Source organism: Melozone crissalis, unplaced genomic scaffold, assembly GCF_028551555.1.
Source record: "Melozone crissalis strain CALT ecotype California unplaced genomic scaffold, PUWL_Pcris_2 ptg000004l_1, whole genome shotgun sequence".
Lineage (NCBI taxonomy): Eukaryota > Metazoa > Chordata > Aves > Passeriformes > Passerellidae > Melozone > Melozone crissalis.
This window is the reverse complement of record NW_026535782.1, coordinates 10521547-10635953: the sequence shown is the minus strand read 5'-3', so window position 1 is coordinate 10635953 and position 114407 is coordinate 10521547. Positions and strand designations below refer to the sequence as shown.

General features: G+C 38.0%; 1 protein-coding gene across 4 annotated transcripts; it reads left to right on the top strand.

Moving 5' to 3' along the window:
- Positions 1 to 10309: 10309 nt before the first annotated feature.
- BRD1 (bromodomain containing 1) lies at positions 10310 to 71736 on the top strand. 4 transcript variants are annotated; one of them, XM_054272147.1, is made up of 13 exons: positions 10310 to 10389; positions 14504 to 15884; positions 27228 to 27384; positions 36962 to 37093; positions 40185 to 40313; positions 41245 to 41557; positions 42327 to 42587; positions 46208 to 46312; positions 61355 to 61490; positions 62656 to 62783; positions 64631 to 64740; positions 66940 to 67094; positions 69686 to 71736. In XM_054272147.1, the coding sequence occupies exons 2-13, from the start codon at positions 14518 to 14520 to the stop codon at positions 69867 to 69869; spliced, it is 3177 nt and encodes a 1058-aa protein (XP_054128122.1). In that variant the 5' UTR covers positions 10310 to 10389; positions 14504 to 14517; the 3' UTR covers positions 69870 to 71736. The 4 variants fall into 4 exon arrangements, with proteins under 4 accessions (XP_054128122.1, XP_054128113.1, XP_054128130.1 ...); XM_054272138.1 differs by having other exon boundaries at positions 45824 to 46312; XM_054272155.1 differs by lacking the exon at positions 46208 to 46312.
- Positions 71737 to 114407: the final 42671 nt, after the last annotated feature.

Genomic DNA, 114407 nt, shown 5'->3' with positions numbered 1-114407 from the left:
CTGCACTCCGCTTCGTTCCTGGGGCGGCTGAGGGCGGCGGGCCGGGGTCGGGGTGGTTTCTGCGGTGCTTCAGGCCCGGCGATGCCTCCAGGGCCTCTGCCGCGCTTTCCCCGGGGGCCGCGGGCGGGCGCTGCGCATTCCCCGTGGGCCGGCCGGGAGAGGCTTTCCTGGGCATCGCTCCGCTGGGGCGGGCACGGACACGCTGTCCGAGCGCAGCCCTCGCCCTGTCAGGAATTTAGCCTCCGTTCTTCGTATCCGCAGTTAAACCCACCTTGATGGGTATGTGTGGTCTGAGGCACAGCGGGTTTGGTTCTGAGCGCTGCTTTGATGTACTGAGTCTGCCTCGGGAGGGGCGCTTGGCGTGGCGCTCGAGTCTCACCTGAGCATCTTAGGGAAGGATGGTCAGGGCTGAAGAGAATGCACTGCGCTGGTTCAGGGAAATAGTGCCAGCTCTACGCTTAAGGTCCCGTTCTGGATAAAGCTCCTCCAGTTCCGGTATTCGGTTGTAGGTCGGTGTTTTTCTTCTCCGATTGCAAAACATTGGTTGAGGTTATCAATGGGCCGAGTGGTCCTGGCTTTTCAGGAGGGGTGGAGAAGGGTGGTTTGTTGGTCCTTTTGATGTATGTCATTTCTCCGGAGAGCTGTGTGAGATATAATCTCCTGTGATTGTCACATTTGTTATCAAATTCCCAGTGGCAGTCGTAGATTTCACTTTCTTTGCCTTAAGTGTTGGTAAGGCTACAGGAGGTAATTGCTTATCCTTTGTTTCCCACCTTTACCACTTTACAGTACTGGTTTGAAAACAATGTTAAATTTTAGATTAAGATAGTGTTTAGAGAGACCGTGCTTAAGCGAGTCCTTGCTTTTTGATCCGAGTTATTTTCATCAGTTAATTTTCTTTTTTCTTTCTTTGTAATTTGAACAGGTTTAGTAATGAGTGTTTTTGTTGGAATATATGGCAGTATATGAAGAGATCAGTTGATGGCTTTTTGATTTGAAATAGTGGACCTCTTCAGCATTCTGCCCTATTAGGTGTATGTTTATACTTAAGTACTGGTGTGATTTTCTAAATGGATTCTGCCAGTCAACATACAGTAAATGGTCTGTTGTGGTTAATACTTCTTTGGAAATCTCATGTCAAGTTGGTTTTTTTTATTTATTATTCATACATTACTCAAACTCCCAACAAAATAGTTGTTACACTGTGTGCAGGCAGTCTTTTGTTCCTTATTACTTTTTAATTTACATTTTCTTTTTATTGGTAGAGTTCAACTGTATCAGTGTGTATATATATGTATATTCAGACAATATTATATATATACAGTATATGTATTAGTTACTATGGGTGACTGAGGCCAAAGTGATTTGAGGTGAAGTTTCTTGGACTTGCTCAGTTTCCACTGCTCCAAAGTGCAGTTATATGAATAGAACTGCTTAAACATGAAGTTTGATCTTGGCTAGAGCTGCCAGCTAGACACAGTAACAGAGGTGTGAGAGCTTGTTAAGAAGTCTATCACCAGTCTGTTGACAGGAAATTACAGCAGTGATGATAGCAACAATTGTTGTTATTAATATTGAAATACGTCACCTCATAAAGCATCTTTTAGAGAACTATAAAACTGCAACAGTTGGAATGACATAGTTAATGCTTATCACAATATTATGGAAAGGTTAAGTATCAGAGTGTGCTTTGTTAACTGCCTTTTTAACAGCTGTGATTTTGGAGAATTTCACAATTTATAGTTGAAAATTTTACAGTAAATTAAGGAAGACTGGAAATTAATTTTGCATTTTTGTACTGCATGTTGCTCTTTCTGTAATCGCCTCCTCTCTGTATCTCTTCATTTTTTCATACATCCTATTCTGAAAATTTCCTTAAGGGTTAGGGAAGTTGAGATTAATGAAAGTTAAATCTTTCTTTAAATTATCTTTTAGGTGGCTTGAGAACCAATCAGTGATTCTGTATATAATTTACAGGTGTATATCACAGATTGAGTGAAATAACTGGAATTTTTCTGTTCTTCTTGTTTTACAAAAATACACCGGAAACTCAAGAAATCGGGTCTTAAAAATCTGAGCAAAGCTGGATCCAAGAGCATCTTCTCACAACCAGCCAAGTTAAGTGATGAATAAAACAGAGGTGGTGATCTGGTGACAGGCAAAAGAAAGAGTAAGTAACTGAAATTCCTAGAGAAGGCTCCCGACTGCCAGCTTGTGGTGAATGTAGCAGCACTGGTGTGGTGATAGTCTAAAGATACAGATTTTCCATAAAGGTTGCAGTCTGAGGTGTAAGTATGTAAAAGAACATAGTCATTTAGGAAGACAGATAATTAGGAAAATCTGCAAGGCATCCTGACAGGAAGAACCCAAAACTTCCATTATTTAACTTCAGAAGAGTGATTTTTTTTCTTTGAATTTTTGTCCATTTATGCATTTACAACCTTGTTATCTGTTTCAGATGTTGTGAATAAACATCTTTATTTGCATGGTTAACTGAACCTGGCATGAATTAAAAGTGATATAATATTAAATGAATATAAAGAAGTAATTTCTCACTCTAGTTCCTGGAGCAAAGTGCAAGTATCTGGCTCTCCATGTTTTGTAGAATAGCAGAAAGCTAGCAGACCATGCTTCTGAGGAAATTGTTCGGGTTCTCTGGAAAAAAGGTAATACAGGTTCAGAGAAGAAAGAAACCACTTATGTACCTGTAAGTAGCCATCTCTCTGTCATTCTCAGTACTGGGGTGTACCTTGAACTTGGAAGGCTCTCAGGGAGGCTATAGCAAGAGCCTAAGACATGTTGGAAACTAAATTAAATTCTTGTATCCTGTCCTACTGTGACAGAACTTAAAGTATGCCTTCAATACACCTATTTCAATATTATATTATTAGCCAAATGTAGATGTTTAGTGCTGCAGACAGAGTTTTGTGTGTTGTGGTCCCAGGGTCTCTCCAGTCATCAGGCTGTTCATCTTAATCTAATTGTATTACTTCCTCCATTCCATTTCTTTCTTGGCAGTAAACATAATGTTGGTACTGCAGTGATAAATTGATGTAGTTCTGTCTTTCCACTTTTGTATTCATTTGGAAACACTAAATGTTGATAATAACAGTGTAGTTAGTTGTGCTGATGTCGTTACCTTGTTTTAGCAAAATTGAGCACTTAGTATTTATCTCCAGACCTGCTCTGGTATGGTTATTTTCACTCAAACCTTTGGTTTCACCTCTAGTAACTTCTGCATCAGTGATGCATTTTCCATATGAAGTCATGAAGACAAAAACTACATTAAGAGATAACAGTTCTTAAATAAAGCAGAAAGAATTACAGATTTTCGTATGCACTGAGGTAATACATTTAATAAAATAATCTCCTTTCCTCCTTGTGTAGACTCCAGCCTCTTCCAGGATCCTATCCAGGCAATGTCAGCTTAATGATCAAAACCTTAAAATAGAGGTCAGAAGTACTAAATTTGGATGTCCAATTTAGTATCTGTCACAGGGATATGATTTCTAAGAACTTGTAGCATAGCAAAGTACTTATATTTAGCATACATTCCCATTTATTTCAGTGGGTACTTGGCTCTACTCATCAGATCCAAGGTGTCCAGGTGAGCGCACAGAGAATAAGGACTGAGCAATCACACAATAGGTAGGAGCAAGCATTCACTGCCAACACCATGGTGCCCTTGTGCATTTATATTAATTACCTAATTTGTTACAAACACAGCTGTTTAATCTGCATGATCCTCACTGTGTAACACATCAGAGGTGTATGTCACTGACTTTTGACTTGGAGTTGAGCATATAATAGCATGTTGACAGGATTTACTCATACTTGCCCTTCATGTGGAATGAGCATGGTGCTGGAGTATGTCTTTCAGGAGAGGTCAGTTTGAAGTTCCTGTTTTAGCATTCCTATTGTGCCTATGGAGATTTTGTCTACCTGATGAAGCCATCAGTATCAGAACTCATTTATATACATGAGTTTGGAAGTTCTCTTTATTAGGCAGCATCAGGCCTTTGCTGAGGCAGTAGCAAGTCTGGGACAAACAAAGTTGTGTAGGGCTCATTAGTACTTGTTAAGTGGTACACACGTGTTGGGTTTCTCTGTACAGAGGAAGATTACAGGCCATGTTGGTTGCTCTTGGCAGTTCAGGCTTTTCTGTGGATGTCATGTGTTGAGTCCTTACTTCTGACTTATTTTTCACTTTATTTTTCCTTCCCAGATTTTGATGTCACCTTCTTGTGTCCTTCCCCATATAAACGAGGAGGCAAATTTTAATTCTGAATTAGCCCATTTATTTTTGGATTTCTTCTGTGACAAATGACTAGGGATTCTAACAGTTGAACTTCCTCCATTGCAAACCATCTTAATCATCTGCAGACCAGGTTTGTCCTCTAGAATGAATGAGGAAGAGATAGTAAAGTAATTAAGACTGGATTTGGGTCTCATTACTAATTGAATTTTAACTTAATCATACTAAGGCTGAAGTATTAACTCATTGTAAACATTGGAGATTGTTTCTTAGATACATGTTTGTGAGTGAGCTAACTAGGAAAAGAACTTCCCTCACATCTCATATTACATTTGCAGGTTTTTAAACTGACACCAGAGGAATTGAGAAAAGGGAAGTCACTCTAAGGATTTCAACAAATAAAATAAACTGTATGTATAATTAAAAATTACGAAGGCAATGAGCAACTTGTTTTTGCTTGGATGAGCGCTGTGTAGAGAATGCTTTCCAGTGCAGAGGAAAGGAAGTAGGAAAGAGAGACAGTAGCAATGTATTTGCATAATATTGTTTACTTGGGTTATGCTATCTTAATAAGCTACTTGGTTTATCACAAACTCAGGTATCTTATGAAATCCAAACCTGATCAGGAGAACAACCACAGAAACTAAAAGAAATTGTATTTCTCAAAAATCATTGTTTATCAGATACAGTTATGGAGCACACTTTGTTTTCCCTTTGCTATGGCTGCATTTGACAAAATTGTTCAGTTCAAATAGGTTCTTTTTTTTTTTTGCATTATCTTTCTGTAAATTCTGTCTTATGTCTGCTACTCAAGCTTCCTCAGTGTGTCTTGTGAAAAAAGAGGTCAAAATCCAATGTAGATTAGCCACGCTGTTTTGGATTTCTTTGCTGTGCAAATATGATATTTTTAGAACTTTTTGCATAGCAATTATTGTTTTGTTTTTTGAATGCTACCCGTTACCACTGACGTTGTCTTTACCCCTAACTTGGCTCAGTTAGTTATGCTGTGTGAATTGACAGACACTCCACATGCAGCTGCTTTTGTAAACTAAACTAATGATGGCTAATAACTGGGGATGCTGAAGAGGCACTCCCAAATCCTGGATTTACTTTACTGCTGCTCTCTTGTGCTCGCAATCATTTTCATCTGATCATGCAGGGAGGCACTCCTGGGAGCTGAACAAAAGATTGGTGACTTGTTTATGAAGGGGTTGTTCTGATGGTAGTTACCCTGTGGCAGGAACAGCTTCCCACAAAGACCTTTGCAGGGGGAGTTACTATGCAGAACATAATAAAGGTGCCAAACTGTAAACACTAGGAATTGAATAATTGATACTGAAGAGACAATGATGGAAGAGAAGGGGAATATTATTCTCTTGATTATGGCTCTGTCTACTCTTTTGGAAACAGCAATATCATCATGCATAATAGTGTCAATAACTCTGTTCCAAGGGTTTGTTCTTGATAAAATAGTCTCAAAAATAGTAGATGATAGTTTTGCTCTTTGACAGACCTACAGGTCAGTACATGGGCAAGCTCTGTGCTTATGTTGCAGCATGTTGTAATTTGGATGCAGTTTTTTGTTTTCTATTATTGAGGCATAGCTTACGTATATTTTCATGTACATCCTAATCATGAAGTTTGGTTTTGCATCTTTGCAGTGTCCAGAGGAGTGAGCTCAATCCTCACCTTCCACCATGCAACAGTTATGAGCACATTGTGTAGAGAGCACCTTAAAACTGCAAAATCCTGAAGGTACATGAAAGGATTCAAGATAGTGGATAAGTAAAGCAGGCAGTAGGTTTCCCTGTCAATTGCCTATCTCAGCAAAGTGCTTGGTGTATCTCTCCGTCAGCAAGGGACAGGATACACACCTCTTCTTGCAGTAGGTGACCCGGAGCAGTAGTTCCAACAAATGCTTAAAAGGAAATGGGGTGAGGGCCTTTGCTTAGCAGCTTTACTATGAAGACCACGCTGTCAAATGATCTTCAAGCTTATCTATAGATAACATTCCATAGGACTGCTTAGCAGATGCAGCTTACAGAGGTATTTCTTAGCAAGCACCCTGATCAAGCGTCACTTCTGGTGGAGCTCTGAGGATAAAAGGTCTCTGGACCTTCCTCAGTACCATAAAAGGCACTGACACAGCTCCCAGTGTTTTTAAACTTGTGTTTTGGTGAAGACTGTTCGTTTGGATCGACATGAGCTGTTCTGAAGGGTCAGACTAAAGGGTCTTAGCAATTCATAAACAAAGAACTGCTTTGGCTGTGAGAATGAAAAAGGTGGTATGTACAGGAAGTAAGAGTTACTGAGGCTGTAAGAAACAAAAAATCCTTGATTCCATAGCAGTTAGTGAATGTTATATACACAATATTTAATTTTATTCCCCCTTTTGTCATAATACAGCTAAAACTTCCAGATCAGAGGAGTGAGAAGGAAAATCCAGACAATTCTTCCTAACCAGAGAACAAGGAATATATTCAGTAAACAAGTAGGAGTGAAATGGATCAACACTTTTATATATTTGAAGCAAAAAATTTGGTCTTCATTCCAGGATGGTCATCCAGGACTTTGAACCATATATCCCACTCAGTCTAGTACGATATACCAGTCTTTCATACAAGATACCAATGATGACTAGGAGATGGAGCAGTGATAATGTGTATTTTTCTGTAAATACAAAAATTTGCAAAGATCCCCCAGAAGATGCAGAGTGATTCTGCACCACCACCCCACGGACTGAAAATATACAGCTGAAATCATGTGAGCACACTGCTGTAATATGTCTATTGATAAGGTTACAGTCTTTTCCACGGTGAATGCTGTTCTGGCTTCTGTGAGGTTTGGGACCAACCTTTCTTTGTGAACTTGTGAAGTCATGCCCACGAGTATTCTACCAGTGCCACATACCGTGGCTGATGAAGTGAGATCTAAAACATCCCCGTGTAGGATGAGAGGACCATGGTAATAATGTTGTATCTCATAGATGACTGTGAAGGTGTAAATTGTATGATGGAGAAGCCAAACTTGAAAATTTACTGGTGATACATTGCCTTAAGGCACCATACAAAAGTATCACATGCAAGGTTAGGCAGATTTGTCATCATGATAGGAAGAAGACCCACATGTGTATGTTATGGCAGTCTAAAACCTTTCTTGAAATACAGGTTGTTGTAGGTTCGGAGGAGTGAGTTCCGAATCTTTCTTGTCCCTTCAGCAGCCGGCTGTCCAGGCCCTGAGAGGGATACAAAGTTGCATCTAAAGTAGGTCAGTACCTCTGCCAGTATTTACAGCTGCAGTGAGTCTTGAGTTGGCTTTTAGTGATCTGTGAAACAAAGCTGATACACTTTAGAAATATAGAAATGTGACACATGAAGTTCGATTCTATGAGAAAATAGAGGAGGATGCCAAGGCAAATAAATAGTGATTGTTTCTTTGCGTGATCTTTCTTGCAGTGATTCTGTTGAAAGCTTGACAACTAGTGGAGGTGAAAGCTGGTAGGCAGAAGATCCTCCTTCTGTGAAGTTTTCCATGTAGAGTGAGTCAGCACTGGCAATTTGTTTAACAGTTTGCTGCCAGGTAGGGCGTGAGGATTCTGAAGGACTGGCACCGAAGCCCCTTGCACATGCTGAACTGGTGTGAAAAAAGATGCTGAGGGGTCTGTTGCCATCACACTAGGGATCAGAGGGCTTCTTATTTTTGGCTTGAAATTGAACCATCTGCTAGTAGAATTGTATTCTTTTGAGTAACCATGAGGTGAGGTGGAAAAGAGGAAGGTAACAGATCTTTGGGGTTATAGGCACATGTGCTGAGGACTGGTCAGATGCCCCAGACAATACTGCATGCTATTCTACATGGGCTAATGTACATACACTTAAAATGGAGAGGCTGAGCATCCTGCTCTGGCAGCCTGTCATAAGGTCAATGAGAAATGATTTACAAGTCTAAGACTCCAAATACAGAGCTTTTTGTTGAGCGTGCCCTGATGTTGTGCTGTTACTCTGAAATACTATATGAAGGAATGACATGAGATCTGTGTCCTAGCCTGGATGCTCCAGAGCAAAAACTCCACACAGCACCTTCTTACTGGGTGTAATTGGAAGGATCTAGAAGCATGAAATTATAGAAAATTGGTCAAATGGTGCAAATACCAATAAGAAATACCATATTATCAAAGGGATGTCCAGGGACTAGGGAATGCTGTAGCCCACCTGGCAGAAAAAAGCAACTTGCTGTGAAAAAAGCCAGACTTGCTGTGTGTCAGAGACACATTAGAATGTGGACACCATCAAGGTTTCTGTAGAAAACTTGTCTCCACTTAAAAAGTATTTGTACAGCTGCACAGCAGATACATGTGAATTATCCCTTAAAAGATAAACCAACGTATTTCCTTATCATAATCTTATTAGGTTTTTGACACTATTTCTATTCATTTTTATACTCTGCACAGTAATATACATGGTATGGTATGGTATGATACTCGCTCTTTAATACATTTCTATCACAGGTTGTATTCCAGTGCAACAACACTAACTTATATCAGCATGTTGTAAGACTTCTGAGACGGGTGGCAGAATCACTAAAACAATTTAACTGGAGAGTAGTTCCTCACAGGCAAATACACAAATTACCAGATGGCCTCCATAGTTTGTACAAACTTTCTTGTATTGGAAGTTGAAGGTACTTAGTGTGTCTGAGCCTAAGGATCTATTTCTACACTGAGTGGACTGCACGAGTGTTAGCTGCTTTAATAGCTTGTGTTTTGTTCAGAGATCAGTGTGCTAAATAGTCCCTGATGAGGCAAAAAGAATTGGGAAAGTACTTTTCATATTCTACAAGATTTCCACAGCCTAGTTGCTTAAACTCTCTGAACCTTAATTAACTTTCTACAAGCAATAACAAGTGTATCTATTTCTGATTCCCTAGTCAAATATTTATTGTAGGACCAACTGGTTTTTGAGGCAAGGAAACCTCTTACTTCTGGAGAAAACATAGCAATGAATTGGTAAGTTGTTTTGCAGCAATTTAGCTGAGTGGATGTGAAATACTGATGGATAAAAAGAATCGCACCTACTCTAAATCACTTGCTTTTTACTTTATGCAGGACTTGTTCTGGATGATCTGCACAGACAGCTGTGTTAGGCTGGGCCAGCTAAAACACTGTTTTCTAAGTATGTGGGTACAGCTGCCTTGCAGAAATGTACTCCAGTAAAACCCTTCAGTTCTCGAATATGGCTGTAATGGCTGTCTAAAAATAATACCTAACAAAGGGTGTCCTTCGCAGGGGAAGCCAGAAATAACCTTTTTCTCTGTCAAAATGTAAGGCTATTATCAGTTAATCTACAAGCAGCAGCTTGACCCAGAGACTACGAAAGAACTGACTTTCAAGCACATTTTCTACGTTAAGGAATCTTGAGATTGGACTTCCCCCCCCAAAGAGATAATAAATACCAGTCGCTTCAACTTTTTAGCCTTGGTTTTGTAACGAGCCGTGTCCCGCCTCCATCCGTTCCCTGGCGCCCGCGCTGGGCCGTTCGAACCAGGGACGTTGTACCGGGGACGCGCGGCGGGTTCGGGCTCGGGTTCGGCCGGTCCGGGCGGGAGCGCGGCGGTCGCGGGGCCAGCGCGTTCCCGCCCCGAGCGCGGCCGGTGCCGGCCGGGGGCGCGGGGAGCGGCGGCGCGCAGGTCCCGCCCCGCGGCGGCGGGAGCGGCGGGGCTGGGCGGTGCCTGGCGCCCTCACGTCCCTTCCCTCGCTCGCTCGCTCCCTCCCTCCCCGCCCGCCTCTCCTCCTCCCCCCCGTCGGCGCAGCGCTGTGGTGAAGCCGCATTGTTTGTGCCGCGGGGGGAGGGGAACCGCTCAGCCCCGGGAGCCGAGCGCCGAGCCCGCAGCCGGACGGCGACGCGCGCCGCGCCTCACGAATGCGCCGCGCCCGGCGGCAGCAGCAGCCCCGCACCCAGCGCCGGGTGACCGCCGCGGGCAGCGCGGCCCTCGTAGCGCCCGCTCGGCCGCCCGCGGCTGCCGGACGCGGGGCCAGGCGGCAGCACCGGCGGGGCCTCCGCCATTAACCCGGCCGAGCGTCGGCCGCAGCGGCGGAGCGGGAGGTCTGTCAGCCGCTCCTCGGCGGCTCCCACAGCGTGAGTAGGGCCGGGTGGGCGGCGGGGACGGGCGGGCGGGGGCTGCGGGGCCGGCAGCCGGCGGGTCCCGCCGCGGCGGGACGGGAGAGCGGCATGGGGGAAGGAGCAGGGCGGACTGGGCACGGCCGCCTGCGGGGGAGGGCAGCGGCGGGCGGGCGGAGAGGCGAGGCGAGCGCGGCGGTCTGGGGGAGGGAGGGAGGGCGCCGCTGGAGCTGTTTTGTCAGCCGCCATATTTGTGGGCCGAGTATTTTCGCGGCGGGGAGGGAGTGACTGTTGGGAAGGGCTGGAGATGATGGGCCCGGGCAGGAACCATCCTGCCGGGGGCCGGGAGGGGGGAGCGCCGCGCCGGGCAGGAACCATCGGCGGCAGGGGAGGGAGCGCGTTGGAGGCTCCCTGGGCGTGGGCAGGAAGTGTTGGCGCGGCAGCGGCGGGGGCGGGCCCGGGGCGGGGGCAGAGCCGCGCGCGGGAGGCTGGATTCCGGGATGGCCGCGGCTCTGGCGGCGCCGGGCTTTTCCGCCGGGCCGGGAGAGAACGGCTCTGGGGGTCCCGCGTGTCTTGGCCGTGGCCGCGCACGTTCGCTGCGCTCCGTGAGGCCCCGCTCCGGGCCGTGCCCCGGGGAATCGCTCCCGCTGCGCGGCTGGAGCGGCGGGTGGTCTCCATCCAGTGTGCGTGTAAGCACTGCTTGCTTATCGTCCCTCGTTGTCTAGGACTAAAGAGTATTCCTGTGTCTTTATCTTTTTAACGGTCTTCATGAAAGTGCCATTGAGAGTGCACTTCTCTAATCTATTGAGCAGGGATCCAGGGACTAAAGACAGTTTATTTGAACAGGAGGAAGGTAACTAGGGCAGAGAATGTAATTTAGAAGTATATGGTACTGTACTTTTCGTGTTAGTTTTAGCTATCCTACACCTTGGTAAAGAGCTTTTTTTAAATTTTATTTTTGCCTCAAAGCACGTATTTCACAGAAACGTTCCCTTGTGTTATGGGGAGGAAAAACATCTACTGGTGATTTCCTTCCCAAGTAGCTGATGCAATTCTGGGAGATGAGAGCTGTGGATAACTTTCCTGGTTTACATCCCGCAGTCTGTGAGGGCAGGACAGTGCTAACAGAAGTGCATTAAAATACTCTTGTGTGCGGTTAGTGCAGTATCTTTGTGGTCATTGAATGGAAACTTGTTTTAGTTTACGCTTCAAATTTGCATTTTGGTCCTCATTCCTATTGATCTACTGGATACTGGGAAGGCGGGCAGGGGTAGGACGGAGAAGTGCCAGCTGATAATTGCGTAGGAAAAGCAAATCAGTTGTGGGTCATGAATTTGCTATGCAGAACTCTGGTCTTCATCCGGAGTATTTATCGAACATTTGCAAACAAGAATTTTGGAGAAACAAAACACTGCTTTGGCCTCTTGGGCATTTAAGTTATTCACACTAAATTTGCATGAAGTTCGGCCTGAGTACTACCAGTTTCGATCTTTTGTGCACTGCATTGTATTTGTAGGGTATCTAGTCTGTGTTTGAGACTGTAACTTCCTTCCTAAGTCAGATGTATTTACTGTTGAGTATTACAGTGTACCTAGGTGCTAGCTCAGTCATTTTTTTAATCAGTCTGGTTCCTACAGTTCGTTTTACTTTTGCAACAGCTGTCCTAAATCTTTAGGCAAGATTAAATATCTTGTGCTTTTGAGTATTTTCTTCCTATTTTTAATTCCTGCTTGAAGCCATGCTCGAGAATCTTGGGAACAGAGGGAGGTGGAGAGCTTGGGAACATAGCATTACTGTGTTGTTCTGTGGTACTGGGCTAAGGTAGTGTGGACAAGTTACACATGATTTTGATTTCTGAAGGTCACCTCTCATCCCTCCCTCTGAATTTTTCTGAAACAGTCTCTATCCTCAGGAGCCACTACAGATACACAACCAGCTAAAATGTAGGAAGGGGCATTAAAAGTACCAAAGCAGGCTTTTGCTTCAGACGGAATTGAAATGCAATTATATGAGGTAAACATGCTGTAAACCTTGTGTCTTGACAGGTAATGTTATTCTGATCTGTAATAAGTTGCTGTACATGGACACATCAGTGTGTTTTAGCTGAAGAATCCATCATTACTTGTTCACAATAACAGAATTCAGGGCCATTGTAATACATTTGGGTCTCTGAATTACAAAATCTGCATTGAAACTGGAAACTAATTTTTAGTTTTGGTTAAATTACTGGTATGTTTTAGTGATTGGACCTTCTTTGGCGTTATTAATTGTTTACACTGTTTTCTACAGTTTAGAAACCAGTATGATTGAATCCTGTGTTGTTTTACAGAATTTAATTATTAAATGCTTCTTCCAAAGTTGTTTGAAGAAATGGAACCTTTTATATTCTTCTGTTGTTTATAAAGAGCGGAACAGAGATTTGTCATGATTAAGCACTGACTGTTGTCTGAACTTTCTGTATGACAGAGAAACTAGTAATAAGGGTTAAGAATGAGTTGTGTAAAAGTCAGATTTATGAGAAGCACAATTGTTGCATGCATAATAAAACTAGCTTAGGTTATGAAAACTAAGAGTGTGTTTGTGAGAGCAGACAGGTCAGAGCCTTTGGGCACTAGTCTCAGGGTTAGTTGCCTGAATGATCTAGTAGTGTTCTGTGAAAGGAGTTCCCTCAGTACTTTGAGGCCTTTAGAAACTGCCATCATAGACTTAAGCAAAAGGCAAGCAGCATGGAGGAATTAATGTAGCTAGTTGTTCAGTGCTTGCTGTTTGCTTCCTGAAATGGGGGTAGTGGTCTTTCACAGCAGTTGTGTTTTGATTTCTCTATTTCTCCACTATTTTGGCAATACATGCTAGCACTACTTGTGTTATGGTGAGCAGCCCTGACTCAAAATGCAGAGTTGAAATGATGAGGCCTTAATAATACTTTAGGCAGTGATAAAGATGAAGGGATTTTTACGTAGCTGAAGTTGCATGATGCTATTTATTAATGATTTCTTGGGAAGAAGGAAGGAGTGGAATAGAATTTTAGACTTGACAATGTCAGTCAGGTTTATAAAATTTTCAACCCTTGCAGGAGAAAAACCCCCACCCAGTGTGAACATGCCAAAAGGCATGAGTATGTATGGACACTTTTAAGTTAAAAGTTTTGTAACCATCCTAGTTATGGGGCTTTGGAGTGGGGGAAGAAAGCTGTCTTTTTGTATGGTACGTGATCTTTTTGCAGTAGGTTGTAAACTTAAAAATTGTTTTAAAGAGCTTGGGAGTGGGTTTGTAAGCAGGAAGATTTCTGTCTATCAGCAGTTGGTTTGAGAACAGCTCCTGAAGAATCTGTTGAAGGAGAGAACTGTGTGTACTTAAAAGCAGGGAACATGTTTTGGCCCTAAGTCAAATCTGCTTTACAGGTGAAATATTTACTGGTTGCAGTCCATACTGCACCATATTGGGCAGTAAGAGTTCTGTCATGTTCTTGTCATGTTGTGAAGAATAATGGGCTTACTAAGGATTGAGGAAAGTGAAAAAAATGTATAGGACTGTCAAACTGCCCACTTGCCAAATGTGGAAGTATGTGTGCTTTTCTAGCTTTTAAATATAGCTATAGTAGTTGAATTGATAACATGAATGTTTCAAATTGCACTGGAAAAAATTCAGAGAAAACTTTTTTCTTTCACAGTTGCATTGGTTCTTTTGAAGAGAGGTCTAGAGGACATAGTCTGTAGCTGTTGCAAAAATTTTCAAACTGCGGGTGCCCCTAAGGTGTTAAGTATTGTATTAAAGGTTTTCTTACAAGGTAACAAATGCAGTGTTTTTAAATCTCTGACACATCTGAAATGTTTTTGTTCTCATGCAGTGGTCTTGCCAACAGTGCTTCTAGAGGGTTTCTAGCAAGGATTTTGTATAGCTGTGTTTACTCAGGGAAGCTGTTATTTAGAATATCTATTGATCTTCAGGTTAAGCTTGTACGAAACTGAGCAGTCCTGTTGAGTAAGAGTGACAGCTTTTGTTTTGTTTACTTTTAGTTAAATATATGCATAGAGGGCTATAGAACTGAAGGTTTTTTCCCTTACTACAGTAAAACTAATATTTTAATATGATTATTTGAAGTTCATAGTATTAACTGTTGCTCTAATTTTAGGTAAACATTACCAAATGAGGAGAAAAGGAAGATGCCATCGAGTATCGGCAGCAAGGCATTCTTCTTCCCCATGCAGTATTAAGCACTCCCCGACACGAGAAACCTTGACGTACGCTCAAGCTCAAAGGATGGTTGAAATAGAAATTGAGGGTCGCCTGCATAGGATCAGTATCTTTGATCCTTTAGAAATTATATTAGAAGATGATCTTACTGCCCAGGAAATGAGTGAATGCAACAGCAATAAAGAAAATAGTGAAAGACCACCGGTTTGTCTACGAAGCAAACGCCATAAAAATAACAAAGTGAAAAAGAAAAATGAAGCTCTTCCGAGCTCGCATGGTATCCCTGCTACAACAGCTCCTCTTCCAGAACCAAAAGTACGGATTGTTGAGTACAGTCCCCCTTCAGCTCCTCGGAGACCTCCCATTTATTACAAATTCATTGAGAAGTCAGCAGAAGAACTTGATAACGAAGTTGAGTATGACATGGATGAAGAAGATTATGCGTGGTTAGAATTGATCAATGATAAGCGGAAAAGTGATGGAGTGTCAGTTGTTTCCCAAAATATGTTTGAATTCCTTATGGATAGGTTTGAAAAAGAGTCTTATTGTGAGAACCAAAAGCAGGGTGATCATCAGTCTTTAATTGATGAAGATGCAGTGTGTTGTATATGCATGGATGGTGAATGTCAGAACAGCAATGTGATCCTGTTTTGTGATATGTGTAATTTAGCAGTACATCAGGAATGCTATGGGGTGCCATATATACCTGAGGGCCAGTGGCTCTGCAGACACTGTTTGCAGTCCCGCTCTCGGCCTGTAGACTGTGTGCTGTGCCCAAACAAGGGAGGTGCCTTTAAAAAGACAGATGATGATCGTTGGGGACACGTGGTGTGTGCTCTGTGGATTCCAGAAGTTGGATTTGCCAATACGGTTTTTATTGAGCCAATTGATGGTGTCAGGAACATTCCCCCGGCCAGATGGAAGTTAACATGCTACCTCTGTAAACAGAAAGGTGTTGGTGCCTGCATCCAGTGCCACAAAGCAAACTGCTATACTGCATTCCATGTGACGTGTGCTCAAAAGGCTGGTCTGTATATGAAAATGGAACCTGTGAAAGAGCTAACTGGCAGTGGAACAACGTTCTCTGTGAAAAAGACCGCCTACTGCGATGTACATACTCCACCAGGCTGCACGCGGAGACCGCTCAATATTTATGGAGAAGCTGAAATCAAAAACGGTGTTTGTAGAAAGGAGGGATCAGTCAGAACTGCTAGGTCTACATCAAAAATCAGGAAAAAGACAAAAAAAGCCAAGAAAACAGTGGTTGAACCCTGTACAGTTATGCCAACAGTATCTGCTCCTTATATTCCCCCCCAGAGGTAAGCAAACCATCAAAATATGAGAAACCTTTATTTAATCTATTTGATTTTCAACCAGTGCTTTTAGATGCCACCTTGAAGTTTTTGTATGTTTTTTACGTGCTTTCTTTAAAGCCTTTTTCAGAAAACTGCTGTTAATTATGTACATTGCACTTCTGTGGAGTGGCATTAAAAATGCAGTAACTTCCTCAGAGAAATTATTAAGTGATCAGGTGATCTGTCTTGTCCTCAGAACGTTTGGTTTGAGTTTTTTTGTCAGACTAAGTTATGTTGTGTTTCCACTTGTCATTCATTGTACTTCTAAGAATTAACTGCTGAATTCGGAATAGTAGGTGCAGCTGATCTTCATATTAAGGAAAAAAGCCAAGCTCAAACTTAATTTTATTTGTAATTTTGGATTCTGAGCTTATTTTTCTAATTTTAAGAGATACAAAATGAAAATTACAATTGTGTATGTAAGTTTTGAATCTTGTTCATCTCACATAAATTAAGAATAAGCTTGTAGTAGTGTAATATCTATGTAAGTTTTACAAAAAACCTTCAAGGAAGTGTTTCCCTTGTGTAGCAGAATAACTACTCCAGAGGTGTTTCTGAAATTTGTTTGTATGTTTACAACACCAGTATATTTGTTTACCTCTTGAATGAAATTCTTACTAATTTTAGAGCAGTAGTTTGGAAAGTTTCTCAAATAGGCAGCAGTTCCATGTGCAGGCTCATTTCCTGTCCTGTGACTGGACTCTGAATGCACAGAAGTGAGGGGTTTTAGTATAATGCAATGCCTTTTAAATAGCTGACTCCAAGTCTCAGGTAGGGAGCAATTAAAGCTGGTTAAATTAATCTAAATGAGTATGTGTTTAGAGACTGCAGTTCTTTCCTGTAATAAGTTTTGTTGATGTAAGAAGCTACTTATTGACTGACTTTGACAAACAGCCTTCAGCTCCTGTGCAGTGTTTACAAACATCAGGTTGATTGCTCTGTCCTGTTAGGCTTGGCTTGGTGAAATGGTTTTTATGTTTAGTGATGCATTGCAGAAAAACTTTATTTGCCAGTAGGTCAGTAATGCTGCTATTGAAACAGGAACTGCTGTCCATGAAGGAGAAGTTGGTGTATAATAGTTTGACTTTCTCTTAATTAGGATAATGTCAATCGGTAGTGTAGTGTTATTTTGTTTTGCTTTTTTTTGGGACACTGTAAGGAAGAACATGAGCTAAGACTTGAGGGTTAGAAAGTATGTTTTTAGCTGTGCCTCTGGCAGCTCATTCCATTGGCAACTTTTAAAAAAAACAGACCCTAAAAAGATGTTATTGTCAGATGACTTTTTTTAAAATAGTCATTAGATGCCAGGATTAAGCATAAAAGGCATTTTATTCTTTCTTTTTTTTCATGTTAATGATTGACTTTCTTTTCAAGACTGCAGAGAAATTCAGCATTCTTCTATTTATGCATCTCTTCATATTTCTAGAAACAAGTACAATTCCTATGCTGTATGTCATAAGTGTAAAAAGTGTACAGTTCAAAGGTATTTTAAAGTTGAGCTTTATTATAAATTGTTTGTCTTTGGCTAAGAGAGACCCTTGCTTAAGTACTCTTTGTAAGGTGAACATGTTCAGTCCTAGAAAACTGATCCCTGAATTAAAAGTCAAAGAAATGGGCATATTAAAAGGAAAAGTGATTACACTGCAGACCCAAATCTCTAGTTTTAGAACCAAAGTTGTCCAATTTCCTTTGGCTGTTCTTCAATTTTTGTCTGTTTAGGAAACACTTTTGTGTTTCCGTAGGAATTAAGTACATAAAGTATTAAAAAATGCCCATAAAGTATTAAAAATTTATTTTGATCATTTCACAGTAGTCTTCATTTATGTTATTCTTTTTCTCTAATCTGTTTTTTAAATACTTTTTTTTCCCTTGGAGCTGAAGCATGATTTTTCAGAGGCCTTGAGGAAGAGCAAATACGTGATTTAATTTACTAGAGAATAAATATATACACTCAGTGTTTAAACACTAGTGCTTTATTACCCAAAGAATTTGATTTTAATATGTTTTCAACATCTCTGGAAATTGTAGCACATGTGGAGAAGCTTGGTTTGGATTGCTTTGTTAATACCTAGGCTGTATGCCTCCTCAGCAATTGCTGGCTCTTCAGAGTTGGTAGTTGGAAGAGTGCACAAATATGAAGATCATAGTGGAGGAAAGCACGTGCTGGATGCAGCCCCTGAGTACATCTGGTGAAGCTTGAGGAAAACTAATTTGCAATTTGTGTTCAGTTTAAGGAGAAGGATTTGTATTCTTTTCTGGATGGTCGGAGTATGTGAATGACTGAGCATTTTAGTAACACAATTTATAATAATTCTGTTTTTCAAAGCAATTATCCCAATGTTCAGGATGTTTTAAAAAGACTGGGTGTGGAACAGCATACTTCATAATTTCTTCACAACTTTTGTAGTTTACGAATTTCTGGATCAGCTTACCTTAGGTTGAGTTTCTGTGCTACTGCTTTGAATGACTTCTACCAGAATTTTTTCCACAGATCTCATATTCTACACTTTTTGCAGTTAAATTATATAGATAGTGTCATCCTCTAGGTCATTTATAATTAATTATATGATCTCTCAGAATTTAATCTGTGAACTACTGATTTAGGGGTGCATATCAGAAGTTGCTCAGCATTGATCCTTTGATGATAGGAGATAAATGCTTGCCTCCCCTGTCTCTTTTCTCTTTTTTTGTAATTTATTTTTAATGCTGGGCTTATATCTGTCCTGTTGCCTAGGTATTTTGGAAAGTCTATACCTGGTATCTACTTCCAAAGGTGCAGTAGTTCATCTTGGAGCCTTGAGATGGTTTCAGTTTTCAGTGCTGTCAATGCTGACCTGTAACTTGCTTAGCTCTGGTAATGATGTTTGGGACTACCAGGGAACTTCTGTGCCTGGAGGTTGTGTGTCAGACCTGCCTACAGAGATGTGTTGTTTCTTTACTTGAAATTTCTGTTCAGTTCTTACTGAAATACCAAACTCTTGAACGTGGCGGCTTATACTGTACTGTTCACACTAATTAGTTTTTATTTGCCTGCTTTTGATGGGCTTTTTTGTTTGTTTCTTTGGGTTTTTTGATTGTTTAAAGGTAGGAATGGGGATCATGGAAAAATTGTGTTCCTGGGAAGTGCCAGAGCAGCTGTGCTGTGTAGGGAGGAGAGTGGCAAAGGACATCTAAAACTTTTCCACTGTATGGGAGGGACAGGCAGTACCTGCTGCTCTTGGCAAGTGGTAGTCAGAAAGTGACCTCCCACTGCCACCAGATAGTTTGGCTGAAGAAAATGGCAAATTTGTTCTTGAAGTATGGTATATGCCACTAGGGATGTGTAATGGTAGAATTTTGCTAGTGTAGAGATTCCTTCCCCTACCCCCCCCCCAAAAAAAAAAAAATACTAGAAGGATTTTGTTTAGACTGCAGGTCCAGAATTTTCAAATTAGGAAATCCTAACCTTTGGGGTTGTCTTGGCAGTCTAAATCTAGCTGCTTCTCTTTGTCAGTTATCTTGCACTGACTGCTCAATTTCTTGTGTGTTTTTTGTTTTTTGATCTGCTGCTGCTCTCCTTGTCCTTTGTAAATGTTACCTTATTCAGCAAGCAGGATGAATATGTGCGGCAGAAGTGTTACAATGTTAGCTGGGAAAACTACATGGTTTCTCTTTATTTTTGATTGCTTAATTCTCTAGTACAAACAGCATTGGTTTTGTGTAGCCTCTTGATCTTGTGTGTCAAAAGAGGCATTTAAAAATATTTGCTTGTTAGCTAGTGTCAATATTCACGTTATTTAAAAATGCTGTGTTACTACAATATTGTAGCCATATACTTGGAGGGAAATAGAATGTGATATGAAATATTTAATCTACAGTATTTGAAAAGTATACATTGAGATACAGTGTAATCTGCTTTATTAAAATGCCATTCCTGCAAGTACTTCTCTGTTAAATGGAATCTGGCATTAAAAGCATATAAATATTTGCTTTCATCTTTAGTTTCTCTTTCTGCAAACATGGCATGTTTGTTATGTCTGAAATTAAGAAAACATTTGAAATGCAATACTTATATAGAAGGCAAAGAATAAGTAGAAAAGCCCCACTTTTATTAGAAGTAGGAACACTGTATGTTGTTCCATGAGGTTTGTTGCATCATTAATGTTAAAAGAGAATTATAAGATTGTTATGAAAGTAAGGTAATAGCCTTACTGAGAGCAAAAATTGCTGAGACTCTTACAAAAACATTTTCAGCTCTTCTGACAGATCAGGATTTATGTGCCCCACCTTAACTGATTTCTTTATGTTGATCTTTGGTTTTATTAGGAGGAATAGTGTTCCTGGTAGTAAGCTGGATTTCTGTTACTGTGTCTCAAGGCAAAACCAATATTTTCTTTTGGTTTATGATTTACCCAATTGAGCTATCTTGAACTTTCTTACCAAGTAATTAAATGTAGTCTTGTTATCTTAACACAGGAATATTGATTGTCTCTGAAAGGAAGTATGGACCAGAAAAATAAAAAACAGAAAATGTTGAAATGCAGTAGGAGGGGAAAGGAATATTAACAAAACCTTCAAGACAGTGTTCATCTGCATTCACAGATCATGCTTTCTATTCATTTATGTAGTTTGTGGATTTCTTTTGGGGATTTTTTTAAAACGTTTTTTTAGGGTACTCTGGGTGGCTTTTTTTTTTTTTATAAGTTCAAAAAGTTTTCAAGGTGGGGGTAAAAAACAAGAAATGTGGCTTAAAATTCAGCATAAAAAAGCTATTGAAAAATACTGCTGAGGCCAGCATTGCAAAGAACTTGGAAGCTGAATAAATCCAGACCAATGTCTATTAGCTCTTTAGCCTTGAATATACATGTATTTATAATTTACAAAACAGTGGGAAAATGCTTATTTTAATTCCAGAGGAGCATGATGTAGGTACAGCCGTGTGACTGTACCTGATACTTGGATCATAGAATCACCTGAAGGGAATGCCAGAAATCTTCAACTGCTGATATTTCTTGTCTTGTCACATTGTTTGACTTTGACTTTCTGTTACATGTAGAAGCTACTCCTGATGTCATCCTGATCTCTTTGCTTAAATAAAAAAATCATTTTCCCTAAATTAAAAAAGCTACTGTGGTGTTCACTAGTTTTGCCTCAGCAGTATTTAAAAAAAGTAAAGGTAACTTTAGAGCATTATTTTGAAGTTAGTTGTCTTGACACTGGTTGGCTTATTAAATAAAGATTAATTAATGTGTTCAAAGAAGTGTAACTTATTTAGTAAATTGTAAAAGTAGATTTTGAGTAAAAATAATCCATTTTTTTCTTTGTTTGTTTTATGTGTACAAGGCCAAGAAGCTTAAAGCAAATTAATATGTTACCTCTGTAAGGCATTTCATTACTATTCTATGTGCTTTCTAAGGGGCTTGGTCCACAGTGATTATATATGTGATATTGCAGTTATGAAGACCAAGACTTATGTGATTTTGTTTTTCAGAACTTCACCAGTTATGTGAACTTCTATTCAGTTTTTTTTTGGTGCCAAGTAGAGTATGTTGTGATTTGTGCCATAGCAAAACATCTAAAGAATGCATTGTCTGAAGAACTGTGTCCTGGCAGTTTTTTTATTCAATGATCAAGTTACAGAGTGCACAAAAAATTAGAAGATAAATACTGAGCTTTCCTCTTCTTACAGATCAAAATGTGATTTTTGATTAATACATCTGATATGAATTTTGCCTTTTGATATTAGGTTTCAAAATCATGTGTGGTCATTATCTATGTATAGGAACTTGCAGAGGTATATGTGTGCATATAGTTTTTCTGAGAAGAGATTTTTCCAGTGTGACAGGGTGGGAGGTTTTCATTGTTTGAGATGGGTTTGGTTTTGGTTTTTTATTTTATTTATTGTTTTGGGTTTTTTTCCTTATCCAGAGTTTTGGAATATGACCAACTCTAGTTGCTAGAGCAGGAAGAAGGTAACAGAATTAACTGAAATAGCAGTGTTTTCTTACCTCTTCAGTTCACTGTTCTACTTTTCCTGTCCAAGCAAAATTTTTCAAGCTGCTTGCTCAAATAGAAAAATAGGGGGTTCACAGTCATGTAAGCAAAACAAAGTGCTTCCTACATATGCATTCAAAATTATTTAAATACCAGTAAATGTTGAATAAAGAATAGGAACCTGGAGAGGCTTTCAGGCTCCAGAAGATGTATCAGTAGATTAAATACATACTGTTAGACTTCAGCTTAGGAGAGGCAAATTCAGTAGCTAGATTTCTAAAACATAACAGTCCAAAAGGAATAAAACCTGCAAAGTAGTTCTAATTAAGAAAGTGTATTTGTTGCATGTGGATTCTGCAGACTTGTGTTGCAAAAGTTTAAATGAAATATTTTCCAGTCTTTCCAGGATTTGATATGCACTCTGTTAGGCACCTGCCTTACTTCTGCTTGGTATTAAAGGAATGTTATCCTTTTTCAAGAGGAAATAAAGACATGCAGATGGATTCTGATTTTTACATAGTTATTCATTTGCCTGTGTTGTCTTTCAAGTTGGTCAGAGCAGTTTGAGGTGTTTTTTATTTTTAAGTTAATAAGTCATATAGTAAGTTTCATCTTTTATTGAAGAATAGGGTAACAAAATTGTGGTTTTTCTCTGTTTTTTAAAAAAAAGTGTATTGAAAGGCAAGTTTTACAATTTCATAAGTAGCTGATGCCACAGATTTCCATGAAGAGAGTAGAGAGAGTTTCATCTGTCCAGGTGGGCATCCTGGTCTTCAGAAACTGAAGTTTTTGGCTATGGAGCCAGGAGGAATAGTTGGTAAGGCTCCAGAATTAATTTCAATTCCCCAAATAAATTCTTCCTAACTTTTTATTCTACTTTTATGCTAATTGTCTTTCAGTAAGTGTCATTGGAATTACTATAGTTATCTGTACAGAAGTCCTGTATCTTTTCTTTTCCTTACAAGTCTGAGTACATTTTGTGGAACTTTGCTGAACAAGGATTGAAAATTCTAGTGTTCTGGAAACCCAGTTTACTTTGTTGCAACTTGTTCAATAAATTTTTTTAACATTTTGTTCTGACAGGTTTTTAAACGTATCTGCTATCTTTGTGTGGGCAAAGAAGGGTATTTTATTTGCTCTGTAAAGTGGAACATAATTTGATTGTTAATGGGTATTAGCATAGGTCAAGAGAAGCTGATATGTTAGTGATACTGAATGAAATTTTACAGGCTGTAATACAGTTTTCCTGTGTTGTGTGTACCCTTAGTAGTGCTGTGCTGGATAAAGGACAATGCAAAATAAACTGATAAAACTGGAGACTCAGGACAGGTATGGCAATTAAAATACTAGGGTTCATTCATGTACAAAAATTGTTTAATTTTAATGGATATATGTTCTTCCTTTGGGTGTTTGATTAATACAGATTTTCATATTGAGTTCCTCGTGCTTGAGTTACTATAGTAATGTTGTCAAAATCACATACTTGCCCAAGAAAACGTTCTTTCCAATTTGTATGTCAAAAACTTAAGAATACTGAGGTAAAATAATACCTGTGGAATTAAAAAGCGTGTATGGTCTGTGCAGTGGTTAGTGAAGATAGATAAAAGAGTGGCTGATTATCTCTCAGTGGCTTTCTGAGGTTAAACTGCCACACCGTTGGTTACCAAAAATACTGGTTTCACTTTTCCCTGTAACCAGTTGCCATATTGCCACAGTGAAATGTAACTGAAACTGGGAGAGGAAGTCATGAATCAAAGAAAGCAGCTGTGAGATTTGCAATATGTTAAAAGCACACCTCTTACATTGACAGAATTTCTTTTATGCATTTCTGTAAAAGGTGAGGAAGCAAGGACTGAGTAACACACTCAGCTCTCTGAATGCATTGACCAGTGTGTGTCATCCTTTACAGGGCAGATTATCCATCCAGTGTCTCCATGTGAGGAGTCTGTCGGTGCTATTTCAAGGGTTTGGTTCAAAAGGGACCCTTGCCTGTTTAAAGTCAAGCAGGGAATTGTATGATATCCCCATTTGTAGTGCACTTCAGTGTTTTACAGGGCTGGGGCAAGGAAGTAGTTCTGGCTCACTCAGTTGGCTGTGGCACAATTAAAACAGTTCTGAAAAATGTTTTTGTCATCTGTGTAGTTTTGGCATGTAGCTCTAAAACAACAAAACCAAGAATCACTATGACTGCTAGTGCTAAAACATCAAGAGGCTGCAGTGGTCATCAACTTGAAACCTAACGTTTCTTTTATGAGACCAGCTAGATAGCAGCAGTCACTGACTATCATTGGAACAGTCACATTTTCAAGAATTTTTAAATTCCTGTATCAGTGTACTTTGTTTTAAATAACTGGTAAGTTGGGGAAAAATAATGGATTTTTTTCTCCCAGTAGTTACTATGCTTGACTTTCCTTTAGAAAATAATACAGAAAGCTGGGGGTTTTTTATGTGCTTATACTGGAAAAAATGCTAGTGTGAACAGATTCCTTAGCAAAAAAAGCCTTTGCTGAGGTGTTTTCTGTAGTTCTGGGAGGTGCCCCAAGTTCTCTAAGCCTTGCCTCTGAATTGGGGATTTATCAGTGTACTGAATGTAGCAATTAATCCTGTCATATCCAAGTCAGATCCTGGATTGTGAAATGATGATGTTTTTAAACAGCTCTACCTTACCTAGCCCAAATACATGCCTTTTTTTATTCTTAAGGGCTTTTTTATTACATCTTTGATGAGAGGGAGAAAAAAAAAGGGAAGTAGAATATATGGAAAATTCATTTAAATGGTGGGAACTTCAAAATCAGTACCCAGTCTGTGCATCTTACAGGGTTCTACAGCAATGCTGTCTCATTTCCCCAAAATAGTTGTATTGCCCATCAAAATTTAAGGTGCTTGGGAGAGTAAAAGTGCCTGGAAGTATCAGACTAAGCAAAAGGATGGTTGAAGAGCTGTGGTATAGGTAGTGGGTAGTTAGAGTCTAACAGCAGATGTAACGACCTGCTAGCACTGAGTTCATGGTGTAGAGGCTGTGTACCTGCCATGTGAAGAGTTTCAGAGCTCTGTATTTTGACAAGTATATATAGCTGCTACCCATGTGTTGTTTAAATGAAATACTTGGTTTAATTTAGAGATGAGTAGTTTCCAACAACTTTTAAAGTAGTTTCTGCACTCCAAATTACCTTCTGTCTATTTATATTTTGAAAGTTGGAAAGGGTCTTCTGTGAACATCTTTCTTGAGCTTCTTTTAACACTCTGCTATTATAATTATATATGAATAGAATGGTTTGTTATGTGAATTGGCAAATGTATTTAAAGCTGTAGTTAAAGATGTTTGCTTAGTCTTGCCACATCTGATGGGCATGAAGCCAAGGTACTTTTCTTCATGTTATGATTCTCTGATCTTTCCAAATAGTTGTGTATTTGGCTGTGCTTTTTTTGACTTGGTTCAGTAGGTTTTACCGTTTCCAAGAGATTTGTGAAAGCAATTATTTGACTTTGATTGCATTCTATAATTAGTTGTAATTATGTTGTTTGAAGTTTACTAGGGTCACATCTGTTCTGCATTCAGTAAATAAATCTTTGTGGAGCCTGTGTCTGCCTTCCAGTGAAAGATGTACAAGACAGTCTGAAGTCCATCTGCAGACCTAAGCTTTAAATTAAGCTAGAATTTTTCAAGAATGCCTAACTAACTTAGTTATTAAGTAAAAAAAAAGGCCTTGAGAAGCCAAAGGACACAATGGCACTGTATTTTAAAGAAAATCTGGGTTTGCTCTGCCTTTACCTGGTGATGACTGAAAACTTTAGCTATAGCACTGAATAGACCTATTACACCCTATCTTCTACACAGTTCAAAAAAACCCCAGGGATAGATGACCTTTGAAGTTGAAGTACACTCACTTGTATGTTAGCCTGAAAAATATTTATTTTTCCCAGATATTCTTAAAAAAAACACTTTACCCAAAGCTTACTTCTAACTTTACATTTTCTTTAGGTATTTTGACTGCTTAATTTTTATCACTTACCTGCAAAATTGCTTTCTTCCTAATACAAAACGGGGAAAAGTAGAAGAATATTAGTGTATATATACAATCATGATTCTTGTTTAAATATCTCATGGTACTGCTCTACAAATCAGATACTTCTTGAGTTAATATTTGCTTGGTATAGTAATAAATTTTGCAGAATATGCAAAAAACGCTCTGCTATCAATTGTAGAGTTTTGCTGTGGGTAGTAGTAACATTCTGAGTGAAGAATTAACAGATTTCTTTTGTCATTGTCAATGTTTCTGTAACTGTTTTACATCCAGCTCTCTTTCCAGCTCACCCCTGCCCCCAGATGAAGGAAGCATCCCTTGCAATGCAGGGGATTGCTAGCTTGGGGCATCTTGTATTTATTTTACAAAATACCATTAACGTACAAAGAGAAAATATTTTCATTCTGTAACTATTAGCTTTTTCCAACTTCTGTTTTGCTGTAATTTCAAGCTATTGTAGGCACAAACAGCTGAAGACTTGTTTCAGATAAGCTTTCTTTTCAATGTGTTTTCAGAAGCCACTGTCATGTTTGAGACTTGGTCATCTAACATGTCATTATTTTAAAAATAGGAATCAGTATCGTTGTGTGTGATGTTCATAAAGCACTTTCCTTGAGTATTTGTAAAAAAGTATATGCATATACTTTTTTTGTTAAAAAGCAGCTTCAGAGAAAATACTGATTAATTTTGATCAAAATATTATGTTAACTGTTTACATTGTCCTCATGTCTTCTCTGTTTGGTTATTTTCTTGTATGTGTGGGCTAAAATAACAATTGTTCCTGTGTTTTATATTTTTTGTTTTGTTTATTTGTCAGAAATTTAATATTAACAGAGTAATACAAGGCTTTCATTGCATGTTTTTATGGAAGGAGTTTGAAGATCTATTGTCTGTAAAAGAAACTACTAATCTTTCTGTAGATGGCAACAAATGATCTGATTATTTTCATAGTGATTTGGAGCTTTTTTATCTGATTTCATTTTGAATAGGAAAATCAACTGCACATTCTTAGCGCTAATCTGGGATTGCTCTTCCAATAATGGTTACAAAAAAATTGATTCCCTTTAGCTTTATAAAGTATATTAATGTATTTGGTAGAACCTGCAGTGTCAGGCGGATGTACTTGGTTGTAATTTACTGCTCAGAAATAATTGTACTGGAAGGGATCTTACTGAAAGAAGTTAGTAACATAGTGATTACTTCTGGTTTTACAGTATACATTCATATATATGTGATGCTTATCTTCCATAGATAAATATGTTTTATGCTTTGCTGTGAAAAATACAATATCAGTTTTTCCATGTTTTAGATTAAATAAGATTATGAATCAGGTGGCCATTCAGCGAAAGAAGCATTTTGTTGAACGAGTGCACAGTTACTGGTTGCTTAAAAGACTGTCTAGGAATGGTGTTCCACTCTTGAGAAGGCTGCAATCCAGTTTACAGTCACAAAGAAACACACAACAGGTATGTGACATACTTTTTATTTCTAAGAAGAAATTGAAAATTTTCTCTTTTATTCAGTTAAAAATAAACTAGGAAGCCTAGCACAAAGTAAAAACTCTTTTTTACTCAGGACTGAATAAATTCTTTACCCTATTCTGAAGTGATATTACCTTTTTTTGGGAATTGGGAATTATCTAATACTTTTTAATATGTGAGATGTAAAAAAAAATTGTGCAGCTTTTTCTTCTGTTTTGCTTAAATGTTTCACAAAAATGCTATCACAAGTATCATAATGCCATTATTCTTTGATAAGTGTTGTAGTTTTTTGGAACCCATTAATATGTGTACTGTCAGATGAAAAAATAAAAGTTTTTTTAAATTCATCAAAAGATGCAAAGCAGATGTCTTATTTGACACTTGATAAAAATGTGGATTTTAACAGGGTAAAGGGTTAGACAGCTAGTTTACAGTTTTCAAATTCAGATCTGTATTGCCCACCTGTTTGGTCATAACAAAATGGAAGTTGTTGATGAAGTTCAGACCTGTTTCAGCTTCTGGTTCTGCTTTTGACACAGTTAAGTGGAATTGTAGACAAGCATGAGTTTAGTTGTACACTCCTATGAATAAGTTGCTGAAAAACATCAAAACACCAACTCCAAGTGGTCTGTTTGGGTTTCAAGTTACTGGATAGCTTCAAAAATAGTTAAAACTTCTGAATTGTGTGGGTCCTTGCATGTAGACTTTGAAATGCTGTGAAGCATTGTGATGTGGAAACTTTTACTGCATCCGAGTTACCTTTTTTAATGGAATGGAACGGTGGGTGGGTGTGTTCTTTCCATTCTCCTGGCACTTGACTTCCTGTAAATAGCTTCTAAAATGGAAGAATTAATTTTATAATAATTTACTCGTATTGAGTTGAATTTTTTCCCCCTCTGAAGTGGAAAGTTATTTTTGTTAGAATTGTATTTCTGTTTGCTGATTTTGAAGTCATAAAAAATACTGTGGTCAACACTGCTTCCTAATTATTTGATCTGTCATGTTTGTGTGTGTGTTTATTTTTTTAGCTTTTCTTGTGGAAAAACTAATTAATAATTTCCAGAATAATTGAGATTGGAAAGGTCCTCTGGAGGTCATCTGATACAACCCCACTGCTCAAGCAGGGCCACTTAGAACAGGCTGTCCAGCACCATGTCCAGTTGGCTTTTGAGTTATCTCCAAGGGTGGAAACTCCACAACCTCTCTGGGCAGCTGTGTCAGTGCTTGGTCAGGAAAGCACTGACAAGCATTCCTGAAAAAACCAGGAGTCTTCTGATGTCTGTTCTTACTTTGTGCCCATTGCCTCTTGTGTTGTCACTGGGCACCACTGAAGGGAGCCTGGCTCCATCTCCTTGCCTCCTCCCTTCAGGTATTTATGTGTACTGGTGAGATTTCTGCCCCTCAGCCTTTTCTCCTCCAGGCTAAACAGTTCCAGCTCTCTCAGCCTTTCCTCATAGGAAATTCTCAAATTCCAGTTACATGGACTCCTTTTAGGTGAACTTTGAATATAAATCAACCACATAGCTTGTTTATCTTGTTTTCATTGTTTCTATATCACTCCATTTTTGACTTTTGATTAATTTTTTTACTTCTGCATGAGAGGTTCTGAAGAGTGATACCTGGCAGGGTACCTAATTAGTGTTACCTAATAATAGCTGAAATTAATTTATTCAGACAATAAACTTCTTTTTAAATGATCATGAGTCCTTATAAAATACTAAAGTCAAGCACAGGAGTATGGTGCTATTGTGGCAGTACAGAACTAGAAGACCATTGTTAATGTCCAAAAAATTACATGAGCCAGTTTTCTTCTGGGATGGCATGATAAGGATGCAACAATTACTATATATTTAAATAATTACTATCACAATAAAAATATTATTGTAATTGATGTTTGATTAAAATAAAAGTGGCCTTGATATGAGCATTTTAAAATTCAGTTGCCTGTTTATACTTCAGTACAAACAGTAGTTCTTTATTTTCTTTTCTAATTTGAGAACAATTCTTAAATAAGAAAATAATATATTCTAAATAAATTGGAAGCTGTTTATATTGGTCTGTTGAAAAGTTTGTTCTTCTGAAAAGTAAAATCTAGTTTCAAGGTGAGCTGAGTATTAAATGAGTCTGTTGATGAAAAATGTGTAGTTAGTGCTTTTCATTGAGTAGCGAGTGTCCTGTGTATGACATTGTGTCTTTTCCAGAGCACTTTCAATAGCTGTTTATTAAAGCAGTCGTAACTGCAAGGCAATTAATGTATTTTGTTACTCCCAAGTATAAACCAATTTGTAACCAAGACAATAAACAACACTGGCATAGATGTTGTGAGAACACCTTAAAAATTTTTAGATAGACATGATTATATTTTCATTTCAGTCCAGATGGGAAAATTCTTTTTGTTTTATGTGAGGGGTCAGAATATCAAGAAACCTACATAGATTTTTCAGTTAATCAAATATAAACAGTGGTGTAATAAGATTCAGGGTTTTTTTAAAATTGTTATTTAAAAGAAGTGTTATAATGACGAACCAAAACCCTGAAAATGGTTTCAGGATGTGTGGTGGAAAGTAGTTTTGATCCCTCTCTGTTAGGTTACTAGAACAAATTTGGCAAAGGGAGAAGTCTTCATGATCTAGACTTACTTCCTAATAGATGTATTTCAGAGTTCAGTTATGGTATGGTTTTGGAGATCTAAGAGTTCTAAACCAGGCTAAAAGACCTGGACTGCCTCACCATTTGCAGGAGCAAGGAACGCTGTAAGAGAATGGTTTGTGCTCTCACTTCTCTCTCCACCTAGAGAAATCAAGGAAAGGTATTTGAGTACTCTAATACTACTTATATCCTCATTATTTTAGTTTTTTTCCCTGAACTTTCAGAACACTTGAATGAAAATGAAGCATGAAATGTAAATGCAGAAGGTTGCTGCTGCTGTAGTGGTACTACTTTAAGGCCACTGTTAGAAGAAATAAAAGAGAAGGTGCTGATGACTTAAGATCACACCTGCACTGAAGATTTCATTAAGAACACAAGTTGCAGCCACTAAATGGTTTTGTCCGATTGCCATACAAGTCCAGCAGAGCATGCTAATAAAACTAATTGCATTGCTCAAGGTCCAGTTTCATCACTGTCATTCTATTTTTGTTTGTATCATATTAAGTTACAGTCTCTCTGAGGAGTGGGGCTGTTCTCACACATTCACACCCAGCATAAGGAGGGCTGTGGTGCTACATTGCTGACAGTATTCCTGCTGGTGTGGAGACACTGGTAGCATATTAATGGTGAGATGAGTTCTCAGCTGCTGCATGTTCTTTGTGTAGACTTAAAAATGTTTTCCTTTTCCTTCAGTATTAACAAATAGGTAACATTCTAGGTAATACTTAATACTTATTCTACTTAATACATAATACTAGGTAATATTTCTAGGTAATACTATGTTCAGCAAGAACTAAGTCCATTGGAAAATCATAGACTCACAGCATGGTTTGGAGTGGAAGGGTCCCTAAAGATCATCTAGTTCCCACCCTGCTGCCGTGGGCAGGGACAGCTTCCACTAGAGCAGGTTACTCAATGCTCCACCCAACCTGACCGTGAACACTGTCAGGGATGGGGCATTAACAGCTTCTCTGGGCAATCTGTTCCAGTGTCTCACCACCCTCACAGTCAAGAACCTAATATCTAATCTAAATTTCCCTTCTTTCAGTCATAACTCTTTGCTCCTTGTCCTGTCAGTACAGTTCCTGATGAAGAGTTCCTCTCCAAACGAGAATTTCTTTATAAATTTTTCTTGTGTCATCAGCCAAATGAAACTTGGTGGTTGTCAGGACAGTTGTAAAAAGAAGGAAGAAGAAGAATTTTCCTACCAGAAAGCTCTATGTCAGAAAGCTAACACATTTGAAAGAAACCCTTTATATTTTAAGTTTTTACTGGTTGGTTATTGGAAACCAGTGCATTGTGCTCTCTTCAACTTTCACTGGCCTTTTAATCTAATTAAGGTATTTGTTGTATGTCAGAAAATAAATAGGTTAGGGCAAAGGAGAGTTATTTAGCTATTAAGCTGTAAACTGTCTGCCAGCATTACTTTGCATAGAAGTGTCAAAAAATTGGAGGTTTGCTATTAATCTCCAAACCAGAGTGCCATTCAGAAAGGTAGTGTATGTGTGCAGAAAAAAAAGAGAGGCAGGGTGCTTTTGATATTTTGGGTCACATCTGCAGATTGACAAGTATGTGCCTATTAGAGAGAATGAAATTAGTAAAACAACTGATTCAGGTAAAATATTTTCATCTTATTTGAGTGCAGCTGCACCTTGAGGTTCAGTCAAGTACTTAAGTGTCTGATAAACGACCCTAAGGCCTGCTGTAACATTATTTTTTCTTGCTAAGTTTCCTGACCCACCCTAGAACTAGTACACTTTGTTGACTTAGCTTTCATCAGGCTGGGTTCACCAGTTTCTTAAATTATGCAGTTAAATAGGGCAAAAAGCAGGCTCTGAGTGTTTGCAAGCAAAGGGATGACAAGCTTGCTACTTCTGGCAGTTTAATTTTGGTTCTGACAAACAGGAAAACTGAAAAAATTGTACAACTAAGAGTTGGGTTGCATTTCCACACATGAAGTTTATACTCAGAGATGAAGGGGTTTAGGAGAGTGTTTAGTGGCAGTGTAGACTTCCTATTTCAGTGAGTCTCCTCAGAATTTTAAAGAATTGAAAATTCCTGAAAATATTAATAGTATTAACTGTCAAAATTTACTTTGAACTATTCTGACCACAGCAGTTAAATTATTGTGTCTATGTAAAGATTTAACTCTTTAAAAGAAATTACAACTGTCAGTTGTAATAGTCATTGGGAAAGGGAACTAGAAGTTTCTAGCTCCAGCTTTTAGGTTGTTTTTTATTTTTTGGGTTTTTTTTTTCTTAATGAAAAGAGGAACAAACTGTTATTTCCAGATTGGTATATTCTAGTGCAGAAATAGTTGATATTTTAAGTATTTTCAACTTCAGTGAAGTCAGAGATTTGAATAAAACTAAGTTTTACCTTTACAAAGTACATGTAGCAATAAAATACAATGCAGATGATAGAATTATAGCACTGGCAAATCTATTAGATAATGTTTTTAAGCTTCCAGTTTTTGTAATTCTATTTTTAGAGCCAACTATCTGAAAAATGGCACAAACTTCCTTTAGAGGACCTATGGTACTTCTGAATTATTCTTCTCTTAAGGAATTTATGGCTTTTGGTGTAATAATTTGTAATGTTGTTTGTGGGATTTCTGGGCTGTTCAGATGGTCTGGGGAAAAGCCCAAAGATGGCCTTGGGCCCCCGGGTTCGAAAGGACGAGAGGAAGCTTCAGATTTGTTCTCGGTCTCGGTGTTTATTAATTGCTTATCTAAAAGATTTTCTCTTGGCCTGACAGAGTTCTGCTCAGCAGTCAGCCATGGGCACACACTGAAAGCCCCTGGGGCGGTCACCTATCTTTATACCCGGAGTTACGTATACCATATTTATCATTTTTCTCCAATACCCTCTACCCTTATTAACCAGTGTTCCCCTAGTAAGGTCCAATCCCGGAGTGCCAACATCACCACAGAAGATGGAGGTCTAGAGGAAGAAGAAGAAGGAGAAGGGCACGCCCCAATTCCTCCATCTTACTTCTCTAGACCCCCCTGTACAGAAATCTTAAACCCTGTATCTCACACTCCAATTAACTTGTCCCTTCACCATTCACCCCAGTGAAATCCTCCCGTCCTCATACTGATGTCATCTCCCATGTGGGATCAAAGTCCAGCCACCAGACATCTCTGGCAGCATTCCAGGACTCCCGAGCCCCCCCAGTTCTGAGAGACTGAGATCCCACATCTCCCCCTTCTGTTTGCACCAAAAGACCTTTTTTTTTGCTTTTATGTGAAAACCCCCCAAAGTCCTTAGTTTCTTTTCATTTCTCTTCTGGGTCGTTTTTCGCAGCCCGAGTCTCGACTTCTGTCTGAGTACTCGTCTCTCTGCTTCTTGGATCAGCATTCTCGTGTTCTCGCGTTCGGAATGGCTTCACGTGCCGCGCTGACACCCACTTCAGACCTCGATCTGTGGAGATACAAGCGAAACCCTTTCCCCAAGAGATTAGTCTGAAAGGACCCTCTATTTGTCCGGTCTCTGGGTTCCTGATCAAAACTAAAGGATTTTCCCTTAGCTTTGCCTGTGTGTTGTTTAGAAAATGTCTCACGATCGGTGGATCAGATGGATAATCCCTTTGTTGTGTTAACATTGTTTTCTTCGAGGTGCTTTTCTTTTTATATATTGTTGGAAAAAATTGCTGCATTGTTGCAGTCTCGCCACGAGATGGCGCTGTGGCTCCGCCGAGCCGACCCGGCATGTCGTGCACTTCTGCCCTCCTGCCACTAGGTGGCGCTGTCACCGGCCTCCCTGGCTCGGATGACGGTGCAATCTCGACTACCCTACTTCCTCTTCCGGCTCGGCGTCTCCCATGGAGGGAAGGAACTGAAACTCCGAGGCTCGAGACCAAAGGCACCAGATCTGGAGACGGTGTGGAGCCGCGGGACGTAGAATCCCTAACACGGCCCCTCCTCACCCGCGACGTCACAGGGGACCGGGCTCGGGCCCGCCCGCGTCTTACTCTCTGCGCGTGCGTGCTCTCTGAGCTACTTCCGGTGTCCCCCAAGGTAACGTCATCATCGTCTCCCCCCTGTTTCACCTCCGAGGTTCCCGCCCCTCGGTCTGTCCCGGAATCCGACCCCTCCTCCTCTGACGTTGTGTTCGCCTCCCCCGCCGGCACCCCGGCTCTACCCGCGATTCGAGCTGACCGTCGCACCGGCTCTGACGTCACACCCGCGCGCCTCCTGCGTCCCGCCGCGGCGGCCCTCCGGGGCTGCGCGTTTTCCCTCAGCCCGCCTTGCGCGCTCGCCGCCCCCGCGCTGGTATGTGAGTCTATCCCCCGGTTTTTGCGAGTTTCGCCCTCCGCGGGCGTGTCCTCATCCTCACCGGCGCTGCTCGCGCCCGCCGCCGCCGCCGCGTCGCCGCTTTCGCCGCGAGCAGGCCTCCCCCCCGATCCTTTATCTTCCTGCTCCCCCCCTTCTGCTCCTGACTCCTCCACACTCTCTGGAGTTTCAGGACGCCCTTGGGGTTTGTTGCATTTTTTGATCGGGGGTTTTAATATTTTTTCCTGCTCTCTTTTTTCGAGAGCCCTTTCCCCCTGGCCTTTCAAAGCCAGAGCAATTTTTTTCCCGGAGCTCTGCCGCTCCGCCCCCTCCTCTGAGGGTGCCGCAGCTTCTCGCTGCTTTTCCAGCCTTTTGGACTGCACTAAAATACCTTGTAACATGATTCTTGCCGGCGAGAGTAGCTTTAACGCTGTCTCATCTTTTTTTGTTGCTAAAATATATAAATGCCTATTAATCTCTTGCCAAAACCCGACTTCGAACAAAAGATATGTTTCTGCAAGTGGGTAATTGAGCCTTGCCCATAATAACAGCTGTTTTAATTCTTTCTTTGGGATCCCTTCTGTATATAATTCTGCTACACTTTGTAAGGTGGATAAGATTTCCCGTTGTTCTTGGGAGAGTGTTGCCCCCATTATTTTTATTTTGGCCTTCTTACCGAATCCGTCGTCAGCGTGGTCTGGAGGCCCTTGTTCTCCGTCCAGCAGATTACGAGGGATGGATCAGAGGCGCCTTTCTGGTCCCAGTCCAGGCCGCTCTGCTACGAGCTGTCTTCAGCAGAAGCTGAGAGATGGGATTTCTCAGTGACTGCTGATTTTTGCAGCTTCTCCCGGCCGGTTTTTTCTTTTTCTTCTTTCTTTCTTCAGGCTTCCCTCCTCTGGAGTTATCAGTGCTGTTCTCTTGGCTCTTCAGCTCTTCAGGGCTTTCCCCCCCCCGAAAGGTTTGGTGGGAGATAGCCCGCACAGCGGACGCCAATTGTGGGATTTCTGGGCTGTTCAGATGGTCTGGGGAAAAGCCCAAAGATGGCCTTGGGCCCCCGGGTTCAAAAGGACGAGAGGAAGCTTCAGATTTGTTCTCGGTCTCGGTGTTTATTAATTGCTTATCTAAAAGATTTTCTCTTGGCCTGACAGAGTTCTGCTCAGCAGTCAGCCATGGGCACACACTGAAAGCCCCTGGGGCGGTCACCTATCTTTATACCCGGAGTTACGTATACCATATTTATCATTTTTCTCCAATACCCTCTACCCTTATTAACCAGTGTTCCCCTAGTAAGGTCCAATCCCGGAGTGCCAACATCACCACAGAAGATGGAGGTCTAGAGGAAGAAGAAGAAGGAGAAGGGCACGCCCCAATTCCTCCATCTTACTTCTCTAGACCCCCCTGTACAGAAATCTTAAACCCTGTATCTCACACTCCAATTAACTTGTCCCTTCACCATTCACCCCAGTGAAATCCTCCCGTCCTCATACTGATGTCATCTCCCATGTGGGATCAAAGTCCAGCCACCAGACATCTCTGGCAGCATTCCAGGACTCCCGAGCCCCCCCAGTTCTGAGAGACTGAGATCCCACAGTTGTTTGATGTTCATCTCCTTAGCCACTTTCCTGTATTCCTCTGTCTTCTATATATAAAAGCTGATGGAATTTACTGGTTTTGTTTTAAGTTTTAGAATGCCCTCCTAGATGACTTAACAAGTATATATTGCATTATGCTAGTCACGGGCAAGCATGCAAAGTTTTGTATATCTCTCAGATATTCTTTTATAAAATACTAGTTTTTCAAATGTAATAATTTTCCAAAGCAGATGTTTCTTTTGTGTAGTTGGTACTAATATTAGGAATTCAGTTTCTTTATGACCTCATTTTTTATGAATTACCAATACCATTGGAATCCTGGAAGTAGTATTCTAGTATCCTTCCTTTTCCTTATGAAAAATAGTAAAAGCAAACAAGCACTCTGGGTTTTGTATGTACTAATCAATCTAAATACTACAAGTGTTTAGACATTACTTACTCTGAAAAATGTGTAGATTAAATTCTTTCATCGATTTTCCAAAAGGGTGTATTGCTGCATTATTCACCTGCAATACCATTTGAAGTTACCATATTATCTAATAAACAGCTTTTCATTTCCTGTCCTTGCAAGCCATAATTATTTTGTTTTGTTACAAGTGTGTCCTAGTTCTGCTGGGTGTAAGGGAGGTGGACTGTGTTGACCACATGAGTAATTTGTTTCTGCCAGGCTGGAGCTTCTGAAGAAACTGGTGTTCACCCGGTTTGGATTTTGATGTGAAAATCCTGTATTATATTTTGCAGCACGTTGTATTTCTTGGTTGCTGTTGGCTGTGTTGCTTCTTCTGATGTCAATAGCCATTGCCATAGGAATGCTTTCTAGTTCAGATTTTATTTTCAATTAGACCCTCGAGGAACTCTGAAAGATACCCTGACCACAGGTTTTCTGTTATTGCAGCATGAAGCTCCTGAAGCTTATGAGCAAGTGCCATAACTTGCTCACAGCAGATTCTCCTTTCATGTGCATATGTTCTGTAGTTGTATAGAACTATCTTATAGAAAGAGATATGCATTTTTCTTTTCATGAAAATGTTTTGATTCTTTTCTTAGAGAGAAGATGATGAAGAAATGCAAGCCTTAAAAGAAAAATTGAAGTACTGGCAAAGGCTACGCCATGATCTTGAAAGAGCACGTTTATTGATAGAACTGATACGTAAGCGTGAGAAATTAAAAAGAGAACAGGTAAATACAGCACCTTTATTTTGGTGAAGCTTTTCTGAAGGAAAGATAATTTAAGTATTCTCACAATTTTTTCAATAGGAGGACAGCTGTATTTTAATCCTTACATAGAGTCAAGTAACATGTACATGCATGTGCACTCAAACTATTTCAAATATATAAAATTTTCATAGAATGGCTTGGGTTGAAAGGAAGGATTAAGGATTGTGTAGTCCAACCCTTTTTAAATAAACAGGGACATCTTCAACTAGATCAGGTTGTTCAAAGCCCTGTCCAATCTAACCTATTCTTTCTCCAGGAATAAGGCATCTACCACCGCTGTGGGCAACCTGTTGTTCCAGTGCTTCACCCTCATTATAAAAAAATTCTTCCTTAAATGTAGTCTGAATCTACCCTCTTTTAGTTTAAAACTATTACCCCTTGTCCTGTCACTACAGGCCCTCCTAATCAGTTTGTCCCCACCTTACTTATAGACCTCCTTTATGTACTGGGAGGCTGCAGTAAAATCTCACTTGGGCCCTCTCTTTTCCAGTGTGAGCAACCCCAATTCCCTCAGTCTTTCTTCAGAAGAGAGCTCCATTCTGATCATGTGTGTGGCCCTCCTCTGGACTCACTCCAACAGCTTTATGCCTTATGATGGGGGCTGCAGAGCTGGATGCAGCAGTCCAGCTGGGGCCAAACGAGAGCAGAGTGGAGGGACAGAATCACCTTCCTTGACCTGCTGGCCACCCTTCTTTTGATCCAGCCCTGGATGCAGCTGGCTTTCTGGGCTGCAAGTGTACTCTTCTTGCTCATATTGAGGTTTTCATCCACCAGTACTCTCAGGTTCTTGGCAGGGCTGGAGCTATTCATCCCTCAGCTGGTACTGATACCTGGGGTTGCCACAGCTGGAATTCGACCTTGTTGAACCCTGCAAGATTCCCTTGGGGCCCACTTCTTGAGTTTGTGTCTGGATGGGATCCTGTCCTTCAGGTGTGTCAACTGCACTATTCATCTTGGTGTCATCTGCAGATTTGTTGAGGGTGCACTTGATCCTTTGGTCTCATGTCATTGTTGAAAATACTAACTGCTGCTGGTCTTAGTACAGACCCCTGAAGGACACCACTCATTACTGATCTCCATCCAGAGTCCAAGCCATTGATCACTGCTCTCTGAATGCAGCCATCCAGCCAATTCCTCACCTGTGGAGCAGTCCACCCATTGACTCCATCTCTCTTCAATTTAGAGAGAAGGATGTTGTTGAGGACCATGTCAAAGGCCTTACAGAAGTCCAGATAGACAACATCTTCCATTGTCTACTTAAAAGAGTTAATCCATCATAGAAAGCCACTAGGTTGGTTAGACCACTGGGTTAGTTAGGCAGGACTTAGCCTTTGTAAGGCTGTGCTGCCTGTCCTGAATCATCTCCTTGTGTGCCCCACATGGAAGCTTTGCCTTGTGAAGTTATTCATAATGCGCTCCTGCAGTCTCCTACAGCTTGTTGTGCTATTTTTCCAGATGTCAGAGGGGTTGAGTCCTCAGCAGCACAGGAGCCTGCAAAAGCAGTGCCTGTCTGTAGCTGGAGCAAGAAGGCTTTGTCAGTAGGCTCCCCTAGACCTGAAATAAATACCAGCCACAGGGTTCCTTCTCTCACCTTGGTGCTTAAGCTTTCAACCTGCTCGTGGCTTTCCTTGAGACAACTCCTCAGAGTAGTGTAGAAGGCAACCCCAGTGCCCCTCGGTATGCTCTTGGCCTTCTGACCGACTTCTGACCATCCATAGTCACACTTGAGTCATGGGATTCATCCCACCAAATTTCAGTGAAGGAAAATTAAGAGTGTAGCTCTCTACCAGCACTGTGACCTCCAGTTCCTTCTGTTTGTTGCCCTTGCTGTGTGCATTGATATAGAGAAAGTATTTAAGAAGACATTCTCTTAGACTTGGAAAAATGATTGGTTTCTGAAGAACTGTAGAAGATTTGATCTATTCAGGTTTTCTCAATACATGTCCATATACTTAGCAGCACTTTTATCCTTCTGTCACAAAAAAAAACAAAAATAAAAGCTGCATCTGAAGTCCTACAGCATTCTACAGTTAACATTTCCAGGAGGAGAGATTTGAGGAAGTGATAATGCAGAAAGATAAAAGCTTACATGGAAACTGTGAACGCAAAATGTTTGCACTTAGGAGTTTTTAATGGCCCCTGTTTGTGAAAACACAATTTCATTTTTACTTTTGCAAACTGAGCATTCATTGCAAGCTACTATAATTTGTCCTTCTGGAGTGCTTTCTGGAATTCTTTGCATCATTCTTGTGTATTCACGTATCATTTGCTTTACATATGTATTTTTATGCATGTACTTTGCACATGCATCTTTGCTTATACTTTATTTACATGTATATATTATATATATGTGCATACACCTTTAATCTGTCATTAAGAATTTACTTTAGCTATAGCAAGACTGTTTCATTGTTGATAACTCTTAAAACAGCTTAAAAATTAAGCTGTTTTAAGAGTTATCAACTCTTAAAATTAAGAGGAATTGAAATAGTGTCAAAAATAAAAAAATTCAGAAGTATATTGAAGTATTTGAAGATGTTGATTCTGTTTTTTGAAATAATTTTCTTGGAATTTATGTAGAACATTGTCTTTCCAATTACTTTTTATTTTGGTTTTATGTAGCCTGTAAATCAGATTCTCTTTTTAAACTTTGAACATAGCAGTACAACTGAAATTTAATTTGAAACATTACCTTTAAATTCTTACTATTTTCACATTGGTGGTGAATTGTGAAGCTGTTATTATGTGGCATCTTTTAAAAAAATACATTTAAAAGTGGAACAAAATTCTTACATATAAAATACAAATTTGAGTTCTGGGAAGCTGGAGTTGAAGGAATGAGAATGATTTTTTTTTTTCCTTACAAAATCATTACCTAAAAACCTATGTCAGATAAATGCCAGCTGATGATATTAAAAGTAGTACTGAACTCATTTACTTAAATGTATTTGTATTTTATATCTTATCTAAAATACTACACTATTACTGCTAAACAACTGAAATCCAGTATGTTAAGGGAAAATGCTCAGTTGGATAACTGTTACTTCTTTAGGTCAAGCTGGAGCAGGTCACTATGGAGCTTCAGCTCATTCCATTCACTGTACTGCTGCGATCGGTTCTGGACCAGCTGCAGGAAAAGGATTCTGCTCGTATATTTGCTCAGCCAGTGAACCTTAAAGAGGTATGTTTGCAGCTGTGTTTCCTGGTGTTTACATGTGGCTTGGTGGCACTTAGGTACAGGAAACAAGTCATTACATGCAAAGGTAGAAGCAGTGTTAGCTTTTAATCTTTATTCTGATAATTAACATTATGAGTTATGGTCTACTGCTATGAAAGCCTTTTTATGCTCATATAGCAAAATAATTTCTGGGAAATACTTGTATGGAAATATCCCATTCTTGTATAGAATGTTGGGTGCCTACTGATACTTTTCAGTGAGATGATTTTGGTAAGGCTAATTCGAAGGATATCAAAAATTGCAATGCAGATACTGTGTTCTTACTTGAAGGTGAAACTAGACAGACTTAGAGTATACATGTGTGCATTTGTGGATATACTGCATGCTCATCTGTTTATTATATTTAGAATCATTAAGGTTGAAAGAGACTGCCAAGATCATTGAGTCCAGTCTTTGACCTAGTACCAGTATGCCGACTGAACCATATGACAAAATGCCACACTGCCGTGGATGGCCACTGCACCACTTCCCTGAGGAGCCTGTTCAATTCTTAACCACCTTTTCAGTGTAGAAATCTTTCCTAATACCCAGCCTGAACTGTTCCTGGCGCCACTTGAGGCCATTTTCCCTTGTCCTATCACTAGTTGCCTGAAAGTAGGAGTATATAAAACCACAGAATTCCCAAGAAAATGTTTCAGCATCGCTTAGTAGAGCTCAGACTTGTTACCCAAGATGCAGAATGTAATAATATCTAAACTTCTGTTGGCATGCAAATGTTTGCAATATCTAGGTGTGCAATTCTAAGTTACATCTTCAATTTCTTGCATTGAGATGTTACAAGATACATTTAAAAAGTGGATCAATTACCATCTAATGTTACTTTCTCTGTAATAAGACGGTTTTACCTATTTGTGTTTTAAATATTTATCCAAAGGTTCCAGACTATTTGGATCATATTAAACATCCTATGGATTTCTCCACCATGCGGAAACGGTTAGAAGCTCAAGGCTATAAAAACCTCACCGAGTTTGAAGAGGACTTCAATCTGATCATAGATAACTGTATGAAATACAATGCAAAGGATACAATATTTTATAGAGCTGCAGTGCGGTTAAGAGATCAAGGAGGTGTGGTTCTCAGGCAAGCCAGGCGAGATGCTGAGGGAATTGGCTACAACAATGAAACTGGAATGCACTTACCAGAACGGCCTAAACTTGAGTCACCCCAGCCTTTCTCTTGGGAAGATGGTAAGATGTGTTTCAATTATTTTGGAAAGTTGCATTCTTCATTGCATAGTGTGTATGTTCCATACAGATGTTTAGGATTGTTGCTGTCCAATTTGCTAACTAGATTCTCCACCCCCCCCATTAAAAGCATTGCTTGAAAGAGTCTGGTGTTTCTATTCTACCAGATCTGTCATAAGATATCAGTGCTATCTGGATTCTGATTTTGGCAGTGTCAGAGCCTAATTCAACAATTTACATGGAAAAGGTTTTTAAGTTGAGTGCTTTCTTTCACATGATCATACATACTTGTAAGGCATGGAAAATGAATACCAGTGTTCATAAACTTCAGCACATTCCTGAGTAACCTACTTGATAAATTGAGCACATTTGTAATACTAAGAATTAAATAGGTTTTTTTTGACGTACACATGAATTTTCTAAGGTTTGGCAGTGGAGAATAATTAACACATTTCTTTTATAACCATAACTTTGTCCTTTTCTTTAACAAGAAGCAATTAATCTGTTAAAGTGGGAAGGGTTATTATGTCTTCTTCTGACCTTTTATTTCTTTGCTCTACTGCTTAGTTTTTGATCAAAATGCTGATTAAGAAAAATAGTAACTGTATAGTAGGAATTAATTTCAGTATTTCTGACTATGATCTAAATAGCTTTTTGACAGTATTTTTTATTTTGGCATGCAAATTCAGTTTTTTCCTTTTGTTGTATTACTGTTCAGAGGATGTTCTGGGAAAGGCTAACTCGTTTTCAATTGTACGTGTTTTGACTTCAGTGGATAGGTTACTGAATCCTGCAAACAGAGCACATATGTCCTTGGAAGAACAGCTGAGAGAGCTGCTAGAAAAACTTGATCTCACCTGTGCAATGAAATCCAGTGGGTCAAGGAGCAAAAGAGCAAAGCTGTTAAAGAAAGAAATCAGCATTATTCGCAACAAACTCAGTCAGCAACACAACCAAGCTCCTCAAATAGAGTCAGGTATTGGAAGTTTCGAGGAAGAAAGTGCAGCATTAGAACAAGATGGAGAAGAAGAAGGTAAGATTGTAAACCAGGTTTAAATGAGTACTGATCTGCTTCAGTCAGGTGCTGTGATGTGAGTAATAGTGTGAATTAAAGAATTTGATTAACTAATATTAAATTTAAAATACTGATTTTAAAATAAAAATAATAGTTTGAAAATACGAAAATAGCTGCCTAATCACAACAAATATTTTAAGAGTAGGATGATCTTCTGAAGAAAACCTCCTTCCATTACTTTTCATGGTAGCAAGGCTTTAAAAACTTGGGTGTTAAAAAATGAAAGTGCAAACAATATCAGATGAAAAGCACTTGGAAATGCCTGAGTGGAAAATATCTTTTTACTTTTGGAAATACACTTAAATGTCAAAATATGTATTAGGGATCATGTGAGCCTAGGTCAGTGGTAATGAAGACTCTGGCTGTTGTACTGTTTTTGCAGCCTTCGTTATTCACTACTCCAGACTCTAGGGAGGAGGGTGGGTAGGCTTTGGGGTTATTTGTTTATTTATTTATCTATTTTAAATAAAGCTAACTATTGATAAGACTTAACAAATTTCACGTTGTAGAATCAAGTCAGCCACATCTGCCTAGCTCTTCCCCTTTTGCTTCTCTTCCTCCTCAAAGCAGTTGTCTCAGAACTGTGTCTACTTTTGGCTAATTGCCATTGAATTCAGTGAGAGCACTGTGCTGGAAGGACTAACCTAATATTTTAATTAAATTTAATATTTGCATTTCTAGCTTCTAAATCAAGTTTCTGAGGTTTTTATTGCTCATTTTAAAATGATGGAAAGAAAATCTGTCACTCAAATAAGAATTCTGTTGACTTTGTTTCATGATTAGCTCTAAGGAACTAAACTTTTTATTTAGGAAAGTTGAGATGTGTTTCATTTTTGAATAAGTGCCTTGAATAGGAGGAGGAAAGAGCTCAAGGGAAAGTGGAAGCATGGTAATAAATCAAATAATCTCTATTTGTTGTGGCTTGATGCTATCAAAATTTTTGAAAGGTGAAGTCAATTAAATGATTGTCCTTAACTGCCATTCAAACAGCAACTTAGTGTTTAGTTCCAAACAGAACTTGCTGGAGATTTGAGCATTGGTAGAAAAAGTGTACATGAATCAGCACATTTTCCTGTTTGAGGTTTTTAAGTGTTCTCAAAATGTTTAATGGCTTGGGTTTTTTAAATTTGAGTATTTTTTTGATCTTTAAGTGATGATGGTATTGAATACAGTTTCTTAGGAATGTGGGGTTTGGCATCTAATGAATCCACAACCTTTTTTTTATTTGTAGCTTAACATTTTGATGCCACAGCCTTTCACTTCAGCAGTTTTTTGTGAAAAAAGTAGTTCAAAGTGAACAGTAGTGGTTTTCTTATATTTAGGGTAGGCTTTTAAAATAAAACATGATGAAAGACATGATCCAGGTGTGATTGGTATGGTTGTTATGGTTCTGATCTAGTGGAGAGTAATAATAATTAGTTCAAATTTCAGTTTTTAAAAGGAAAGTACATACAGGAGTAAAGAAACAAATTGCCCCAAAATAAAAAGAAAAATCCTGTGCCCAGGATCTCTACAGGAGCTGACTTTGATAGAATTCTGAATTACCCTCTTGCAGTTCTGTTTCCAGTCTTTGATCATGTGAAAAATATAGTACCAAAATAACCCCATGAAATTTAGGTTTTATTTCTAAATAATTCTCTTAATTAATAAATAAGTGGTTTTATGTTCTTTAATCTTTCTGCAAATATTTTCTGATTAGTTGTAAGAAAATCAGAATTTGTTCACAAAGGAAATCACCATGGAGATTTTAAAGCACAGGATTTTTTAATGGCTGTTAGTCTAAACGTGCTTATCTGACTGTATATTTCATTCTACAGTCTTCCTGAAATATTAGTTACCAATTCTAATACCTGTGTGCCTGCAAATGATGTAAGCACAGTCACACTGTATTTTAAAATCAGGTATTTTTAATATGGACTCTGCTATTGTTTCATTAAGCCTTAAACAACAGGATAAAATTTTTTTTTTGCATTTAGAAATCATTGATTTCCAAGTAAATATTTCTGGGCCAAAACCAAACAAAATAAACTGCAAATAGAGAACTTAAATGCTTTGGGGTTTTACATTTTTTTCCAGGTGGCATAGAAAATTTGACTAATATTAAATATTTTATGTGATAAAATAAATCACATGAAATAAAATATAAAACAAAATATTTATTTAGCATAAATAGTACATTAGTGTTATGCAGTTACTCTAGAATAAGTATTTCCTTTCTTGTATTTTGAAAGAGTCTTTTGGAGACTGGAAAGATTTTAACATCTTTTTGAGTTGATAATTATGGGTTAGGACATCCTAGTTGTATTAGGGAATGCTGCAATAGTGGAATGTTTATTTTCTTTCCCATTACTTGTGATGAAAAACTAAAACTTTTATACCTCACTGTCATATCTCAATTGTCTTTTCCTAGCATGGATTTAGTGGAATTGAGTGGGACATGATCATACTAAAAAATATTAAAGTGTGGGGGAGAAGGGGAGAAAAATGTTGGAGGGTGGTTTTTCTGATTTCTCATATCAAATCTGCATTATCAAGTGTGTTATTTTTTGAGTAGAGGCTAATCAAGCTGCATGATTTTGGGGATGTTGGGTTTTTCTTGTCCATTTTATTACTTTTTCCTAGATTAAACGGATGGTCACAATTGTAAAAAGGTTTTACAGATCATGCCCTTGTATAGATTTTGTAACACGTTTTAGTTCACTCAAGTAGAACAGGTTACAAGTGCCTCTTTTTTTAATTGATTAGCTAATAAAATTTTTCATAGGCAGGTAAACTGAATATTGATAAAGTGAAATAGATAAAAACGTATCTTACAGGAAATTTTACTCGAATGGCAGTATAATTGCATTTAACAGACAATCATCCACCACCCCAACTTCCTAATGAAAAAATTTTAGTAGTTCTTAGTTAATGAAACTAACATAACTGCATGAGAAGAAGCAAGTACTTATCCAGGTATAAATTGTTAACACCAACTATAGATGTCTTCTTTTCTACCCCTGTTGCATTCCCAGTATAAAAGTAGGAACTACTAACTAGGACAGATTGTTGCTAGACAAGTTTTGGTTTTAAAATGTTATGCTTTGTTTCCAGACAACAATTTATTTGGTGGGCTGCACATTTATAGTGAGTTTTATAATAGACTTTATAACTACAGGTTTTCAAAAATCACACTCTATTTATAATTTTTTCAGGAGATAAATCTCCCCCTAAACTTGAACCATCAGATGCTTTACCTCTTCCTTCAAACTTGGAGACTAATTCAGAACCACCAACCCTCAAACCAGTAGAACTCAATCCAGAGCAGAGTAAGCTTTACAAAAGAGTAAAATTTGATAATGAATTATATAGCACTTCCATTCAGAAAGAAATAAATGGACACACTCCAGAACACTTACTTGACAGTAATCTCAATGAGTCGACTGTTTCTGCTGTAGCTGAGTCATCAACTGATGTAAACAGACGTACATCCATTCTCTTCTGCAAATCGAAAAGTGTAAGCCCCCAAAAGTCTGCAAAGAACACTGAAACCCAGCCAACTTCTCCACAGCTAGGGACCAAAACCTTTTTGTCTGTAGTCCTTCCAAGGTTGGAGACACTTCTGCACCCAAGGAAAAGATCAAGGAGTGCATGTGGAGATTCTGAGGTTGATGATGAGTCCCCTGTAAAGCGCTTGGATACAGGTAAATGTTTACAAAACTTATTTGAATGGATACATCTGGAAAGTTAACATACCTGTTAGTTTTTTACCTACATGTGATTGTTAATCTTTAGATTTTAGCTCTTGAAACAGGTTGTCCTCGCAGTTGAGTAGGTACAGTTCAAAAAATTATTGCTCATTTTTTTGTTGGCCCTTGACAATTAGACTTACAGAACCAAGTTTGGGTTCTTTAGTTTCATGATGCAGTTTTTAAGTACGCATATGGGTGTATATGAAACCTGTAGGAAAGATGAATTGGCTTCTTTTTTGCAAATTCCCTCTTAAAACTACATGGAAACTTGACATGTGATGCCAAAACTAGAAGGCTTGTAAGCAGGAGCATGAAAAATACCTGTGCCATGTATGATTTCGTTTTGCTGAGTGTTACTCCAAGCATACTTTTATATTATGAAACTGATGACTGTATGAGGCACTTTGTATATCCATGTATTTTATGGAAGTGTTAAAACCCCCACATATAATGACACTTCGTGTGTTTTTTATTTTTAGTCTGTGCACTTTCAGTAGAATTGAAGGTGAGATTATGCTCTTAATGAGACTTCTCTAAAGGATATTTGAAAGAAAATGTTATCTTGATACATTAGGGCAGAACAAACAGCTCAAGACATTAATTATATTTCTCAAGACATTAATTATATCTTTTCTTAGCACACCATAGTTCTATTTATTTGAGAAATTCATACAAAACCTTTGAGGAAGAAAAGCAGCATCAGGAAATTACTTATTGATATTTCCTTAATGTCATCCATGGCCATTGCTATGACTTTAATATTACCTTTGAAATAAATAATCTGTTTCATTGTCATGTTGGGAACCCTTATGCAGGTATGAAAACAGCATGTGGGGATTTGCCTCTATGAATGAAAAAGATAGGAGTTTAGTTTGAACATAAGGTATGAAGATGTACTTCAAAAGCTGGGGGAGGGATAGAGAGTTTTATTTGGGGGGAAAAGGGAAGTATTGTTGATTTTTAGGTTGTTTCTTTTTCATTTGGGGGAAACTTTTTTGTTTTGAATAACAGAATTTTTCGACATGTGGGGCATTGCACTTTTTTGGTTGGTTGGTTGGCTGGGGTTTTTTTTTTGAATGATCACGTGAAAACACTAATGATTCTAATGCTGGAATCATAATATGAGAAGATTTTATGTAAGATGCAGTGAAGGGAATTGTTTTTCATTTATATTTTGGGGGTTTGGTTTTGTTTGCCTGTTTAGAAAGCCCCGACTTCCATTCATTTTCCTAACAGCTTGGAAGGAGCATGCAGATTAGATCTGGTACTTTAGTTCTGAAGTAAGTACCAAGTGAAGGCAGTGTGATAATAGAAATTAGTTAATCTTTATTAATAATATAGAAATCTTGGTTTCCAAATATCTTAATTTGCCAGTGTGTCACCTGGATAATTTCATTATGTACCTGTATATAGATTGCATTTTATCACACACAGTGAATCATTTTGTGCTAGATCACACTGGGAATTAGTCCTAATTTCTTGAAATTTTTGTGTAAACATTGTGGATTTTTTCTTTAGGGGAAGAAAAGGTTTTTATTTTGTAAGAAAATTAATTCTTAAAGGGAAAAAAAGCAGCTATGAAACCAAAACTCACCAGATTTCTGAATACATTTAAATTCAGCCATTTTTCCTTCTTTCTGTGGAGTTAGGTGTATGTAAAGCAAATATGCTTTTGATTATCTTCAAAACTAACAACCTAGTTACAGGAATAAAATCCAGAAGTTAAAAAGCTTCTCTATTGTTAATTTAAAACAAAATTATGTAGTCTTTTTCTGAAGCTAGTAAAGATATAAAGTGAATTAAATTTATGTAGAACAAATACTTAGGGGGCATTTATAGTTAGAATTTGTACTTGTTCAAGAAGAGTGAATTGAAACAGTTTGGCCACTTAATATTCACCTGAAAATGTTCTAGTCGTTCTTTAATAGTATCTTGTGTTTTAAGCATATATGGTTCATACAGATATGGCAGTTTATCAGATCTTATTCCTTTGATTAGTTTGCCTGTTGGCAAGTAAACATTTTGCTTTCACATAGGAAATTTTATTCCTCATGTTATTTCCAAATTTGTCTCCGCACTAATTTAAGTAATTTGCAATTGGCAGCTATCTTGAGCTACAGTTCAGCAGGAAACCAGCACAAATGTCAGATGCTTACCAAGATTTAAAAACAGTTGATATTTTTTGTGTATGCAGCTGGTATTGGTTCATGTAGATGTCTGTGTTATGATAAAAATGCATTGGGTGATGTATATAGCAATACATTCTTTCTCTTTGGTTAATTTTTACAAAATTTAATCTTGTGCTGTAGGTAAGAATGCTTTAATTCTGTAGAATCCAGCAGAGCTTTTTCTTCCAAAGCCATCTAATCATAGGAAAAGGCATGCAACAGGCTTCTTGTGTGCATTGACTGAGTTATCAGCTTTGGGGGAAATCCCTGCAATTGAAAATGAATTATTGTTGCACAGTTTTCTTTGAATGGTGTGAATATTACCTATCCTTAAATTTACCAAATACAGAAAAAATAATGAAAAAGAACCACTTAATATGCCAAGGATTGAAATTTTTAGGTGGTTGAGAGCTGCACTGTCACATATTTTTACTTTCTTACCTCTTCATAGCCAGTATGAGGGTTTTTGACATTATTGAAGGATGTCTTGTTTCTGTCCCTTACTTTGCAGTCTCTTCAGTGTTTCCCCCTTTCTTGTCACTCCTGTATTCTTACATGACGAAGTTCAAAGGAAGACTTTAAAGTTTATTTAGTTGAGTGAAACGACACCTCCCCGGTTGTTTCATTATTCTCATAGACTGCTTTTATTGTGCTCTCTTGACTTACATTTGGGGTTGATGTTTTTCTAGTTATTCTCTAGAAAGACACACATAGAATCCACTGGCACACTCCTGGGTAAGTGTGGTGTCCCACATGCTGTTGGTTTTCATACATAAGATTACTGAAATGCCAGCTCTTTTTCAGAAGTAGGGGACTATGGAACAACGTGAGTAAGCCTTCAAAGTGAACTGAAAGCAGTTCATTTCCATACTCTGACCTTTCATATGTGAATCTTTAAAATATATGAAGCAGGAGAGTAGTGTAATCTTAAATTTAAATTTTCTAGTGTTCTACATTATCACAGAATACATCTGTCTTTGTAGTTGCTGTGTTGAAACTGACAGCTGCATAGTGGAGACATGTTTAAAAATTTCCTATACATATTTGATGTATTTTGAGTTTGCATCATATGGTATCAGGCAACAATTTCCAAAAGAAGATTGTTGGTTTACATAGGAAATTTTGGTGACATCAGAGATTGATGTGTGATTCTTGAAGGTTGGGCATGTCAGGTCTTAACTGTGACAAGTTTAATGACCTTTTCAAAATACCCATTGTATACTTACCTTGCTCTTTTGTTACAAAGATGAATCATTTTTTTCAGGGAAATATTTTGTGCAGTTATTATATCAGAGAAAAATGAAATTGATTACTGAATAAAAGGTAGATTTTACTGACCATTAAAAATCTGCCTGTATCAGTTGTGTATTAGTAAGATAGCAGATGGAAAAAATTATTGTTTCAAGAAACCCTTTTTAACATTGTAAAATGCTAGCTTATGATCAGATGAAATTTGCCTGTGTACTTGGTCTTATTAGTCATCTCTAAGTTTTTGTAAATTTAGGTTTTAAAAGTCCTACTTGCTGTTACAGTACTCTCTCTTTTAATTAGAAACTAAGTATTTAAAATACTCTATCCTAAAACAACCACTGTAACTTACCATAGAATCAGGATTTCAGACAGTGATTATTATAGTGCAGTATGTTGTGTTTCTATTATTTATTGTCCAAATGCAGTAGTAGGAAATTTCAGTGAAATATATAATTTACTTCATATTTTTGCTTCCAGCTACACAGATTTTCTCAAGGTACTGAAACTCATGTTTAGATGAATATTTAGAATACAGATTTAGAATATGGATCCCCAAAGTGGAATATTCACACAGAGTGAGGGAATTTTTCATTTTTTAATACATCCTTCATGTACAGTTATCAGTATACAACAAAGATTCCTTATTAAATCTCTTAGTAAATGTAGGGTTTTGGTTTTGCTCAGCTATTACAAAATGATGGCAAGTAACCTGTATACAAATTCCATTTGCATTTGATAGAATTTAATATTGTAGTGAGGACTGCTGTTACTTAATTTGATATGATAAGGGTAGACATTGTGTCTGGAGTGAAATGGAGCACAGTTCATTTTTTTAATTCTGGAGTACTTGATTTCTAATGAATATTTGCGTCTCTGGAACACAGGCCCATTTGGCTAAAAGTCAGGCTTCATATGCACAACATTCATTACCATTCACTAAATGGAGGAAGTGAAAGTAAAACATGCATATCTAAGAAATTTATATCTTTGAAGTAAATAAAAAACTAAAATAAAGGTTCCTCAGTGAAAAAAGCCCCAAATTGGTATAATTTCTCTTGTGGTTAGCATAGACAGGAATGACAGTACATGTGTGTGTGTATATATATATATGTATATGTATATGTGTATATATATATATAAATAATTTATATTCATGAATCAAGTGCAACAATTTGATTAAATCTACTGACAGATCCACAGTCCTGGTTTGTTGTATTGAAATGCATAGTGATTGTTTCATGTGAAGTCTGATTTGAAATTTAATTATTTGAGCACTTTAGTGGTGTTCAAGAACTTCAGCTGCCTGACTCCAGGAGGTTTGCAAACATAAAACATTTTAAGGTGTATTTGCAAACAAAGTATTAGAGATTGTGAGGAGGTTATTAAGGCCTAAAAGGAATTATTCTCTGGTTTGTTAAATTTGTCAGTGTAGACATGGGGAGTACAGGAGTCTGACTGTTCATTTGTCAAAATATGTTTGGTTAATTGGTCTTCTAGTAGGTTGATAGGCCACTGGGAAATGTAGGACCACTTACTAAGAAAATAAAGCAAATTAAGGAAAGAAATTAGGAGGAGGAAAAGAAAAAAGAACCTTATTGCATTTCTTAATTTCTTTTTGGCCCACGCACACTTAAGCCAGGAGTTCTGCCAGGCCTGTGAAAATTTCTGCCAATTTAATTTCTGGGGACATTTTGAGGGATAGGGGAGGGGTTTTGTAATACACATAGAACAAAATAAGTGCATAAGGCAGAAACAGGGGGTAGGAAGCTATTTTATGCCAATCAACACTCACAATGTGTTTTAAGAACAAAAATGTTCCTTCTGGTTTTATTTCATATAAATAATCATAGTGTTGGCTTCCTGATGATGAAAAATCCTTTTCCTAGTTCTTGATTTATGTTATTAAAATGGGGGAATTTTGAGCAACATAGCTGAGAGTGGTGGGGGTTGATGAACACCTGGATAAATGGCAATGTGGTGCTCTTTTTCAGGGCTTGTGAGATGTGTGTATACATAAGGTACATTATACACTAGTATTCTGGAAAATTTTGGGGGGTCTTAAAAATGTTAATATCTTTTAAAGTGATGTCTTTTGGGTTATTTTTAAGATATTAATTATTAGCACTCAACGTACAATTGCTGTGTTTTCTAAGATGATTATAACCAAATCTGTAATAATAAACAAATATTTCTGGAAGCCCTTCTGTTTTTCTTGATGCTGTAGGAATTGTGGAGCCTTTTACGATATTCTAGTGCTGCTTTTTTTTTTTCTCTCTTTTTTTTAATACTTAGCTCATTTCTTGGCCCGGGTTTGGCTTTGTAAAAAAATTAAATGTCATAATCCCCTATGTGCTTCATTTGTGACATTTAAGATTATTTTTTTCTGTGTGGTGCAGATGGTAAACAGAACTGTGGAATTTATTGAAAATAGCTAAAAAGTTAGTGAATTTGGAGATCCACACTGTATTTTTTGTAAGTTATGTTTTAATTTATTTAAGAAGATACTTGCCATGGTGCTGTGGCTGAGTATAGATGACCTTCACCTTCAAATTCACAGGCTTGGACATGGTGAAGTCCCTCTTCCCAGACATAGAGCATATCAACATGGATCAAGTGAGCTGGGCTGTTGGAACATCATAGAATAGTTTGGGTTGGAAGGGGCCTTTCAAGGTTATCCAGTCCAGGCCCCACATGCTCACCCACAGGTCTGATTTAAGAGGTGGAAATAGAAAAGGTTCATCCAGTGGCTCCAACAGCAGCATCAGGCACTGAACCTGGCAGGTTCAGTCACTTGTGGCCCATTCTGCTGTGAGTGGAGAGAGTGGGACAGATTACACAGTGTGATTGACTGCAGATTAATGTCTCCCAGAGAAGATTTGTGTGTGGATTTGTGGTGATTTTTTTTTTCCTTTTCCCCTTTTTCCATTCAGTTAAAAGAGATTAGATTATGCATTTGCATGCATAGAGGAATGTCTTTAATAAAGAGTAATTATGGTAGCCTGAAGTTGTCCACTGTATCATACCCACAGCCCAATATTTGGGGATAGTTTAAATTGAATAGCTCTCTGCTAGGTTTCTCATTGTAGTACCCAGATGTAATTTCTTTGGCATGTACAGGGGAAGGGTACACATTAAGAAGATGTCCCATACAAAGAAACATGTAATACTCAAGAATAGGTAAAATTGGAGCAAAGTTGCTTTGTTTTGTTGCTACCAAAACAGTGGTCTTTGGTCATGCTGTCACTTTGACAGGCCATGCTATCCTCATGTGGTAATGTTCCCACTTTAATTTAATTTTCTCTTCTCCTTCTTTTTATTCTATTTTCTTTCTTGACTTTTCCTTTTTCTCTTCCCTCCAAAGCTTTCATAATGCTCAGAAATTACTTCCCAACAGCATGGCATTGAAAAAAAATGGAGACAAAAGCAGATGCTGAGAATTAACCTTCAGTTGATAAACCAGGCTAACTCCTGAGTTTTCCAAAAATATTCTATGTTGAAGATAAAAATACTTCATGTCTGAGGGGAAAAAAGCAACTGTAGATTCATCTGATTAGAGATACAAAGATACGAACGTGCAAGTCAGCCTTATTTTAACTCTTTTGTTCAGTTTTGCCTAAAAATAGCAAAGCTGGGCTGGTATTTTAATAGCTCTTGATTATCTTCACTTGAGGATGCTTCATGCACTGTCAGGTTGACTGCATTAGCAGTGAAACATCTCATTTGGTCTTTCCAGATCCTGTCAATGAAGCCAGGAAGAAAATCTTAGGATAGCAAGCACTGTTGATTTTTGCTAGGCTGGAATAATTTTTTAGTAAGATGTTTCAGTCTTAAAGGACTCAGGTCATGCACTTCCTCAAGTACTCTGCAAGCTGTCATAAAAGGCTTGCAGAGGCTTAAAAGCACTAGATCTTTTATACTGAATCACAGGAAGTTTTAATCTCCCTGCATGAAGTACCTCTCAAGGTAAAAGAGGAAAATTAGGACTGGGAATGCAGCTGAGTAATTTACTGAAGTAATTAAAAGATTTACATTTTACTGCAGTGTCCTGTATGTCATCTCAGGAGTGGCAGATCTCTGCCTTGATCTTTCTTTCAAGTTGCAACTTCAGTTTCATTTTCTGTTCCTATCCTAGAAAGAGGAACAAATTATGCACCAATTTTCCTAAACAGCTGTAAAAGACAAGTAAATGCTAAATTATTTATTTTTAATAGAATTAGATTGCTTGACCTCCTTACATAGGAGAGCTCTGGAGTTTTCTGTCTATCTGTTCCCTTTTCATTGGATAGCATACCTAAAAGTTGTGTTCTCACAATTACAGGAAAACTCTTACTTTCAATGAAGAAAAATCTGTGTTGATGAAAGCTCTGTGTAAAATTCTGCAGCTAGTAATTTCCAGAAGTTAGTTCCATTCAGGAACATCTCAGTTTAGGAAATGGAGCAGTCTTTCTTTGTAGGTGTCAGGTCCTGCTGGACTGCTCTGAAAGACTCCTAGGAACTAGGATTTTCATGCAGTATATTGATAAATAATTATCATGCTTTTTCATTATGCAAGTTGTGAATTAAAATAATATATATTGATTTAAATCTTTAAGAAATTTCTAAAGCTTCTTTCATTTATATCAGGATTATGTAGGTGAGAAAGTAAAAATCTTCAAATGGAAAAAGTTTATTTTTTTTTTTCTTTCTTAAGGTCCTTAACTGTTGGGGCATAAATCAGTAAAGAATGTTTGGAAAAAAGATTCTGATCTTAAATCCTCTTAAGTAATTTTTGCCAAGGTAATTAGAATTAATGGTCCTAAATATTACTGGCTTTCTATAGTAATTTCTGGGATCCTGAATGACATGCCATGGGTCTGTATGTGATTCAGACACTTAAAGCTTGTATTTTGCAGTCATCTGTTTTACATGTCATAAACTGTATAAACCAAAGCTGATTCAGGAATTCAGTTTGTAAAGTTAGTTTTGATTTTTTTAGATTTTGAGTGTGCACTTTTTAATGGCATTTTCTACTCTACTGCTTCATCAGTCTATCAGTCTACCACTGGAACAGCTGATACTGTCTTAGAAGAAGTTGTAGTTTTGTTTTTTTTTTTTTTTATTTGAGAAATGTTTCTTCTTGTATGCTCTCTTTTCATTTCAGAGTTTTCTGGAGTGTTTTCAAACTCCTCCACTAAGGTTGCCTCCCACAACATGCTTTGAAATGCCCTGAACACTCATTCTACAGTACAGAGATCCTGTTGTAATGCAGAGCAATGTATGATCCTTATCTTATGGAAGCTGTAGTTATTGAATTCTGATTAGTTTTCCTTTCTGTTGTGTAAATCAGATTTTGCTGTTGTATTAGAGTCTCATCTGATTTGCCAGAGACACTTCTTATTCTCAGATTTGAAGAAAACTAGTAGTTAGAAGATGAATTCTTTGGCATTCTTTTGGAGCCCATGAAACAGGCCATTTATTGAGCCACCAAACTGTATTTGTTCTGTGTCACTTAAACCTTTAAAGGTTAAGATTTTCTGGTTAGGATCTTGAAAGGTACTGCTGTTTAGTGTGTAAGTGCCACATCATGGGCTCATACTGAGCTGTCTTTGCTGCCTTTAACCATGACCAAGTTTTTAAAAGACTTATTTCCAAGGGGACTCTTCACACCAGGCTTTGTAGTCTTTGAGTAACTGGTTTCCATTTTGTCTGCATACTGAAGACTGTTTTAAGTACTGGAAGCTTTGCTGTGCTCTGATATTCATCTGTGTACTCTGAGAAGAAGAATTGTGTTTAATATTCCTACTGCACTTCAGAATTTACTGATTGAAGTAACATTTAGAGGGTTTCTCTTAGGGTCCTATGCTCTTACTTGTGAAAAAAAAAAGCTTAATGGATGCTTTCCTGTTTCTGAAGTCTGCCCATTTCTAAGGTTTGCATTTTTAAGAATGCAGTAACTTCTGATGATTTATTACCTTCAGGTATTCCCTTATCCTGTGTGTGCTTATCTGTATGTATAAATCCCCCTAAATCAGTGGCTGGCATCCCCTTTCTTACTCTTACTGGAGGTATTTTTAGCTACATTTCTAAACTGTGTTCTTGATGCTTATCATGCACATGGAGGTTGTATTCTGTGTTTTCAATGACTTTCAGTACTTTCTTTTTCAAGACAAAGGTCTGAATCAAAGTGAAACTTACTGAGATAGTCCCTTTAGAAACCTTAGGTTTTAGTGATAGAATACATAGGACACTTGTGTCATTCTCACTGTCTCTGGACACTGCTGTAAGGATGGCTTATTTAATTGAAAGCTCTGTTTCCTTTCAGAGAGACTTAATGACTTTTTCACTGTCTTCCAGGTTCTCATATTAACTAATATCATGCTGGGTATTTATCTCTTTGGATCCTAATTATTTTCTATTATCCTCAACATGGAATGGAATTCAATTAAATGATCATTTTGGAACGCAGAAAGACAATTACATTTGAAGTAATTAATTTGGATCATGTTGGAGACACCAGCCATCCTTAAAACAAAAAACAAATAGAAATGAACACTCTTGGAGGAAGTCTTTGACACATATGAAACTATGCTCTTCACTCAATATATTGCCCCATTTCCGTAAGTTACAAAGTTGTACGTGTTGTAGTTTATGTGACACACACTGGTTGCAGAGTTTTACCAGTCCCAACATTCTTATTCCCTGAACATGTTCTGTGAGAGCAGATTAGCTAAGAATGCTACATCTCCATCCTCTTCCCTTCCCCAGAAAAACCAGTCTCATCTTCCTTGGAGAAGTGAAACCTACCAGAAAAAAATGCGTTTTTAAAAAAAATGCACATTTTCCTCTACTGCATATATATTTTACTGAAGAGTAACATCAGTGTTCAGGGTAAGTGCACAAGTCGTGACTGAAAATGAGACTAAATAGTGTTGTAGAAGTGCTGGTGCACTGTGTGCAGTCATTGTTTGAATGCTCCCAGGTTTTGTAGTGGTTGAATTTCAGCCCTTCAGGTCTAGTTGTAGGAGAGCACTTCATCTTACATTTGGATGTGCTTGGTTTTGCATCAAGCTACGCATAGTACAGAATTAATTGCTTTAGAATAATTTTTTGCACGTTCTGCTTCTTTCTTTTTGTTTCAGCAGAACTGTAAGGTGTATTACAGTCTGAAATGTACAATTCTGTACTCTGGGGCAGCATTTTGTACATTCGTGGACATGCTGTGCTGCTCTTTGGACTATACTGAGCTTTGTTCCTCTGTCATGTTTTCCAAACTTCTGCTCTCTTTTGGAAATTACCTTTTCCTGATTCCATTTATTTAATATGGGCAAAAGGATTCCAACTTGCTTGATGTAGGTAGTCAGTGAAAGTTTTAAATGCAGCCTAAGAACAAACTGACATTGTTAAAAAGAAGTTAAAACTTTGCCTGATAAATACAGTTTTCAGGGCAGTGAGACTTGTGGAAAAGTATCAGGCTGATCATCTTTGCCTTACTTTTTTTCTTCTTAGTTAGCATTTCTTTATTTTCAAAATGGTTGTGTTATGCATGTGATTTGCAAGGCAGTAAATTTTCCAAGTAAATAGAAGTTGAGCTGAAAATTAGAAATGGAAGTAACCCTGCATTTAAGAGTGGTAGCAGACTTCATTGTTTGAGAATTCCCTTTTTAATTGAAAAAGGTTAAGTTCTGCCTCTTGAGAATGGACTGTTTTTTTGAAGAAACTTAAGAACAGAGTGGAAAAGTAAAGGAAATGAACCACTAATTTAAGGCTTTTAGTTTGATCTTTAGGACTTTAGGGGGGAAGAGGAGAGTTGTCATTCAGTGGTATTGATGAGGAGGCAATAGGTGTAAGAAGTTTAGTACCTGACATAGAATTTCACTTCATGACTATAGAGAAAGCTCATTTGATCTAGCAAAATCATGAGCTTGTGGAATAGTTGCAAACAGGATGAGTTAGGTCTCATGGATTTTCTTTATTTGGCCGTCTTAGTTACATCTGCTGATGCTATAAAATGTAAGTTCCTTAAAGCAAATGGAGATCTTTAATTTCACTTACTGTAGCAGCTACAGGACATTGGGTGTTTCATGATTCATGAGAAAATAGTTTTGTAATGATATAACAGAAACCAAATCGTGTAGTATATCTGATTTTTTTTTTTTGCACATCAGTGCTCCTACCATAAAACACTTAGGTTTTATTGCCTCAATTTTTTCTGGCAAGTTACAAGGTCACCTGTGAACCACTTCATCTATGACTAGATAAGAGTATGTTTTGTTTAAAATAAGCCTTGAGGTTTTCCTTTCTTAAAATAATGCCTATTCCTTATACCTTCTGAAACATGAACTGTATAAACTGGAGTCTCATAGATGGTGTAAGCTCTTGTCATTTGGGGCTTGGTGCTCAGGAAAATCACTCCTGCTGATAGATTGCATGTTCTTTGTTTTTCATACTTCCACAAGCAAGAAAGAAATAGGTCTGGGAAGCTCTAAATTCTTTTGCACTTTAGTATTCCTTTTTTGTCAAAAATATGTAAGTGGGGTTTTTTTCCCTACTTACTATAGTTTAACCCCAGCTGACAACCAAGTACCAACCAGCCACTCTCTCACTTCCCACTCCTTGGTCCTCACAGTGGGATGAGAATATGAAAAAGGTAAAACCTCTGGGATGAGATAAGAACTGTTTAACAATTGAAAAAAAAGTAAAATATAATAGTAGTAATAATAATAATGTGAAAAAGGAATAAAACCCAAGAGAAACAAGTGATGTGCAATACTGTTGCATAGCAGCCACTAACCAATGCCCAGCCCTGTGATCAGCCTCTCCCAGCCAACTCCCATCATTTTATCTATGGGACATGGCACTCCATGGTATGGAGTATCCTTTTGGCCAGTTTGGGTCAGCTGGCCATGGTCCCTCCCAGCTTCTTGTGCCCCTGCTCACTGGCAGAGCTTGACTGTCAGCCTTGCTCATCAACTCAAACATCACTGTGTTATCAACCTTCAAATCAAAATACATCACTGTAACAGCTGCTCAGAAAAAAAATTTGCTCTATCCCAGCAGAAACCAGGACACCACTGTTAGTAACTATTCTACAGATTCATAAAACATTTTTTACTCTAATCTGAAGTGAATTAAGTGAGTCATGAAACTCACAGTTTATATTTAAACTTAGAATAGGGCTGGACTGCCACCTCAGAGAGCTGTCTTCATTGCTACAGTTGCGTGTTTCTGCTGTATCCCTTGTTTTTTAACTTCAGCAGTCAGGCAATCACATGCTTGCTTTTTCCAGTGTGTTGCTGAAAACTGACTCCTTACCATTTCTTGGCACTGACTCGATGACAAAGAGAAGCCACCATTGCCAGGGACTGAGAGTGCCAAAATGTCCATTTTGGTGACAGCGCAGTCATAAACTGATTGAAATAATAAAAATATTATTTTGCCCCTTTTGTCCTGGGTGTGCATGTACAAAAACAGTGTATGCAGAGATAAGCATCCAGGTCACATTTGGCTTATATATGGTTAAATGTTTTGCACATTCTCTTAACACAGGTACTTCTTTCCATTTTTACAGTCCACTGGAAATGTGAACTGTGCCCTTGTTCTGGCAGCAGTCATTACTTGATCTGTCTTCCTGTTTAAAATGCAGTCTGTGATCTGACTTGTTTCTGCTGATAGCTGCTTCACATTAGCAGAATGCCTGAGTGATAACTTGAGTAATGTGTCTCCGGCTTGTGGCAGGATGAAAACAAAACAGTTTATACACCTCACTTGAAAGATAAATCTGACAGGATATTGAAGAATAACAAGTAATTTTTGCAGAGACGTAAGAGATGTCTTTTGCAGAATGGTTTTTTTTAGCTTTTCATTTCAAATGTCATGTGAAATGTACTGTGATAACTTAAATTCCCCTATTCACTTTTTCATAAAGCATGCTCTGTTTCAGCACAGTCTAAGACCAAACTCCTCCTCAATCTGCAGATATTTTTATCAACTTGCTGAGAGTGAGAACAAGATTAATACCACTGATGAATAGTTTGGTGCTTGTCACTCAGGACCATGCTACCTTTATAATTTTTCTTCTGTAGGAAATCAAAGGCAAATACAGGAGTTACAAAACAAACACTCTCAAATGAATATTTACAGTGTAAACTAAATGCCAATGAAAAAGAATGCTTATATGTAAATCTTTCAGAACCTTGAGTAAATATGCTTCTTTTTCTCTTAAAAATCTGAAATTGTGTTGATAATCCAAATGGCAGGTCTCCTGGGGTGGAGAGGAAAAACCCTGTAAGTCACTATATGGAAATGCTTGCAAAATTACTGGATTGTAAAAAGTAACTTGCTAAGCTCAAGCTCCTTAGTTATCAGCCTCCTTTGTCTTTGTAGCAAACAGACTGGAAGAATTAATAAAGGGAGTTCTGCCATAATTGTTTTACAGGAAAAGGCTCTGTGGAGGGGCATGTGAAGTTACATAACCTAGTTTGACTGTGTCTGAATGTACAATGATCATGATGGCCTTCAAGTCTTTGGTAGTGGTAACGATGGCTGGGATGGGTAGGTCTTTCTTGCGTTGGGAGTGGCGTGCCCAGAGTTGAATTTGTTTTAAAATGTTGTTCTCTTTGTAGGCTACAGTTTGCAGTGGCTGACTGCAGGCTGGTACCATTGCCTTTAGCTAAGGGCATTTCTGGTCATATTCTAGAGTCACTGTGGGGATCATTCCTTGTTAGTCCTAATGTCCACACTTCCACATAAACTCCCACACACCCTGGAAAGTCTTCAGAATGCTATCTTAAAACTTTTCATCTGTCTCTTTAATCAAGTATAGAAATGGCTTAATAAAGACAATACTGTTTGTATAGCAAACCCAGAGCAGGATTGGCAACAGCCCATCAAATAAGTGGATTGTAATATAAGAGCCTTTTTAATGTTTTCATTACAATTATGAAATTGAAATGTAATTTCCTTTGATGTATGCAAACTTCTGTTAGGGGAAGGCTAATTAAAAACAGTACCATACATATTATTGATTATTGGTGACAGAAGACAGTCATCATAGTGTCAGTCAGTCTGAATTTACTAAAATGGAAACCCTACCAGGAAGAATTAGATAGTGTCATGGAGAGATCCATATCAATCTTTACTTCCAGGATTGAAAAGGATTTTAATGATCATAGCATTGCATTGAAATAAGCCTTTTGTTGACTTGGTAATCTGCCTGATTTGTAACATTTTATTTTCTTGGGGTTTTTTTCTACTTAGCTTTTGCAGCATGATTGTTTTAATGGTTGGAAACATTACTGTAAAGACTGATTTGTTACTCCTGTTAGTATTTCTCATGTTACAATCTCTGCTTGCTTTTTTTTTTTTATACCTTACCTAAAGGTTCATCCTGTTTTTAAAATCTGGACAACAGGAACTTCCTAGTTACAATATTTCCTTGAAATTACATATATTGTTAATATTCACATTCTTTTTCATCACACCAAAATATTTGAAGAGCAAAACAATAATTGTGTGCATTGTGTAAATACAAAAGGTTGTTAATGAAAATGGTATGGTTTCCAGTTTGATGCAGTTTATTTTTTGTGTTATGCTGCAGGTCTATCAAATGGTTTTGGAGATGAAAGTAAAGAGAGAGCATTAGATGATACTCCAGGAAGAAAAGTTGAGCCTCGTCGCCGCTGTGCATCAGAATCTAGTATTTCATCTAGTAACAGTCTCTTGTGTAACTCAAGGTAAAACTGTAAATATGAAATACAGATTTGAGACTAAATATATCAGTTTTCTATAGTGCTTGTGACCCATGTTGGAGGATTGCATAAATTATGGAAAAAGTAGTGTATTTCAGTTTTCTCAGTTATGTCAGATCCAAGTTACCTTTCAGGATTGTTGGGATTCTTCTGTTGAATTCAGGTTATTGCATATCCAGGCAGTTAGATTTTTAAACTGACTGTGCTTCTCTTGCTCTGTAAAGGTACAGATATGTTTTTACATACAGTATCTTGGCTTAATTTTTTTTACTGTTCCTAATCTGGAACAGTAAAAATCTATGTGTTTATTTTTGTGAAGGCAATAGAGAAGCAACTTACAAAGCAGAGTCTTTTACACAAAAAAGGTAGTTTGATAGCCTTGGAACTGTAGGTTGTCAGTCTGTGGGTTGCTGGGTAGGTACTACAGTGTTGATAGTAACTCTGTACCAGCTATTGACTTCTCCATGGAGTCTGCTGTTAAAGGCAGGACTGTCAGAATGGACACTTCTGCCACTCCATCACCAATGGTGTATCTTCTGAAAGAACACTGATTTCTGGGTGAGAGGTAGCTGTCTCCAGTCCTGGGCTATGAGGGTGGGACATAAAGGACAGCATAGGGTAAATCTGTCAGACAGAAAAAGAGGACTTTATTAATTCAGGTTAAGGGAAAGGTGTTAATGCAGTCATGTCAAACAGGCTTTCAGAAACAAAGATAATTTACTATTGCATCTATTTTAAATGTGATATTCTAGATCAAATTGTCAGTATAATTGTTGTTCACATTCTATGATTTCTTGAAGAAAACTCAAGTGTGTAGAAAGCAAATTTCCCATTTTGAGAAGAGACATTTCACAATTGAAAGACTGAAATTTTTAGTGAAAAATTAAAGAGAGAATAGTTGTGTTTTCTGTGTTGTAGACCTATTGGAGCAGTGGACCTGTCTTTTGCTGATAACCAGGCAATTCTGTGTTTGAAAATAATCAGAACTTTGGCTTTTATGTTGTTTGTATTTTTTACTCAAAATATTTTTAGAGCTTGCTCCATTGATTTTGCCCTGTACTGATGAAATGTAAATTCTCGTTCAAAATTTTGATTTATAGTGAACAATGTTAATTATCAAGTAGTGATTTTAATATGAATACTTTTGTAGTTTTAGTCTCCCGAAGTGTGGTAAAGGTAAACCTGCCCTGATACGGAGACACACACTGGAAGATCGAAGTGAACTGATTTCATGCATTGAAAATGGAAACTATGCCAAAGCAGCAAGAATTGCAGCTGGTAACTATAAATAATTGAATTCTTAATAGTAGCGTATAATATTTTTCCATTTATTTGACAGATTTTGACGTTCTTATTTTTACTGCTTAAATACATTAAGCCGTCTGAAAGTGTTGTTGATATTCTTCCAGAAACTACTGAATACTGCTTTTGACTCTAAAGACTTTTTAAAGAATAGCATCTGACTCTGATTTTGATTAATTTTCTTTCCTCACTTGAGGAGATAGAGGTTTTGAAATAAAAAGAGAAGATGAGTTTTCTTTCGCAGATCTTTAAAAGAAAATTAGTAATCCTATGCACTAGATTAGTAACCTCTTACTGCTACATGGAATATTCTAACTAGGAAGAATTCTGAGACTCTTACTTGTATGTACACCTGAGAAGTCTCTGAGTCTGGTTGCATGCATCCTGTCAGCTCATGTATGATTTTCTGTTCAGCATTAAAATACCATTTTCTTTGCAGCTGAGAATAGTGTAGTTTTCTTTCTTGTTAGCTGTCCTGAAGAAGAGGACTTGAACTGTTTTTATGTACCAGATACAATTCTACATACATATTTTTTGAAACAGTCTGTAAATAAAGGATGAATTAATTGAAACCCTCATGGCTCTTTCTAACTGACATGTGAATACTTTACAAACTGTTACTAACAGAGCAGAGAAACAGAACTTACTGTGCAGAATGACTGAACTAACTTTTTTTAATGTGATCACTTTAAATACTTTTTTCTTGCTATTTTTACTTTTAAAAGATCTTAAACCACTTTTTTCTCCTGGTATGTTTTTGTAATGTCAAGATAGAACATTATGAGCATGCCACCTTTCATTATAAATGAGCAGTGCCCATTTGAAATGCACTTTCTCTCAGCAGTAAGTATTGCCTGACTGTTGAAAGAAAGTGCAGCTGCAGCCCCTGAACTGTATCTTGGTACCAGGTTTCCCATACAAGAAGTGCTGCCTGACCTTTACAGCATAGGTACCTGGATCACTTTTCTCCCTTTGATCACCACCCCCAGTTCCATCTTGAGGTTATAACTCACTCTTCTGATCAGTCTCTGGACTGTATCTAGGGGACCAGTTGTGGTTTTGGTTGACTGAAAGGCTTATGCCTGTCTCAGGCTTCAATCCATTGCTGAGCAGCAGAGAAGAAAATTGAGGATTCTGTAGAAGTGCACAGTAACTTACACTCCGTTGTTCATTACCCTGCTTTTTGAGAAGAAATGAAACAGTAGTGCTGCTGCCTGGAAACCTGTTGACATTTTTGAACTTGACTGCAGGACAGGGCAGGGCAGAGAGACCAAGAAAACTTGTTAAAAATAAATGGAAATCAAAATGCAGGGTAGAATTTAGGCATAAGAATAGAAAGGTGTACCAGTATTGCTAAGTCATGAGGTGCTAATCTCAGTGTGGATATCCAGGTATCCAACACTTGGAAATATATACCATGCAAATTGCATCTTGAAAATCATCACCTCTGTGACAGGATTGTCATCACAGTAAAAGAAACTGTTATTTGAAGTACCAGAATTTTATGTTTTCTTTGGAGCTTTTTCAAAGGGAAAGAATTATTAGAATTTGACAAATACTGTCTAAGAACTAAGATGTTTTAGATATGCCATTTCTAGAAGTGTCTAAACTCTTGTTCTTTATCTGTAAGCTTGGAAAAAAAGTATTAATATCATGTAAAGAGCTCTTATGAATGCTACCTTGTTTTTATTGGTATGTGTGTGAAAGTTGGTATTAGTATTAGATTCTAAGGATCATGAGCTATTGATTAGGAAACCAAGAACCGCAGATTTGTCTGAGGTTTCATTCTGGAACATTTTAATTTTATGTTTCTTTGTTCTTAGAAGTTGGGCATAGCAGTATGTGGATTTCAACTGATGCTGCAACATCTGTTCTCGAGCCTCTAAAAGTAGTATGGGCCAAATGCAGTGGATATCCCTCCTACCCAGCTCTGGTAAGTGCCCACCTTCCCAGAAGTACAGTAGTGACTGTTTCTGGTCTGAAAACATCATGCACAGACTTAAGGTAATTGGTAAATTCCCATTCAGGTTGGAGAAAGGTGGCTTGTTCTGCCCTCTTTACTGAGTTTGTAAAGCTACTGGAGTACCAGATTTTAAGTCAATAATTTTTGCTACCCTGACAGCCCTTGGAGATGTGCAGTACTCCTGTGTCATGCAGCCTCCTGTGGGTGGGAGGGGAGTCAGAAGAGTGCAAGTGAGAAAACTCTTGGGTTGAGATAAAGACAGTTTAATAGGGAAAGCAAAAGCCATCCACACAAGCAAAGCAAATTCATTCACCATTTCCTGTGAGCAGCAGGTGTTCAGTCATCCCCAGGAACACAGAGCTCCTTTACATGTGACTTGGGAATACAAACACCATCACACTGAATGTCCCTACCTTCCTCCTTCTTCCCCCAGCTCTATGTACTGAGCATGATGCCATATGGATGGACCATCCCTAAGGTCAGTTGGGGCCAGCTGCCCCAGCTGTGTCCCCTCCCAACTCCTTGTGCACCCCCAGCCTCCTCACTGGAGGGGCAGGGTGAGAAGGGGAAGAGGCCTTGTCTGTGTAAGCACAGCTCAGCATTAACAAAAACATCTTTATGTTGTCAATGCAGTTTTCAACCCAAATCCAAAACATAGCCCCATACCACCTACTGAAGAAAATTGTCTCTATCCCTGCTAAAACCAGCATACTTGTCTCAGTAGTCTTTGTTTCTGTGTTATATATTATTTCTGCTGCAAAATGAGTATAAAAATACCCTTGATGCTGCAGCTCATTCAAGAAACAAAAAACTCAATAGCTGGAATAAACTGACTGATTGCAGCCAATTGTGAATGATGTACTGGATACTTAAAGCTGTTTTTAAGCAGAGGAGATACATATATGTGTGTGTTAATAAAGGAGAAACAGACACAGTTCTGCTTAAATCAAAGCTTGCAGAGAAAATATTGATGAGTTGTTTGGCTTTAGGCTTTTGGGGTTATATGAACAGTTCATACACTGGCTTGATTTATATACGAGTCTGGACAATCACAATTTTAATATGTGTGTTCTAAAGACAATGTGAAATGTAATCATACAGGGTCAGGTTCAAACCTCTGAAGGTGGAATCAGAGTACTTGAGTTTAAGTACCCTCAGTGGGTGGCTCAAAGATGCCTGGGTCAGATGCTGAAAATTTGATGATTGTCTCTTGAAAGATGTTAGCGCTAGATTTAAACTGATGAAGACCAAAGAGTTCCTTTTCTTCCTTCTCCTTTATGTCAGCATTGGTGTGTCTGAGAGTGGGATAAGTTAATTGAGGAGTTAAACCTCTGTCAAGAGAAGAAAATTCTTCTGATTTCTGTGAGCTCCCCACAGTATTAGCTTTCTATTCATTTATTTCCCAAAGTTAGTTTACTGTGGATTAAGATTGGTGCCAGTGTGGATGGTGGAAAAGTAACAGGAGTTCGTAGAGTAGGGGATGGGTGGAACAGGCATGGAGTAAAAACCTTTCTTTGGGTGGAAGCTAAGCACTTCATAATGCTGTGAGCTGCCTGCAAAGGAGTTTTCCATCAGGATGGTTTGTTTAACATGAGCAGCATATTGCGTCTCTCCCTCAAGTTTTGTTTAGAAAGACTTTGTGACTGTAACTGCATGTTTTGCCTGAGTCAATAAATTAGATATGCAAGATATTTGAAAGTTACACCTTTTTTGGTTTTGTTTTTAAATTTTTGCTCCAGAGTTTGAGTATGGAGCATGTATTTTACTGAAGTACTTATACCTTAACATAGGTTAGTTCTTTAAGGTATATTAATTTCAAACCCTAAAATTTGAGGCTAGTTGCAGCTTCTAGAAATCATGGTTTGACATTTTCATTCTAAACCTGCTTGTCATTCTCAAAGTTGTACTAAGTGGAATTCAAATGGGACTTTTAAGAAGAACTAATATGGGTGAAAAATGTTTTTTTTGGTATTTTTAGTCAAGTCTGCCACTAGGTCTGCACTATGCCTGTTCAGCTTATGTCAAAAAGTGTGTGTAACACAAAGTCAATTTATACCCAGTGGCTGTTTAGTTTATTATTTATTTCTTATTAACTTAATTTGTAATACCTTCTTAAAATGAATTACATAATTTTAAAAATGAGGAACTGTTCTTTCTTCTCTCTTACAGATTATTGACCCTAAGATGCCTCGTGTTGCTGGCCATCACAATGGTGTTACTATACCAGTGCCACCTCTAGATGTACTGAAAATTGGAGAACAAATGCAGACCAAATCAGATGAGAAACTATTCTTAGTACTATTTTTTGACAACAAAAGAAGTTGGTATGTTGTTGAAATGTATTGTTTGGTGCAATGACTTAAAATTTTAAGAACCTGTGTCTTTGGTCTAGAAGAAAATTGAAACATTATATTTCCATGGATATAATTCCTATGGAAGTATAAACTGTAATGCTAAAATAGCATATTTGAGTCTATTTTTGGACCAAGGTATATATCATCACTGAAAGATACCTTTTTGTCATCAGTTTGGAAAAAAAAATTTTAAGTCATTGATAGTCTTTTTTATTTACAAGTGACTTTCATTTATTGACCTGATGAAATTGCTTCATTGCTTCATAAGTTTTTTAAAAGTAATAGTGTAACATTTATCTCCTTTATCCTTCATCATTGCTTTCTGAATTACAACACTTCTTCTCCCAATCTTCTCAAGTGCATTTTCTTTGAATTTTTAACCTCTCTTCAACTCAATGCTTTATTAACACTTTCTTTCACTTAGCCTTTTCTAATTTTTTTTTCATTAAATCTTCCTTATTTCCATTTATTTTGGCATCAGCAATATGCTATGTAGAGCCTGAAGGGGGATAGTTCACACAACAAAACATTCTCTTTCCCTCCCCCATGGTCTTCAGTTTTAGGGCTGGTGGGTTTTTCTGGGGAGGTAGGAGGAGACACACAAGGTTTTTTGGTCTTCTTTTGGTTATTAGGGTTGTTTTTGGTTTTGGTGAGTTTTTCCTGGACAGGGAAACTTGTCATGTATCTTTCATCCAACTATCTATTTCTTTTCTATGTTCTCTGTCGTCCCTCTCCTCTCCTTGTTTCCATACAGGTCAAGCTAACTGTAAATATTTATAACTGATGTTTACTCTTCTGCCCCTTCGATTTTTTGGCATAATTTTTCTGTTCTTACAGTTATTTTCTTAATTAATTGGTACTTCATCTTAATTATCTTTGTTCAGTTTCTCAGGATTCCATAAGATCCTGCATGCTTGTGCCTTTGTTGCAGAGAACATCTGCATTTAAACATATTCAGTCTTGTTTTTCATTTTTTTTCTCTTACTTGTGTTGCCAATGTAATGCATGTTTCCCCTGGTCAGTTTCTTAGTAATTGCTCTGATTGCTTCTTGATCTGGGGAGTCCTCTGCAGCTTGAACTTTTCTAATTAGTCTCTATGTGCATGTGGTTCTAAGTCATGTAAATATTGTGCAAAGTTGTCTCTAATGGGTACTCTGCATAGATAGACAGGAAAAGACTCAATACTTCTTCCAGCCCCTTTCCTCCCCTCCACCCTGACCCCACCAACTTGTTTTGGTAGTGATTCTTCTTTTGTGATTATTCTAGCACTCGTAATTCTATCTCTGTTGTGTCTCTTGTAGTCTTGAACCCCCGTTTGTGATTTTCATTCATTTGCAGGGTATCTGTCACCTTCATTCTGTGATACCACTGTCTATCCCTTAAGGATTTTCATATTTGTTTCTTCTTCTTCCCTGCTTATATCTGGAGGACTTGCAAAGCTTTCTTTTAAAAATACCTTCTTAAAACTTCCTCTGATCTGTATTAAAACTGATAATGGTTAGACTGATGCTTTTCATGATGTTATCATACTGTCTGTGTCCTTGTACTGACTCTTCACATTTTATTTCTCTGTGTGTGCTCAATACAATAGGGCTCTAGTTTAGAGTCCTTTAAGAAAATGAAAAATATTTCAAGAGCCAATTTTATTTATGTAAAAAAAAATGTTTGAAGATTTGACTGTCTGATCTCCTGTTGGTTTGGCTTCAAATGGTTTCCCTCCCAAACCAATGTTTATATACAAAAGGAGGGCTTCTGCTTTTTGCAGGATTGGGATTGCAGACTACAGTAGCCTATCTTAAATATATTCATTGATTTTATTAATTGATTGACCTAATTTTTGTTTTCCTCGATGCCTGTAACTTTGGAAAACAGGATTACAATCAACTTTTATGAAAATGACATAAATTTAATTTATACTTCTAAAGTAAATATTTAGAATGCTTTAACTGAAGAAGGGGATGTAGAGCTTATTCCATTATCACTCCTCCATGCCCAGAATTTGAAGATATTTATGGAGCTTGAAACAGAAAAGTGCCCTGAATACAGAGCTGGTGGGATTTCATACTGCAGGGTAAAAGCATGCTAAAGCAGAACTTCTTTGCCAGCTTGGCTTTCCCCATAAGGAACAAATCGAGATGCCTGAAATGTATGGCAAAAATCCATAATCTGAAAACTCCTTGTAATAATGGAAGGGAAAGAATGAGAGGAAACAATACTGTGTCAGGTGAATCTTGAGCCATGTCCGTTGTTAGTTGCTGCTGCCTATTCTTTTAACTGCATCAGTATTTTAGGCTGTGTTTTTTCTGTTCATACTTAATCACTAAGTACATACCACTGAATACATTCTCTGTTTTATGGAAGAGATTTTCTTAATATTTCATGTTCTTTAAATATTTAATGCAAGTAAGCACTGTCTTAAAAGGTGTTTAATTGTTTTGCTTAAGGTGGTAAAACTGATTCGCGATACGAGAAGCATGGCATAGTAGCCTTGACATTTTTGGACAGACCTTCTTGATTTTATTCTATATTTAACAGATTTATTTTTTACCCTTTTCTTACAGGCAGTGGCTTCCCAAATCCAAAATGGTTCCCCTTGGGATAGATGAGACCATAGACAAGTTAAAAATGATGGAAGGACGTAACTCGAGCATACGAAAAGCAGTAAGAATTGCTTTTGATCGTGCTATGAATCACCTGAGTCGAGTCCATGGAGAACCAGTCAGTGACTTCAGTGATATTGACTAACAGAGATTCTCTAGCAAGGCATGAAAAATACCACAGAGACTTGAACTCTACTAATGAACCTCTTTGTCTAAAAGAATGTATTGAAGATACAACCCCTTAATTGTTGATTCAGTGGCTGAGTTCTGCAAACTTGAAATAGTTGAGCAATTCTTCTAAATCACCATTGCCATATTGATTAATTATTTTATTGTGTTGTAGATTGGAGGATTTTCCACTAAACCTGTTAAAATGTCTTGTTCATAGTGTTCATAATTGTACATAAATGTATATTCAACACTTAACTTATTCTGATTTTAGAAGTAGCTCCTTAATTCCTTTTATAATTTGGTTGGGGAGGGAATTGGTTTTTGTTTTTTCCATGCTTTTTACTTTTTTTCTTTTCTTTCTTTCTGAGTTTAAGTTACCTAAGCACCATCTTCCAGCTTGAGGTGTTTAGTTGATCTTAAAGCCTAATATCAAAATGGCATCAAATATATGTTTGCCTAAATCATATACAGTATGGTGCTGCTTGTATCATTTCTTCCTTGGTCTGTAGCTTCTGAAAAAGACTTCTGAATGTTTGTGTAAATTGTTGCTCTTTGCACAAAGTACCGCATATTTAAGATTGATGTAAATTTACAATTACAAATATGTATTTTAAGAAAGGAAGTTGCATTATTTTGGAGGGTACTTTGTGAGAAAGACATCAATAAAAATTATACTATGTACATCACTTGCAAATCACCAAAAACACTCCATTGTTGCCCAAAATGACTTAAGGTTCTTACTGTTTTAAACAAACCTGGCTTAAAGCCTGCAAGCACATTATTTCTTTCAAAACCATATCCCATTTATCTCCCATTGGTTTAATTTTGTTGATATGTGTGCCTCCCTGTGTTTTATTTATTGTAGAAAATGTATTAATTTGCTTTATAATGAAAAATAAAATTGACAAATATATTGATATGCATTTTTATACAGGCACATGAAAAGACAACTTGCTTTGGGAGAAAAATGTATTGGAAATTGTATAAAATAACTCGATGGTTTGTGTGTAATTCGGTTTTTTGGTAACTTGTAATCTTTTGTTTCCAATGAGGGGATTTATGTAACTTTTAATTTAGAACACTTTGGTAGCAATAGAAACTTTGGATACATTTTTGTATGGTACATGTGATGTATATAGAATTAGTACTTTATTTTTATTTTTAAGAAGTAAAGCATTATGTTTGGGCAGGGGGAAGAAGGAGGGTGGGTTTCCAGAACTGCATTTTTATATTAAAAAAAAAAAAAATAAAGTCAAGATATTGATTGTTGTAGCTACTTTATTCCTACCTTCACTGAGATACTGAATTTGTAACAATGAAAATGGCAAGGTATGTTTGCAATGTGATTTATAATGGCTCCATTATTTATAAATGCACTGTGTTTGAACTCTTTTGCAGTGATATCGTAAATACTGTACCAAGTTATATAATATGAAACACCAAATAATGCATACGAATGCACGAAGTATTTATGCCCAGCTTTTTTATAAAGGATTAGCAAATACAGCAAAACCAATACTTTTTAAATCTTTTTTTTAAAACTTCATTGAATAGCATACTTCATTGTTAAACCTGCTTGAATCTTTATTTTAAAGGGACAATTACTTTTTAAATAGTTTTTAATGTTTTTATTCTCTATTGTTTGTAATACCCCCATAGAAGCTTGAAATAAAATTTCTTTCTCAACTGTAAATTTTGTCCTGAATTTAGCCCCTGAGATTTTGCTGCAGTGCCCATTTTCTTACTCCATGACTGAGCTGTTGCAGAGGCACTGGGCCAAGAAGCTGAATGTTCTCCTGTGGCACCCAGCATTGTCCTTACTGAGCCCTTTGCATAGGAGGTATTGCAGTTAGCTGAGTTGCCTGTGATGGACCCTGGTAATTAGGGATGATGAGTTGGACAAACTTCACGAATGATCAAGCAGTTTTCTCAGGCTTGACAGCAGACACAGCTTTATGGGAGAGCAGTGATGGCAGGTACCCTGGAAGGACCATCACTGAAGTGTGCTGCTCTGATGGCCACAACAGCTACATCAGGTAGAAAAATTTAATCTGGTGGTTTGCATTTAATATAATGACTTCAAGGACCTGACATATATTCATGCTCTTCTTTAAAGGGAATGGAACTTAATTTGGGCAGTGTTGAGACAGTAGAACCACTTGTCATCATGAGGACTCTGTTAAAGGTATTAAAAAAAATACACTGCATCAGATTTTATTTCAGACTGGTTCCACAAAATATACTCAGATTTTGTATGTGTAAAACTAGTTAATGATTCATAACCTCATTTTGGTGCACAGAGAAATGGACCTTTTTTCTGTCTTGGACCTTGGAAAGCTGAAATGCAGTTACAACAGAAGTTGGAAGATGATAAGGATGCTGATACCTGTGAAATACAAGTGCCAGTAAAAATGAAAGCATAGAGTTGCAAAATGATCCTTCAGAAGGCTTCCTACGTTCTCAGTTGCCTGCACGCTAGCAACATTGCAAGGGGGAAAAGAGCTCATTTTTGCAAAAAAGAGCATTCATTATTTCTGAACTTTTTTTAAAATCACATCATCAGGGAAAGCTCTATTTCAAATTTTGCTCAGATTTCTGAGTCTTATTTTATGACTTTTCTGTTCAGAGGTGGTTTCACCAGTTCTTGGAGAAGAAAGATGTGCTGCCTTCATCTTACAGAGGACCTATAGGCACTTCTGAGAATTATCAGCTGGAAAACTGTACTGATTAAAATAAGCTTGTTCTGCATCTTCTTCTGATGAAACTGACATGAAAGGCTCGTTTATTTTTGTTTGGTTATGCAGTGGAAACTCCCAGGAATTCTTCCCAGACCCTGTCGAGAGGAGATTGCTGCAGTGTCAGTTGCTGTTCCCATACTCTCTTGTGATGAAGTCCAGAATCATCCAGTGGCTCTTGAGATTGGGTTAAAGTTTAAAATAGTTACTCAGAAATAAATAAACAAAATAGAGTGGAAATTAGTATTCTAATGGAGAGAAAAACTGGAACACCGCATTCTGGCTTGCCAGCTTCTTGGAGAGTGTTACAGTTACAAGTACAGGGTGTAAGTTTGTACATTCACTGCTCAGTTCTGGTGTGATCATTTCCTGTTAATAGAAATGTTAATACATCATCAGTTGAAACTATGTGAAAATGTATTTTATTGTATCAAAATATGAGCAATTATTGTATAAATATTTAGGGGGAAAATGTGACTAGAGAATAATGTTATTTTAAAAAAGTTTGTTACCAATCTCAGTGATTTTTTTGGGGAATGTTGTGATTTTCTGTCTTTTACACTAGAGGGAGCAATGCACATAGACCATCGATACCTACAAAATAAGTATTCAGTTTTTCCTTTTCAAAATGCTGCTATTAAAACTTACTGCTTGTAAACAGTAAGTCTTTTTTGCTTCTAGTGTTTTTAGTTCATCAGAAGTAGCTTTCTGTCTTCTCGCTGCAAGTGGGCTGATTCAGGAATGCTTAATTTTAACTAGAGCTAGTACAAAGGACAAAATAGCTCTGGATTTTCTGGCTCTCATGTCTAATTGCCAGTGACAGATGAGTAACTTCTTACACTTTTATTTAGTTACTGATTTTCTTTTCACATTTACATTCTGTAGTGTTAGAAAATGACTCAGAGGTGGTTGCTGCTGGCAGCACAATGCAAGACAAACACATCGATTAACAGAAATACTCAAGTGTGGAGGTCAAGTCCCAGATGAGACAGTTGCTCTGTCCTGCAGCCTGGCAAGGGAAGGTTGTCTTGAGGATGTGTGCTAGAGAATCAAATAAATTAATCTCAGTCTTTTGATCATATGGGTAAAGGTTCTTGCCTATGTGAGAACAAACTTTCTCACCCCCTCTATATCTGTAACAGGAAATACAGAAATGAAATGTAAATGGAGGAGACATTTACTGTCCACATCCAGCTTAGCAACTTTGGGTTACCTTGTTGAGAGTTTTGTTTAACATTCAGTTGCTATGACTTGCCTCTTCCTTGAAAGGTTTATTTCCTCTAAAACTTTTAATGTAGAAAAAGAGTAAATTCAAGGTAATGGAAGTTTGGAAAATAATATTTTGGAATGGCATGTAGTTAAAAAACTTTTAGAAAACATTTGGGAATTGGTATTTGATGGGGAGGGGCTGTAAATTTATTTTTACCTGCCTACTTATTCATCTTTTATTGATTATGCATAGAAAGTGCTATCAAATATCTGATGGTCAGGAAAGAAAATACAAAATGTCAGCAGCTGTACTTTAACACTATTAATGATCTTTTTCAATTGTTTTTATGTGTTAACCAACAGTGCATTGATTGCAGTCACCCCATTCTATTTTTTGCTTTTACTACCCGGAGAGAGGTGACAGAATAAGAATTTTATTTTCCTTTTAATAATTTAAAATATTATTTAAATTTTTAATTAATCCCCATGATATCAATATCTTCTCATCACGCTGCTGTTCTGCTGCCTTTGTGCTGCTCTTCTCCTTTTTATTTTCACAGTTCTTCCAAGCCCTACTTGTTTTTTGGTTGTTTTGATCTGTTTTGAAGTCTTCACTGCAGCAAGGCAGCACTGTCAGCAAACCAGGGAGGTCTCCACTTCCTGGGCTAAAGTGGCTAAAGTCTGCCTTTACAGAGGGGTCTGGGGTAATGTGAATAATTTCCATGTCCAGTCTTTGGTTGTTCCTCTTTACATGGAATTTTATGTATTGATACCAACTTATCCTCTCCTATTAACCTTTGTTTTTGGTCTTGTCTCAGCTGTCTGGAGCCATTCTCCCCCATGAGGGGCTTCACCTTGTGAATTCTAGGGAGATGTCATTGTATTCTCTGTTCAGCTTCCCTGGCAACCGTCCCAAGTAGGTTTAACCTAAGATGGGTTAGGGATGTTTACATGTCTTCCTCTCCTATGGTCATTACTGGGTCCTTCACTCCTCCAAACTTGGCCCTATGAGGACGGATTTGCTGTCCACATCAAGCTCTATGAGGATAAGAATTTCCACATCTTTATTTAAAAACACCACCCAAAAACCACAGAAAAATCTTATCTCAATCTATGGAAAGTACAAGGAGGACAAAGGAGAATCCACACCTGTCATTTTAATGGGGAAACAGTTGCTAAGAGATGGTGCAAAGAGGATAAAGGATTGGAGTTGTTTTGATTGATGATTTGGGCTTTATTTGTCACTGTATTTGAGATTGTGACAATTCATTTTTTCAGACTCCTAGTTCTTTAAAAAAAAAATTGAGAATACACTCTTTTGTAAGTTTGGGCCATGGAAACTTGTTGCTCATGCTCAAGTAGCTGGAGAACCACAGGAATGTGAGTCATTTTTGTCAATAATCAGGGAACTATCGAATAACATTAGCAATTTTTTACCATGAAACTTGTAGGATTTTGGGACTTTGAAGATTGTCTAATTTTTCAGTATGCAGAGTTCACAGAGGTATTGTAGCGCTGTAAATTACAGTTTGTAAGAAATTTACACTGTAAATTTCAGTTGTAAGAAAATCAATCATGTCTTCTTAGGAGTTATTTAAAAAATCATTTATGATTAAGGTGTACATAAAGTGTTGCTGCTTAAGATTTTCTGTTTAGCACTTCTATAAGGAAAATATTACAAGGAAAATAAGATAATAAAATTATCTTAATTTAAAATAACCATACAACTTAATAATTAATGTAATAGCTATAATATAGATATAATATTTATAATATTAATCTTAAAATTATGAAGATAATATGTTGTAGAACAAAGGGATCCACTTTATTTACCACAAGGTTTTCTTTTCTAATAATTATGATTTTTAATGCTGCTTTAATTTAATGCTGTCTGTGGTTCCTTAGCTGCTCCTCTTTCACTGAGAATGACTGACAGCAAACCAATACTTGTCAAGAAGCATGAAACAGAAAGCACAAGATGTCACACAGATGAGAGCAGACATTTGGACATTCCCATTCTCAGTGCACCAGTGCTTCCCTTGCGCGAATCACACAGGGCAGGAACTCATGGGCAAAGTGAGCAAACAAGCATCCTGCATGGATCTGACATGTGGCCATTGAAGCAGTGGGGTAAAGACAACTAGGCATTAAAAACCAAACAAAAAACTTAATAATTTTGTGACAGGAAGCATGCAGTAGCAGGTCATTGTCCATGATAGCCCAGAAGGTCTCTTCAATGCTCTGGTGTTAATTCTTAGTTTTTAAGCTGCCTCATGTCAGGTAAATATGACTTTTTACCTAATTTTCTTAAGTCTAATTTTACTATCAATTATTTTCATTTCTCTCCCTCCAATTCATATGTTAAAATAAAGTCAGAATAAATAATCAGAATTAATGGTTCCCAGGAAGAGAGAAGCAAACACGATGTGTTTTTTGCTTTCCTTTTTGTTTCCTTACTCTCACATTCTGTTTATTATGTACTTCATGATATTTGGTACTGTTGTGGTGGTGTTTATACAAGCCATATCATTAAGAGATATAAAAATTCAAGTTTATTTTAAGATAATATTTTGTGTTAAAAATATGTCATCCAATATTGTAATTTTTTTCTGTTTTTCAGAAGACCTGGAATGGAGTGAAAAATACTTATCAAAATAGAGTAAGAGAGAATTGTTAGCAGTTAAGAGAAGTTACTGAATTTGATTTATCATAGACTATGCCTGTCAATCAGAAAATACAAGGAAAAGGTAAAGAAAACTGAAGAGGTAAAGAACTGACAAAAGTAAAATAGTTTTTATTCTAAAAGTCCTAATTTATAGGCAAGGAAAAAGAGGCTGCATAGAAAATGAGAGCAGGATTCTCAGTTTAGAGTTAGAATATAAAAAAAAAAAAGAGGTCAAAGACAGTAACAGCAGCAGATAGTCACATGGCACCTCCTCCAGAGCCTTGCATGCCAGGGACTGTTGATGCTGCTTATTACTGCAATTGTTCAAAGTGTCTGTCAAGCCTCCCATGCTTCATATAAGCTATTTGCATAAAAATAAACCATTAGCATTTTAACACCTCAGCAATAAAAAGTTTTAGTTTTGAAAACTCTGGTCTTATTTTATTTTTAACATTCAGTAGTTTCATTAATCTTGGTTAGTGTGACACTCTCTTCTGTGTCCAAGGTTACTAGAGTTGACAGTGATGTATTCAGTCAGGTTAGGTGTAGCTAATGAACTACACAAGTCTGTTTTATTACCTGTCTCTAAAAATTACTTTTGGGGACAGCCTGAAGCTCGTATTAGCTTTTGTATTCAACAGTCTTTAATGTCAGCTCTATGTGCACAATCACCAGTTAAAGAACAAACAGCCTTGAAAGTGAAAACACAGTTGCAAGGCTGAAGCTGAGCCTGTTTAGCTGCTGCATTTGCAGCAAGAGTACACGGGAAACCTTTGCAGTAGATATTGGTCCTCTCAAGCACACATAATCAAATTACCATTTTCTTTTCTGATATTCATGGGATCTGCTATAAAAGAAGACCACAGGCTGTTTGGTTATAAGTTTAGACAACCTCTTACTGATTAATTTGGTTACGAACAAGAGGGAAAACAGTTCCAGAGCAAGACAAAAGCAATACATGGCTTAGTGCTGCTGCTGCTACCATTAAATTAATTTTGGTAAAACTCCTGTTGGTGGAAATTGAGTGAATTATCCAAGGACAGTAGAAATTCAGATTGTCCAGGGCCACAGAGAAAGCCTGGGACAGAGCTAGGAATCAAACTGAACACATTTCTGCCTTAGTGACAAAATTATGTCTTTTTAAATCAGTTGATAGATTTGGAATTTAATCACTGGCTCAGCTGCTTGGTGAATTTCGTCAGGAAAGGAGTGTGTTGGGCTGACCCCAGCTAGCAGCAAAGCAAAGCAGAGCTACTCCATCATTCCCTGTGGGATGTGGGAGTGCAGAGGAAGAGAAAAAGCAAGCAAACTTGTGGGTCAAGATTAAACAGCTTAACAAGTGAGCATGGAATATGCCTTTGGGCAGTTCAGGTTGACAGCTGTGGCTGCATTTCCTCCCAGTCTCCTTCCCCCTTCCAGCAGAGAGGCACAGTGAAAACCAGAAGGACTTGGTGCTGTACAAGCACTGCTCAGCAGGAGCCAAAACACTTTTATGTGATCAACACAGTTCAGTCACAAATCCAGAACATGAGACAATATCAGCTGCTCTGACATGCCAGCCAGACTCCATACAAAAGTTTAAGATTTTTTTTCAATGTGCTTTTGTTTTGCATCAGCATCAATGGTTTTGTTACGGCAAAATTTTGATTTTTATTTTAAGGCAGAAGTCCTCTAACCTCTTGTTAGAATAGTCAACAGTGCTGTAGGCAGAGCAGCCCTATGGGATATGGGAGACAGATTCTCATTTCATCCTGTGGACTGAACATGGGCTGCTGTTACCCCAACCAGCCACCCATTCTGTAAACAAGAAGCCTTGTAAAAAAAGCCTTGTTGAAATGAATATACTTCAATGAAAATCAAAATTTTTACCAAAACCAGCTTACTAATTATATCAAAAAGTTTTGCTTCACTACATTTATTTATCTTGGTCTCTTATCCACCCATAAATCTTGATTCTACCTTATTTCTACTCCTGTGTTGCAGATGTGAAACAGAATATAAAACTTTCTCTTATGAAACAGATACTGAATGATTTTAATCTATTTACTGTTATTTGACTGCTGGTACCAGTTGTTCCCAGTATACAATATATATGGGTATGCCATGACAGTATTGAAATAAAGAGAAGTTCTACTGTACATTTTTGGAATGCATTTTGGGACTACTAAAGCAAATAGTGTATTTGCTTTAGTATATCTCTATATAAATAAATATCTCTACTATTAGTTAGAGAGTTTAAATTAATCTCTAATGTGTTTCAAGTTATGGGGTTTTACCAGTCTCTGCTTCATTTAGAAACTCCATTTCCATTTCTTTATGTGCTGATAAAAATATAAATGTTTTAACATTTAATTTAAGTTAATTTCATACTGCTATATCTCTGGGCAAAAAAAGAAGACAGGTTGTTAAGTATTATTCCCTAAATACATGTTGAAGTAGTAAAAAGAGAAAAAAATTCCTTATTTTGGAAAAGTGGAGGGACCATGTTTTAATCAAAGGATAGAAAGAAATTAGCACAGTGGTCTTTGAGGGATTTGAGTACTTAATTCTGATAGATGAGCTGCTCATTTAGTACAAATATACTACAAAGAGAAAGGAGAACCATGTTAGGCATAATTTTTCTTGTGAAAAACTTTTCTTATAAAGACCAGCTTATTGTGAAAACACAGTAAAATTATAAACTGCACTTTCACAAACATAAATAATTTTCACCTAATGAGTACAACCTTAGTTAAATAATTTTCCCTCAGAAGTAAAATATACATACCTTAATGGGCTGAATTTTGCTCAAGCTTAAGGCTTGGGCTAAAATTCATGTGTCATCAATGAAAAATTACAGCCATGGACCAAAATTTTTGCAACAAAAATCTAAACCTGACTCTCTTCCTCAGTTAAGGTTGTTTACTTGTTTGTTTACTTGTTTGTGTTTTGTTCCTCCCCCTCTCTCTGCTCACCCCTTATAATTTCTTATAATCTTTCCCAAGGGTAGAACTGTAAATGCAACTGCCTGGAGACAGAGATGAAGCGGACATGGCCTTGCTTTCCACTTCCTGTCTTGCTTCATCTTTCAGTTTTCTTAGGGGCCCTTTTAACAGTCATGGTCAGGTTTCCCTTGAGCTGATTTTCTTTCTCCTCCTCTGCTGTGAGAGGGGAAATGAAATTGTCAACTGAAGGAGGTGAACAAACTGAGCACAGCTTCAGCGTGGGGCTTTACCACTGCACCCTGTGAGATAAGGAGGGTGCACAAGAACCAGTTTATGTGCATCCTGCTCTGTGCACCCAAAGAGGCCTGCTGAAGTAGGCAGGCTGAATTTTGGGCAACTAACATTTACAATTGCATGACAATACATATCCAATATGAAATTTTAAATTAGCTGCTTGGTTTCATTTCTTGTATTACCTATTTTAAAACAATACATATTACAGACAAATACAAAGCTGGAAATCTGCAAAGGTGCTGATTTCCAGACAATATTCTGCAACTAGCAGTTCAAACAGAAGAAATATACACAAATAATGTAAAGGTAGTTAAACCAGTTTATTCTTCAGTAAATATGCCTGTATTATGCATAGTAGACCTGACTCCAATTTGACATGTCCAATTTGTTTTGTTAAACTAATGCTTTTTAGATAGAACCCTCTTTTTGTATTATGGACCACTTGTAAAAATATTATAATATATAAAATCAGCCCTTTCACTCAATTTATTACTATTTGCCAGGGTTTGATTCATGCAGTTCACAAATGAGAGGGAGTTTGCTGTGTCTGTCCTTTGACTGTAACTGAAGTCACAGGGTTGACTTTCTGCTAGTGATGTCTCCAGGACAATGTAGACATTAGCAATATCTGTAGGCCTTTGGCAGAGAAAGATTATAATGTTCTAAGACTAAATTATGAAAGTTAACTATTTAGAAGGTCATGGGAATCTCCAGGGTGGGATATAATTAAATCCTGACTTGTTCTCAGAGGAAGAGTTGCTGGCAAAGGATAAATCTAGGGCATTAAGCTTTAAACAACTTTTCAGTTTTAAAAAGTTTGTTTCATCAAAAAAGATCACTTGCTGAATCCCATGCTTGCATGAAATAGAGAAATTTTGACACTGGCTTTGAAAATTAATGTTCTAGAGCCTATTTAATCTATTGGATTGGATTGGAGTGACAAGGTCTTAGTAGCAGAGGGGCTACAGAGGTGTCTCCTGTGAGCAGATTCCAGAAGGTTCTCCCATGTCTCATGAAGACAATGCCCTCAGGTTCCCAGACACATCTGGTTCTGCCCAAGGCTGAGCCCACCAGTGATGGTGCTGGTGGTGCCCCTGGGATAGCAGGTTTAAGGGGGTGGGTGAAACAGCTGCACAACAGCTGGAAAGAGGAGTGTGACTGTGGGAAAGAGCCCTGCAGTACAAAAGGAGCTGGAGGAGGTGCTGCAGGCAATGGAGCTGGATTCCCTGCAGCCCCTGGTGTCCATGGTGAGGCAGCTGTGCCCCTGCAGCCCCTGGAGGAGACTGCTGCCAGGGAAGGTGGACACTCAGAAGAGGCTGTGACCCTGTGGGAAGCCCTCACTGGAGCAGGCTCAGGGAGAGGAGCCCAGGCTGGAGCAGGTTCGGTGGCAGGACTGGTGACCCACGGGGGATCTATGGTGGAGCACAGCAGGAAGGACTGTGGGGTGGGACCCCGTGCTGGAGCAGGGCAAGAGTGTGAGGAGTCCCCCTCTGAGGAGGAAGGAGTGACAGGGTGTGATGAATTGACATGATAGCCCCCATGCCCCTGTGCTGCTGGTGGGGAGGAGTTAGAGAAATAGGGAGCAAAATTGAGCCTAAGAAAAAGGGAAGGGTGGGAAGGTGTTTTAAGATTTTATTTCTTCTGAACCTACTTGGATTAGATTGACAATAAATTAAACTAATTTCCCCAAATTGATTCTGTTTTGCCTGGGAACTTCTGATCAAACAGCTGAGTACCCTCTCCCTGTAACTGCTGAGTGATATCTCCCTGTCTTTATCTCAAGCCAGGAGCCTTTTTTACATTTTCTCTCCCCTGTCCAGCTGTGGAGGGGAGTAAAAGAGTGGCTTGGGTGCCCAGTCAGATCAGCCCCCACACCTATCAAGGAAGCAACTCTGGCAGTAACCATGCAGGATGGATCTGTGAGATCAACTCTGTGCCCTGCTGGAGTTTGCCAGGGAATCTGAACACAGCCATGCAAATATACACCCACTGCTACCCTCATGTCTACAGTGCGAGCAGATACTCATGGTTTTCTTTTCTGGTGGAGCTGCACAGCTCTGGCAAATTTCAAACTGTTTCCACAAAGATTCATTCTATAGGCCAGGGGAAAAAACATGAGATATAAAATGTCTGGATTCATTTCTTCATAAATATTTAACGGATTATTTGAAGTGGAATAACCTTAGCAGTGATAAAGGCCTTTCTCCTCACAGGCAAAATAACTAACCATGAGGATTTAAGATTACCACTTTGACTTTGCTTTGGAACAAGAAAACTGTGCTGACCCAAACAGATTCTGTGGTCACCTGGCAAAGACTGTTAATTTCTGGGTTTCAGTCCATATTTTATGCAATATATTATGTACTGGGGGGCTTAAAATATGCTGAGAAAGGACAGGTCTCCTTGCAGACTTTCTGAGGCTTTCTGGAGTGAAGGACATCTCAGCTAAGCAAAAACTCTATAGATTTTAAAGAACTTTTGGTAAAAAGCTTGGGTTTAAATCAGATATGCAATGTAGATACTTCCATTGCTTTCATTTATCTTACTTTGTTACACAGTTTTGAAGTAAATAAAAGGCATTGAATTTTAATTTGATTTTCTCAAACTATGTGAATAGTCTTCTGAAACAAATAAACTTATTTATCTGAAAAATATTGTTTTCCTAACTGACATTTCCTTGCAACAGAAGTCCTACCCAGGTATTCACTGAATGAGCACATGAGCATAGAAGTCTACCCATGGAAGGATTGAAATCTAATGCTTTAAGCTGCTACACTTCAAATGTAGAGCTGAAATGTACTGCTGGATCACTCGTGCTGCAGGATCAGCATAATTTGGGAATGTCATTTGGTGACCTTTTTATTTATGATTTCCAAATTTGTTTTGTTTAGGCCATTTGAAGAGTGCTAATATTTCCCACTGTCCACAAGCCAACCAGCTAGAACTAACTTCTTACTTTTCCTGATTCTGAGGGCTGGTGTTTCTGCATGCTAATTCATCACTACCTGTCCAATATATCAAAATGCATTTGCTGATTTTCTGTAAAATTTACTGAGAATATTGAGTGACTTTCCATTAAATCAATATTTACTGGACTGATGAGCTGTAAATCCATCTGTCTGAAGCGTATGTGACCAACACAGCACAATTTGGAGGGATCTGATGCTAAAGCAGATATTTCAAGGTAGTTGCTCTTCTGCTGATAATGAAGACTTTAAAGTGAGAACAGATCTCAAAGGCTGAGTGGTGACTATTTTATCAGTTTCAAAATAGCACAGCTTTGCTTTCATATTTAAATAGTCAGCTGGAATCACAAAGCTGCAGAACTAGGTAGAGTAGAAAGGACTCCTGCTTCAAAGGGAACAGAACAAGCAACAATTTCAGGTACCTTGAGAGTATATGCCAAATGAATCCATGCATATCATCTTTCTGCAATTATTTGCAGCTCTGTTGTTGAGTCTGAAGTAAAGACTTTAAAAGTTTACTGAGAAAGAAACAGTATGTTGTTCTGATGAGTGCCACCTGTATAATTCAGTTTCTATGTGTCTACATGTATAGGTAAACCCATATGATGTGAATGGGTTCACATAGGGAATTTTCATTCATGCTGAGTGCTCTGACATCTGAAGTGGATCAAACCTAACAAACGGTTCAGATAGCCTCTAGCCATGTTGCAAGACCCTTAAAGAGGCCAAAGCACCATTCTGTTCCCCATCCTCCTCATATATTGACATAAATGAGGGGTACTGTAAGACATCAGGCTACAGAGAAAAGCCATCAAGGAATAGTTTAGTTGTTTTAAGCTCTGCTACCAGTTTTGCATACACCTGACAATTATTGCAGCGTTTTGACACTACTGGTCTGGATGATGGCCATGTCCTTCCCTTGCAGTGTGATAACACAAGCCTGACTGCAGGGTTCAGGCTAATATAAATAAGGTTTGCAGAAAAAGAGACCACATATGCTTAGGATGAGCATTTGTAATAACTGGGTGAGAAACATCCAAAGATCATTTTCTCCTCATGAAGCTGCTCTTCTAGTCAGTTCTTTCCTATCCCTTTCTTGCTCTTAATTCTCCTCACAGCAGCAACAGGAAAAGGCAAAGCAGATCAGCCCTGCTGTCTTCATCCTTTGGGAGGTTTCATGCAGTGTGAAGCTATGTCCATGCTCAGACAACAGGAAAGATTTCATTTTCAACAGAAAGAGGAGTATCTGATAGTCTAGCCTCCTGGTGGTGTTTAACTCTGAGAAACCTGAAGTGAGCCTGCAACATATAAAAAGTAAACTAAAACAAAACCCAAACAAATAAAACCAATAACCTCCCACAAAAATAACAACAACAACAACAACAAACCCACACAACAAAAACAAACAAATAAACAACTTTTTTCTGCAACAACTTTTGTGTATGAGAAGAAAAAACAGGCTTCAATTGATGTCAAGATGTTTTGGGTTTGACATTAGGAAAAAAGCTCCCTAATACTGATACTTTCACAGTTCAGGTTTAGGAAGCTGACAGATTTTGTGGAATTGTTATAATTTTATATATTAGCAGAGTAATTAATTAAACTATTTCAGTGCATTTGTGGTCTTTTTGTATAATAATATTTAAATTGTCTTTTTCTTCAAATTCCTTGTGGTTAAAACTTTTACATCTGATGTGAACCATTTTTACATTTCTCCTCTTGGCAGGAGGAGGAGAACTCAGGCAGTTAAAGATAGACCAATATCTAAAGTAAAATGTGTCCAAGTGGAAAACTCCAAAGGCACACATTAAAAAAGGACCAAGGTTTTAGAAATTTCCAAATAAAAAGACAAACTGTTTTACAAGATGCAATTACCATCAATACTTCAGTAATCAATGACAAGTGACACAGATAAGTAATATTCTTATTTTTTGCTGGAGGTTCTGTTTGTGTTAAAAAAAGGAAAACATCAAAGCTAAATGACTCCATGGAAACTGCTGTTACTCATGCTCAAGGCATTTCACATGATCTATTAAACACAAATATGTCCTTATTTGAACACTATTTTTATGTTCCTGGTGCTATCCATATTTATAACATTGATAGAAGTATTTATAACAAGTCTCATCACACTTCTTAGTATTTTAATTGTAAAATACTTAATGGTACTGACATTTAAAATAACATAATCAGTATTAGAAATAATACTGAAATTAATAGACTAGTGGAACCGCTAAGAACATCTTTATACTTACAATGACATTGTGTAGCACTTTATTATAATTTTAATAGGAAATAATTTCATTATTATGGGTTTGCTATCAGCTCATAAATGTACCCTGAACAGGGAAGCTGTGTGGGGTTGAAATATAAATCTTTTATCCTGGCTTGATGCTGTAATTCTTGTTAGCAGTCTGATAAAAAATTTGCCTGGGAACATTTTGGAGGCTTACAGAAAGGAGAGCCTAAACTACAAATCTAGTTTAGCTGACACCAAAACCTTATCAAACCTCTCTCTTCAAAGAAAGTTTCTTACATCTTAACATCTGTGTTTCTTACATCTTGACATCAGGAGATTCCTCTGTTTTCTACCAGAAATTAGCAGAATATAGTAATTTGTGGGGTTTTTCCCATGTCATTCTTAATTTAACTTCACATCCAAGTCCTATTTTAATCCTTCCAATGACTATGCCCTTTTTACTTGTACACAACTTTTACCCAGAGAACATTCCAGCTATGATTTGAGTAAAAACTCCAGAATATTGACAACTTTGAAGAGAATTGTGTGTTTTCCCCCTTGAAGCCAGCTCTTTATGCTGCAGATTCTCTCTTTGATGGGTGATACCACAGGGACAGTTTTGTTTCAGCATAACGTATTGCCTGTTAAAATAAATCTAAATGAACACAGAGGTCACACTGAGCTGGTCCCAGATGTCCCCACAGACATATGTACAGACAGGTGGTTAACACAACCTCCTGTCCAAACCAGATCTGGAGGGATTTCTCCTTATTCCTGACAGATGGTCAGCTCTTCTCAGAGAACCTGAAAATGTTCATTTAAAATATTTATGTGATTCTAAGATGGAACTACAGGTGCTTTCGGTGCAAAACTATGATCTACGTTTCAAAGATACCTTACTTGGGACTTTGAAATTAATTTCCTTTTCATGCAAAAAAAAAAAAAAAACCAACAAAACGACTACAAAAGAACTGAGGAGAAAACTTGAGTTATTTAGGGATAAAACAGCAGAGATTAATTATATTGCATTATTCTCTACTTTCATTTTTTAAAGACCTCTGGGGTACTGGGCTACATTTGCTGTCCTTCAAAGTCATGGCTGTTAGAGAACAGTGTCTGATTTGGGTATCTGCCCATCCCAAACAGGATGCAGAGGACATCTCTCTTGTGCAGCAGCCCTGAGCCAGGGACAGGGATCCCTCTGTGCCACCCGTGTTTCTCTGGCTGTAGCCACACAGTGCTGTGTCATGCAGCCTGTCATGGTCACTGCAGCAGCTTCTCATCCTTGCCCTGCTCCCTCCATCCAGAACAGGCTCTGTGGGAGCAGCCAAGGCTGCCTGTGCTGGTCTGGAGTGCAGCTGGCACCATTGCTATGGCAGAAACCATTTTCCCTGGTGTTCTGGTCAAGTTGATTGTATAATTGGCCCCAAAATGACCATGGAAAATAACACCTACAGGTTTAACTTCGTTTCTCCATGACCTGCCAAGCAAGTAAGAGGAATCCAGAATATTGTTGCACCAGAAAAACCCAGCAAGTGATTCATAAAAATGTCTGTTAAAAGTGTGAAGCATATATGTAGTAATGCAGTATTAATATATTTTCATCACTGGGTTACAGACAATTCCCATAATGTGACAGACCTGTGGGTGACAATGGCAAGGCTCACGGTGTGGCACTGCTTAAAATTATTACTGTAATTCCACCAAGATTATCTGCTTGCACAGGTAGAGAAAGTAGGTACAAAAATGTCTAGGCTTAATATCCAGAGAGATTAAAAATGTGTTCTTTCACAGGCAAGAGTGGGTAACCTGAGCCTTTGGGTCTAAAGTCCTGGATTCTGCTATAGAAATATTTTTTAAAGCCTATTCTAAACTAAACCCACTAAAACTTAAAGCTGGTTTGCAAAGAAATTTTGCTCTGTCAGCTTCTGCACAGTGATGGTTTAATGTCCTTATAAATACAGAGGCTCTGTTAAACCGAGTGAAGCAGACCATATGTCTTTACAGAAAAATATATTTCTGAGAAACAGCTGGGACATTTTTTAATCAATGGAGGTTTTAAAGTGAACTCCAGCACATGGCTGCAGCAAACATATGGACCAGGAGATGATTAATACGTATACACAGAGACTCCCAAGAAATCCCTATTGTTTTTATAGATGTGAAGGACTCCCAGTAAGCTCCAGACTCTATTCTGTGTTAAAATGATGATGATGATGATGATGATAATAATAATAATAATAATAATAATAATAATAATAATAGTAGTAGTAGTAGTAGTAGTAGTAGTAGTAGTAGTAGTAGTAGTAGTAATAACAACTTTGCATGAATAAAGTGTGTTAGCCATAGTCAATCTGCAGAAGTCTAGCCCTTCCTGAAAGGTGCTCTTGGTGACCAAGATAAAAATCTAAAACATTTCTAATGACGTTTGATATTTCCCAAAGGAGTAAACCCCACATAACCTGTTTTCTAGTATTAGTTTAAACTTTTGACATTTGCAGATTACTACTCAAATGTGCAAACAATGATTTTGCCCGCATATTCCTATTAATTTCATCGAGGAATTATTAAGTGAGGTCCACAGCAGGATTCCATACATATTTCTCTTTGCAGCACCAGGCAGAAGTGGAATTTTCATTAAGTGTGGAATTTTCTGTGTCCCTGTGTCTCTCTGGGTGGTATCATCAAATATAATCTACAAGTAGCTTATCTCAGGAGCTCACTGGTTTTATTCATTTATGTTCTTTTCAGTGGAAATACTGGTCTCCATGCCACTAGTATTGCATTAGGCAGTTCTTTAAAAATAGATCCATTTAATGTTCCATGTTGAAAGAAACATTGGGATACAACAGTACTTAGAACTGGAGGAGACTTAATGATTATGTCTTTAGTGTCCGTAGACACTTTCAGAATTTTGGATTTAGTCAGCTGATATATACAGGACACTGACAGTACACGGCCTCTTTAGACACCCATATGAAATTATTTCTACAGGTACAATTTATTTTCCTTTTTATGATGTTTGATGTCACATCTGATGTTTTCTTCAAAGCTGCAATTTAACAGAAAGGTGATAATGTAGACATGTCAAAATACACCACATGAGGAGGATATGTATATTTGTTATTGTTGTGACACAACATCTGCTCCTGCTCATGTGTTTTGTATGAGTATTTTATAATAATGAAAAGCTGCAAAATTTGAAGAGAAGATAAAGCAATAAAATGTACAAAGCTTACTGCAACAACACACAGCAAGAAGATATGGATTTTTTTGTTTGGTCTTATCTCTGCTTATGTCAATCTCGTCTGTGTTCACAGACTTAATAACAGCAGAATGGAGTCTGTGACCATCATTCTGCTAAGGTGTGAGTGTGTTAACATGGGAGTGTCTTTTTTCAGCCAAATTCACACCTTAGGGGGAAGGGAGCCAGCCTGTTTTCTTGCCTTTCTTGTTTTAAAGGACTAAAACATTCCCCCAAACATTGCTCTAGAGTGTGCCATGTGTGCTGTATTACAGACCTGAGCTTTTCAGACAGGCACTGATGTCCATTGAGGCATTATGTTGTATGTTCTCAAATGCAACAATCTTTTGTACATGGCCCATCCAAGGTATAATGATTCTTTTTCAAAAGCGAAGCAACATTTGTCTTCATTTAATTTAGACAATGAGAATTTTAAAGCTTCTTAAAATAATGTATGAATAATTTCAACTTGGAAAGTCAAAATAAATGTTCACTGTTAAAATTCATCTGATTATTATGGACACAAATGGTTGAATACATTTGCATTTTTTCAACTTTGTGATTGAAGTTGTATGTGTTTACTTGAATCTCCTCTGTGTATTACCACACCAAATAAAGAGCAGAGTAAATAGAGCTGAGACAAAGTTAACTGAGAATGAGTGATCATTATATAAAATATTACGGAAAATTGCACTAGAAATCTCTTACAGTTAACTAGCTGATATTATATATTTAATGCACAGTTTAAGTGACAGCAATACAGTATAAAATATTAAAAGAAAGCTTCCATTTACGAAAATGGTGCTGTAAATTAAATGCAAATCAGGCTGATAGTAATTGATTGTTACTGGATATTTACTATGTGATTAGATTTCAGACTTGTTTCTCATTTGTAGATCTGAAATAAAATGCAAAATGTTTAAAGAGAAGTAGTATATCTTCAATAGTGTCCCAGTTTGACACCCTCTATATCATGTATCCCCAATATGTTGTTATTATTGACCAAGGGTCCCTTTCAACACAGGCTCATTGGCTTCTCAGATGAACGTGGCATTCTGAGGTCTCATTGTAAGCTATGCATTAACAGTACAGAGAAGCTGCACATTCTGCAGAGTCCTGGAAAACATAAAACAATGCTCTTAGCTTTTATCTCTGGATGAAATAGTCTCACTGGCAGCAGATGACAGAGCAGGGAGCAGGGCTCAGCGTTCCCCGTAACGAACCTGCATTCTCCAGATGTGCCCTGCTGTAGGGAATGTCTGAGATTTCCAAGCCCAGCAATCCCAGTCCAGCAGGGCAGTGTGCTTACAAAGCAGGCAGTTTCAAAAGTATGGCATGGTAAACCTAAGTAAATCAAACACACATATATACATCATATATAATTGGATATATGCTGTCTGGTCCAGATAATGGTGCTTAAAATCTTTCCTTATTATACTCACCTTTCCTTGAGAACAGAGTGTTTGTTTATGTGTTTTGGTATTTTTTTAAAATCAGCATTCTAAAATATATTTAAGTAGGATGCAGACATGTTAAAATATTTTAGATCCAAATAGTGAATAAATAAAATAATTTATGCCCACTAACTTTTAAATAAATCAGTTACTTGTGTAACTTGATAGGTGAGCAGTTTTCCTGTATTAAAGCTGCTTTTCTAGCTAAAGTCTTTTGGGAGAGAATATTACTTTACCAAGTCACCTTCTGAAAAGTTTAATTAAATTTTTATGTCTAAATTTATAAACCATTAATCATAGTCTTAGAATAGAATATTATGGGTTGGAAGGGACCACTAAATGTCATCTAGTCCAAAACTCCTGCAATGATCAGGGACATCTTCAACTAGATTGCTCAAAGCTCCATCTAACCTGGTCTCGAATGTTTTTAAGGATGGGGTACCTATGATCCCTCTGAGCAACTTGTTCCATTGTTCCTCCATCCACATTGTAAAAACTTTGTTCCCTACAGCTTGTCTAAATGTAGCCCCTTTTAATTTGAAACATTATTCCTTGTTCTGTCACAATAATAAAGATTGGACCAATAATAAAAATTGGTCCCCATCTTTTTTATAATCCCCCTGTATGCAGTGGAGGGCTGCAATGAGGTCTCCAGGCTGAACAACCCCAACTCTTCCGGCCTTTCTTCAGAGCAGAGGTGCTTCAGCCCCCTGACCATCTCCATGGCCCTCGGGACTCTCTCCAGACGGTTCCTGTCCTTTCTGTGCTGGGGACCCAGAAGTGGACACTGCATTCCAAGTGGAGTCCATCTGAGCAGTGTAGAGGGGCAGAATCCCCTCCCTCTCCCTGCTGCCCACATTGGTTTGGATGCAGCCAAGGGCATGTTTGGCTTTCTGTGCTGCAAATTCACATTGCTGGGTCATGTCCAGCCTCTCATCCACCTCTCCTCCAAGTCCTTCTCAGCAGGGCTGTTCTCAGTCCCTTCATCCCCCAGCCTGTATAGATTGATGATTCTTGCACGCAAAAATGTTCCCTGTAATTGTAAAAAGTTGATGCTGTAAAATATTTATTATCAGATACTATTAATTTTTCGTAAACTGAAATTCTTGATTGTTTCAGGAGAGCTGAACATCCTTAATTTGATCTTAAAGATTCATTGAAAAGTAATACATTTTTTTTTAGAGTGCAATAAATTTGTCATTGCTGATCACAAGATAGCAAATATAAATTGTAAAAATTTTCTTCTGCAGCTGCAGTCCACAAGATGGCAATCTTGGACTGAAATTGCCTCCACAAATTATTCTGCTGATAGTTTTGCTGCTGTTTCCAACTCGGGGAGCATGTTTGAAGCCTGTTATCCTGTGCTCATGTCTGGTGCTGCACTGTGAGCAGCCCTAAGGCACGTTCTGATGGCCCCAGTACCCTCAAAACCGGCAGCTCCAGTAGTGCAGAAACATGTTCCTTTGGTCTAACCAGTCTTCACTGATATTCACTTTCATTCAGGCATCTAGTTTTGAAACAATCCTTTTAGAAGTGTAGAGGCTGTTTAGAAGTAGGAACACCTCTTAACAGCTTCTGTGTTTTTAATTCAAACAAAAGCCTTGAACATAACCACATATTGCACATTATCTGCTCAGTATACGTTACTCTACCCCACAGCATTAAAACCTCTGATAATATTTTGGAAAATATTAACCTAAAATGTGGTCCTCAGCATTAAAAAGCCACCACAGCTTCAGCTTCTCAGCTATGGGAACTCTTCTGTCTCCACTGAACTCGGCATTAGCAGCGTGGTGTACACCATGGTGTACCTCAGAAGGAGCTGCTACTCTCGCTCCAAGATTTGAAGGCATTATGGTAACCCAAAATTGTCTGTTTAGCAGGGCATAGTTGGTAGTGCAGTCCTAGGGCATAACTCAGCCTTCCTGAGAATGGCTTCAGAAACAGGCAGCAGGAGGCCCTGAGGAGGTGTTTGCAGGATGGCGTGCAGAGCATGAGTGTCTCAGTGTGTATCAGCCCTGGAATTCTGGTTGTCTAGTTTTTCCTCCAGCTTAAAATATTATTTCAAAATGTGGACAATGACAAACCCTCATTTGTTAACCATAGTGGAAAAAACCCCATGATTAATTTTGTAATTTGTCTGTATTCATTCAATGAACAAGATGCACCTACTCATTACTGTTTAGGGCATCTCATCTTTCCAAGGCTTGAATTTGGGATATGGAAATGTCAAAATTCAAGAATTAAATAGGAGAGGGAAATTATCTGAAAAGAAGCCAAGAAAAACAAGATTAACAGTTTTGTTTTTTCTTACATTAGATTTTATTTATATTTTCTGAGTTACTGAAGGCTTCTGAGCATCAAAAAGCGGTTCTATTACCTTTCTTTAGAGCAGAAAGTGGACAAAGACCATTGTGACTTCTCTATCACCAGGCTTAGTTAAAAGAATAAAGATTAGTGTAAAGGAAATGGAGAAATCCAGCCCATTCTTCCATGTCCTTCAAAAAAAGTAGACAAAAGCTGAGGTAGCCACAGAGAACAGTACAGGCTGAAGCCATGGTCTGAGGCAGTGCCAGAACAAAGGGGTGTTGGCAGCCTGGCAGCAGTGGGTGCTGCCGCATGGTGACAGGACTGTGCCATCAGCTCTGATGTAAATGCTTTCCTGGCTTCTCCTTTTTTACATGTTTTGATCTGCATGAGTCTCACTCAGAGATGGGACTGAAGTGCCTTAAGTTGTCCCACTTTTTGATACCAAAATTCAAACTTAAAACTTCAAATTTCTTAAGATACCTTTTTTCTTTTTTTTTTTCCAAATTTGCTTCTGATTTTCAAAATTTGATGGAGGAACTTCAAACAAAACTGAATCTTCAATACTTCTTCCCACAAATCAAAACCTTTATATCTATCACTGTCATGTATTTATGGCTATTTGGATAGTTTCCACTTAGTACTATTTTGGTAATTACTATTCCAATTGAAATAAATTTTGCAGATATTAAGGTTTTATGAGACATTAGACAAAGTATTTAAATAAATATATCTTACCTTTTATCCATCACCTGCAATATTTTTTGGTTAGAAATGTATAAGAAAAATTGTATTTTGCACATTCCAGCTAGTAGTTCTGGGAAAAAAAAAAAAGGAGCTTACCAGAATGCAATATTACTGAATTATAGTGTCTTTGTCTTCCACTGACAAGGCTGACTGTGAGATAAATTTAGAATAGGCTACAATAATTTTTCCTTAGTATCTCAATCTTATTAAAGAAAGATCTGATTAAAAAATGCAGGTTAGACCCAATCCCCATAATTGTGTAAAAAGTTCATAAAAAAGGTATTCTAAATACTGAGAAAACCTACCCATGTAGTTTCTCTTTTTATCTCAAATGCCAGCAAAACAACACACCTACATCACAGTGTAGAAAGGTGACAGAAAAATTAGAGGTCTCGTCTTAGTCTTGTGATTTAATGGGGAGTTTTTCAATTGCTTTTAATAAGAGAGAGATAAGGTCTTGAGAATGTAAACAGTGAAGAGTTGTGTTAATTGCTTTTATTCTTAAAAAGCCCCAGCAGCAGCTCTTTTTTAATCCAAACTGCCTGAGGAAACATTATAGTGTGTATACACAAGCAGAGTTTCTTCTCTTCTTTTGCCATTTCTTAGAACATTGCATAAACTACTGGCTTATATTTCTACACATAAAGCTGTATTATTTGCAGAATAATTAAAATGAGACTGTTTCTCTGCAGTAAACACTGCACGATCAATATTATCCTTTTATTTATTGCATACACTATGAAGTACAAGAAAAAATTATGCTTAAAATAAAAACATTTTAAAAGAGAGATCACCTCAGAGGGCATGAAACTGTGTTTGGATTTGTAGGTTATCACAGGGAAACTATTATAAAAAGTGTTATAATTAAAAAACTGTTTTCTGAAATTAATTACTGTATAAAAAACTCATTGTATTGGAAACTGAGATTTGTATAACAACAGCATGGAAAGCATTTGTTCTCCTGAACCCAAACTATAATACCACTTTGTTTTACTTTGAGGGAAGTGCAGAGTTGGGTGCAGTTGGATGTTCCCATTGCACTGCTGCTCCAAAGTGTCTCTTGGCAGCTCTTCCATACAGGACCTTGGTTCCTGCTGGTAAACTGTGGGAACTTTCTCTAGACAAGGAGGAAGGGATAAAAAAAGAAAATTTACTGAAAGATTTTTTTTTTTCTGTTGAAGCTGGGGCAAGAGCTGAGCACACAAGGACCCTGTGTGTGTGCCATTTTGCTGGGAAGCTGCTCACCCACCATGGTGGCAGTCACAGCAGCACAGGCACCTTGAGGGGCTGTGGTGCTTCTGGGCTTCCAGCTTTTCTGAAATTCACCTCATCCTGCAGAGGTGAACCACCCACCCCTGTGGGAAAAGTTACCTGACACCCACACAGGTGTGGGACTGCGGCTTCCTACAAAATGGAAAACTGGAGAGTGTAAATGTGACCTGCTCACCGTTTGCAAACCGGGAGCAGCTCGCTTTCAGGACCGTGGCTGAGTCAGGGTCTGGTGGCAGGATCCCATCAGACAGGGGGGATGGAAGTTGGTGCTCCTTTTGCTCCCAAGCAGCGTGGGAGCTGATCCTGGGCCATGAGCTCAGGCACTCTGGAGACCCCCTGACAGCAGGTGCTGGCTCATGCCAATGCATGAGTGTGTCCCAGAGGGGAGGTGCTCCTCAGCCTTGAGCAGTGACCACAGCTGGGCAGCCATGCAGCCCCTCTGCCCTCCTCTGTGTCAGAATTTTATCGACCTCCTGTCATTGGCACTGCTCTTCCTTCAAATAGGAGCTCAGGCTCATTAGTGGGGCAGCTTGTTCTGCTTCTGCCCTGGCTGTGGCTGCGTTTTGAGGAAGTTGCAAACTATTGATGAGATGGGTCTCATGAAGATTTATTCCTTGTCAAAAATAGAGGGCATTAGTACACTTTCTAATTAAATTTCTTTTCTCCTCTCGGAAAGGCTTTTTGCCAACTTCCAGTATCATATTTAGTTAAGTAATCTGTGAGGATTTGTTATATTATTTACACTGGCATAAATTACTTTTGCACAAATTTGGCTAATCATCTGTTGCTGAGATTTTCCACTGAGTTACAAGGCATGGAGAGCTGCATGCTGGCTTACAGTGAGGGTCTCTGGCTTTCCAAAACAGAGCCTGTCACTACAATCACCCTGAAAGGACAAGGGTTGATTAGTTTTCTCTGAGGCAATAGCTGATTACATGATGATGAACTCTAAAAGGTAGACGAACATAATTTGAGCTTTTATCTGGAACTTTTGGGAACCTTAGCAGTCCCTCACATTTGGCTCGTTTTCAAAGTACCTCACCCTGATCAATCCAAAACACTGCTTCAGTTTCTTAAATTGTGAAATGGGACTAACAGCTGCATTGCCAGCCTCAAAAACTGAAATATGATGAACAGCTTTCTGGAGAGTTACTATTTTGTTTTCAATGTTCAGGGGTTTTGTGGGGACTCTTGTAGGTTTTGTTTTCTTTTTAAATTGCCGCGTAAATTTTTGATGCCACTAAATACTACAGACATATTTTGTGCTTCTTGTTGTTGTTAGAACCTGACTTGGAAATAAGAAATCAAGACTGGACATTTTCATATATTCATAATATTTACTAGTAAAGTGCTGGAAAAAAATTCCAGCAATTATAGGAAGAAGATAGTTTGCAAAATTATCTGAGGACTAGCCTGCAAGAATCAAATTAATCCTTATTTACAGTCAAAATTTCAAGGTGCCAATCATGATAGTTTGACTTCCAAAGAATCTAAATGATACCATTTATATATAATATGGGTATACTTACTTTAGTGGTTTTAATATTTTTAGGTACCCTAGAATCAAGTGAAAAGTAAATTTCTCCTAAGCATACAGAGACTGCTGTGGCAGAAAAAATTCAACTGGTTTCAATAACAAGATTCTTTTGCCTTCAGCAGAGTTTTCAGATTGACTCTGGTTTGGGATCTGGCCCAAAATGAAGAGGACTCATCCCGAATTAATCTGCTCTTTCAGATATTCTGTTTCTGAGATCTTCACTTCCCCAGTGAAGGTCAGGGCAGTAGGAGGTAAAATACTGTCATGATTAATATTCCCCACATCTATCTGGAGCAGAGTGCCTAGTGCAGAAAACCAGCTGACCAGAGGGCATTGTTAAAGAAGGTGATGCATTCCTATAGCTAAAAGCACAAAGACTCTAGTGAGACAACTTTTCTTTTGTAAGGAGTAAGGTTCAGGTCTCTGTCTGGCAAATTCTTATCATCTCACCTCATTCATAGACAGAGGGCAATTGGTTTGAAGTAGGGTTTTTTTCAGTCACAATGAGATGTTGCTTAGTTTCAACGCTGAAAATAAAAAAATCTAAAGTACAACATGAGTTTGCTTAGTAAAATCATTAAAATTTGTGGGTTGTTTAGGGGTGTTTTTGTGCCTAGAAAATCTTTGGAATGGTAAGATTTTAGCATTAGGAGACAATACTGTTAGTAGTTTCACAGCAATGTTAGGAAAATGCAAAAATTATCTTCTATATTTATATGGCTTATTCAAAAATCTGCATGGGGCTAAGTATAAGTTTGCACATTTTATCTGTGATTGAATACCACAGGAAACATTCTGCAGCAACCCTGGAAATGCCAAGACTCCACTGCTTTTCCTGGTGAAGGCTCCCTTAATGTCCATGTACACACCAAGTACTCCCCTACCTGTGAGCCCCTCATGATGTGTTTGAGAAACAAAGTCACCAAGTCACCTGTCAGATGTTTCCTTCGAACTTATTCCTTTCAGTGAAGTTTTTGATAAGAAATAAAAGAATAATTCTCAGTTTTTCATTTAGTGAAGAAAATTTTAAGTATTTTAAGTAGACTATAAAATGCTCTAAACAAATACAAAATTCAAAAGTGAACTTTTTCAGTATTAACTTTTCTAATTTACTTTTTCCTCTGTTCCTGTTTCATAGGCTAACCAGTCTATTATCTAGATCAAAATGTCAGAGTTCCTAAAGAGTAGAGAGTTTCTAGTTCACATGAATGGCAGTTATCCTGCATTTAAAAATCTGTTATAAAGGGAAATCTGACCTGTGATGTCTGGAGAATAGCTGAATTGTAGCTCACTCGCTGCTTCTTTTCTTCCTTGTCTAAGTGGGGGAAAATTTAGGTCTGCTACAGTGAATGAAGCACTTTTTTAGGAAAGAATATGTACCAAAAAGTAATGTTTTCCAACTAAAGCCACTGCTGTTAAGGTCAGTGCATAAAACACATTAACAACATTTTGATTTGTTCTTCTCCTGGAATCTCAGAACAGAAGTTCCTGAGAACAGGAACAGAGCTAGTCTCTGGTGTAAGACAGTGCTTTGCACACTGAGGTTGGTGACAGCAGGCTGTTATGGGTTTCCTAAAGAATAATGGCTTGTGTTACCACTAGAGCAAGGGAGGGTAGGACCAGTACTTACAGTGCTCCATCACTGACAAATCTCGTGCATTAAATGTCATCAGTGACAGCCCTCACTCCTCCATACCCTCCTGCACCACCAGAGGGAAAAGACAAGGAAAGAGCTTTAGCCTCAATTTGTTTAAGTCAAGAAGAAGGACAGGAGCTTGATTGCCTCCCTGGAATCTTTGGGTACAAAGTAAAATGCAACGTAAATTACAGGACTCAAGATACCAATAAACATCAGTTGTGACTATACTGAGCAAATATATGGAAAACCAAAATGTGTATTTTAAAATGTTCCTCTGAGATCCTGTTTCTTCACATTCCAATTGTTTGAGAGGCTGCTGCTGGAGGAATCCTCCCCAAGTTATGTTCACTGTAAAGAAAGAAAAAAAAAGTATCGCTGAAATTCAGTAAATAGCTATTTAAAGGTTGGCCAAAGCTGTAAGAATATAACTGCTATTTCTTTAATGGTTAGGCATATATTAATGACTTCAGTCATGCTAAGAGTCATTTGGAAATGTAAAGCACCAGCAATAATTTCAGGAAGTACTTCTAGTAGTAATTGTATATCCTCTCTATAATGATGCTGTTAACCTGAAATTTCAGCCCCTAAGCTTACCAGAGCTATTTATATGTTTATTTACCCCAAGGTACTAGCTGTGAAAATCCTTGAAAAAGCACCATCATTAGCACCCAATTAAAGAGAAAACTTGTGCTAATAAAGCCAAGAGTTGCTTTTTAATGCTATGAAAAAGAAAAAATATTTAATGACTGTATTTCTGGAAACCTTTTGATGTTCATGATAATTAGTTCAGCCTGGCTACTAAATTAAGGGCAGTTAAAGTATTAAACAGACATTTGAAGGTTGCTATATTCAGAGAAGACCTCTTGCAATTCTTTGGCAGTGAATGGCATCCTAACCAATATACAAATTTAGTCAAAGAATGTCAGCAGTGGAAAACCAACTCAGGGATTCTGTTTGGGTTTTAAGAGGCTTTGTGTAAATCTTAGATGAGGAAAATAAGTGAAAATATTTGAAAAAGCAGCTGCAGAAAGTTACAGTTCCTGCATCTGCAGAAAGTTACACTCTACATTCAAAATCATTGGTATTACCAATGCATTCCACTGAAGAATCCACAGTATGTCAGTCTTGAATAATATTCAATAACAATTTATGACTTATTTCAACCACAATCCATTTCTGAACCTTTTCAGTACTGTGGAATGACCTCTCTCAGTTAAATGACTTCAAGTGTCTGGTGCTAGTTTCAGAGGGCTAACAAATACACATTTTTGAATAGTCTAGGTAAGCTTTTGACCTTCTCTCAGAGCAGTTCAAAGGGACAAAATATCTCATTTTCCAAGTACCTAAGAGTTTGTTGTGGCAGAGGTGATCTGATGAAGTAAAAGAAACTGTGTTGAGGGGGTATGGTTCTTTCCAGCCCCTGGATGGTCTTACAATCCAGAGGATGGTCTGGTACAAAATTAGGGCTCAAATTGCTTTGCATTGTATTAACTTTTTCATGTCCCTATGGCAGCATTGCTCAAGGAGACTTGCAGAGATCTGGTCCTGCCTTCTTCAGTGAAGGCCAGGGGCTGCTTTGATCATCTGTTGCACACCTAACTCACCTTTCACCTGATACACCTATACACAACAGATGTAATTGTAAATAGTGATTATTTTTAGTATATAAAAATATGATAAAAATTGAGGAATTTCTTCTGGTTCATTAAGAGAGCATTGCTCTCCCTTATCTGTGTAAATTACAAACACTGTCAGCAACTATTTTGTATTTTGCCTCTGCTCTCCCCTTTCTCTTATTTAAATGTATTTCCATTTTTGTTTTTTTTCTTGTAACTTTTTTTGTCTTTGACTTATTATGTTAATTCTTAATGGGAACATCTGAAGCAAAACATTTACTGAGCTCAGAGCTGCTGAAGAATGCATTGATATGCACGAACTTGCTAAAGATACATCTTAACCCCTACAGACCAGATCCTTCAGGATCTACACAGTACAGCTCCTAAAAACATATATATCTGTCCCTACAGTACAAAATGGTGTAAATGCCATCACTACTGCAAGCCATTTGGCTATTACAGTAAGGAAAGCTACAAGAGTTTTGATTGTACATTTGGCAGAATATGCCAGGGTGCATTTTTGATCTAAGACACTGCACTGAGCTAAAACACGCTGCTGACCTTGTAGCCAACTAAAGAGATCAAAGGAATCAAAGTGTAAAAAATGCAACATTTCATGTAATAGGTATATCTCTCTGGTCATGGACAAAATGACAGAAACATCCAAAGTCAAGAAAGTTCTGCCCAGCTGTGTTCATGCATAGCCATGAGCCAAGGCAGCAGCTCATCCTCTGAGGGCCCGGCCCACAGCGAGCGCAAGGCCCAGCTGCAGCTGCTCTGTCACACGCCCAAGCCAGGAGCTGGGGTGTTGTCATCTTATTGCAAAAGTTCCAGACCTTCTCGGTGATTTCTCATGGACATCTCCTCACAGCACTGACTCCTTCTTCCTCATAGCACAGCAAACAAACTCCAACTCTTTTGTAGCACTCATCTTCTTATTGGACATAGCTGTGGCCTATTAAGGGCAGGCCTGTTCCTAATCTTTTTTGATTAGTACAGTTGTAACTCCTCAGGGGTGAGATTACCTTCTGCACTATTCTCTTACATTCTATCCTTTCACACTGGGGCAGCCCATTGAGCCTGTCTTGAGGTGTCTTTGTATGAGCTCTGTGGGCCAGCACGTGGCCATCCTGTCCCCTGCTCTGTGAGGGGCCCTGCCTGTCCCAGCCCGCCCACAGCCAGGCACAGCTGCGTGGTGAAAATGTGTTTAAGGGAGGGCACAGAAAGGCCATAAAGGCCAAGGAAGAGGGACAAAGGTGTAAGAAACAGCTCTGCAGACAGCAAGGTCAGAAGAAGCTGTTGAATGATGTACTGCAGGTGCTCGATCAGATACTCCCTGGAGAGACCCCTCTGGAGGTTGTTTATCCTGCAGGACTGCAGCCCATGGAATAACCCACTCTGGAGCAAGGATCATCAGAGAGGAGCTGTTCTGTACTGATCAGTCCCCATTCCACATCCCCTTGTGCTGCTCTAGGGCTGGGGTGTCGTTTTAATCATTATTTCTCACTTGAAAATCTATTTCAATTGTCAATAAATTGAATTAGTTTTTTCCAAGGTAGGTCTGTTTTCCCCATGACAGTCACTGGTAAGTGACCTCCCTGTATTCATCTCCCATGAGCATTCTCATGCTATTCATCCTCATTCTGTTGAGGAAGGGCAGTGAGAGAGCAGCTGGGTGGGCATGAGCAGCAGATGGACAAGGTCAGCCCACCACAAAAACACAGCAGAGGCTGCCAAGTGCTGCAGGTGCAGGAGTGGTGGATTCACAAACACACACACACTCCTCCCAAGGCTGCCTGCTGCCCGCAGGAATGGCTCTGTGATGGTGCTTCTGTGTGAATGAGGAGACAGCTGTTATGTAAGTCAGTGCTGAATTAGGGATCCTCTCCTGTGCTGTGGGGCAGTGCTATGTTGACAAACATACTATGCTTGGATAGGCATTACATGACAGTCAGCACTGTGGTGGAGCACAAGCCTGGGAAGTAGTCCTGTGCTTGATGCGCTAGATTAGCTTCCTGACATAGAAGAATGTTGCAAATTATACTGCCTTTTTTGGATGGGGTTGATGAGTCCTGAGGCTGAGGCACTGAAGTTTACATAATATCCAGAAATGGATCAATCTTCTGGATCAAAATTTTACAAATAAATCTCAAGGACAGAATCAGACTGACTGAATATAAAGTGGAGATGAAAATATGAGACTTAGATTTCTGCTTTATGATAACATAAACAGCGGTACACTACTGTACATCAGAGTAATCAATTCTGCACAGTTTTGAAGAGAAGGGGTCCTTACATGTTTCTGCAGTGTTTGCTACAGTCCTGCATACACAACTCAGAGGTGATTTCATCTACACTGTCAAAACAGTTGGTTTTGCTGTCAAAAATTCCTGCTTACATTAATGTGATATGCTGCTTGTCTGTGGATAACTGTTCATAGGCAGCTAAAGCTTTTTAGGTATTTATCAGGATAGCTTACTGAATTTTCTTCAGATACAGATTTTTTAAGACATTTTCCAATCCTTGGCATCTCAGTGGTATTTTTCCAGATGGAATTCAATGAAGGTTCTGGTATGTTCTCATCACACTGACATCCTGATTTAGGGGCATATTCCTCAGGATCCCTAGAAATTAATAGTATAAATAAATAAATAAATAAATAAATAAATATGCTTAACATCTAACTAAATATTAATAAAATATTGCAAAATTGCATCCATGCTATTGATGTGGGTTCAGCTTTTCTTCTGTTCAGGTTACAAAAGCCATCAGCCATACTGCTAGAGAAGAGTATGTCCCTTGTCATCTAAAGAGCCCAACAGCATTGAGAGTGCAGAGACATTTGGCTTAGGTAAGTCTTAGGTGACGGTGAGGAAGAGGGGATCCTGGAACCCAGAAGGAGAGAAGTGCAGCTCCATTTTTCTGTAGCTCAGTTGTGCAAGGGGAGATGGGTATCAATTATTCAGATGAAGCACTGACCAGAAGCTGTTTTACCGCTTCCAGACCTGGGCTGTTTTATTTGCCTGTCCCCTCACTGCAATATGGCAGTCACTGCAGAACCAAAGAGCTTCCTGTTGGGCTCTCATGTGCTGTGGAGTCCTGCATATTTCTAAGTAGTCAAGGTTCTGTGTCTGCAGTCCAGAACTGAAAGAAATGCAGTTTCATTAATAAGAATGCAGTCTTTTTATAAATTATAGCTGAATATTAGGCTACATTTGAGATCTTCCCCTTTGCTGTTCAATTACGATGAAAACATTAATTACCAAACACTTGTATTCAATATAAGACTTCTTTATCTGAATACGTTTTGGTTTGGTTTTTATTTTCTCTTTTTCTTTTCTTTTTTGTTATGAAATGGTTGACATGGTGGTAATAACACCAAGGGTTGTGGGTTCACCTAAGAGTTGAACTTGATCCTTGTGAGTCCCTTCCAACTTAGAATATTCTGTGATTGTGTGATCTTAACAGATCCACAGCACATTGCTAATGTCTATGGGAATTGAAAAATAGAAAGAAGAAAAATGTAGCATAAGCATGGGTGAATATATTTCAGTAAAAAAATCTGAAAAATAAATCCTTGAAGTGCATGTTCAGAACACAAGATTGTGTAGAAAATTTAGGCAGAAGATTGCAGAAACTGAATAAATCACCATAAAGAAAAGAAATGAAGACTGTAGGAAGGTCTTTAAACTAGAATTGCAAAGGCAAAAAAGAAAATAGAGATGACATAAAAAGGGTGAAAATAACTAGAAAGGACAAAAGATAGAAATGGAAGAAGAGATAAAAAATGCATAATTGCATTTAGCAAAATGAGCAGGAATGGTGAGGAAGAACATGGACAATGGCAATAGGAAGAAAATTGGTGAGGTATAAATTGCTTTTATTTGATGATACATCTGTTTATTAGTTTCTGACTCCTTTTGGTAGATTGTTATGTGTTGGGCTGTATTGAAATAGCTGAGCTGACTGATTATTCAGCAGAGTCATACATTGGGATTATTTCATCCTGATAGCTGATAGAAGCTGCATTTGTGTAGCAAACAAGGCAATCAGCTAATCACAAATTATATCAGAAGTATTTAATTCAGTTAAGAACATGGGATGTATTGGATTGTTTTCCTGGTGTTCATTCTATGTTTCATCAGCATTTTATGCACAGGAATTCCTCTCATGAATTCCAGTCATGAAGGCAATAAGAACTACTTCAAGCTTAGTCAAAATCTCTCTCTTACGTCAAGGAGACTTGTATTCACTAAGAACTAATAGCTAAAAACATTTACACTTTTGGTAACTCCTTTCAAACCTAACAATATTGGAAAGCCTTTTATGTTTAATATATTTTTAATAAAGAAAAAGAGTTAGAAAGAGAGACAGCAGAACATGAGGCCTTTCCTATTTCCCCCATCCTGAATGGTGGGTCTAGGCAAGGCAATGACTGTCATAGGACAGCTCCTTGGTTTGCTGTGCCAGGCAGGATGTAGCTTCAGATGAGAATGTAAGAGGAAAGTTTATGAAACAGCATCAATGAAACTCAGCCCAATTTTAAATATCTGCTTCTCAGTTCTGAAGCAGCATCTGAATATAAAGGTAAAGAATCATCTTCCTTTCCCCTGTCTGACATGAGTAAATTGCCAAGCATATTTTATAAGAATAAAATAAACGAGATTTTCAGTATACATGAATAATTCTGAGCAAGCCTGCAAAAATCCAGATGCTTATTGCTCTAAGCAAGTTTTCAAAGCCAAAGTAGGCTACCTGTCTCCTCATTAAACAGTTATTTTCCTGATCCTTTGGAAAGAACTATCACTTTATGTGGTTCACTCTAGCATAGTCAGAGAGGAATGACTCTCATCACAATTTTGTAAGAGCAGGGTCCTGAAATTGCACTACCTGAATGGACTGAGCAGAGGGATGATGTGAAATGCACACACATGAATGCCTTCCCCCGATCCCAAAGAAACCTGTCCTGCGGATGTTTCATGTTGTAGGTCTGCCCTCAGTACAGGAGTTGACATTTCTGGCTGTTCAGAAACAGTCTCTGTAATGACCTTTTGTTATTTTCATGTTTCTTGCATTGAATTTGTTCACTCTGGAGGCTTAAGAGCCTTCAGATCTTATATTTGCATTGTATAGATGCTCTGTATGTCTTTTTTCAACACTTTTACATCTGCAGACCTTCTCTTTTAAGGATAGCCTGACTTGTCATTTTGTCATTAATAGTTCCTCTTCTCATACTCAGAGAAATATAATTTTGAACTGTAAGCCTGTTGCTTACAAATACAATATAAAGAATCTACATGGGACAAAAATAACTGAATAAGAAAAACCCAAGTTAAAGCTTTTAAATCCTCAACCCAAAAATGCTGTTCTTAGAAAAACAGAACTGGCTATCTGCCTACCTCTTTATTTAGAGAAACAAAAGCTTTGGATTCTTTTATAGTTTATTATTTCACCTACTTTCTGCCTATGGAAATTCCTGGGGATCCACCATACAAATGTTCTTATGGGCAAGGTTTAGTAATTTTGAGGAATGTCTAAGCAGACAATAGGAATGAATCCTGACACTTATTTGCTTTTTGAGGCACTCTAAGCTCTAGCAGAGCAAACTAATATGATCTTCCTAGAGGACTGAGATCCAAGGTACCCTTAAATGGGATTTGATATCTTGCTGGTTATCAGATTTCTCTACTGCCCTAATAGACTGTTTACAGTGAAAAAAAAAGGTCCCTGAATAATAGAGGGATGAAACATTATCAGTCCCCATGATCATATGGTTTATATTGTACATTTTGAAAGAAATATACACCTGCTAAATTGGTATGTTAGTTTTGCTACATATTTTTTTTTGTTTTCATTTAATGAGTGGACCACAGAGACATAGTTGGGGAGATAAGGAATGCAGCAGGGGGGAGGAGCTCTCCCTGCACACAAGGGAGAGAGTGTGTTGCAGTAAAGGTGACTAGTCTATGAAGGTTTGGACAGATTTGCTGGAGCAGGCAGCAGGGCTCAGACAGCATTAATGAGATTGTTTATTAGTACCGGATGAACAATTCTGCAACTCACTTGACAAACACCAAGCAAAAAGTACCACAGGGGAGCATCCCACTGCCTTAAGCAACTCCATGATCTGTGGAACAAAATAATCACTGAAGAAAAACAATCTATTTTCCATCTATTGAGTTTTCTCTAACATATGAAAGTGCTTCTATCAGAATTTAAAATCTAGGCTAAGCCTGCATGAGATCAGGAGCTTTGTTTAAAAATCAGAAGTCTGTTATTAAAACAGCAGCACAAACCTGAAATGTTGTGGCTGACTTAATAAGCTGTATATGCTGTACTGCAGCTATTTAATTTCTGGGTTTTTAAAGTTCTTTGGTTTTGATTCTTAAATTCAAAAGTGTTACCTTAGCTACTGCATAGCATCAAATTTTCTTTCTACTGAGAACTGCTCTATTTTCCACAACTGTCTACTTTTCCTGCATGCCACAGTGTTTGAATCTGTTTGAAATGGATGCTTGTCAGGTAACTTCATGAGAGCCTTTTATTTTTTTTTTTCTTTTTGAATGCATTTCCTCAGGGTCTGCCTGAACTAAGCTTTGTCTGTAGCAAATACCTTTTTTGCTACATGTGTACAGACACATTTCTATTCACATGAAAATGCGCATGCATAAATATGTTGACATATACAGAATTTTTCTCTTTCCATCCTTCCATCCATTTATCCTTCCACACATCCATCCATCTATTCACTCATCCAGTTTAAGAGCAATTTCTTATAGTATAGGATAAACAAAATTGCAGGGTTTTCATCTTTTTTTTCGTTGGCGATCCAAGATCAGCAGAAAATTAAATGGGAAAGGCTGATTCTGCTTCTTTATTAGGTAAGTCTAGGAAATGTGACTAAACTGAAAGGAATTGGTCACACTATGTCATTTATATTTTGAATTAGTGCCAAGAGTGGTTTATTCAATTGCTTGCTAAAGTGATTCTATGATTTCTCAGATCATTTGTACTCAAAACTGAACCTTAGGGATATAACTGAAGGCATACCACAGTGTTATAATGGAAGGTATACCACAGTGTTACAGTGGAAGATACACCATTTTGAGGGGATGTGCCATTACCATATTCCTTTTCTTGTATTATGCTTTCTCTCTTGTGATAACCAGAGGCTTTCTTGTTTATCTTGACTCCATCAGTATGATCTGTCATTGTGATGATGTTTATGTTAAATACTGGGTATATTTTTCCTTTTCCTCTAGATCACCTGCTCCTTTCCTTCATCAAGAGACTCAGAAGAAAAGTTGCCACATGAATTTGTACTCATACAATCTCGTCCTTCCACAGCCTTGAAACAGACATTCTGGAATTCTCATTTGATTGCAGTTTTATGGGTTTGGATTTAAAATGTTTAGTACACCACAATTTTCATTGCTCTCTAAGGTTTATCTTCCCTGATTCTCACAGGTATTGTAGAAATGAAGCATCTTTCTGTTCAGCAGGAGAAGTGTCGTAATTGCCAACAAGCAAACTGTCTCTAGAAGGAATGTCATCCCTACAGCCAGATCTTTCAGTGAGTAGGAATGGATTTACAATACCACCAGTGCTGGTACATGGTAGCCATCTATCTATTTGGAAAGCTTTTTCTTATGTGCTTCAACATAAAGCAATACCATCCAATAAATGTAGAAGGTTGAAACATCTGCTTAAATAACCACTAGGTTATTTATTAGGAATGGTAAAATTATATCTACCTTGGTAGAGCTGAGGAAGAAGGAGTCCCTATCAAAACAAACAAACTTAAGATTTTACTTAAACGAATTTCTAAATTTATTTTCTACTAAAAATGAATTTCTGCCTCCATGTGCAAGGGATGTCTTATTTTTGCTCATATGGACATTTGACTATTGAGAAGTAGAACTTAAAATGACAATAAATAGCAGTTGTTTTATGCAAATTTTAGGTTAAATGCTTTCAATTTAATGCTTTTTGCAAGGTCTTACGTGCAATATTTGTTGACTATTTAAAGCCATAGGCCTCATCATTATGAGGGTGGTGAGATCTGGATGGAACAGGTCACCAAGGGATGTTGCAGCCTCCCCAGCCCTGACAATGTTCAAGGCCAGGATAAGGCCTTGGGCAACCTGGTCTAGGGAGAGCTGTCCCTGCCTTGAAGGGGGTGGTTGAGACTGGATGATCTTTACAGTCTCTTCCAACCCTTAACATTCTATAACTTTGATTCTATGATTTATTGAAGAGCTCTTAGATGTGGTCATCTCAGCCAGAGGGCCAGATGGGCTGTCAAGGCCCATAGCTGTCAGCCAGGTAACTGCACTGTGTCAGTTCAGCAGCACTCTGCAGGCACAGCTAATTGAGGATATGATGGTAAGGGCTGAATGTTGTGACTATGTCCTGATAATGATTCATAATGATTAAAAAGCAGCCACTGTGACTGTGTGTTGTTCATGAGCAGCAATCTAGTCAAACCTTGTTTTGAACTTTGAAACTGGCCTGGCTTATCAGTCTCTTAAATATTTCTATCACAGTGATCTCTAATTTTCTGACTGGTTTGTATATATACACATATAAACACACCCTGCTGTATTTTCAGTTGTAATGCTAGTCCTGGACGTCTAAATTGGATTTGGAGTCACCTCTCTGGGTTATCTACAATTCTCATCTGACTATAGAGAAAAGTTACGTGAATTTCTTGGGTTTGGAACTGACTACCAGTCATTGCTGCACTGTTTCCCATCCCTGGAGGCTGCCTCTTCTAGGTGCTTAAATTTCCTTTTAACTCAGGCCCAAGTTGTCTAAACATAACAAAATCAACACAGATTTTTCAGGTTTATGCACCAGCCACCTGTATCAAGAGGAATATTAATGTATTTCAGTGGATGTTTTGCTGGGAGTTTTGAATGTAAGCTTCCATATCAGGGGTGAGGAGAAAGCTCAGTCCATTATCTAGTGTGCCTGCAGCTAGGCAGCTATACTTATTTTATTGAACCAAGTTCAGAGATTCATAGGTCATAAAAGCCAGAAGGAACCATTGTGATCATTTGCTGTGACCTCTTGCATAACACAGTCCATTGGAGATTTTGGAATTAATTCCCACATGAACTAAAGTGTTCCATTTATAAAAATAGCCAATCTTGAAAGTGTTTCCAGAGATAAGTCTGCCATAATCAGTAGCAAATTATTTTAATGTTTTATTAGTCTATAGTGCTTTACAGTTGATCCGAATTTGGCTTACTTCATCTAGATCATTTGGTCTCATTACAGTATTACCTGCTGCCCTGATGAATCTGCTATTGTGAAGTGCCTGTTTGTCATGTGGGTATGGAGACTTAAGGTTGCAACAACCCAACCTTCCCTTTATTAAGGAAGACTGAATGAGCTACTGAAGGACGTGTATTGTGAGAGGTATTTTCTGATCAATAGAACTTGTATAAACATTTTCTACACTATGAACACTCTTCTAATAATGCAGGCCTTGAAGCTGGACAAGACAATATCCCCGTAGGTGTTGTACCACTGCCAAGTACAGAAATACAGATATCTTATCTACTCCAAATAAATATTTTATTTAGTGAAACAGGATTTATGTGAATGGTTTTGATCTTGCTGTTGCATTTGAAGGTTGAATTAGCTATTAGCTGAACATGTCTCTTAATATCTATGTCTTCAGATAAAAAATAAGAGACAAATTCTTCTGTTTTTTAAGCATTGGCTACATTTGGATCTACTAAAAGCATTAAAAAGCACTCAAAGCCATACTGAATGCCTGCACTGCTGCTCATTTTAGCATGTGATCTACTGTTAGTGTTAGGGACCTATCCTTATTGTTTGCCTTTTATACATTGTTATGTCTTCTAGAAGTAAAGTACCTTATTTTATGTGCCCTCTAAGTCCTTACTTCTCTGCAATTACAAATACATCACGCAGCGTATATTAAAACACTAGCTGCTGTCCACTCTTGAGCAAATAATGATATTTATTTTACCATCTCTGTTTGGGGGATGAAATCTTTAGTGATCTCAGTTACCAGTCTCATAGAGTTCCTAACAGAATTGAGGTAGGTATTTCCAAGACTATATTTCTGAGCACGTAAATCACATTTCTTCCCTCTGAAGAAGTTTCTCTTTCATTTTCTCTGATACCCACAGAAAGAACCAAGGGAACTAAACTAGCAGGTAAGGTGGATTCCTGAAGGTGGGAGCTGCTTATTCATTTGTAAAATTATCAGCCAGTTTTAATTCTTTGATAGGTTTCATATTCTTTTTCCATTTCTCTGTTTTTGTAAGCAAAATGTGTTACGTCAAAGGCCTTAGAGTAGTCTAAGAACACACTAATCAGGTGCAATTACTTCTGTTACTTTATGAAGACTTCCAACATGATCACAAAGATATTAATGAACATTCAAACATCATAATAAGGTTCAGCCAAAAATCAGACTGGAAAGAAAAGCATGATAACAATTGTTTTTGTTCATCAGTGTTATCTAGATTGCGGAACAGAGAAGTAAAATTCAGAAACTAAAGAAAAGGGAAAAAACCAGAAAGATGATTACTTTTAGTTCAAGAAGGGTATTTAAAAAGTTTCAATACAGGGCACACTGAAACAATACAAAAAATAAAGACAATTTAAGGGGGTGGACACTCCCAAATTAGTTACCTGCACTTTTTTTTAACCACTCCCTTTTCACCAAAAAGGAGAGATAAATATGAGAAGATATAAGTTAAAAAATAACAGTTTAGTAAAAAATGGAACAACAGGCAAAAAATAAATATGATAAACACCAGCTACAAAGCTCTTGAATCTGACAGACTTGGAACAAAAAGGAAAAGAATGGTGGATAACCCCTCCCCCCAATATGATGCCCTTCATAGGCAACTGTGTATGAGCGGAGAGAACGAAGGGAGAAAAGCAACAGGGCGAGAGAACCTCCACAATTACAAAACCTCATTCTTCTCCCCAGATAACAACCAACGGGGAACAAGGACAAAACAAAAAGAAAACCTGGAGTCTAAAATCTGCCAAATGTCCCTCTTATCTCTCTGGTGGTCTGAACTGGATCGGTAGCGGGAACCTGTGGAGGGACTTCACCTTCTCCTTGGCAAAAGCAGAATGCAGCTGCCTGGGGTGACTGGGACTCCCTGTCCTCCCACTTCAACCCTGCTGGTAGGCTGGGGTGGCTGCATGGAGCAGGGATGTTGCATTTTCCTTGGAGTGCTGCTGTGGCTGCTTGTTTGCCACGTGCTCACTGCCTCAGCTCTCCTGGCAGGAATGGGAGGGTGAGGCAAGAGAGCTCCTGCCGGAGCAACACCGACCTTAAAAGAGCAGCACCCCTTTGCTGACATCGTGGTTCTGTTTCTGGCTGCCAGGTCTTGAGAGTGGGTAACAATTTGGGGTACAGGTAGTCATGGAATACAATAACATTTTGGGTTACCCAGGTCTGGAGCTACTCGCTTCTCATCCTCCTTCTTCAGTGACTGCAGTACTTTGTTAGCCTATCATTAAGGTTAGCAGAATAATTCAAAATATCTCAGTGCAACACGGAATGGGCCTGACTGTGCTGCCAGATAACACTTAGCACACACCTCTGTCACACCCTGGTGCTTACCTGCATGAAGGCTGATTTTCAGGGCTGAGCAGGCAGCACAAACAAAGAGCACAAACAGCACAAACTGCTCAGATTTTGTGATGGTTCTGTGCTTTTGCAGACAGAGACAGATCCTATGCTATCTGCATTTTGAAGGATGCATTATTAATGTTTCCACACCTGGCACCCAGTTACTAATGTGGCATCTGGGCACTAGGAGGGCTAATGACCCTAAGAGGGCATTATTGTCAAATTGTGCCACTCTGAGGTGGAGCTGTTTGGTGCTATAATACTCATGATGGCTCAGCCACTGCAGACATCCCCCTCTCTGTTCTTTAGTCTCTAAAGAGGTTGCATTTAGGCAATCTAAAATAGCCACAAGCCTGAAACATTCCCCAGTGCAGTGCAGAGACAATTCCTTTAGAGAATTAATTGAGAGCAATAGAGCTGGCACAGCTTTCTTCAGTGTTTTTGATTATTTAATTAACTTTGAGGCTATTTCTCTAACTGCATTTAATTATCACTACATTTTCTAGATCTTTGCAAAACCCAGTTCTCTTGCCAAGGTGATTTTTTTTCATTTCAAGGGATCTGCTTTTTTGCTCACTGCAGATTTCAATGCCATTTGTGTGTGTGATGACTGAAGTGGCATTGGGCCACTAAACACATGAGCACAATGATTCACATCTTTCATGCTTTTTGAAAGAAATCCAATTTAAAAAATAGAAACAGTGATTAATTATGCACATAGGGAAAGAAAACGTAAAAGTTCAAGGTGGCTGTGACACAGAATTTTAACTTGACACTGGGAATTTCTTTTCACCTGCAGAATAAGGTTAGAGTATTGTGGCATGTATCCACAGTGTGCTTTCCTGAAGCAAATTTTAAAAGTGATGAGAAAGTAACAAAAACTTATTTCTGATTTTGCAGACACAAGCAAATCTTCATGAAAATTAAGCAATCAATGAATAGAAATTTCATTATGTAGCATCTTTGAGCTCCTTAAGAATATGTATAGTTTAAGTTAGGAATATTCAACAGTCCGTAAAATACCATATTTAAAGACTCTTCTAATATTCCTGAATTATGAATAGTTCCATGAAAGGTGGTGCACAGTGTAGAAGGGGAATCTACATTTGTCAATTCATTCTCAACCGAATTATATACTAATACTATTATACAAAATTTGAATATTGCATCTTTTACTTTGTTCTTTCCTCCTTATGATCCAAAAGCATTTAAGAAATTATATTTCATGAAGTAAAGAAACCTGTCTGAGAATGAAATTTACAGCAGGTGTTGTAAACTCAATTTAAACCTCATAAAATAAATCTCTAAGGGGCAATTGCCATGCATGGTCATGTTTGAATGACATGGTAGCGTATTCAAAAGGACACAATGAATGAATGGCTACCAACAGATAAAAATGCTAAAATACAACATAATAATTGCCAGTGAAGAGGCAGTGTCTTCCAAATTAGGCACCTTGGTGGTCCAGGGAGTGACCTTCTGCATCTAGAATAGGTCAGAGTCATTTTGTGGAAGTCTTTGTGGTTAAAAGCTAATTTGCCAAACCCAGAAGTCTTTCTCAGAAACAGTTTCAACTGAAGTTGATTAGAAAGGTTTTAGAGGAGACTACAAATGTTCCAAAGAGAATAAAAGCCCAAGCTCTATTTCCCATGTGGTGAGATAAACCCATCTTTGCCCTTCACGGGCACTTCTTCAGATAGGAGAGACCCCAGAACAAGGAGCAAGAAGGGAAGCAGTACGTGTTGAGACAAAGGGACAGAGAGGATTTTTCTCTTGCAAAAGCTGAAGAATGGCTCCTGGCTACTCTGGATGCAGAAGCCTGAACTCTTGGTCTTTCATTAAAGATCCTTCAATCTTGCACAGTTATGATCTGCCCAGATTTTCTTTTGCTTTCCCCTCAACCCATCTAAACTCTGGGGAGCTGCCCCAAGGAATTGCAAACAGTGGCATCTCCTTTAGCTCAGTTAAACTTCTGCAATTTTAATATTGTGAATAGCAGTTTATTGTGCTGTCTAATAAATGTAGTAATTCTCAGCACTTTCATATAGCTATTAATTTTCAAAGAGTATCACTAATATTAGCTAATTAATTTTCTGGTTTTCTTCTAAGACACAGTATTGCAGGCTGTGATCATTCAGACCACCCAGGTAATTATAATTTTCTTTGCATTGAAGATTATTCCAAAGACAATTTTTGTTATTTTAGCAAATGCTAATTTGATCAGATAAAAGTTAACACTAAAGTGATTAAATTATAGAATTTTTGCTTAAAAACTTCAAGAGTGGCGTGCTGGTAAATCCTTATTGAAAAAGGATTCTTTCATCTAAAACTTGACTGTTAAGTACGGAAAAATAGCGTTAAAGGATTGGTTTTGACACAGGCCAGGCACAGGAAGAATATATGGGAATCTAACTTTCATACTATCAGAAAATTATTAAAAAGTTCAGAGCAGTCTTTTGAGAATGTTTTCCACAATGATTTTCAGCAGAGCAGTAAGTAGAAATTGCTCCTTTTCACTTAAAAGAGGAAGTATAAAAAGATGCCTTTTGCAACAAATAATTTGGTCAAGATGTATAACACATGAGCCACTGTTCCACTGACCACTGTTTACTTGAGTCTTGATTGTTTTTATTTTTCTAGTGATTATTGCTTCTTACTTAAGGGACAGCAAGTGGTTAAACTAACAGAGGTGACTATTTTTTTCACCCCTCCTCTAAGGTACTAAGAATTAAATAATAAAAGGCATTTGAAATGAGCAACAGAGCAGATTCCTTAAATGTCTTCTGTCTCCTCTCTCCAGGGACAAGCACAACAAGGTGAATCTCATCATTATTTGTCTTTTCAAGGGCAAAGCTGTGATAGACAGGGCTTAATGTGTATCTTGGTGGAATTGGATTTGATCCTCAGGGCTGGGCCAGAAGGCTGCTTTGTTAGATTTGTTAGATTTACTCTCTCTCCTGTGTTCTCTCTCTACCACAAACAAAATTACCTCTTGGAGGCCTGCATCAGCCTCAGCATCCTGAGACTATCTCCTCTTCTTGATTTCAGTCACATCTAAATCTGTTTAAACTGTCAACATGATGATTTGTGGAGAGACAGGGATTAAGCAGAAGGGAGATTAACACAGTTGTCTGTCTTCTTTGAAATAATATACCTGCAGCCAGTAAGGGCATTCTTCAATTTACATAACTTAGCTCACAAGGAGGGCTTTACGGTTGTTATTGGGTTGCTTTTTTGCTATCAGCACTACAAACTCACCTGCTACCTGCACATTTAAAACCTTGACAGTCCATCTCTTCAATTCCTCTAGGACTGAGACATGCTCTCTTCTTTTCCTGGACTGAATGAGATTTTTTGGCATTTGAGTAATATGTATTCAAATAGATTATTTAAGAAATATGTATTAAATTCTTCTGGATTAGATATGAACTTCAAATACTTTAAAAAAAAATCTACATTCCAGTAGAGTCAAAACTCTGAAAAATTGTTCTGAAATGGAATAAATATCTCTGCTTTTATTTCATTTGCTGAAAGAAGTGTGCAGATTACTTATTCTGCTTGTCTAGGAAAACAAAAAACCTTGCAATATCTTCTTTAATACTCACTAAGATAATTTGTAACAGCAGTAACTAGAATTGCTTATTTGGAATTTTGGGCTAGGCCTTATTGTGGTGGGGAACAAAGGACTGCAGAAAAGGAAAAAGAAAATTCTATCTAAAATCAGGAATAAGAGTATCTATTTTTCTCACACTTTATTCCTTTTATCTTTATTCACTTGTAAGGGATAAGGCACAGAGCCTTTTCTTCTGTATACACAGGACTTTGTAAAAGAAACCTTGTTTTGAATTAGGAACCGAATTGTGAGGTAGCACTATGGGAGTTAAGGCGAAGCACAAATTTTAAGCCAAAAAATGGATAAATGTACTGTCACAGCCACAGAAGCTGGAAGAGCTGCATATGCAGGAAAAAAAGGAATAATTACATGGAAAAAAAACCCCAGTTGTCTCCTAGGTGTGAAACTTCTTTTTTTGG

Bases quoted from the DNA above. Each gene is read 5' to 3' on its own strand.
- BRD1 (XM_054272138.1), top strand. From the start codon at position 14,518: ATGAGGAGAAAAGGAAGATGCCATCGAGTATCGGCAGCAAGGCATTCT. The intron at 37,094-40,184 runs GTAAATACAGCA...TTACTTCTTTAG, and splicing joins AGAAATTAAAAAGAGAACAG to GTCAAGCTGGAGCAGGTCAC. The intron at 61,491-62,655 runs GTAAAACTGTAA...ATACTTTTGTAG, and splicing joins AGTCTCTTGTGTAACTCAAG to TTTTAGTCTCCCGAAGTGTG.